At 38.1% G+C, this 144,179-nt stretch overlaps 1 protein-coding gene and 1 pseudogene across 4 annotated transcripts; one reads left to right on the top strand and one right to left on the bottom strand.

Annotated features, from left to right (window-relative positions):
• Positions 1 to 24,135: 24,135 nt before the first annotated feature.
• KITLG (KIT ligand) lies at positions 24,136 to 109,779 on the bottom strand. 4 transcript variants are annotated; one of them, XM_046646305.1, is made up of 10 exons: positions 109,584 to 109,774; positions 74,581 to 74,694; positions 63,581 to 63,643; positions 49,156 to 49,326; positions 46,554 to 46,713; positions 45,748 to 45,831; positions 37,110 to 37,219; positions 36,344 to 36,411; positions 35,206 to 35,282; positions 24,136 to 28,562 (listed from the first exon to the last, which is right to left on the bottom strand). In XM_046646305.1, exons 1-9 carry the CDS (start codon positions 109,596 to 109,598, stop codon positions 35,243 to 35,245), a joined length of 825 nt encoding a protein of 274 aa, XP_046502261.1. In that variant the 5' UTR covers positions 109,599 to 109,774; the 3' UTR covers positions 24,136 to 28,562; positions 35,206 to 35,242. The 4 variants fall into 4 exon arrangements, with proteins under 4 accessions (XP_046502261.1, XP_046502260.1, XP_046502263.1 ...); XM_046646304.1 differs by lacking the exon at positions 36,344 to 36,411 and having other exon boundaries at positions 109,584 to 109,777; XM_046646307.1 differs by lacking the exon at positions 45,748 to 45,831 and having other exon boundaries at positions 109,584 to 109,776.
• Positions 109,780 to 109,976: 197 nt separating this feature from the next.
• Positions 109,977 to 130,063, top strand: LOC124230567 (40S ribosomal protein SA-like; annotated as a pseudogene).
• The last annotated feature ends 14,116 nt before the right edge of the window (positions 130,064 to 144,179 follow it).

Below are 144,179 nucleotides of genomic sequence, written 5' to 3'. Positions count from 1 at the left end.
CTTCTTGTAGTTGCAATTAATTGTGTCGTGCCTTTAAGCACTGAATTTGTGGGATTTTGACCTTTAAATGTCTTAATCTGGGGCTGGCCCCGTGGCTGAGTGGTTAAGTTCGCGTATTCTACTTCAGCGGCCCAGGGTTTCACCGGTTTGGATCCTGGGCGCAGACCTAGCACCGCTCATCAGGCCATGCTGAGGTGGCGTCCCACATGCCACAACTAGAAGGACCCACAAGTGAAATATATACAGCTATGTACTGGGGGAGAAGAAGGAAAAATAAAATCTTTAAAAAAAAAAGTCTTAATCTAGCCGTCTAAAGATTTGGAGATTTTCAGAAGTCCTGCTTTACGATTACGATTACGTAAGTGTCTCTGTCTCTGTGGGTTGTTGCATCATTTAGGCGTGTATTCAGCTACAAGTAACATAAAGCAAAGCTAGAATGGCTAAAACCAACAGAGATTTTCATTTGTTTCAACAACAAGTGAAGAAGTAGGTAGCCCAAGGCTAGCGAGGCAGTTCACTGATGTCAGCAAGGACCATCCTGGGCGTGTTCGCTTCTGTTCTTTATTGTCTCATAGTCACAAGATGGTTACCGTATATTGAGGTTCTATATCTACTCTACAGTCAAGAAGAGAGGAGCACAAACAGATGAAGGAGCCACACCATCTGAGTCTGTCTTTTCCTCTTTTTAATCAAGGGAGTAAATTTTCCCAGAAACTTCTATCCACCAGACCTTCCTTACATCACCTCAGTCAGAACTGGGTTACATGATGCCACAGAGATAAATGACTGTGGGCTGAGGGAGGGGGGAAGAGGGATGGCATTACTGTAATTAATTCAGATCATTTATGATTCATCGTTCAGAACTGGGACAGGGATTAACTTTCCCAGTAGACAATCCTTGGCATGTTAGCTGAATATACCAGGGTTCTATTTGCAGGGAAGAAGAGGAGGGGCAATGTATGTGTGTAGGCCATGGATGGTTGCTGTCATAATTAGCCATGGCCCTTTGCCAATCTTCACAGATGAAATCTCACCCTTTAAAAATGTAGCGTATCAATATATCACAGGATCCTTCTGAAAAACTCAACCTGAGATACATTAGTAAAATATGGCTCTAATTTGTTTAACATTTAAGCAATTATGAGCTATACAGAGAATTTTTTTGTATAGTGTTAGCATATTTTGCAGATATGAATATAAAATAGGAGCACATAGAACCCTTTTCTGTCGAAGATGGGCTAAAAACTATTGAAATAACCCCAGATTGAGGTTAAAAACTCTCAATGCTGAAAAGAAGGAAAAGTCTAAGATGAAATACAATCTAAAGTCCTTAAGGGGTGGAGGAGGTCATATTTCCGTCATCCTGATCTGGGAAAGACCTAAAATAAGTAGAATACAAATCCAAAAACTATACATCAACATGACCTTATAGAGATCATCTAGTCTTGCTCCCTCTTTGCGGATATGAAAGGACTGAACCCCAGAGATAAAAGGTTAGATATGTTTCCAGAGGTTGCACAATTGTTAGGGGAGGTCTAGATCTCAGACTTCCTGACCTCAATCTAGTGTCCTTTTATCTGTATCCCTCTGAGCCTGAGGAGGTCCAACGATCTGGAAAAAGCAATGTGTAGTGAGTCATCTTGATTCCTGTTGTAAAGAGAAGAGAAAGGAAGCTAGAGAAATTCCCTGGAGAGTCTAACCTCCCAGCTAAGATGAGAGGACCAGAGCTGAAGGATTTAGATATCATGAACAGAGAGAGAAATAATATAACTATGAACATTTGGTTTTATGTAACCAGCAAGTTATTAAGCCTCTAAACTTGTTCTCTCTCTCTCAACATATATTTATTGAGCACCTCTTTTCTATCTGGCACAATGGGATATAAAGTGAAGTCCTACCTTCTGTACAGACTAGGTTTTAAAATCTGCTTCTAGATTGTACATATGATCACAAAGAGTCAAAATTACGGCTCACAGTCTACTACGAATCAACTATTTTTCCATAAGTCCAAGGCAGTTAGTTTTTCCTTCAAAGTTAGAATCAAGTTCTGATCTCTCACATCAGCACTAGATGAAAAGTTGGCTTTGGTTTATGGCGCATAAGTTTTGTCAAACGTCTGTCTTTACACACTCAAGTCACACTCATTGTTGTGAGACACTCACACGGTGGAACAGATAGAGATCAAGGCAGATTTTGAGAATTAAACAGCAATGTCCAATCTCCTATCTAAAATTCAATCTAAAGCCTGGCTCACACTGTGAAAATCTCTATTTTTCAGCCTTTTTTTCTTTTAAATTCTTTTGAATAGAACATATATAAGTTAAATGTGTATACACTCCACACTGCTAAATAGAAAGTAGTGTGTATATAACTATGCAAATATAGAATTACAACTCAGTAGCTTACAAGTTGCTAAAAATGAACATCAATTTAGATCTGGAGTGGGAAGGCATAATAAGCAATTTGCAAATGAAGGATTGCTTAGAAGTCTATGGTGAAAGATAATAATTTATTAGAAGAGAATTAACGAGGAGCATCTCTCCCCTGCCAAGTCTTTTATATATCTTCTTTTAAGCCTCATAAGAATCTCATGAGGTAACTTCATTACCCCCAGTTAACAAAAAAATGGAACCAATTCAAGAACTTCTCCAAGATCATACAGTTGGTAAGTGGTGGAGCCAAGATTTGAACTCAGTTTTGTATGACTCTGAAATCTATGTTCTTGAGATGACAGGATCCTATTCCCCAACAAGACAGCACAGCTTAAGATCCAATGCCTGACATTCCTGTCTTTATACAGCGGCATGAAAGAAGCCTCGTTCCTGGTCTTCAGCCAGGAGTAGCTCATTAAGGGCCTCCTGAGCAACTGGTATGTTTTAACTTGAGGACACTGAGCATATCTCCTTATTCTAGCATTCCTGTTACAATACTTAGCGACAAATTTGTAGCCCATCTCTAACAAGGTCAAGGATCTATTCTACACATTTTTTGTTCAAATCTCACTCTTGCCTTCATGTTAACTGTTCTTTCATTCTGTACCTTGTCTCATTTTCAAATGCAATTATTTTGTTAGTTTATTTTATTGCATTGTTATGAAGTTAATTGCTTTAAGTCCTGCCTATAACAACGCATGATATAAAGAACAAAATAAAAATCCAAATATATGGGGCCCACCTGGTGGCATAGCGGTTAAGTTCGCACTGCCCGCTTTGGTGGCCCGGGGTTCGTCAGTTCAGATCCCAGGCATGGATCTGTGCACCGCTTGTCAAACCATGCTGTGGCAGGTGTCTCACATATAAAATAGAGGAAGATGGGCACAGATGTTAGCTCAGGGCCAGTCTTCCTCCGCAAAAAGGAGGAAAAGTGGCAGATGTTAGCTCAAGGCCAATCTTCCTTCAGGAAAAAAAAAAAACACCCAAGTATAAGCTCATTCACAATCAGAGCACGACTTTAAGAATGAGGGATTAACTTTAAAATAATAAACTCATAAGCTATAGAAATGTTTGTAACATAATTATACTTACCATTTTCTTCATTCTTGTTAATGTTAACAAAGCATTTACCTGTTATGTGTAAGGAAGGGGTGAACTAAGAAGGAAGGGAAATTTCGTCTATTTATAGGAATGGATATCCTTCTTCTTTTTTGTTTTACAACCAGTTATATTTGTTGTATGTCAGGCATTATACTATGCCTGGGGGTAGAAAGATGAATAAGACATATTCTCTACCCGTAGTTATAGATAATTGCCATAAAGAGTGATTAGTGTTATAACAGACACTTGTAAAGACCTTCTGAGATTAATGCAGTAGAATGACTGAAAGCTTAGCCTTTAAAGTCAGACAGATTTAAGATAGTTCTTCACTATATTATTTTCCTAGGGCTCCTGTAACAAATTACCCCAAACTGGGTGACTTAAGACCCAGAAATTTATTCTCTCACAGTTCTGGAGGCCAGAAACCTGAAATCAAAGCATTAGCAGAGTTGGTGTCTTCTGGACATTCCGAGGGAGAATCTATTCCACTCCTCTCTCCTAGTTTCTTGTGGCTCTGGGAATCCTTGACGTTCCTTGACTTGTAGATGCACTCCAATCTCTGCTTCCATTGTCATATGGCTTTCTTCCCTATGTATGTCTGTGTCTTCACATGGCCTTCTTCTAAGGATCCCCCCTAAAATTACATCTGCAAAGACCCTATTTCCAAATAAGGTCATATTCTGAGGTTCTCAATGGACTTGAACTCTATGGAAACACTATTCAACTCAGTACATTCACTTACTAGTTATGTGAGTTTAAACAAGAACTTAACTTCTGTATTCCTCATCTGTGAAATGGAGATGATCTCCTAAATTGTTAGGATATTTAAATAAAACATGTATAATATATTTAGTATATTGCTTGGCACAAGATAATTGCTGAATAAATGCTAGCTACTAGTAATTTTGAGAACTATTGAGTTAGTTCTTCCTTTTAATGCTTTGTTAACTAGTATTTGAGAAGTGTACCAATTTAATTCTCCAAAGCCTCCAGCTGAATAGTTTAGATTACTCTGAAAACTTGGCTGTGGAAAATTGTTGTATGTTAGCAAGAACTCTCTGAGGAGTATTGGTGTGCCAAGTATTTCACAATCATAAGGATCAGAAATGTGAGAGTCACATATTGAAAATGTATGCATTTAGAAAGAGGTTACATAAGGTGATTTTTAGAAAGTGTATAACTATTTTCAACATCTCTAGTTTTAATTTACTTAAGCAATGACTCTTTTAGTCAATGTGATAAGGTTATACATGAGAGTCATTCTGATTTCCAAGACACAATTTCCTATTAAATCAAGAAAATTATTTCCTGAATACTTTAGTCTAATTTTTCGGTTGGTTTGTTTTTATTAGACCTTATTTTTTAGAGAATTTTTAGGTTCACAGCAATATTGAGAAGAAGATACAGAGATTTCCTATGTACTCCCTGTCTCCACACATGCCTTATTCCTCACAATCAACATCCTCCTCTGGAGTGGTACATTTGTTACAATTGATGAACCTACACATCATTATCATTGAAAGTCCATAATTTACATTAGGGTTCACTCTTGGTGTTGTGTATTCTATGGGTTTGGACAAATTTGCAATAACATGTATCTACCTTGACAATATCATACAGAGTATTTTTGCTGTCCTGAAAATACTCTATGCTCTGCCTGTTCATCCCTCCTCCTCCAACTCCTGGAAACCACTCATCTTTTCACTGTCTGCATGGTTTTGCCTTTTCCAGAATGTCATAGTAGTTAAAATCATACAATATGTAGCCATTTCAGATTGGCTTCTTTCATTTAGCAATATACATTTAAGTTTCCTCCATGTCTTTTCACGTCTTCATAGCTCATTTCTTATTAGGGCTGAATAATATTCCAGTGTTTGGATACAACACAGTGTATTTTTCCATTCACACTGAAGGACATCTTGGTTGCTTCCAAGATTTGGCAATTAGGAATAAGCTGCTATAAAAATCAGTGTGCAGGTTCTTTTGCAGACATAAGCTTTCAGCTCCTTTGGGTAGACACCAGGGAGAGTAATTGCTTGATTGTATGGTAAAATATGTTTTGTTTTGTAAGAAACTGCCAAACTGTCTTCCAAAGTGCTGTATTATTTTACATTCTCACCGGCAATGAATGAGACCCCTTGTTGTTCCACATCTTCACCAGCATTTAGTATTGTCAGTGTTCTGGATTTTGGCTATTCTAATAGGTGTGTAGTGATATCTCATTGTTGTTTTAATTTGCATTTCCTTGATGACATATGATTGGAACATCTTTTCATATGCTTATTTGCCATCTGTATATCTGTTTTGGTGAGGTATCTGTTCACATCTTGGGCCCATTTTTTAATCAAGTAGTTCATTTTCTTATTATTGAGTTTTAAGAGTTCTTTGCGTATCTTGGATAACATTCCTTCATCAGATGTGTCTTTTGCAAATATTTTCTCCCAGTCTATGGCTTGTTTTCTCATTCTCTTAACAATATCTATCCCAGTCCAGAAGTTTTTAATTTTAATCAAGTATAGCTTATCAATTATTTCTTTCATTGATTGAGCCTTTGATGTTGTATTTAAAAATTCATCACCATACCCATGACCATCCCGATTTTCTCTTATGTTATCTTCTGGGAGTTTTATAATTTTACGTTTTACACTTAGGTCTGTGATCCATTTTGAGTTAATCGCTGTGAAAGGTGTAAGATCTGTGTCTAGATTCATTTTTTTTGCATGTGGATATCCAGTTGTTCCAGCACCATTTATTGAAAAAACTATCTTTGATCCATTGTATTGACTTTGCTCCTTTGTCAAAGATCACTTGACTATATTTTATGTAGGTCTATTTATGGGCTGTCTATTCTGTTCCATTGATCTATTTGTCTATTCTTTCACCAATTATCACATTAGCTTTATCACTGTAGCTTTACAGCAAGTCTTGAAGTCGGATCGTGTCAGTCTTCCCACTTTGTTCTTCTCCTTCAATATTGAGTTGGCTATTCTGGGTCTTTTGCCTCTCCACATAAACTAAAGAATTAATTTGTTGATAGCTGCAAAATAATTTTCTGAGATTTTTCTTGGGATTGCATTGAATCTATAGATCACGCTGGGAAGAACTGATATTTTGACAATATTGAGTCTTCTCATCTATGAATGTGGAATATCTCTCCATTTGTTTAGTCCTTTTATTTCTTTCATCAGTTTGGTAGTTTTTCTCATATAGATCTTGTACATATGTAGTTAGATGTATACCTAAGCATTTAATTTTTATGTGTGCTACTGTAAATGTTATTGTATTTTTATTGTCAAATTCCACTTGTTCATTGCTGGTATATAGAAAAGTGATTGACTTTTGTGTAGGAATTAGAAGGTGGTCCCTTGGGAGGTAATTAGATCATGAAGGCAGAGCCCCCATGAATGAGGTTAATGCCCTCATAAGAGAGACTCCCACAGATCTCTCCTGCCCCTTTTGAGATTACAAGGAGAAGGCCATGTGCAAATCAGAAGGTAGTCCGCACCAGACACCAAATCTGCTGGTGCTTTGATCTTGGACTTCCCAGCCAAAAGAACTGTGAGAAATAAATTGCTGTTGTATATAAGCTACCTAGTGTCTGGTGTTTTGTTACAGCAGTCTACATGGACTAAGACGCTTGTATCCTATAACTTTTTTATAATTCCGTATTAGTCCAGGAGGTCAGTTTGCTTTTGGGAATTGATCTTATCTACCTAGGCTGATTAAGAAAAGAATAATAAATTAGAATTAATGTTTACTGAATGTCTACTATGTGCATGGTGTTGTTCTAGGCACTAGGGAGTGCATTAATAAAAACAGACACATTCTCTACCCTCATAGTGTTTACTTTCTAGTGGAGAAGATAAATGTACAAATAAACCTGTAAGGTCTGGTAGTGATAAGTGTCATGAGAAGAAAAAGCAGGGAAGGGATTAAATGAGGAGACAGATATGCTCCTTGACATAGGTTGACCAGACAAGGCTTTATGGGGAGAATGTGACATTTCAGGAGAGTCACAAATGAAGTGAGGGAGCTTGCCATCCACATATCTGGGAAAGAGCATTCCACCAGAAGGGAGGAGCAAGATCAAATAGCCTGAGAGGAGAATGTATTTGGAATGTTCTAGAAACAGCAAGAGGCTGGGACAGAGTATGCTAAGGTAGGGATGGAAGTGGGGTTAGATGGAATGGATTGGAGGAAATTACAGTGGAGATAGGGTCAGAGAAAAAGAATCTCGTAGTAGAAGTCATTGGAGGGTTGAAAGTAAGGGAGTGATTTTATATGCTTTACTTTTTAAATTTTCACTCAATACATAGTATCAATTGAATTTACATTATCAAGGAAAAAACTGTCATATAGTACACTGTTTATACTGTGATACAGATACTGCAATAAGAAATAAAATGACTGAAAATATGACCATAGGTTGAATGGGTCAGGTTAAAAAAATAAAAGAGTGAAGACAAAGTAAATTAGGAGACATTAAAAAATATATGAGGTTAATATAGAAGAGAAATAGAAATTGGAAACCGAAAGCTACTTATATCTGCTTTGTTAGGTTTTTGTTTTAAGCTACCATTTTATGAGTACTCACTATGCATGCACTCAATGACCTGCTCACATCCTGGACCTAACCAGGAAAGGATTATTGGTCTTATTTTATATACATACATTAATTTATGTAATGGAGGAATATTATTAGCTATTTCAAAGACAATGAAAGAGGCTCAGAGAGGTAAGGAACTTGATTGAGCTTACACAATTGTTAAGTGGCAGAGCAAACATTTTAATCAAGATTTGTCTGTTTCCAAAGTTCATGCTCTTTATTACCATGAATCCTCTTAAAAATTTACTTTTACAAAGCACCTTTCCTCCAAGAGGCATTTGAGTTATGCCCTCAAGATGCTGTTTATCCTTGTCCCAGGCATCACACCAAAGGCTCTTGTCCCCGTCAAATAGCTGCTATGCCCAGCACCTTTGCCGGACCTATCTATGAGGCTTTACCACCTTCCTTTATGGCCATCTCTCTGGCCAGGGAATTCAGTGTCCTCTCCACTGTCTCCTAAGCCTTTGGGGAAAACTTTTCATGATGAAACTAACCCTGCAGAAGAAACCTGTGTGTAAAGGAGACACGTTTCTCACACTGTTGATGTTGGTCTCATATGAAAATAGACATCATTTCATTTCAAGCACATTGACCCAAAGATCCAGTAAAAGAAAGGAAAGACAGAGTGAGAAGAGACACAGTTACTACAAAACTAGGATTCTTCTTAGTGCAATCCCTTTGTACAAGTTTATACTGTATCCAGTTTCCATCATTTCCCTTTTGGTTGTCATCTCCCACTCTGTCCCTTCATTGTTGATCTGTCAGAAACCTTTTTCATCAAGAATGTTAACACTTTTTTTTTTTACCCTGCCTTCTAATAATTTTTCAACAACCATGATTAATTTTTATATGTATGAACCATTTAATATTCTAGGTCTATTTCCTTGATCTATTTAACATTAATAACCACCTCCTCTAACCACTCACATGTCTATCTACACCTCTAATATCTTGAATCCTAAGATTTCTCTCTCTAAATGAATCCTCCACTTCTTCTCCTTCCTCAATTTTAATGTTTGCTTTTTGCTTTCATTGTTATCTTCTTATTCTTGCCTTACTTATTATGAGCTTCCAGTTTATTAGAGTCTAAGCTTCATTTTCTGCTTACCTGCTTTCTGCAGACCTACTTTCAACAAGCAGGTATACCCCTGTGCCTTGATGCTGGCATCCTCCAACTTCTTTGGATCACACCCTACCTCAGTCTGCTGCAACTTGCCCAGATTTCTGAATTTAGCACTAATTTTCACATTTATGGCATTATATTACTCTCTGGGCTTGCAGCTCAGCACTGCCTTTAGGATCATGACCTTATTTTTCCTCTTGGGTCATAGACTGGATTTTCCCTTGGTCTGCACTATAGGCATCTGGATAAATATTCTTCCTGAAATTGTTCAATCCTGAATCCTGTCTTTGCCATAGCCTTAATGATGAAGCTGTTACTGATTCCACCCACCCCCATACACATGATCTAGATAGCTTCCTACTCAGGCGGAATCCTAGGCTTCATCATGTCAAGTGTATACTCATCAAGCCACTTCATCTTCTTACTCTCTTGACTATTTAATGGAATGTATACTCCATTAATCCCTAAATCTGGATCACCCTACTGATTTGCATTCTTCAATTCCATTCCAGGATTTCTAAATACTACTAAAGAAAATTATGTAATTATGTTGGTCGGGATCCATTAAAATTTTACATTTTTCAGCCTCAATGAGATAAGCAATTCCTTTGTTCATTCTTAGTCAGTCCCTTACACATCCCTTTCAGTAACAGTTAAAAAAATAATGCAGACCCAAAAATAACCCTTTATGCTTCTTCTTAAGCCCCTGATTCACAAAAAATGATAACCTTGTTTTTATGTAACCCAGAATTTGTATATCTTACAAGAACATCCTAAATTTCACTATTTACTCTTTTTTAAACATATTATTCTTTCATCATCTTTCTCTCTTCTTTCTGTATCAGCTAAAATTCTTTAGTTAGGGTGACAAATAGACTCTCTCCCCCGAAAAAAGGAATTTATCAGAAAGATATTACGAGATCATAGTATCAAAAAGAAGCCTGGAAATACGGACTTGGAAATTTGCAGGAACCAAGGAAGCCCCAGAGGTAATTAAGAAGTTTCTTTGATGGCAAAAACAGCTTGGTGTTTCAGACCTGACCTCTAGGATGAATCCAGCTGTTTCTAGTCTCTTGTCACTGCTCCTGCTACTAGACTTTCAAGAAGAGAGCATCCAAATGACTTAGCTTCAGTTACATAAGTTGCTTCTTGACTAAGTGGAAGCAGGGCTTCCAATTACACATCCATCAGACAGTGATCAATGAAGAAGCAACACTTCCCCAAAAGGGAGTCAGGGTGCTTTGAAGAAGGGAAAATGAATGCTAAGCAATCAAAGCACAACGAAAATCCACTATACTTCTGACTCTGACAAAGAATTGGTTCTACTCTTTCCCAATTCTCCTACAGCGTTCTTAATTCAATACCTTGTAGAATTTCTTCATCACCTTCCTCTCCAATATGCTCCTTCTAATCCTGGATCCTCTTTTTTTCTGTTGAAAACCATTGTCTATTCCAGCCCTCCAAATTGTAGGCCTTAGAGTCATCTCTGTCTCTTTCCTCTCATTTATCAACCATCACCTAGTTAATTGATTTTAAAGTTTTATTGCTGTTATGTAAAAAATGTTTCTCCAATTAAGTTTCTTTCTCTTTGCCTCACGTTAAGCTGCCGTGGTCTCTATTACAATAACATATTAAATGACTTTTCTTCCTACAAATTTTTCCAATCTGGTTTTCGATATTGCTTCTAGAATTCTTTTTCTAGAGTAGTCAAAATATCAAAGAAATAAACAAAATATCAGAGAAAGACACTTTCTTGCTTTAAAAAACATCACTGGCTTTTTAGGAGCTTCCTGGTAAAGTCTAATCTTTTTGTCCAGTTATGCAGGGCCCTAACTCATCTGGCTCAGCTTACCCTTTCCAGAATCAGCTCCTTCAATTCTTCTTTAAGTATCCTTCTAAGAACACACAATGCCCATCCCAATATTTTATGTTTGTACCTACTATTTATTATGAATATTATGATGGTTTCTCCAACAGCCCTCTCACCCACTGGATAGTAATCATGGACTTGGCAATATGGCTGCACCCCCAGATTCAAAGATGGCCTTGATTAATTTAATCCAAAAATGGTAATCCACTCCCACTTACCATTGTGATTGATTCATATAAATCAGGCATAAACAAATTGGTCTATGGCATATCCATGGCCAAAGTGACTGACTTAAGAATAGGCTTGGGATTTGAGAAGAAAGATACCCACTCTTCTTAGAGCTTTCTCCTTTCCTCTGGTATTGTAATGTGAGGGTTTGACTCTTGGAACCATTACAGCTGCTTTTCTCTGATGAGGGAAGCCAGCCTGAAGATAAAACCACTCCTGAGGTGAGGTATCATAGAGAAAAAGAGCCAGGGCCACCAGAAGAAGCCAATCATGAGGCCTGCCTGACTTCAGGACCTCCGGTTACATGAGTCAACACATTTTGTCATTGACTCAACCGTTCTGAGTCAGGTTTTCTATTACTAGCTGCTCAAAGCATCCTGATACACTGTTCTCCATTATTAGGATACCTCTTCCCCTCAAATTTATAATTGAAAACGTCTGCTCTTCTTTCAGAGCCAAGCTAAATTGTCACAAACTCTATGAAGCCCATGAGCAACAATCATTTGGGCTTTTATTCTCCCATTGCGCTTTGCTCTTACTTCTAGTAGTCATTCATTCATTCAACGTATATACTTATTGAGCATTTTGTATGTACCAGGTTCTTTCATAGGCACTAGAAACACAGAAATAAGCGAGTGGACAAACGTCTCAGAGCTTATATTCTAGGGGGCAAGACAGAAACTAATGACCAACAAAATGGTAAAATGCAGGGGGATATAAAGTATTACGGAGTTAAATAAATCTTTGAAAAAGAGATAGCGAGTGCTCAGAGAGACTGCAATGTAAAATAGGGTGGTGAAGGAAAGTCTCACTAAAAAGGTAGAATTTGAGCAGAGATTTAAAAGAGGTAAGAAAGTATCTGCGGGGGAAAGTAAGGCAGGCGTGTATGTATCATGTTCAATGTCAGTGTGTCATTGAAGAGCAAGTACATCAGTGTGGTGGGACAGGAGTGAGAGAGTTAGGAGAGGGGGACAAATTAAAAACCTGGGCCAGATCATACAAGACCTTGTACGCCATTGGCTTAAATAGAGATTTTGGGCAAAGAAGTGATAGGATCCGACTTCTCTTTCAGGCTCATTCTGGTTGCTAGTTTGAGAATGGACTTTGGGGAACACTCATCACATTGTATAATTATTAGATTATTTATCTCTGGCACGTCTTCTCCCTTTGAGTGCAAAAGTCGCATCTTCTTGAACTTAATATGCTCATGACTTGCAAGTATTTGAGAGACTTACTGAGCAGTCACGTATTTGTTGAATTAGTTCCATTTCTTTCATCGAACATAAAAGAAATGTATGCATTTCTTTTGTATGCATGCATTTCAGATTGTAAATGCAATCTGAAAAAGATTACGTTGAGTTTAATTTCACAGCAGAGCAGCACTAAATGGATAAAGGCAGTAGAGTGTGGAAAGGGAAAAAGAAGAAAGTCAAGTAAACTTCCACATAGGTAAATAAATATAGAGTACAGTTTTAAAATAAAGAAGAGTTTGCCTCTAGATTTTTAAATGAATTAAGAGCTAAGGGAATGCAGAATTCTAACTTAATCAAGGGTATCAATTAAACATCTAAAATGACACCAAATACTATAGTGCTGTGTCTCCATTAAAATTAAAGTATTGCTGAAACCTTGGAAAATTAGTCATTTCCCAAATGACTGTGTCTAACAATAGCATGGACAAATCATCAGATAAGTATCTCATAGTTAAATAAATCTATCCCTGAATTTAGATCAAATTATATGTTTGAGGCATGTGTGTTACTTCCTAATACAAATTTGCAACTTCATTGAATTTTCAGACAATTCATAGGTTTCACTGAACTTATTCTTTTGCACCATCATTTGTCTGGTGTTTGAAAAGCTGTATTCACAAGTTCAGCTGGAAAATATTTATAAGCGCTATGGTGCCAGGCATTGGCAAATGTCCTCCCCGGACATGTGCTGAAGGGAACAAGCCACACAACTGCTTCCCTCCCACATAATCCCTCTGGCTCATTGAAATTGGATGACCTTCCTGGGAACTCTAATTTACTATGGCCTCTGTGGGTGCCAAAAGCCTAAGAAAGCTTGCTGGGTTGTTCTCATTGAAATACTGAGCTTGCTGGGTTCTCATTCAGGCGTCTTAAGACACACTTCCTTCTTGCTCAGTGAAACTGCTAATTGGCACAGGAAATATCCCAGCTTTGTCCATTTTCTATAGTAGTTGGAAATCCTTCTACCTGACTGTGCTGACGGAATTATATTTTCAATGGTGTGAAGGCCCCAGACATTTCAATGATAACTTTGGGAATAAAATAATATGCATAATGCATTTGGTGAGGCTCATGCCACAGAATAAGTGGTAACAAGCAAGACCCTCCAAAATTGGGGGCTAAAAAAATAAGTGCTTGGAATAGAGTTATTTAAATTTGATAAAAGGTGAAAATAGTGCCTTTTTGTTCCTATGCTTTTTACCTTAATTAGTCCATTTGCACTTTTATATGTTTAATCTTTTTGCCACTAGTTATAAATAAGAGGGACAGTTGTGGTCAGTTTCCAAGGAATACTTTTCCATCAACTCAAGAAATTATGTTACATTGCCAAGAGTGAAGAAAATTGTCCTTGTATTTGTCGTTGGCCAAGAGCCCATGTCTCCCATATGTATGAAGGAAAAAAAAACCACTCTAATTCGTATTTTTAGGTCTTGTCTGCTTCTAATGGAATTGTGTAGAGCCGCAGACAAAAAGAAGATATAATTCTCATGAGAACACTAGGGCTTGGTGTTGAAATTATTTAAACCTTTTTAAGCCAGTCTTAACATTTTGAATGTTTGTTTATGTCAAGTTGCCAAAAGCTACCATAAATTCTTTGCATATGTGCACGCATGTGTGTCTTCCTTGAATTCAAGTAGAGGCATAATTGTTTGGTTGAGTCGTTAGGGGATAAGGATGTTCTTTGTGATGTTTCGTGCTTTAGCTGTGATATTTCATATCAAATAAATTGATATGAGCAAAGTCCATTAAATCATTAAAAATAAGAGATTATTAATATTTTGCTTTGTGTCTCTAATTGCATATTGTGAGGTTTTTGAGTATTCACTGATAACAAGATAGCAATTCATGATGTCATTGTCCTTGTGTTTAAAAAGATCATGACAGGATGACTGAGCAGGATGATGGTTGTATCCAGAAAAACCCAGTCATCACTAGTCTTTACTGTACTTCATGTAAAGAAGTTTATTCATGCTGCCCTGTTTCCAGTGTTAGAAGTTATTTGATTCATTGAAATTCTATGTGCCCACAATATGTCCGGAACTGTGATAAATAGTTAAATGGATAAAAAGGAAGTCCCCTGGAGAACTTTTGTTTAGGTCCTCTTTGAATTGTGATTTCTAATTCTTGCCAAGTTGTTTTGTTGGAGTTAACTTTTAAAGGATAGTTTCAAAGGGTAATATTTTATGACCCCCCAAATTAAAGATCCATTAGTTTGTGAAACAAAACTAAAAACAATTTTCAAGATCACAGTAAGTCAAAGAGGTTGGTGCGTGAGAAGAAACAAAATGACGGATAAAACAGAATTGACAGTTCCAGAAATAGAGCCAAAATACACATGGGAATTTAGAGTGTACAAAGCTGGTATTTCAAAGCAGTGAGGATAGATCAATTATTTAATAGTCAGTGTTAAAACAGCCAGCTAGATCTTTAGATGAAGATCAAGCTGGATGTCTATCTTAGAGCCCTAATAATTCTTGGTAAAATAATGATTTAAAATAATAATAATAATAGGAACCCTAAAAAAATCAGAAAAAATTTTGAATTCTTTTTCTTCATTTAAGATTATGAAATGGGCAAAGTCTGTTTAAACATAAAACATTGCTTATAGGCTATAAAAGAAAAGGAAATGACAGATTTGACTACGTAAAAATTCAAAGTATCTATACAGCAAAGTATCATAAAATGTCAAAAGTACCATAAAATGTCAAAAGAAAAAAAACAAACTGGTAAAAAAAAAATTTGCTGAACATATAATAAGCAAGCAAAAGGATAATTTCCTAGACCTGCAAAAAGTATTCACCAACCACGTGCATTCTGTCATGGGGGTGATGGTGGAAAAGACAATAAATTATACACTTAGTAAATTATTATGTAATATGTTAGAGCCATGGTTCCCAAACTATGTTCCAAGGCATTCTGTGGTGCTACAACAAAATTATAGGTACTATGCAGATTATCTAAATTTTCAAGGGAAACACAGCGACCTTTATCAGACAATGTGCAAATAATCAGCTGAGGGGGCTCTAAATATCAACATGAGGTCATGCTAAATTTCTTTCAGTGACATCATATCTTTTCAAAGCTAGCTTTTCAGTGGTTGCTGTGACAACGAGCAAATACTGTACAAAAATCAACGCACATCAGGAAATGAGAGTAGTATTACCCATTATGATTCCAAGTTTTGACAAGCCACTCAAATACCAGGAGGCACACACATCCTATTAGTAAGTAATTATGATTAATTAAAAATGAAATATAAATATTATTTTCTTCCAACTTACGTGTGTTATTTTTTCAAATGGCTAAGTTGTTAGGATATAAATACTTATTAAGTTGTTTGGCCCTAACTAATAAATGGAATTATTAGATATTTCTTTTGGCCAGAGGTGTTGTGAAAAAGTTGAGAGGCTAAGGGCACCGTGTACTGATAAAGTTTGGGAACCTCTGTGTTAGAAGGTGATAAGTGCTATGAAAAAATAATATGTAATCTCAAAGTTAATGTCCAAAACTGAACTTTTGATCTTACTGCAAAAAACCAAAAAACACAAAACCCCTGCTCCACTTGAGCTTTTAAAAGTCTTTTGTTGCTATTATCCAAATGAAGTCTTGGAAATATTATATTTCTATTAATTGAAAAGTGTTCTATACTGGTATTGTTTGCTATAGTTAGGATAAATCTTACACAAATTATACTTGGGCTGTGACTGAAGTAACTCCCTCACTCTGGGAGCTACTTTTAAACAGTAAGTAGTCTTTAAGTTTACATTATTTTCTGAATGCTTTTAGAAGGAGAGTTATGCTCACACATTTTTAAATATTTTAAGTGACAAATATTTTACATTATATGACTATTTCAAGAACATGTTTAACTACATACGTGATTTCCTTTTGTCTGAGATTAAAATCCTAGAGAGTCTTTATGACCCAACATGAGTACCATACTTGAGTGAGTTCATCTCAGAATGAGAAGTAGAGTATTTCTAGACAAATAGGTACTAAAATCACTGTTTATATCTAGAAAAGAGCAATATACCTTGAAATGTACTGAAGTCAAAATATAATTTGTGTAAGATTTATCCTGTTTAACTATAGCAAACAATACCAGTATAGAACACTTTTCAATTAATAGAAGACTAAACCTAGAGTACAATTTTTAATGTTTCCAAGACTACACTCGGAGATCAAAGAGGAGATGGATTTAGGCTGGATAAATTAATTGGGTGTATTTGCCATATCTGTATTATTTTTAAAAAGTAGACTGAATGATATCACCAAGAAATGAACATATTCTAGCAGAAGAGGGCAAAGATTGAGTCATGGAGCACCCCAACATTGAGGAACAGGAAGAAGATGAGGAAGGAAGAGGATGAGAAGGAGCAACTAGTGAAGGAGACAAACAAGGCTGGAAAACGTGTACCAGGGAATGTAGCGCAAATGAGGAATCTGAAGCGACCACTGGAATTCATTACATAGAAATCTTGATAAGAGCAGTTTCTGTGGACGGATGGAGCGGAAATCTGACTGGGTTTAACAAAGACTGTGAAATGGAGAGAATTTCTGCTCAAGTAATCCCATAGGTAAACTGGATGAACCCTCCACATAAGGAAAACAAACTGGACAAAATGGTAAAAAACAAACAAACAAACAAAAAAAACCCAGAAAACAAAAAGACTCCAACTTTTTCAAGGTACTGGAGAACTAACAAAGAAAACCCAGAGAGAGAGGCAAAGCACTCAGGAATGCTTTTTTCTTAGGGATATCAAGTCATATGGGAACTGCCAGCTAAAGGATAGATAAGAAGCTGAGTAGAACTTCAAACAAACGTTCAGGTCTGTTTGGTAGGCAAACACGGGACTTGGGGCTTGCCAAGGAGTATAAGGCCTCATAAAGCAAAACAAAACAAATACCCAAGGATTGAGTTGGGCCCCTGAAGCTGTTAGAGTGAATAGGAATAGAAGGACCCTCCGAGGGACCCGATTTAGTTTCAAAAGATCTCAATTGCTGTTTTAGATTAAGGCGATCAATGGGAAGGTGGCCGATTTTCCCCTCAGAAGATATTAGGCCATATCTGAGATGTTTCTTATTGTTATACAGCAGGATGCTACCAGCATCTGGTGGGTGGAGACTAGGGACGCTGGTAAACATCCTAAAGTGCACAGGACAATTCCTGCAACAAAAAATTATTCAGTTAACAATGTCAATAGTGCTGGGGTCCAGAAACCCTGGATTAAGGTGATCTGGAATTGCTAGTGCCCCCAGTTGCCTTCGGAAACTAATAAAATATTAGGATAAAAATAACGCTACTCTGGGGCTCAAGTTATATCTACAATTGGTTCTATACAATGTCTGATGAGAGGTTAAAAATAATCAGGTACATGAGGTGAGACAATGAGATCGAAATGAAAAGAAACATATACACTGACACAAAGTGATTAAGAATTTTGTGTTTTTAACTTTTTAATTATGGAAAATAAACATACACAAAAATAGAAAACAGTAGGCATGATGGAAAGAAAAATGAACACCCATTTATCTATCACCTAGTAATAACAATAAACATTAACTCATAAACACTTTTTTCATCCATCCTGCTCCACTCCCACTGAATTATTCTAAGACACTTTCATAACATTTCACTTCTATGTCAGTATATATCTCTAAAAGACAAAGAATCTTTTTTTTTAAATACACTATGAACAGAATGCTTGCGTGTGCCCCTCCCCCCCAATTCATGTGTGGAAGCCCTAACGTCCAATGTGATGGAATTTGGAGATGGAACTTTGGGGGGTTTGTGGGGTTAAATGAGGTCAGGAGGGTGGGGCCTTTGTGATGGATTAGTGTCTTTATAAGAAGAGACATCAGAGAGCTTATTCTCTTTCTCTCTCCCCATACACACACAAAAAAGAGGTTATGTGAGCGTACAGCAAAATGGCAGCTGTCTGCAAGCCAAGAATAGAGCTTTCTCCAGAATCTGACCATGCTGGCACCCTGATCTCAGACTTCCGGCCTCCAGAAATGTATGTGGCAAAATAAATTTCTGTTGTTCAAGCCACCCAGTCTGTGATATTTTGTTATGGCAAGGCGAGCTGAAGAATCTGACACATAACAATAACGCTGTTAGCACTCCTTAAGAACAAAACCAGGACTTTTAATATAATCTATTATCCAGCCAGGGTTTTAATTTCTTGAATTACTTCATAAACTTTTTCTAGTTGGATTGTGAGACTCAGGACCCAAACATGTTCCTAAGACAGATCTACCAAGCACACATATTCACAGAAGTTTAGCTTCTTGCTTTTTCCTTCCATGGGAGGCAATTGTCTCCTTCCTCCATAGGTAGTTATTTAATTTCTTTTATGGTTTAGCATTCTGTATTTTAAATAAAAGCAAAGACAGTCATAATTATATTCATAATACTTTTCCATTTCTAAGAGAAGTAATAGCATATTTACATTTTCTTTTACTGCTTTTGGTATGATAACACTTTTTTTGTCACAGTTTGCTTCATTTTTGTGTGAGGAAAATTGGCTCTGAGCTGACATGTGTGCCAATCTTCCTTTATTTTATGTGGGGTGACACCACAGCATGGCCTGGTGAGCGGTGCTAGGTCTGCACCCAGGATCTGAACCTGTGCACCCGGGGCTGCCCAAGCAGAGCACAGACTTAATCAATATGCCACAGGGCCAGCCCCAGTTTGCTTCTTAACATCAGAGTAATTTAACTTTATTTCCTCGATCATCTTTATTAACTTTGTTTCATATCTAGTTTTACTTAAATGGTTTCTCAGTTCTTAAATAAATACAAACACGATAGAAAGCGATCCTTTATATCCATTTTATATGTTCTAATCAGGAGTTTGTAACTTCTCAATTGTTTTTTATGAACCATTCCAAGACATCCTTCCAACTGGAGTTAAATAATCTGTCTGAATTTTATCAACTTTTTTCTTCTCAGATGTTCTGACTTTTTGTTTTGAGTTTTTAAAAGCATATGTTAGAAGTCTTTAAAATGTCATTATGTCCCAACAGCCTTATACTGGGGAGACTATCTTGTTACACAAAAACTCTTCAGAAAGTCCAAGTTTGCATGTGTTTAAAATACTCTATCAACAAGAGGAAGCTGAAAAGAAAAAATATAACAGTTGTAAGCTACCAAAGTAATCAACAGTTTCAGGTACTGTGGAGATTACTTTTACTCTGATGAGATTAAGGGAATGAATTGAGCAAGATACATACTCTGTGTTCTTATGTATGTTTTTAAAAATTGCTTGCAGCTGCCTTTTGAAAGACTTTGCTAAGAGAATGAAAAGACAAGCCATAGGCTGGTAGAAAATATGTGTAAAACACAAATCTGTTGGAGGAATTGCATCTAAAATATACAAAGAACTCTTAAAATTCAGCAATTAGAAAAAAACCAATTTAAAAATGGACAAAAGATTTGAACAGACACCTCACCGAAGAAGACATACAGATGGCAAATAAGCATATGAAAAGATGTTCAACATCATTTGTCATTAGGAAACTGCAAATTAAAACAATAATAATATATTGTTATCCACCTATTAGAATGGCTAAAATCCAAAAAACTGACAATAACAATTGCTGGCAAGGATGTGGAACAGCGAGATCGCTCACTCATAGCTGCTGGGAATGCAAAATGGTACAGCCACTTCAGAAGACAGTTTTTCATTTTTTACACACCTAAACATAGTCTTACCATGCAGTCCAGCAATTGCAATCTTAGGTATTTACCCAAATAATCTGAAAACTTATGTCCACAAAAAAATGAATTTTTATAGCAGCTTTATTCACAATCACCAAAAACTGGAAACAACTAAGATGTCCTTAAAAGGTGAATGGATAAAGAAACTGTGATATAACCATTCAATGGACTATTACTCAGTGACAGAAAGAAATGAGCTATCAAGCCACGAAGGACATAGATAAATCTTAAAAGCATATTGCTAAGTGAAAGAGGTCAATCTGAAAAGACTGCTGCATCTTATAGGATTTCAATTATATGACATTCTGGAAAAAGTACAAACTATAAAGACAATAAAAATTCAGTGGTTTCCAGAGGTTCAGGAGGAGGGGAGGAACGTTGAATACACAAGGGATTTTTTAAGACAATGAAACAATTTTGTGTGATACTACAATGGTGGATATATGACGCTACATGTTAATGAAACTTTAGTCTTCTACTTACAATTTTCACACCAGGTGACTGTGATGATTGTGAGAATTTTCCACAAACTGGCATCGGACTCCATTCATTTTAAACCTTGTTTCTCCTCCATTAGTCACATACTTCTGGTGCCAGGTCCACAGGACACCTTCACATCAAGATACAGCCTCTGGCCGCACACTTTTGGGTCATGATGCCCTAGTGGATTGGCACAGTGGTCAGTAGGATTGTTGCTGGAAGCCATTCGCAGAATGACTGCTAACACTTTAAAGGTAAATGGAAGTAGCCACAAATTTAACAAGTACACGACCATGTGAACACATTGCTAGCCCTCTTCCTAGGACTTATAAAGAACCTCTATAAGTGAAGGGTCCAGAAGTTTGAGCTTCATTAGCCTCACAGAAAATCAGCCTCAGGTGCTAGGAGTCTTTAGCAGTTCTCTTTTATTTTTTCAGTTTTCAAGGTGAAATAGCAACCAAAATGATCAGCTAAGAGTGAGACTGGGGAATGAAGCGGGTGGTTTGAAAGAGAAAATAATGTATGAAATTGTCAGCCATGAAAATAGAAAAATGATTGGACTAGGGAAATTTGGTATAATTGCTGAGCAGTACTGAGGCCCACTTGCAGCTCACAGGAAGGAATTTATAGGGGACTGGTAGGCACGATGGTGTATTGTACTCCAGCTGTGTTTAGCCATACAAGTGTAGACAACGAGTAGGTGGAAAATTGGATTTGAGCAGGGGTGTCATTTATTGGGAAGTGAGAAGGATCAAGAGGGAAGGTGTATGTGAGAGAGTGATTTTAATGTTGTACCATGAATTTTACCTTGTGTAAGGAGAAAATAGAGGACATCAAAGGTTGTTAGTGGAAAATCATGGAGTCAATAGATTGACAGGTCCAGTGGGTCAAAGGATTGTTGGGATTGAAGTCCATGAGAGAGTAAACTGGAAAGATATAAAGTGGTAGTCAGAGATAGAGTGCATGGGATTGAGATATGGATGGGCTGCAGTTAATGGGAATGACAAAGGCTATGGGATGACCATCAGACGGATGACTAGGGTGGTGTTGACAACTGGTTCATTGGGAGAAAAGTTCAAGGACCTGAAAGGACAGGATGTTGAAAGGATAAGGTATGTGCATGTCAAAATGCCAAGAATTAAGACAGGAGTACAAACGAATTGAGTGACAGCAATGAGGAGGAGGAACCTAGGAGTTAGTACTTGAAAGCAACAATGAGTGGCAGTGGGTATGTAATCATCTGATAACATGAGATTCAAATCTGGGAGGGTTTAGGGAGGAGAGAAGAATGGCCCAGCCCCAGGGACAGCTGTGGAGGAAACACAGCCGCCCACTGAAAGGGCCCCAAGAGGCAGATACGTCCTCAGAAGAGAGCCTCATTTCAATTTTGAGTAAGATGATGAAAAGTTCTGAAAATACATCGGATTTTACTAAATATAGCCTGGAATTCCAAAGGGCGCACATTACATTACAACCTCAATGTCCATCTATAATTTCCTGGTTACTATGGTAGAGTAGATAAAAGTTTATCTGGGCTGATGCAAAGTGTTCCACATTCTTCTAACAAATGGAATAGGTAAGGTAAGAGCATAGTATTGCATATACATATGCATATATATAGTTTGCTCATGTCCCCCCAAAAATTCTAGAAGTTAATAAATAGTTAGCAGTGTTGACCTCTAGGGGAACTAACCTTTAATGTTGAAGGGAGATTTTCACCTTTGTTTTATACCCTGCTTTAGTGCAATATTGCAATGTACAATGATGTGAGACAATTAAAATGTGAATACTTACTGGCTCTTTGATATTAAGGAGTTGTTCATTTTTATTAGGTATGACAAGGGTATTATGGTTATGTTATAAAAAGTGATAATTTAGAAATACACATAAATATTTACAGATCAAATCTTTTTAGGCATTTGCCTAAAAATAATATGAAAGGGAGAGTGTTATAAACAGGGCGCTTAGAAAAAGTAAGGCCTTTCAGGAGTTGAGTAAGGTTAAAGCTGGGTGATGGTTCCATCGGGGTTCCTTCCACTCCCCTGTCTACTTTTGCATATATTTCAAATTGTCTATAATAAGTTTTAGAAAATAACTTTTAACTTATAGGACATTATAGTTGATTATAGCTATTCACATAACTTTTGTTTCAATTCCATAAATTATTATTTACATTGAATTTAAGGAAGGCAGTGGTATAAGTATTCATGTCCCAGTCCTCATGTTTTTATGGCTTAAAGGGGAAAACAATTAGCAATCCAAAAAACCCCGCAAAACTATGAGATAGATGGAGCAGGGCCTTGTAAGTCATGTTGAGGAGTTTGCGTTTTATCCTGAACATAATAAAAATGTTTTAACCAGAGGAAAATATCGTTTCTCCATATTATTCACTTTAACTTGATGAATTGATTAAAAAAGGGCCAAATAGTGGAGGAGTGTGATCAGTTATAGTTGTCTAGGCTTCTATTGGTAGAAGTCTGTAACACAAAGGGTGAGAAGAGAAGGGAGAATCAGCAAAAAAATTGAAAAGAAATGGTGGGTGAATAAGTGGTGGCATGAAGCTGGGAGATGGGGTCTCAAGAGTCAAACACCAACCAGGGGTTAAGTGGAATGATTATTTATTGCCTAAACCACATAAGCCATAATGGTATTTGATCTTGTCATTCCTCTTCTCAGAAACACACAATGGCCTTCCGTTACCCCTAAGAATAACGTCCACCCTCTTTGCTGTGGCATTCAGGGCTCTGGTCTCATCTCTCTGTATATCTTTTTACGCATTATATGCTCAGGACACACTGCTTTGATTTGATGGGGTAAGCTCAGAAATTTTATGACTTCTTCCTTTGGCAAACGCTGCTCAGACTGAGTATAATTCTCCTTCTCTATCAAAATTGGTCTCATCCTTCTAAGTCTTAGTCTAAACACCAACTTCACCATGATCCTCCCTAGTCTGTATCCATTTCTCCTCCCTACATGCCCTAAGAGCATTAACTGAACCTCAGTTTTGCACTTGTTACTTCCATGTGGCTTTATGCATATTACAGTCATTTTCATATCTTCTCCCCAACTAAGTTAGAAACCTCTTGAGACCAAACAATGTGTTAATTCAACTTTATCTTCCCTGATTACCTTACCTATTTTAGTGGCTAATAAATATTTATTGAATTAAAATGATTTCTTATCCCCTTGTGTACATATTACAACAAAATATAGATTAATGACAAAGTTTCCATAGAAAAATTTGATTTTAGCTTAATACGTGCTCAACCATGTTGTAAACGTGTGAAAACCTTAAGATATCAAATGACAGGGCAACTTTATGAGAGTGCATAAAATTCTTTATTTAGAACAATAAAGTATATGTATATATAATGTAATTTCAAATTCAAACCTGTATAAAAAAGGGTCAGGACATATACCTATTTTAAAAAGTACACATACAGTATATACACATAACACATCACATTTTACAACCTTTTTTATTTAATTAAACTTCAGTCATAATAAAACTATTTAGAATAGTGTTGACATACATTTACATTACAATACGCAAACTCCAATCTATGACTGACTAGCAATATACCTGTGCATCCATCTAAATATCTGAATACTTTTCAAGTCCATTGACTTAAAAAACGTGGCAAGTGGGACACTATAATCACACATTAATCCTTAGACTATAGAATAGGATATTTTGATTGGAAAATTTTATTTAGTGAGTCTTATAGCTCAGAAATCAAGTAACTGAAAATACTATGGTTTTTAGTTCAAACTATTATTATCTTAATTTTATTTTTAAAAACAACATCATAAGGATGTAGTTGGAGATGGCAGTTATAAATTTACAATGCTTAGCAAACATTTTAGGATCATAAATATTCATTTTAATATGGATTATTTCTAAGACAACACCTTTTTAGGAAATCAAAGTACCATTATTTTATCTTTTCAAACAAAGGCATTTCCAGACTTGTTAATGGAAAGCAGCAACACCATAAATTGTATGATCAAATACCAAAAATGAACTAGTCAGAATTTCCACCTGAATGTTTATCTTTTAATGCCATTTCAAAATAATATTGTTTCAAAGACAAGCTGGATAACTTTAAAATTCTTATCCCCCTTTTCAATTTTAAAATGTAATTTATGGATTACCCCTTTCCAAATGGATTCTAAATGATCTTTTGGCATTCAAAAATGTTATGAGCATCTTACATTTTCTGCTCTTAGCTTTTAATAAAATGAGAGCATTTAAATCCTTGATGTGGGGCATTTCCAAATGTTACACGCATCTTATATAGAATCTCTTCCTGACTAAAATCACGAAAATGTACTACTGGTTTTCACTCTTCAGAGGTGATCCAAAAACATTTATTTAAGCAAAGAAAAAAGCCATCTCTTGTATACATGGTTATCCAATTCACCCTACATGAGACTGAATTTCACTTTTACTAATGGACCCTATTTACATTACAAACAAGAACTAACGGTAATGACTTTTTATGTTCAAATTGCTTATTCACAGAGATCAGAGTTGGATATTTTATATGGAATAGTTTCAGCTCTGTTTTATCTTTTTTGTCTGTCATATATCAATAGGTTTCACACCTAAGATGTGACCTCCAAGTTCAGTATATAAATAAAAGAATTGAGATCCAAAGAGGAGAGGTGATTTACCAATATGAGTTAACGGCAGAATAGAGCCTCCTGACGATTTTTCCCAACATCTACCCCACTAAGCCAAACTGTCTTTTTAAAAAAATACATTTTTTAGTTAAAGAAGCATAGATATGGAATGGCTAAAAGCTCTATATTGGAATTACATGTTGAAACAAAACCTAGCTGCAGAAAAACATTAAGAAATACCCATGAATTCTGAATAGATGTTTTTGTTAATTTAACTTCAATTGAATTAGAGTACCAAAAAATGCCACAACGTTTCTCCAAAGTACTTTAATGCTCAATGAAATGTGTTTCTGATTAAAAGCAAACAACATTTCATTATGGACACATACTTTTTCATATGTTTTCATTTTTCACATACTTAACCCTTTTTTAAGAGGATAGGTTACTTATTCTATTACTGTATTAAAAAACAATCTGACTCATTAAAAAGTGGCACTGTGGTAAGCACATTAGATTGTAATACAGAATCCAGGAGCACTTCCATATCACTGAGCAGGCACCATTTATCACAGAGCCAGTTTCTTTATAGACTTGGGTTCTACCAAAGAGGTGCAAAACTTTCAGTATAATTTAGAATCTGCAGACTTCTGACATCATTTTAAAAGGCAATTTTGAAACATTACAAAAGAGAATGATCAGATACATGGCACCAATTTAAAAAGTGATTTCACGGTTTACAATGTCAGTTGTGAGTTTTCCATGATTTATGAAGACGGATATTCAGAATACATATCAGATAACATAAAGCCTAGATATAGATATATTTCTTTTTATCTCAAAGCAGATATGACACAGTTAATGCCCAAGCAGCTAGCATCCAAAATAATGTCCAGCATTTTTCTATTGTTCACGCATTTTATGGAACTTTAGTGTTTTAAAAATTGGTAATCCATGTAACTCTCAATGAACCAATGTTTAATTAGGCAGAAAACATCTCCCCTCACCTACTATGCCAAATTTCATAACTTGCTGAATATGTCTATTTAACTGTATTGATTAGGACCACGTCCTTGAGTGTTAAAACCCAGCTCCTAGCCTTGAGAACAAAAGTACATTTACTGTACTCTCAAGCTCATTAAATAGCATATTCACATGCCTAAGAAAATTGAAACTACTGGTAAAAGAAACCAAACTATTAGATTGAGAAGTACCAATCTTCTCATCTACACATGACCTACACACAAAACTCATATTAATCTATGTCTATTTTCCTCAAAACGTCAATATCACACACTGAGACAGGTCCTTTCAGCAATTAAACTGATTTCTGATTTTCAATTAATCAATTGTACCATGGGATATCTGAGGGCCTGAATAAGTTAATGCAGCTTCCCAAAGCAACTGGCTTGGATCTTAGTGAAATGACTAGTGTTTGAAGAACCACAGCACTTTAGAGAAGGAAGGAATCGTAGAAATCATCTGGGCTCTTTGGTACAAAAAAGAGCAAAGGCCACTTACTGAAATTATATCTGGATTAGCTCTGAACGTAAGCTAAAATCCAAAGATACTAGAAATTCTTGGACTCTTGAAATCAAAGGAAAGCTAGCAGTTAGTTTGTTATGTTCTTTCATATCACTACATTGAAAATGGTCACCTGATGATGGTAGAACATGGCAATAATGTTATTACAAGGACTAAGTTAGAATGGAAAGCTTTGGACTCCTTTATGTGTATGTTCGTGATATGCTAAAAGAACTTTCATCAGAATAAACCATAAGAAATCATTCTTTGACTTTAGTCAGATGTTCCTTTGACTGCAAAAAAAAATTGGCAAGGGGAATTCACATGATGTCTTATAAATTCTAGTTTAAAAGCGCAAGTCCATCTTGGAAATTCTTGCCAAATTCACTCTTAATATGACAAATGCCATCACAAATTTTAAATAGCAAACTGACATGCATAACTACATAAAGTTCTCATTTTTAATTCATAAACCTTAATGAATATAGAGCGCCTGATTTTAAATAAATGGATCCTTTAAACAGATAATAGTGATTATACTATAAATAACTAGTTTCCTGATTCTTTGCATTCTTGTAAAAGCCAAGTAACCTAGTTTTCAACACCCATATTAGCATGTGGGTGTGGTTTTCTACCTTTAGGTACTAAATATCATAATTTATTTTTACTCTCTCCCATGGCAGAAATTGAAAATGGGACCTTCATACATTCAGCAATTTCTCCTAAGTCCCTTTACATAACTCTGTAATAGCTTTAGAATATAAACATTTCGTAATATATTTTGCAAGCACAGTTTATACACTTTATTGTGGTCAAGGGAAAAGGTCATCCTCACCATGGGTGCCAGATGTCCTCCTCGGTGACTGTCCCACTGTTCAATGTTCATAGCTGCTTTGTGCGATGACTCTTTTGGAGTCTCTCCTCTGCAAAGGTGTCACTGTTCTAATTCAGTACTGGCTCCCCTGCATGGATAGATCCAGCCAACCATGCCCATTTGTCTAGTGGGATATAGGTGGGTGTGGCTTATGTCAGGAAGAGACCAAGATCAGACCCATATCATTAATCCGCGGCTACAAGGCTGACACGTTGCCTGCTCCAATCAGTTTGTTGACACTGTTTTCTACTGTACAGTGGCTGATGCTATAAGTTTTTGTTTTTAAAATTTTTTCCAGATCCCTTTGAGAAAAATTATTACCCCGACTATCCAGGCTGAAATCTACTTGCAGAGACCAAGGTAACTACGGTTGTAACTGAAAATAAAGCTATGTGGCTTTTCAGTAATTAGACATTTCTGGAGGCATGCAAGATGGTGCATGCAGTCTGGAACACATGCTTTCTTTTCCAACATCAGTTATAAGTTCTAAATGAGACCACAAGTCCCCCAGGTCTTAAAATAGAGTCCTGCTCCATGCAACTTCTTCTTTACAGATGATTAATTCAGTGCCAGTTTCACAGTAAAATACTTTGTTCCAATTTCTGAATCATCCATACAGAGTTGTGGGTAGTAAGAACAGATAAAGATGCAGTCTGTCACTCCAGACAGAATATGAATTTGTTTAAAGCTGCTTCATTTATGAAGCAAACATGAACTGTTACCCGCCTAGAAAAGAAAAAATAAAAAGAGATTATGGCGTATCTGCTTTCTGCCTTCTTCTCATTCTCAATGGCTGAATTCACACGACTACAGAATGAGTAATAGATTTACAAGGCATGCTTCACTTACACAGCCTACAAGAACTTGATAAATGTTTTCCTAGATACTCTGATCAGTCATTCTCTATGATCTCCCTAGTAGCAGTTAACATTATCCGAAGTGATCTTGCTCAGTTTATTGATTGTCTCCTCCCATTAGAATGTAAGTTCGGTGAGGACACAGAGCATTGTCTATCTTTTTTACTGCTCTACTCCAACCCCTAGAACACTGCCTGGTACAAAATCCGTACTCAATAAGTATTGCTTAAACAGAAGAATGGAGGAGTGAATGCTGTGGCTTTCATACCCCCAGGCATACCATAGATTATTGCCATTTGTGATAAGAGGGTTATCAATCTATATAGCCTTAGATTTCTCTAAGAAGGCTCTGAAAAGACAGTAGACAGGTGGTGAGGGGAGAAGGTGTGAAGGACAAGGGCAGTGTCTAGAGAGAGAAGATGTGGAGATAGATGGAGTCGCATGAAAGAGATATGGGGCAGGTGGAGAAGCTGGTCACAGGCCACCAACAAATAATAGCCTCCTGGACACTGAGCAGCGCCAGCATCTTGACCACCTACCCAGGTTCTAGCAACTACTTCTCTCAAATGAGGAAACAGCAGCAGCAAGATCTCATTCAATACTCTCAGCCAAAAAAAGACAGAAATCCTGGCACCACATCCTGACTAAGCCTCTGGGGAGGTTCATTTGGCCTCAGGACAGCTTTGGTGCTTGTTGAAGCATGAAAGCCAGACTTTGTTTTAGTTGTTCAGTGTGTGTTAAAGCACTGAGCTTTGGACTCAGCTTTCAGACTTCTTGACTTCCAAGTGAAGTATTTGTACTTCCTTGACTATTCTTTCTTATAGATAGTATCTTCATGCTATCTTCAATCACAACCCCTCAATGTGTATCTTGCATTTCTTTTCTTCCTGACTCACTATTCTTTCCCTATCTTTGTCTTTATTTATCAATCCCAGAATCACAGATCGATTGGTTTTAAAATAATTGGGATCATTATACAAAATAAGGACAGTATTTTTTCCAGTCTTTCTGTATGTAATCTATTAAAAAACTATATTACCTAATAATTTACCCAACAGAGAACTCTAGAAACTAGAGAACCTGTATTTGAGAAAGTAGAATTAAATCTTGAAGGAAAAATTAAGAAACATTAAGGGAAAACTTCAGAAATCCAAAATACATGACAGATATTTCAAAAATAAAGCTTGGTTATTAAAGCAAAAGAGAATCATGAAAAAGCAAAAGGATTTTTTTTAAAAGCTATGAATAATTTGAAATTCTAAACTTGATCAAATGCAGAGAAGAAAGATTGGAAATTTATTTCTGATTTTGTTGCTGGGTCATTTAGCAAAGAAAATAAACTTGAAAGCTCACAACTCTTTCCCCATAGAACAAAACTACAATTTTTGTAATGATACCTCGGATTCTTGCAACAACCCCAGGAAATAAGCAGAGTGAGTATTATTATCCCCTCCTTATAAATGAAAAAGCAAACATTGACTCATCCAGGAACCCAGAGCTGGTTAAGTTGCAGAGCCAAGGTTTGAATTCAAGTCTAATCTCTTCTAATTCTCTGCATTATAATGTGTCTACAGAAAGAGAGCTCAAAAACAAAACTTTCAAAGCTCCAGAAATTCTTAGAAAATGTCTGGTAAAGAGTCATAGATCTTGCCATTTGGTAACCAACCATTCCCAAGTTCTATGCACTGAACGACCAAACTTGACTTGAGCTCATCTGTATTCCAATTATAGAACTCTTTTCTTCTGTCTTAGTTGCGATCTATCAGAAACTTCCAGGTTGTGTTTCCTTTATGAATCTCTCCACCAGCCTAATTATACAGCCTAATTATAATTATTTTCTGCCCTTACCATGCTGGGGTAAGTCAATAAACACTGCTAACTGAGTGCCTACAAACTCCTGCTACTTACTGTCAACCAAACTGGGCCTTGTCTGTGACTAGGCAGTCCTTCTCCCAAGGTCTCAATTACAATTCTTTGTAGATGACTCCCAAATCCTAAACCTATTATTTCCAACCCTGACTGTTCTCTGAAGTTCCAGTCTTGGAAGACCGGCCACTGGTCAATATTTACTAACAGCTCCTTGTCCCATTTTCTTTTAATGGCATCGTCATCTAGTCAGTCCCATAGGCTCCGAATCATCCTTGAGTACTGCCTGTGATGTCAAGCCTCACAAACCATCAGTAACTGGGCTTTGTTGATTCTTTTACTGAAGTGTCTCCAAAATGGTCCATGCTTTCCTATTTCTATGGCCCTGACCCTAGTTCAGGTCATTCTCTCACATCTATTTGGAAGACTGGCCTCCTAAGTGGACTCCCTGATTCCAGTTCACTACTCCCATCCATCTGCCCACACCAACATCTGATTTCTTTCCTAAACCCTCCAAAAATTCCTTATATTACTCAGTAGAGTGTAAGCCCTGTACTTGGAAGTCAGACCCTTTTTCAAATTGATTCCCACTCTTTCTTCTCAGCATTTTAACCCTTTATGTTTGACTTCCACTGGAGTCCAGCTGTAGAAACTGACTCTTAAACACAGTCTGTACCGGGGCCTCCCTGACTTAGTTTACACCATTTATAGTATCTGGATTACTCCTTCTCTATTGCTAGTAAAATTTCACCAATCATCCAAGATCTAGCTCAGTACAAATGCCACCTCCATTATCTACACAATGAAGCCTTTCTCCTGTTGGTAGTGATTTCTTTCTCCCTTCAAATAACGCAATTGTATATGTGTGCATGCTACAATTCTAAGGGATGCCACCCATTCCAATGTCTAGAGCTATGTTGAGGACACATCCTGCACAACAACATGCAGTGGCCTTGCCTTTGGTCTCACTGCATTTTCTTGGTAAGTGCCTTTCATTGCTTTGTAAACCTTACAAACTTCCAGTTTCCTATATATAATAGGTTATCATGCTTATATCTTATTTCCTCTTGTAGGCTTTAAGCAATTTGAGGACACAACTAGGTTACTTTAAGCTCTGTATCCAACAATGCACCTACCAGACTTTGTTGGAGTCATATTTGTGGAAAGAATGAAGCATACAATTTTCCTATGATATACTCTTATTTTATTTCTTTTCTTAAACTCTGCTACACAAAAGCCAACAAATGAAAACTCCTTATGGAATGCCACATATGGATACTTGGCATCAGTTAGTTAACTAAGGGGATTTTTAACTTTTCTTCTATTTTCATGCTTGATGTCAAAGAATCACAGCCTTAGCATATTTTCTCTTAGAGGCAACATCTTTTGTTTCTAGTTCATTATCTATATTCCTTCCACATATTTAAAATATCAAACCCTCCTTTACTTCACTTTCCAATTACAGCTTGGAGAACTAACTATTCCATATGCTTCCTGGTCTAGTGTTCCAATATTTGTCCTGATTTAATTTGTTTTAGTTGGTGAAATTTCCATTTCAGGGAGAAATTCTTGCCATAAACCTGAGTCATTCCCTGCATTTTTCCCTCTCTTGTTAACCAAGGAAATGACTATAATCCAAATTACATCTAATTTTTTAAATATCTAGTTACAACTCCACATTTCTTTTCTATCTAGGTATTTTTCACTACTGCTATTCTTGTTTCTTGGCAGATTTCCCCTCCTACCAAATCATAGTCTGCTCTCCCAAATCTTTCCCTCCATCACATCCCTCTTCTCAAATTATACTCAAATTTCCTTGGCATGTTTTAAACCTCTGTTGGTACAGGGCCAAGTATAAGGCTTTACTCTATACAACGGGTACTCAGTAAATGACTAGAAATGATACATACACATTTTGACTCTGGGGTTTGAAGATTCATGATAATGAGCTGGTTCTTTTTTCTTCCCTTTTCCTATCTTTCTGTCAATGTTTGAATTCTTATTTACTTCTACCTACATAAGTCTATCTTTGTTTCCATAAATTTTATTCTCACATTATTGCATTTCTGAGATATTCATTCATCTCTCCATTCATTTATTCAACAGCTATTTCTTCATCACTTACATGTGCAAAGTATAAGCTCTATAGTTTGGTGGGATTCCAAAATGAAATTCAGAAACCAATTCTGCCCTCTAAGAGCTTATGGTTTAGAAGAAGACGCGAAATGTCTATCTAGCTAACGATGATGTCCTACTAATATATTAGTATTATGTGTCATATGAAATATAATTAGAGAGCCATAAAAAGAGATTACTTTCATTTGCAAAGCCAGTTTTTTTGGATGTGCTGGTACCCAAGCTGAACTGTTAGAGAGCTTTGAAGAGATGATGAGTAAGGTATTCTATGAAGGAGAATGCCACTTCTTCATTCATTCTGTCATCCATTTCACACCACCTACTCAATGATATCTGAGTTTATTTCTAAACAATTTGGGGTTTCTTTAGCCTGTCTAATTTCATTCATTTATACATGAGTAATATTTCATATTTTAAGAAAAATAAATGAAGTTAGTAATTTCCCATGACTGTATTCCCCCTTGCTGTCCTATTGACTAATATCATCAAAACACATTTGATCTTATCGCAGTAAGAATATTTAACACGAGATCTACCCTCAACACATTTTTAAGTATACAATACAGCATTGTTAACTATAGGGATAATGTTGTACAGAAGATCTCTAGAACATATTCATCTCGCAAAAAAACAACAAAGCCCTACTTCAGAAGAACTATCTTCCTTACCACTTGGTCAAACTTTCAATTGGGGTTTACTCATTCACTCAGTTACTCATTCAACAAACTTTGACTGAGAGCTTACAAAAGCACAGGCAACAGGTGAGGTGATACAGTAAGAACCAGACAGACTCAGTTTCTGTCTTTGAATGTTCCCTGACTCGTAGACGTATGTATAAGTTGCTTGACTATGGTAGCTTTAAAATGCCATCTTTTTTCTCCTAAACAAGTACCCTGGGTTTTCCCACCATAATCCATTCTCCAAATGTCACAATTAAAAACCACACGACTAAAGACTTATGTGCTGAAACAGGATCCTAGCAATGCAATCCAAAGCCAAACAACAGAGACATTACTTGAGCCTTTAAAACTCAACCATTTAACGTTGGTTTGTGGATGTCTGACTTAAAGGAATAGAAACGGCAGATGGGGAAGATACAGAGAGGCTTGTGTTGGGGTTGAAGGGCAAAGAAATAGGTTCTAGGAAAAACAGTGACTTCAGCTTGGAGAATATGGCTCCAGAAAAAAGTTGAGCAAACAATCTACTCACTTACATTATCTGACAGGAAACATGAGCCCAGAGAGAAGCTAGGATGGGGAGCAGAAAAGAAGGGAGGGTGCTATTCGTGTTTTGGATACGGGGATCAAGGACACAATGAAAGGCAAAACTGAAGAAGTCTGTGTCACAGCAGGGTTAACGTGTTAGAGAAAAATGTGACACAATTATTATTGTATCATGTTATTTTGGGTTGTTGAAAAATGATGTTCCATAACTATAAAAGTGAGCTCCCAGGGGAGGCAAGAGGCTCTCTATGACCCACTTTTCCTAGGGAAGTTTCAATCTAGAGATAAATCTCTGAATCTGGGACAGAAGTGAAAGCTGGAAGGACAGTGATCAGTAGGGAAAGGGCAAAGCTCACCACAGACCATCTTTGCAATAATCAAGGAGAGTAAATGATCCTCTGACAATGAGGAAGTATAGGGAATAACTGAGGATTTAGGAAGGTGAGAGAACACTCACACATCACTGTTATAAATGTGCTTGGGATTCCATGGGCATAACAAAATTAACAGCCAGGTAGCAGAAGTGAAGGTGAGAAGAGCATGAATTGATCTTGGATCAAGTTAGTTCCATTCAGGGTGATTCCCAAAAGTATCTGGAGCTGAGAGAGTCAACAAAGAGGAGCGAGGAATATCAGAGCCTTCTGGCCACGCTTTCTTACCCTCCTTTCTCCACAAGCCCTCCATGAATCCACATAATCACAATAGCTCTCTGTCAGCGGTTTATACACAGTGCATTCTGGGCTCTGGACTGTGATGAGGCACAATTATTACCAGTCACGTGGCAGGTGGCACTTTACCTGACAATTTCCCTTTCCTGACTATAAGATATTTTGACCTTTTCTCCTTTTTCTAAAAAAGCAGGGAAACATTTTTGGCTTTTCCTCATTTTAGCATCTAACAAATGAGATACTTTTTCTATTATGTTATAGTAGTCACACTTAATTGAAATTGGTTTTATTTACTCTTCCTCTAGCAATAATATTTTATTTTAGTCCTAATTTGCCCTATACCCCTTTTGTCTAATTTGTTCTCTGGCCTCAAAAATAATAAATACTCAACTGTTAATTTTTTGTATATCTTCCATACAAGATAAATCCATTAATCAGGACTAATACTGCCTACCTTTCAAAACTCGAGGACACACCATGAATTAGATATGTACAATTCAATTATGTAACAGCTTCACTGAATATACTGACATCAGCTTGAGAGAAGACAATACATTTTGACATCAAAGATGTTGTATAGTTCCTGTTAAATCTTTCAGCTTGAATTCTAAAAACTTACCAATGTATGAAAGTAACAGTGTTGACACAAGCCACAATTACACTTCTTGAAACTCTCTCTCTTTTTCTTGCAACATACTGAAAAACAACAAGAAAAATGCTTATTTGATTTTGGACAGAGATTCTGAAGTACACCATGATCTGGGCATTGTAAAAAGCAATTTTTTTTCTGTAAATATAGTAGCAAAAGGTTGCAAAATTGAAAAAAAGCTTACCTTCATAAGTATTACTTAATCAACATAGTCTCCCAAAGTAGTTTAAAAAATTCTCTATGCATATGCATATATACATACTAAAAAAGTTTATACGCACTTAATATGTAAATATGTATACACAGGCATGATATGAGAGAAAGCAACACGTCAAATGAAAATTACAGCTGAATGTAAAATCAAAGTATTGGTCCTGGGGCAATTTGGAGTTAGGTAAAAAGTGATCAGAGTCAGCTACAGTAAATGGAAAGTTATCTTAAAACAAATTTTGTATTTGGCTTTGGAGAAAATACTGAATAGGTTGAGAAAAGTTAAGGGTTCTGAAAGCCAGCATGAAGTCAAATATCTTAAGTATGCAAGAGCAAACCACTGAAAGTATCTTTACCAGGAAGTGTTATTACGATCCAGGATTTAAGGAAGAAGGAGACAAAGATGGAGTTTAGAAGAACCGAGGAAAAGATTCTGTGGCAGCAACTCAGCCAAGACATGACGAAGATATGGATGAAGATAATGACTATCGCCAAAGAAGGAGCTAAGCTTGGGAAGAGACTCAGGGAGAAGAATAAGTATGTCTTGTAACTGTGTGTAAAAGAAGGAGAAGCAGCAAACGCACCTCCAGAGCTCCGTGATCCAGGAATTTAAGCAAGATTCTGCTGCTCACAGAAATAAAGAAAGCAGAGATAACCAGTTATGATACCTTAAGAAGGGTTATGAAGACAGTTATGTGAAGGTATTCTACTGGTAAATGGAGATGGAGAACTGAAGAGAGAGGGAGAGATCAGATATGTAGATAAAGACTTGGAAGACACAGGGTGGGAGCTGCCATTCCGGAAGTGGATAACTTCTTAAAGACATTACGAGCATGTGCTGGTATGTGAAATGGCAACGTCAAGCTTACTTATGAACACATTTAGTGAAACAAAATACCTTATCTCATTATCCTCTTCGTTAATCTGTATATTTTCAACTGCCCTTGTAAGATTTGGTTGTTTCTTCTGGGAAAAGAATGACATTTTATGTAAGAATATCAATGAACAGTATAATAGTTAAGAGGTAAATGGTCTCCACTCTTATATCAATAACTCCAATAACAGTTTTCTTCAGCATGCAGCATGTAAAATATTTTGCAGTAAGAAATTATGAAAAATGTGCAGTATTATCAATCCAACATTTTTAGGATGTTGGAGGTAAAAGAGTAATAAACAAACTGAAAGATTTAAATAGTAATCAAATTGAGAAGACATTTCAGAAAGCTGAGTCACAATGAGTTAGCACATTTAAAAATTTAGACAGGCTTCAATAGGAAGAGAACAAAAGAGTAGATATTCAAAATAGCAGATAACACAAATGGCCTTTGTATTTGGTTTGAAGTACAGTGTAAGATTTTCAGCATATTTTCTTCCTTTTTACATTTAGTTTAGGCTATTAAAACCAGTTCCCGTCTCTTAAGTGTGCATTCTCAGCTAGAGGAGTTGTCTCCAAAGCATAATGAAGAATGGGGAAAAATCTTTCTAAGATATACATTCTATTGGAACTATAAGTTAAGGTAGGACTTAACCTATCTTATTTTCTTGTTAGGATCTGTTCTCGAAAAAAGGGCAGTTTGTTATCACGTATGTAAATATGGTATGAATAAGTAAATATATAAAGTTCAGAAAGTTTTTTATCAGGAAAAAAACCCAGTAACACTCACCTTCCAGTATAAGGCTCCAAAAGCAAACCCAATTACAAGAGAAAAGAATGCTGGCAATGCCATGGCTGCCCATTGTAGGTTGGAGTCTCCAGTGAAATTTGAGGCCTTCCCTGTAATTTAAAGAGGACAGTGGTGAACAAAGCACATCCATGCTAGAGGTTTTGCTCTTATGCTGTGGTTGTTCCCAACTGTTTCCATAACGTACTCTTGATCTATCTCTGTTTAAAATATCTGAAATGCAGATTTTTCTGCTGAGTACTGTTTTGGGACAGCAATACAAGTCCACGTAGTCTCCAAAAGATACACATCTTGAAGGAAGGAAATATCATGAAGAAGGAAAGAAAGCCCACAGACAGAAGATTTGACTTGCTTAATGTTGATACACATGGAACACAGACTTGACATATTCCTGGGGAGAAAATGATTTATACTATAAAGCAAATCAAGCAGTAGCCAAGTATTAGGAGTCATGCCCTGGAGGTGCAAGCCAGCCTTTTCTGATAACATCGTTTTTCTCTCCCTGCAAGAGTTATAAGATGGGATTTGGTATAATTGAAGTGGTACTATTATTACAATAATATAGCTGTTTTAAGGGTCATATAAGATTACATGTACTAGTCTTGGACTTAACTACTATTTATAAAAGTGTTTTCCTGAGAAAATAGGTTCAGAGTTATAGGCAATTCCTACCATTTTAGGAATTTTAATGTCACTATCTGGAAATAATTTGGCTGTTTGTTTGTATTCCTGTAACATGTTTGAATTCTCTTTGATGGCCAACCTGCTATAGTCCACACTGTCTCCTGGGAGTGTTGGTATATAATTTTGATAGATTTGACCAGGTAACCTCCCTGAGGGGCCCTAACCAATGTCTACAGAGAGAACAAAGGACGCTATTGGTATTTGGTCCCCAGACCCCAATGGAACACTAATGAGCTGGGATGCTGCTGTGGAGAACTGCATTACTACCTATGTTTGGGCAGCCAGATGCCCTGGAATCCAAGCAGCCAAACACCCTGTTCTTCCTGTTCTATCCCATTCAGACCAGAGGAAAGACCACGCCCACTAGCAAAGAGCAGAAGGAGCTTTCTAGAGAGTGAGGTATTCTGAGATTCTTCACTCAAAATCCTTCTCAGGTAGGAGGATGGTCCCTAAGGGAGGTGCTCCAAACAGCCCCGGTAAGGAAGGCTCACTCGCACTCCAGAGTACTGGGACTTTTTAACTACTTTGAAAGGTCCACCCTTAGGACTATGGCCCCAAACGAAGTCCTAGAGTCTGAATAGCCTCAGTAGCAGTTAGCTGCCTGTAGGAGATAGGGAGGGAGAGGCAAGGTAAAGACTGAGAGGAGGAAGGGGACCACAGGAAGTGAGCTTCACTTCCTAGAGAGATCAATGTTACCTCGCTTTTGTTGTTATTTCTCATTAATGCAAATGGCTTAATAGCCAGGCCTTTGGTTGTCTCTGGTAATACTGCCATCCCTCTTGCAGGGAGGGAAAAATGATGTTATCAGAAGAGGCTGTTATTTCTTGTCTTGTTAATTATAGCCATTCTGATGGGCATGAGGTGGTATCTCATTGTAGGAAACAACCTAAGTGCCCATCAAGGGACAAATGGATAAAGAAGATGTGGTATATATTACAATGGAATACTACTCAGCCATAAAAAAGATGAAATCTTGCCATTTGTGACAACATGGATGGATCTTGAGGGTATTCTTCTACTTGAAATAAGTCAGAGAGAGAAAGTCAAATACCATATGATCTCACTCATAAGTAGAAGATAAAAACAACAACAACAAACAAACATACAGATACAGAGATTAGATTGATGTTATCAGAGGGGCAAAGGGGAGGGAGGATGGTGAGAGAGGTGACTGGGCACATGTGTATGCTGATAGACAGTAATCAGTCTTTGGGTGGTGAACATGATGTAGTCTACACAGAAACTGAAATATAATGATGTACACCTGAAATTTATATAATGTTATAAACCAATGTTACCTCCAATAAAAAGAAAAGAAAAAAAAAAAGAAAAGAATCCAAAACCTAGAAATAGCCTTACACGTAAAGATGACTATTGCTGTATTATCTGTAATGGTGAAAAAAAATTAAAATAAGTTAAATGTTACACAATGAGAAAATTATAATTTAATTTGTAATAAAGCCACTTGAAGTCAAAAAAAAAAAAAGAAAAAGAAAAGGCTGGCTTGCATCTCCAGGGCATGACTTCTGATATTGGCTACTGCTGCTATCCACCAAGGATCAATGAGATTTGAATTGTATGCCTCTAGGCCCATATAAAGGGCATTTGGGACCAAAGCCCAAGCCAGTAACAAAGGTTTGCTTTTACGTAAAGATTGCCCAAGAAACCTTGTGCAGTGGGGAGCTCATCTGGACAGGATTTAAGTAATCTCCAATTCGTGTGTAGCTTTCCATATTAATTGTATCTCATTATTACAAAAACTGTCCACTGTCCAAAATTCGTGGGAACTGACTAGTTTGGTTTGACTTATAATACCCGACATCTGTACAAACATAGAAGACAAAAAACTGTGCTACAATTTTGCTGAACTCCTTTTGACAGTGAGTCTGCTTATTGGCACCATGCCTGTGAATGTGGATCTCTTGGTGCTTAGATAACATCTAATTCGGTACTCCTCCTTGATTCAGATTCAAAGCTCACAGTAGGCTTGCCCCAATTACTTCCGGACAGCCTTGGTGCATCTAAGTGTGCTAATAATTAATGGTGAACATATACTATGCATCAAACATGGCTCCAAGTACATGTGTACTAACTCATAGAAACCCTATGAAAGAGACATTATCATCCTGCATTTGAGTGGGGAGTCCAGAGATCCAGAGTCCAGCCCAAGGTCATGCAGCTAGCCAAGAGCTAGAGCTGGGATATAAGCCCAGGCAGTACGACTCAAACTATATTTCTTGAAGATGTGTAAGGTAATGTCAAAGTAAGGATTTCCTTCCATATCATTTAATACTGCAAGGATCTCAACCTTAAACATTTTTTAAATATCCTTTTAGCTTAGTATGAAGGATATTATTACGATTACTTTGAAAACACAACTCCCTTTGGATAACTTGTATGCTTTTATATTGCAGCATGATTTTCCCTTAAAAGCTACAGAGAGGACACTCACATTTCTGGACTACTCCTTAACATGCCCTGGTCCTCTGGCTAGTATGGCCACTTTTGGGGTATTATCCCTGAAAATAACATGCTTTCTTCAAATTTCCCAGATCCTACTCCCAAAAAAGTCTTACCTCTTTTATGCTACAATTAAAAAGATTTACATACTTCTATTATTATACACATTATAATATACATATGTTATAAAATACCATGAGTACTTTATGTCTGTTTCTCTTGTGAGAATGGAAGCTCCATAAGAGCTAGTCTTGTGCATGGGTATCTAGGCACCATATTCATGAGTGATATCATCTGAGAGCTGCTGATTACGCAAAGACCCACATATTTTACAGAAAGGAAGAAAAAAGAAAGCAAAACATAAAAGAAGGCTGCCCATTCATTTTGCAATTTAAAAAGTACCTTCAGACTCAGAGGCACAGGGCTGAATAGGAGTTTTACATTCAGTTTGTTTTTTAAAGTAAGTAGAAAAAACTTTTGCTTTCAACCATGATGGGAGATTAGCCTTCCCAACCTAAATTATTATTATACTAGACAAATTACATGAGGCAACTTTTTTCAGACATTAGCCAACAGCAGCACAAGAGCATAATCCCTGAGAGAGGTCCAAGATTGCCTGTTTTCTGGCTAAGAGGCAGCTTCAGACTGAGGTATGAAGACAGAACCCAAGTAGGGCTTAGTAGTTTCACTGAGAGAAGGAACCAGAGACTGAAGTTCAGGGTCATTGATGTGACTGAAGTTTGTGAGGCCAAGTTATTTGCAGGAAAGAAGTTACGCAGAGAAGATCACCAGAAATCTCCAGAGGAGTTTCCTTAAGTCATTGGTCGAATACTAAGCTGTACATGCACAGGAAGAGACTTCAGAAAACCTGGGAATAAACAATGCTCTGGAAGCTACGACTTTAACAGAGACAGTAGCAGTCATACAGAGACAAAGGCATTCTGACAAGCAAGACTGGAGAGATTTTCTTGGCACTCAAGAGATACCTCAGAAATTCCATGCTATAGAAATAAGGCTACTCTCCCTCCTCCCTCTAAGAAAGCTTAAAAACAAGCCTGGGAAAGAGGATAAAGCCGATCTGTCAGTAACTGAACTGCTAGCACAACAAAATTCAAGTCTCTAAAGGAATGCTACAAAATCCAGATACTCAACAATTCAGTATCCATAATATCCAGCATATGTTAAAAAATTACTAGCATCTAAACGGAAATGTGACTCATGATCAAGGAGAAAAAAGTCAGTTAACAGAAACCAACCCTGAGTGCCGGCCCCATAGCCGAGTGGTTAAGTTCACACACTCTGCTTCTGGGGCCCAGGGTTTCGCTGGTTTGGATCCTGGGTGCAGACATGGCACCGCTGGTCAAGTCATGCTGAGGCAGCATCCCACATGCCACAACTAGAAGGACCCACAACTAAAATATATAACTGTATACTGGGGGGATTTGGGGAGAAAAAGCAGAAGAAAAAAAAAGAAAGATTGGCAACAGCTGTTAGCTCAGGTGCCAATCTTTAAAAAAAAAATAAAGAGAGGGGCCGGCCTGGTGGCACAGCGGTTAAGTTCGCACATTCCGCTTCTCAGCGGCCTGGGGTTCACCAGTTCGAATCCCGGGTGCAGACATGGCACCGCTTGGCATGCCATGTTGTGGTAGTTGTCCCACATATAAAGTAGAGGAAGATGGGCACGGATGTGAGCTCAGGGCCAGGCTTCCTCAGCAAAAAAAAAGAGGAGGACTGGCAGTAGTTAGCTCAGGGCTAATCTTCATCAAAAAAAAAAAAAAAAAAAGCCAACCCTGAGATGAGCTACATGTTGAAATTAGGAGACAAGAACTTTAGAGCAGCTATTATGACTATATCCAAGGGCCACAAAAAAAAAATATTGTCATAATGAATACGCAGATGAAAAATCTCAGCAAAAAAATATAAAATATAAAAAGAATCAAACAAATTCTAGAACACAAAGTACAAACTTAGAAATGAAAAAATGTACTGGATCCAAACCCATAGAATATACCCCAGCAAGAGTGAATCCTATGTAAACTATGGACCTTGGGCAATTGCGATATGTCCATGAAGGTCCATCAATTTTAACAAAGGTAGCATTCTTGGTGGGGAATGTTGATAATGGGAGAGGCTATGCACATGTTGGGGCAGAGGATATGTGAGAAATCTCTGTGCCTTTCCTTCAATTTTTCTGTGAACCTTAAACAACTCTAAAAAAATAAAGTCTTAAAAAAATAAGCAAAAAAAATGTACTGGAAGAAAAATTCAGCAGATTAGAGAAGGCAGAAGAAAGAATCAGGGAACTTGAAACAGATAAGTAGAAACCATTCATTTTGAAGAAGAGAGAGAAGTTGGGGGAAAAAAACTGCACAAAACCTCCTTAATCTGTGAGACAATATCAAACTGCCTAATATATGTCTCATTGATATATTTGTGATTATATATAAAATATGTGTGATTCCTCTCAGAAGAGGACAGAGAATGAAGAAAAAAGTATTTAAAAGTGTTATGGAGAAATTTTCCTCAAATTTTGGGGAAAACAAACTTACATATCTAAGAAGCTTGACAAACAACAACAAAGATAAATGCAAAGAAAACCACTCCCAGATCATCTTAGTTAAACTGCTAAACAGAAGAAAATTTTAAAAGGCAGAAGGAAACATGACCCAGTACATACGAGGAAAAACATAATGTAAATGCCAGTTACCTTTTTGTCAGAAACAACAGAAGCAGGAAGAAAATGGAGTGGTATCTTTAAAGGACTAAAAGAAAAAAATTCTGTTAACCCAGAATTCCAGATCTAGTAAAAACTACCTCAATACTGAAGACAAAATAAAGACATATTTCAATTAAAAGAAAAAAATGTGTTGTCTGCGATCTGAACTGCAACAAATACTAAAGAACATTCTGCAGCCTAAAAGGAATTAACACCAGATGGAAACTTGGATTTACAAGGGGGAATTAAGAGTACAAGAAATAATAAATATGTGGATAAATATAAAAGACAATATTTTTTTCTTCTTACTTTAAAAGACATATGATAGTTTAAAATAATTTTGAGACTGTATTGTGGGGTTTATAACCTATATAGATATATATGTCCACGAAGCACAAAAAATGGTTGTGGGTAAGTGGATCTACCCTGTTTCAAGGTTCTTATACTTTTTTATGAAGTGCTACAGTATTAACCCTAAGTAAAATGTTACAAGTTAGGACATATATTGTAATTCCCAAAGCATTCATAAAATAATGCCAAGAGATGGTGTTGAAAAGCCAAGAGAATAATTAAAATAGAACACTTAAAAAAATTAATCAAAAACAGGGCTAGAAGAAAGGAAGAGAGGATCAATAAACAAATGGGGAAAATAAGAAACAAATAACAAAATGGTAGACCCACATTCAACCAAACCAATAATTGTATTAAATATAAATAGATAAGACACTCTAAGTAAAAGTTAAAAAAAGACTAGATATAATAGCAAGGCTCAATTATATCATGTCTGCCAGAGATGTACTTTAAAAATAAATAGGTTGAGAATAAAAGGAAGGAAAAAGATAAACCACGAAAACAGTACGTCTAAGAAAGACCGACTATACTAATGTCAGACAAAATATACTTCAAGACAAAGAGCATTACCAGAGGTAATGAGGGATATTTCAGTAAGATATAAAGGTCAATTAATCAGGGAAGATATAACAATAATAAATGGACAAGCACCTAATAATAGAGCTTCAAAATATATGAAGCAAAAAACTCAGAACCAAAAGGGGAAAGGGCCAAATCTACAATCAAAAGGAACAATTTTTAGTTGCCCCTCTCTAAGTAATTGATTAAAACATTAGACAAAAAATATAATAAGGATATAGAAGATCTGAACAGTACCAATCACTTTGATCAAATTTGAGAATACTACACCTGATATTTGAATAATACACATAAAATAAGTTTCTATAAATTTCAAAAGATTACAGAGAATGTTCTCTGATAATAATAGAATTAATTTAGAAACCAATAACAATAAGACATCTAGAAAAAACAAATGTTTTTAGACAAACAACCCACTTTCACATTACCTATGTATCAAGGAAGAAATCACAAGGAAAATTAAAAAATGCTTTTAAGGAAACGATAATGGAAACACAACATACCAAAATGTGTGGGATGCAGCTAAACCTGCTTATAAGGAAATTTATGCCTTTAAGTGCTTATATTAGCACTTAAAGAAGAATGGTTTGAAATCAATGACCTAATTTTTCCACCTTAAGAAGCTAGGACGTGTTGAGCAAATTAAATTCAAAGTAGAAGGAAGGAAATAATAAAGATAAGATTAGAAATCAATGAAATATAAACAGAGAATTGAAGAAGCCAAAAGTCGCTTCTTTGAAAAGATTAATAAAATCTGTAGTTAGTAGGAACGACCTTAATTGACTAACACGTATACAAAAACTTTTCAGATATGATGTGTCACTTAATTCAGAATTTTAGATTTTAGAAGGTCTATTTTGCAAATATTGTATATTCTATAGTATCCTCAGTGAGGTCTGGGTAGCACCCTGTAATCAAACACATTAATATTTCTGTAGTGAAACGTATCTATGTTCACTTTTAGAAGGATAAAGACTATAAATAGCCTCATCTCAGTTCAGGTCAGGTTTTGGTGGCACAAATTCCAAAACAAATTGGATTTTAGGGTTTTTTTTAAAAAAAAATGAATTATAGAATTGCATTTGTGGATCTGTACTAAATTGACTACTCCTTCTTACAGTTAGGTCTTCTACGTCCCTGAAAATATGACAGTGCTCCATCACTAAGTCTTAAGGGATGATTTTCTTAGCTAAGACGACAGGATCATTTTTTCCTCCTACAGCTTCCATGAGACTAGAGGGTCAGAATATTTAGTAATTCCAATGACCTATACCTAAATTCGAAAAGAGGACATTAGATTTCTAGGAAACTGGGTTCTTGGCCAAAGAGGACAGAAATTTCAGGGAAAGAAGCATATTCTCCTCCAACATATAATTTTATAGTCAAGTAATAAAATCATCAAATCTCCAAACATATAATAGTAACTACTGATAAATACAAAACTGAAAATATCCTTGGAATTCTATACAATCAGCATTTTTACTTTCCATTTTAAAATTCCATTTTTCTCAGGCAAATTCCACACAAAATATATTTTAAGTTAACAATAAAAAAAGCTTAAATCATATCTCTAAAAGTAAGTTCATGCCTTATTTAAAATAATTTTAGCAGACAATTTATTAGCCCAGTTCTCTAAATATTATCTCAAGCCGTAGGGAAACCCAGTTCTATGAGGCTGATATTTAATTCTCAGGAAGACCATAAGAGGAAGAACAGTAACAGAACAGTATTAATAGTAATAATTGTAGAAATTTCCTTTAAAGCCCATGCAATACTCCTACAGATGCTAAGTGGAGCCATGCATGCAGTAAATCAGATATGTGTACTTACTATTACTGCTACTGCTGTCATTCCTAAGGGAGCTGGCTGCAACAGGGGGTAACATAAATGGTTTTGTGACACTGACTCTGGAATCTAAATAGAAAGCAATAACGTGTCAGTGTTGCGTGGCGATTTACATAAATTACAGAGTCCCCAAAAGGCCAAGTGCAATACCAGAGTACTTTCCAGGTACGCTTCCCAAATCTAGATTATTCAGATCCTATTTATTTCATACTGGGTCCTGCTGTTGTATCGCTATTAAGAAATTCACCACAATCACCTTATAGAACCAAGATTCATTGCTTCCGTCTGCTAATAAAAGTAAATAATGCAAATTGTTGTTAACGGGCTGTCTTTTAAAAAAAGTAATGAAATTAAGATTTTGTATTATAGGGACCCAGTGGGGGAAAAAAGAGTCTCAATACAGAGTAACTGGTGAGGATCAGAATTCATGAGTCAAGAATTACACCCTTAGTGAAAAGATTTGAGAAGAGGATATTAAGAAGACTGGAGGTGAAGAATAATTGTATATTACTAGCAAATATCAGATAAAAAAATGAGTGGCTATCTTATTTATTGTTTACTCACACACAATTCTTTAATTTGAAAATGATGAATATTGTTTTGGCTTGAAAACCAACAAATCTACAACCATATATTTCTTTCACGCAATTGATATTTGCTTTTATTAGACATATACACATACATCTTTCTCTAGCTGTGCATATATTTGAGTCTGAGGCAGATTCTGATCTACACATGTAAGATTCAAGCTTGCCTGTTACATTTAAATTAGAAATGCTTATATGTCTTACCTTTTTCAGGACTTAATGTTGAAGACACCACACATTCACTAGTTTTAGATACCACCATCTCCAAGTCCTTGAAGGCATCGATGGATCTATTAAAAATTCTAAAGAATTCTTCAGGAGTAAATAGCCTGGATTCTTGGCTCTTATATGATTTTTTTACATTCTAGAAGAAGAAAAAACAGGATTATATTTTTCAAATAATCTACAGATTTAACTGATGCCAAGGTAATAGACTATAAATATGTCCTTGAAAGATTCAAGTAAAACTAACACTTTTAGACAACTCTTTTAAAACACATCATTCAAATTGGCACTGCAGGATAGTGATCCCATCCAGTTCAGTCTGGGCTCAACTTCAGAGAAAAGGATTGGGGTAGCGGTGGGGGTGAGTTAGGTGACTATAACACCAAAACAACAAATTAGAGACACTGTTCTTTAGAGGTGCTCATTAAAATCATTATTCCTCATTAAAAAACATACCCCTCCATAACACATGCTCCAAATAGCCAAAAATTAAGAAGTCTGATGATACTAAATATTGGCACAGATATGGAGCAAAGGGAACCCATACATTAGTGGAATCATGTAAACTGGCACATCTGATATAATCTAGTAAAGTTGGACATGTGCCCATCCTGTGACTCAGAAATTCCACTCCGAGGTAAAGACCCTAGTGAAGTTCTTGCACATATGACCAGGAGACATATAAGAACGTTCCTAGTAACAGTGTTTATAAACCCTCACATCAATCAATAAGAGAGTGGTTTAATACATAGTGGTATATTGAATCAATGGGAAACTCTATATGCGCTAAATTAATTACAGCTATATGCATCAAAGTGGGTAAATCTTACATACGTAATGCTGAGTGAAAGAAGCAAGTCACAAAAGATTAAAAAGAGTATGATTAATTTCTATGAAGTCCCAAAAAAAGCAAAGCAAAGCTATACTTTAGGAATTCATAAATGTATGATTCTCTGTAAAGAAAAGCAGGTAATAATAAAAGTTAACACGTATGTAGCACTTACTATGTATTCCTCTAAGTGCTTTATATATATTAACTCGATTTCCAAAACAATTGAGAAATACCACCTGGTATGAATCTCCTGGGTTCCAGCCAAAGTGCCAAGATCAGTAAATGCACATTCTTCAGCATTTGGAATATTCTTCCTGAGACCACCATTTACTGAACACCTAACTCATCTTTCAAGCAACAAAGTGTATATTTCCTTCATGACACCTTGTCTGACATACCCTACTTTTTGTGACCTTTTTGTCATTGTTATTATGTCAAATTGGCTCCAACTCCCGGTGACCCCATGAATGAGTCATGTCCATAATGTCCTGTCCTCAACAGCCCTACTCAACTTCCATAGATCCATGCCTATGGCTTCCTTTATGGACTCAATCCATCTCAGAGTTGGTCTTCCTCTTTTCCCGCTGCCTTCTACTTTTCCCAGCATTACTGTCTTTTCCAAAGAATCCTGCCTTCCCATGATGTGCCCACAGTAGGACCTCTACTTCTTATCAATGCTATTAGCACACTGTTTGAACTATATGATATAAAAGAGATGTCAACTGTAAGATGTCATTGATTGTAATATACTTTCTGATTCATAAATTAGAAAGTAAAACAATAGAAGTGATAAAATACACTGATTAGAGGTTATTATCATGATAAGAATTCTGAGATTGGAGAACACAAATGGGACTGATGTTGAGTCTTAAACGATAAGTGGAATTTGGATGGGGAGGGAATATTTGAGTATTACAGTACAGAATCATGTTTAAAACCTTGGGTTTAAACTTCTAGAAGGCCTCTAGGCTAAACCTCAGCTTGTGAACTCAGTGTCAAAGCAGGTCTCCTGAGACCTATTCTATTATGGACATGGTGTTATAAAAACAAAAATAAAAGTATTTATTAACATTTATTTTGCCAGACGTGGTGCTAAAGCACTCATCATGAATCATCTAATATCAACTCTATGAGATGGATCCTGTATTGTCCCTATTTTAGGCATAAAGACAGTGAGAACAGAGGGGTTAAGTTCACAAAGCTAAGTAGTGACAGAGTCAGGATTTGAACTCCAATACCACCTCCTAATCTCTAGGGGTGCACTGCTGGCTTCTTCAATATGCTTAGAACCCAAAGCACTGCCATGCCCATATTCTGAGGTTGGTGACAACTAATGACTTGGAGATGTTAAAATGCATTTCTTTGCTGTGACATGATTATCATGGATAGGAGCTCAAGTATAAGTGTTCATATGGACAATTTTCCATTTAAAGGTAACTAAACATTTGTAATCTAATAGAAAGGTTATGAGAACTTCATCCAGTTATAAAATAAAGTCAGGCCTGTTTTTATGTTGAAGTGTGAATACATTTTATTTGAATATTGACAACATATAAGTCAATGTACATTTCAACACTATGATATAACTAGAAACACCTATTTTCTGTAGCCATCTTAAAAAATTTTTTTAAATTAAAAGTTTATGAATTAAAAATCACACTAATGAAGACCCCTTCACCACCACCACTACTCAGCACAGGTTTTAGAGAAGAGTAATAAAAAGCCCAATCCCCATGAATGCAAGCTTACCTCAGATGAGTGTTCTTCCATGCACTCCACAAGATCATCCACTATTTTCACAAGTTTGTCTATGATAGAATAATTACTCAAGCCTTCAGAAATATTTGAAAACTTCTCCAAAAGTTCAGTCAAGCTGACTGACAAGTGTTGCACCATCTCGCTTATCCAACAATGACTAGGCTGCAAGAAATGAAAGAAAAGTAGATAAAGCATCTATTTTAAGTACAGTAAACTCAGAGCACCCTTCAAAGCCATCAATGTTTCAGTCATTGAGTGCTGGACAAAGGATTTTCTTATATCAGAATAGGTCAGTTCTTGTGTTTTGCTTAAGTCAGATTTACAAATGCATAAAGATCAGAGGAAAGTGTTGATGGTAAAGATTTTGCTTTTCCATGGAAGTAAATTAAGGCAAGACAGATCCAATTCTTAGCCTTGACAAGGTTCAGATGTTAATGGAATTTAATTCTATTGAAGAATATTTATTGTTTACTCTGTTCTTAAACGAGCTTTAGGCACGGAGGGAATTACAAAAAATATTATGGGAGAGAGTCCTAGCCCTCGAAGAACTTCCAGTCTTTTGGTGAACTGAAATATGAAACAATGAATTAATAGCTTATTTTTCTAAAATGCTTGATAGATTTCAAGGCTTCTTCAAAGATGAATTTAATGTGGGTGTTAAAAAAAAAAAAAACCTGGCAGGAATGTAGTCTGAGAGAGAAGCACTTTTGCCTTAGTGGCAGGACCACCTACATAATTTGTGGGGTCAAGGGCAAAATGAAAATGTAGTTATTGTTCAAAATACAATTGAGATGGTGACCACCATTTCAAGATGGTGACAGCAGAGTATTGAACCAAGCATGGGGCTCTGTCCAGGGAGCCAGTTCTGCCCACTGAGCTAGAAGCTCAAGCCTTGGAGTCCTTGGCATAACTGAGTTTAATTCAGCTGAGAGACTCCAGGCAAGCTACATAAATTCTCTGAACTTCACTTTGCCTGTCTACAGTTTGGGAATAATGGAACAAGATAGTTGTGAGGAGATAATATATATAATTTGAATGTAAGTTTCATGAGGGCAGAATCTTTATAAAATATTATTCCCTACAGTGACCCTAGTGCCTAGAACAGTGTCTGGCATATGGGAGTTGCTCAGAAACTATTTGCTGAACTAATGCATGAATAAATAAAAAGTGAATGAATGAGAAGTCTCTATCAGGGGATCTATACTTTCTGTAAAGGGTTAGATAGCAAATATTTTAGGCTTTGTATGCCAAAAGGCAAAAATCAAGGATATTATGTAGGTATGTTTATATAAGAGAAAATAAATTTCCATAAAATTTTATTATAGAATTAAAAATGTAATAATAATTGAATATATATTCTTTTGCATAATAATGAATTTAATTTCTTTTGCAACACAGGTCTATCAACAAGAAGAATGAAATTCTTTATTTTGGGCCAATTTCACTTAGCTGGGATTCAAAGTCAGCATTCTCTATCATCAAGCAGATTCAAATGGTCATTTGTAAACACCAATCTCAGCTAGCTGGCCACACAAAATCAGACAGTGGACTGGATCTAGCCTATGGAGTATAGTTTGCTGACCCCTGCTATAAATGGCTGTGGATCAATAAAGGTTTAGATTATTAGGAAAAACTTCTCGGCATATTAGAAAGGATTTTAATTTTTTGAAGAAGAAGATTAACCTTGAGATAATATCTGCCACCAATCCTCTTTTTGCTGAGGAAGATTGGCCCTGAGCTAACATCCATGGCCATCTTCCTCTACTTTATATGTGGGACACCTGCCACAGCATGCCTTAATAAGGGGAATGTAGGTCCACACCGAGGATCCGAACCAGCAGCTTGGGCTGCCGAAGCAAAGCACGTGATCTTAACCACTACCCCACTGGGCCAGCCCCAGGATTTTAATATTTTTAAAATAAATATGACATTACTCAAAATACAATAGTTGGTCATAAGTTCACATACTTCATATATTTTAACATTATCTTTTATAAAGATCTTTAAAGTAAAGGCTCTGATTTATTTTTTTAACTCTGCTGAAGTGTTACAGTGAGAAAAATAAGACAATTATTAAGGATAACTCAAATTGACTTGGCTTATTAAGATACTAAATAATTTAATATAACTCCTATTGTAATAAATATCTTGTAATCATAGAGAGTAGCAGATGCTATGTAAAACAAATCAAACCACTAAACTTTCTCTACTTACCAAGAGAATATCTCTGTGGGGGAAGGTCAAGCAATTTATTTATTCTCAATTATACAAGTAGGCCATTTTATATTCATTTAAGAGAACAGTCTTAATTAATATAATATAGCCAAAAAAAGAAACTGGTTTATCTACAAATAGGTAAGCCCTAATTCCTGGAAGCATTAAATGGCATTCTAAACTTTTAGCATTGTTGGCTCTGACTTCAGATAAGTAGAATAAACAAGTCTCCAAATGGGAATTAGTTCAAATAGGTCATTTCATTTAACTCATCAACCAAGTTCTCAAAGATGGTGTGTTTCCAAAGCATGTTCAGAATGCATTCTTTGCTATGTCAAATCAACGCTTATCTCAAGCACATGCAAGTTCATATTTGTATCATTAACAAGTCTGTTGTCAAGCTGTCAGTCTCTCCTTTGCGGCTGAAATGCTCTCCAAGTTTCACTCCATTTAGGGAGGGTCAATTCCCTTTAGATTCAGCCCTATCAGCAAGAGGCAGATTTCCTAGAATATGGGATACAGCACATACTGGAAATATAGTTTGAATGGTATTTATATGGAACAGCCTTCATCAATTAGTTCATTCTGTTGTAATTGAGCAAATTCTTCTCGTCACAATTAGCCGCATATTAATGTATACAAACTGTCCTTGCTCCACTTTGTGAATATGCTTGCCTATTCTCTCGGATCTTCAGACATGTAGGAACCAAAATCAAATGCCCTTGTTTTTTTTTAAAGATTTTATTTTTCCTTTTTCTCCCCAAAGCCCCCCGGTACATAGTTGTATATTCTTCGTTGTGGGTCCTAGTTGTGGCATGTGGGACGCTGCCTCAGCGTGGCTTGATGAGCAGCGCCATGTCCGCGCCCAGGATTCGAACCAACGAAACACTGGGCCACCTGCAGCGGAGCGCGCGAACCCAACCACTCAGCCACGGGGCCAGCCCCTCAAATGCCCTTGTTTTGAACTAAGGTACTCCTTTTGTTTCTGTAGTCTTTGACTTAAATGAACAGGTTCCTTTTTTTTTTTTTTTCTGTTTTGCTTTTTTATGGTTAAAGTAGAAAAGATGTGCTTATATGTTTCTTATTTTTAAACTGGGGAACTCTAGGGTGCTTAGTGCCACTTCTGTTTATCTCTCTCTTCAACTGAAGTCTATGTTTACATTCTTTAGTCAAGTTCTCATTTAGCCATAATTGTGCCCTCACCGCCACCCACCCTCTGTTTTCACATACCTCATCAACTGTCCAAGTAGTCAACTTTTTCTACAAAATTTTCAACGTAACCCTGTAATTTCTTACACAATCTAATTGTAGCCCAATAACTTCCCTTTTAAAGTTCTCAATTTGTTGATATGAACTTCTGGTCTACACTGCTGAAAAATATATTTCTAAAAGTCCTATAATTGTATTTCCTTCTTCACTTTTGCCATAATTTCTTTGGAAAAGACTGTATAATAAATTCAAAGTTCTATCTTTTCATTAATCTGTTTAAATAGTTATATTTTATGCTTTTATGTTTCTTGGATTTATTAAAGATAAAACTGAGGTAAACAAATAATATTAAATATAACCCAGTTTTGACTTGGCTGCCTGCACGAGAGGGAACCAGTTTTGACTAGAATATTAAACAGTTTTGCATTTTCTTTTTAATTAAATACAGTCAATGATTTGCAAAGAGAACAAAACACGTGAACTAAACATTTCATTTACGAGATGATAGGAGGTCGTTGTTTTTCAACTCTTCCAAGATTATGATTGGGAAATGGCTGATTAAGTGTTGCGACACTCAAAAATGTAATTTTTTCCTTTGCCTTAATAACAGGCTTTACTGTCACTATTCTTATCTTTCAGAGACCATTTTAAACTTAAATAGATCTATATAAATATTAATTCACAACATTCATTAGAAGAATATAAAATATATTAAATATTCTCTATTTCACTAGTAGAAGAATGTGAAGAACTAGGAAAGTTGACAAATTCACACAGGATATCAAGGAGGTGATGTAAAGAATAACTTTCACACTCCTGTAGTACATGTAATTCAATGTTTATTCACTACTATACATTCAAAAAGATATAAGTGGGCCTCCAGTATCTGTGAGTTCTGCAACCCTGGATTCAACTAACTACAGATTGAAAGGCCTATGATGGTTGCGTCTGTACTGAACATGCGCAGACTTTTTTTTCTTGTCATTCCCTAAACAATATAGTATAACAACTATTAACACAGTATTTACATTGCATTAGATAAGTAATCTAGACATGACAAAGTATATGAGAGGATGTGCACATACTACGCCATTTTACAGGAGGGACTTGAGCATCCATGGATCCTGCCTGGTACCCACAGGGCAGCTAGAAACAATTCCCCGTGGATAAGGAGGGATGACCGTATAGTTCTTGCTTTGAAAGGAAAAACTTGTCTGGATTTTCCTTAACTTCATACTCTCAATTTCTTTCTTTCTTTCCTGTTAGCTTCTTTCTTACATTCTCTGGGTTTATTACAGAAGTTTTAACTAAGACTACTGGAACAACATATGCTTTCTATTTCTATGTATTTATAACATGTATCATTCTAGAATGCTAACTGAATCAATGCTGCATCAATATCCTTGACCTACTAGCACGCCACTATCACTGAAGGTTTGGTTAAAAACTGTGAACTTCCTTAGAGATTTCAAAGTCCTATGAGCACCAAATTAGTGATTTAACTAAAGGACTAAATAAAAAATATAAAAACTAATATAATTAAAAGTATTCTAAACACAGCTAGAAACATGACTATTTCTGAAAACCAACAATGAAAATACCCATGCACATTCTAAGACTACTCATAAACTTAAAATAGATGATATGTGAATTTCACAAGATGTATGATATAATACTTCTGCAGTCTGAGAACTGGTAAATTTGAAACCCTGGCTGAAATAAATTGTCTGCTTTAAAAACATTCTGGGGACTTGCTAAGTCTGGCCTGCTTTCTCCTCTCCGCTCCCTGCTTCATTCAAGAAACTGTTCTGGTTTGTTAGCTGAAAGAATTTGACACATTATTCTGCATTTGTCTTAGATGCAGAGAGAATCTCTAAGAGCAGTCACCATAAGCTTTATGAATTTAGAAGGTAAAAGTGGACAAAATCAAACATTTCTTCACAGAGGCACTTGGCATTGCTCTCCATCTGGTAGCTATTCTCATAAAGACACCTGTGCGCTTCCTTAGGGCGCCTAAGGTAGGGATCTACCCTGTGAGGGAGTTGTCTACAAAGGAGCTCAGGTGAAACACCCATTGGAGATTCTGGGGGAGAGAAGCCCTGGCTCATAAACTCTGAGGCCTCTGAGGACTATTCACAAGGATTATTCACCCAGCCTTGTAATGCAACTAATCTAATTACTAGCATGACCGCCCAGTTTGATTATTTTTGTTTCGTTTTATTTAGCATGCGTCAATCCTCGGTCTTGCCTTGCCGAATGCCCAGGGCACAAGGCATTCCTTTCTTGTGCTTCCAGCATTTACCTCCTGGCTGAGCAATCAAAAGAATCTAGAGCCATGCCATTAGAATCACAATAGTTTAGATATGGAAAGAATATTGAAGACTGTCTGGTCCAGTCTCACGAATTTCATACATGGGAGAGAGCAGTGAAGTGGTTTGTCCAAGGTCACACAACAAATTTAAACCAGAAACACAAGAAACCAAGACTCCCCCACACTGACCTAGTTCTTCCACCAGTGAGTACAGTCAAAGCACATGCAGCTGAAGTATTTTTTCTGCCAGGTTCACCATGACTCTTGTGGTCTCACATCTGGCCCAGGCACACTGGTTCTCAGGCTCAATTAAGAGATTTCTTGGGAATGGAAATGACTCTTTCTGCCTCATTGCAATGAGTCCAGAGTTATAGTGATGAAAGCAAATTTCTCAGAGCAATCGTCACCACCAAAGAGCAAATGCCAATTGCCATTAGTGGACTCTCTTTACTTCCTTCTGGTTTTTACCATCAGGACTCGAATCAAACGCCCCTGCCACTCTCAAACATTCCACGGCAGGCAAATGTAAAACATTCCTATAAAAGTACTTTGCAAAATAGTGTGTGCTCACATTACTAGTATAGTCTCCAAATCTTAACTCCTTGTTGGATGAGCTGGGTTTTCTCATGATTTATTTTAGTCCTTTCCCTAAACAATTAATTTGGGTCTTTGGTGTCCACTTTAGGCATCTAACTTTGCATTTTCTTGTTTGTGTTAAAGTGATGTAGAAACCTCAATCTGATTAAGATGGTAATCAGCCCAAACACTGTAAATATGTGTTGTTTCCCAGGGCCTATAAATGGCCCCTGAGCCAGACACAAAATAGCAGAGTGATGGAGGAACAGTGTGGGGAGATGAGGGTAGCAAAGATGAACCAGAGGCTCAGTTTCCACTCCCAACTCTGTCAACATGCTTTGTGATTTTAGGCAAGTCACCTAATCTATTCAGAGTCTCAGTTTCTCTATCTTCAAAATAAAGCGGTCTGTCCAATCTGTGCTAGCCAACATGGGGGCCATTAGCCACCTGTGGCTACTTATCCTTCAAAAGGTGGCTAGTGTGACTGAGGCACTAAAATTTTAATTTTAATTAACTTTAACTTGGTTAAATTTAAAAATCAATACTTAACTTGGTGACTGGAAAACTTCTAAGTGTATTTGGAAAAGCTTAGGTATGAAAATCTGCATTTTCAATAGTCAATTTTATGAAAACCGAATATGGAGTAAATATTTCCAATGAAAATTTACCATCCAAACTGGAATGTGGTGTAGGTATGAAATACACTGTGGATTTTGATATGAAAAATAAGGTAAAATATTCCAATCATAACTTTATATTGATTATAAAGTGAAATGATATTTTGGATATATTGGACTAAATAAAATTAATTTAACTTAACCTGTTCCTTTTTACTTTTTTTTTGTGGCTACTGGACATTTTTTAAGATTACACATGTGGCTTCCATTATATTTCTATCAGACACTAATGGTCTAGACCTTCTGAACAGTGTCTTAATATATTCACTTAATTATTAAGATAGGCCCTGGAGTTTGAGTACACAAAAAAGCCATTTAATGATAGTATTTAAAGTTACATTTTAATCATTTAACATTTTATATTCACTCCTTTCAAATAAATACTTTCTTATTATATGGGAGGTAGAAATAAGATAAGCACAATGTCTATCTGGCTGACTTCTATTTCTATAGGAAGTACCCCAAATCATAGGGGTCAACCCTCAGGATCCATACTTACAACTGGTGAACTTGCCCTGTGGCCATAGCTGATTGGACAATGGTAGACCCCTGAGCCAGACAGGCCAATCAGAAAGTCCCTCCTCAAAATTGGTAGTGGTGATAGGAACGGATAATCAGTCTCTGAGGAGGGTCTAAACTATAATATGTAAATTTGGAAGCTCTGAGGCAGTTAACATTCCACCAGGTGACTGGAAAAGAGGAGAAAAATTCTGTGCAGATAGAACAGAATGAGGCAGAGATTCAGAGATGGGGAAAGGAGAACCCAGCATCTTCCCAGTCCTGGTTGGAGTCCCTTCATGAGGGCTGGCCGCATCCTTGCCCTTGACTGGAATGCTGTTCTTAGATATCCTTATAATAATGGGACTTTTATTTGTTTGTTTGTTAAGCTTGAGTTCATTACTGTTAGTGAGATGCAATGTCTTGTGGTTAAACAAACAAGATGGGCTCCTTCGAGGTTTGGAAATTAGACCTTTTTTGCCAATAGTTAAACGTTTACTGGTAAGTAGTTTTTAAGTAGCTACTACCTGCTCGAACGGTGAGGAAATACAAAAGAGTGAAAGATTTGATCCTTAATCTTTAGATAAATAAAATACAATACAGAGAGAAAACATAACAACAAAATAATGATGAACTCTGACAATTACTGAATGTATACTGTAACTTGGACTTTCCATATTTTAATTATTTCTCACAAAAATACTTTGAGACAAATACATAACACACACAATTTTAAACAGCTACGTAAGCAATATCAGGTACCCAAAACGAATACTTTCAGGATAAAGTCTATAGAAATTCAGAGATAATGATAAAGGTAAGGCCCACAGGACAGATACCATGTCAGTGTTGCTGACCACTGCGTCCCTAGCGCCAAACAAAAACACAGGGTAGGGGTGATGTCAATTTTTACTGGCCAAACGATACAGGGAAGAGAGAGCATGGTCTGAAACAGTAGAAAACGGCCTTGTGAGAAAGAGGGATCTTAGGCTGACCTTGGAGGAGACGATCACTAAGACGTTTTCAGTCGCAAGATATTTCATGATTCTGTGGGTAGAATTTGGATGAGTGGACAGGAGAGGAAAGAGCATGCCTGGCAAAGAGAAGTAGCACTAAGCAAAGGCTTGGAGTTGAGAATAAGCACGATGATGTGAGGAGGCAGAGATGCATTTGGCTGGGGTGGCGAGTTGTGTTGGGGAATAATGGGTATTAAGATGAGGTGGTTAGGGTGGGGCAAGATTCTTGAGAGTCATGAACATCAGATTCAGGAATTGGCTTGCAGCCTTCAGTCATCAGGAACAATGAGAAAGTTATGAGTATGGAAATGACTCAAAAGGAGTGTAACAGAAGGCTCAAGGAAACCATGATTCCTCGAAATTGCATAACACTCTTACACCTTTTCTCTCCCGTCCACTCATCCAAATTCTACCCACAGAATCCTGCAATATCTTGTGGCTAAAAGCATCTTAGTAGTCATCTCCTCCAGGGTCAGCTTAAGATCCCTCTTTCTCACAAGGCCATTTTCTGCTGTTCTATTTTTTATAAAATGCACTTGTATCTAAGAGAACATAAGAACGTAGAGGTGCAGATATTGTGTGAGGAGACCCAGGAATTCACCTCATCAGAATAATCTTGTGGATTCTCAGGGAAATTACAAGTGAAAAATATGTTGGAAAACTTTTCTCCTTCTCTGCTTTCACTCCTTTTCCTTCACTTTCTCTCAGCAGATAATTCCTTAAGTGCCTATCCTCCATTAGGCACTGAGGATATGACAGAGCAAAAATATACAATTCCTGTGCTCATGAAGTTTACAGATAAATGGGAGATTATTAAATAATCCCACAAATAGTGAAAAACTGCTACACTGAGGAGTGCTATGAAAAGAGTTTCTAATAGGAGAATTTGGCTTCACCAAGGAGGAGCGAGAAGGCTTCCTTAAAGAAATGAAATTGGAACTCAAAGAGTCAGGAGTTCCCTAAACAAAAGGACCCACCAGGACTTCAGGTAAGAGAAAGCCAGGTGCAGAGGAAGAGCGGCAACAGGAGGAGGGGCTGAAAAAGGATTTGGAAAGGTGCCAGGTCACAAGAGCCTTGGGGGGCCTTGTTTAAGGAGTGCCTGTTTCCTAAGATCAACAAGCAGCCATTCAAAGAATATGAAGGAGGGGTGAAAGAGCAGGTGTATTTAATTTTTTTTTAAAAATCACTCTGCCTACTCAAGAAGAATCAAAACCTCAAATGATAAATCCTGGGATGGCAAGGGAGATGGGAAAAGCCCAGAAGCAGCAGGGCCAGGCAAAAAAGAGGAGAATACCTGAGTAAAGAAATTGTACATACCCCAGGAAGGCAGCTACAGAGAGAAGACGGCTGGGGGGCTTATCGTTAGAGTGACATTACATATAGCCAAAACTTCCATGTTTGAACTTGCCCTTAAAAAACAACTGAATTAAAACTGACATGACAGTAAAGACTGGTTCAGGTAAGAATCATCAATATATGCTAAATCTATAGGAGAAAATTTGATGAGGAGCTAGATGTTTATATGGTCTTAAAGATTGCTTATTAATTGATTATTAGTTGCTAGTGAGTAAATACACAGAAATAGTGTAACTTCATAACTAGGTGATCAAAACAAATAGCACCATGAGGGGAAGATAGACTTTGTGTGTCTCTGGATGGGATAATGTGAGGACACATCATCACTTATGTAATACCTTGGCTTGGAATGCATAATCTGAACACAATTATTAAGAAATGTCAAAGGGAAACATTTTTATTCAAAAATTTCAACATCACAAAGACAAAAGAAGGCTGAGGAACTCTTCAAGTAGACTAAAGACACATGATGTATTAGTTTCCACGAACTTAGTGGCTTAAAACAGTACAAATTTATTATTTTATAGTTCTTGAGGTCAGAAGTCCAAAATAGGTCTTACTAGGCCCAAATCAAGGTGTTTTATGGGGCTGTTTCTTCTAGAGGTTCTGCAGGAGAATCCCTTTCCTTGGCCTTTTCCAGCTTTTAGAGGCTGCCTGCATTCCTTGGCTTGTGGCCCCTTCCTCCATCTCCAAAGCCAGCAGTGTAACATCTTCAAATCACTCACGCTGGCTCTGATACTCCTGGCCCCTCTCTTATAAGGATTCACATGATTAGATTGGACCCACCTAGATAATCCAGGATAATCTCCCCATTTAAAATTCTTAACTTAATTATATTTGCAAAAGCCCTTTTGCCATGTAAGGTAAGATATTCACAGCATGAGACATCTTTAGGGAGCCATTATTCTGCCTATCACACCTTACATCAAAATGCAAATCAAGATCCTAGATTGGATCTTGTGCTGGAGGAAAAGAAAGGCTAAAAAAAAAAAAAAAGATAAAATTGAAATACAGCCAATAGACTGAAGTATTTTAGTTACTACTAAATTTATTGAAGCTGACAACCATACTGTGGTTACATAAGAGAAAATCCTTTACTTAGGAAATACACACTGAAGTATTTAGGGGTAAACAGCCATTACGTATGTGACTTAACAGGTTTAGAAAAATAATAAAGCACATATGTGCACACAAAGTAAGCATTTAGTAAAGTAAATAAGGCAAAATGTTAAAAGTAGATGAATCTGGATTAAAGGGTATAGGGGTGTTCTTTGACTACTCTTACAACTTTTCTGTAAATGTGAAATTATTTCCAAATAAAAAGTTAAAAGAAAACTGATGAATAGATCATTTATTTTAATTAAAAATTGGTGAAGAATTTCTTACTCAAAACCATAAGCAATTCATAGTTTATATCATTTTGTAGACATGAGAATGACTTCAGATGTGTGGCACAAATTCAGCAACTCAATTTTTGTTCTCTCTACAATGCTAGTAAATGGAGAGGATCAGAAATGTTAAGGATTTTGAAGGTTAGGGACTTAAAGCAAATCCTAATGGTCTGGCAATATTATAGTTTTGAAGAGTTTAAAATAGAATTGGTTATTATCATTGGATTTAAATAGCAACTGTTTGATCACACCCTGCTATTTATTTGTGAGAGAGAATCTGCTAGGTAATTTTCTAAGGACCTTAGAAAAGCAGCCTCTCCTTTTCAGGAGTATTTAGCTGATTTTTAAAACAAAAGCAAAAAATAAAGTGCATTCTATTTTAGAGCTTTCTTCCACCTAGTGCCTCAGGCAGAATTTTATTGCTTTGGCCCCAGAGAATCTTTTTGGTGCCTGACTACCACTCCACCCTTTATTGTTTAAAGACAAAAGATAAGGCAGCTGGGACTCTGACCTCTAACAAATAATCAGGGGCCTCTCCACTGGGAAACTCCTCTCGTCTTGGCAGAAACTAACATTTTAAAATGAAGGTAAAACAAAGCAAAAGATCCCCGTTTCTGCCCAAAGCCCTGTGCACGGGTTGTTTTTCCTGCCAACTGTGGGAGCCAAGAACAGAGTTTCTCCTGTTGTGCCAGGATGGTGTGCCAAGATCAAATAATAGTGGACTTTTCTCAATTATAGAAACAAGAAAAAAATATGTGGCACTGAATCAGATTTATTTTTACAAGTTTGGCTCTTGCTATTACCAGCCCATACTGAAATCTATGATTTTGCACAATCTAAGATTACACCAGCACAAAATAATCTGTTTCATTATTTTCAGTTTAACACTTGTTGTTTTTCAAAGAGCTGCATGATTTCTTTGAGCAATCAGAGGCCTAAATGCTTCTACAGGGTGAGCAGGGTGTGTCTTTATTACTTACCTGCTTCACTTAGAATACTTTCCCTCGCTATTGTAATTATTTAGATGCTCACACTCTGTTAACTTGGGGTTAAGAGTCAGACGACCTGTGATTTCTCTTTAAGACCTTCACTTTCCAGTTGTATAACCTCAGGCAAAATACTTCTGGGCTGTAAACCTCAACGTATCATTTGTAAAATAGGAACCATAGAAGCTATCTTGCCTTCCTCACAGGGCTTTTCTAATCATCCAAGGAGATAAATATGTGAAATCATTTTGAATATAAAAAGGCCAGAAAATTTCCTCGTCAGTTATTATTAAAGGTTTTGAACATCAGTCTGATTGATGTGTATTTATTTCTTAAAGTGTCTGGTAAAGTGCTTTCTCCCTAGTTTTTCCTAAACAAGTACTTGCTGACTGAGTGATTGAATGACTAGATTAGTTCATTTTCAGGCTGCTGTAATTTTATATTCCTATTTCCAGAGAATTCCCCCTAACTCAGTAGGACAGACATTGACCTAGACTTGAAGATAATTGATTCAACATGAAGATACATGTTCTAAGAAGTTCTAAGGAACTTTAGATAGTTCATGGTGAAATGCTTACTCTACTAAATAAAAAGAAACATGCCTTTCACATTGTCTTGAAATAACAAACATGTAGTCTTTGAAAGACTTTTCAAGCACAAGCACTTAGTGATGTGCTTAACACACTTAAACTGGTAATAATTTGGATTGACTAATCCCCAGAAATTACTCAAAGCCTAAGACAACTTGCAAAGATGGATGTGTAACAAGCATTTGGTAAATTATGGAAAGATGTTGACTTGCGGAGCAGAGAGTAACCCAATTGGCTTAAATTAACTCAAGGAACACAATACAGTAGTTAAAATGGAGCAACATGGTACATGACACAGGCATGTTGCAAAATATAAGCTAGTTGCAAAGTGGTATGTGCAGTATAACAGCATTAACATAAACTATGAAAACATGCAACTATCTTACGTATAGATGCATAGTTCGCAGTAAAAGTATAAGAGCATGAAGGGCTACTATGCACTGTCAGGCTCAACACAACTCGGGGCGATGCTCTTCTCATGTCAAGCCCTGAAACCATGCATTGGAATTAAAATTTCCAGCTCAGAATACCTGTCCTTAAGAGACAAAGTATTGGGGGCCGGCCCTATGACCGAGTAGCTAAGATGGCGCGCTCCACTTCGCTGGCCTGGGGTTTTACCAGTTCGGGTCCGCTCATCAAACCATGCTGAGGCGTCACCCCACATAGCAGAACTAGAAGGATGTACAACTAGAATATACAACTATGTACTGGGCGGCTTTGGGGAGAATAAGAAAGAAAAAAAAGGATTGGCAACAGACGTTAGCTCAGGGCCAATCTTTAAGAAAAAAAATATACAAACAAAGAAGGAGGTGCCAATTAATCAGACTGAAAGTGCGTGTGAGGTGGTTGACTCACTATCTGCAGGCTCACGACATTAGAAAAAAAATAAAGAGACAAATTGTCCCTAACAGACAAAGTGAGGACTAATGGAGATAGGAAAGGGGCATACAGGGGACTTCAGTTATATTTTTAACGTTTCATTATTAAAAAATATATTTGAAGCAAATATTGCACAATGGTAAGGTTTGACAAGCTGTGTGGTAGGTACTCAAGCATTACATGTATGAATTCTGAAACTCTGTAATGAGAAAAATAATTAAAATTTCTTGGTTGCAGTAATAAGGAGTATTTATTTATTAAACATACCCACATATTTTTATTGTAAGGTTCTAGGAATCTATCACACTACTAATAAATTCTGAGATAAAATATTTTGTGTTCTCTAAATAAGAAAGAGACTTATAGAGGACCTTTTCAGGTATGAAAAGAATTTACATAATTTTCCACTCAAGCCTTTTTGGGGTAGGCTAAAGGAAACAGAAATTTGTGGCTTGCTCTAAGGAAGACAATCTTATTTACTTTGGGAGAATAGATCTAAGACACATGTATTGAAATATTCACCTGGAATCAAAGTTTAGCAGCTGCTTGAGGGAAAAAAAAACCATGCAAGTCAAATTCCAAAGATATCTTCTGCAAATCCTGACAATTAGCAAACTCCTAAACGGCAGATAATTTCCTGTCTCAATGCGAATGATCCCATCTCTTTTGTCGGCTCCTAAAATGAAACTCTTAGAAATGCACAGTTTACATACCAAAACGTCCATCCCGGGGACATATTTGAGGGTTATCTTATAGTCTTTTGGAAGATTTGCCACCTACAGAAACCAAAAAAAGAAAGAAAAAAAAATCGGTGAGAAAAATCCATACATATCAATTAATCATATTGTTTTTAGTGGTTTGGTGAAAAACACATACAAACCTGTTATGTTTTTAAGCTACCACTGCATTTCAATATTTACATATATAGTGACTTTTCATTCTTCATTTTCCTTTGTAATCAAAGGCACTCTCAAAAAATAAAGTAAGTGATAATACAAATCTTTTGGACTCCAAATTCAGTAATGGGTAGCTAAGTATAACCTACTGAGTTTTGGGAACATGATCTGAAATTCAATTTCCATCTGTGGTCTTGGAATTCCTTTCCAAGTAGTTTGTATTCCTTTCCAAAATAGTAGGACTATTTTCCTACTTGTTCCTTGATAGAATTAGTAATGCAAAATATTTTCTTATATATTGGTTCTCAAAATGATGTCAACATCACCAAGGAACCTGTTAGAAACACAAATTCTCAGGCCACACTAGAGCTACCGAGTCCTACATAACAAGTACTTTAGATGATTTCGATGCTTGCTTAAGTTCAAGAACTACTGTTCTTTGTTGCTCCTAGAAAAGTCAGTGAAACTTCAAAAGAACAACACTACTAATGAGATGCAAATGGTTTATAACAAATAATTTAGAAACATTCAGTTCTGTGATATAAGCTAATTTACTTACCCAGGACTGAACATTTGAGATGCCTCAAATGTTTACCTAGTTTCTTTTAAAGGCTTTAAAAAATATCTTAACACATTTCCATCAGTCATTGTGGCATACGTTGAACAAGCACCCAATTTGGAACCAGGGAATTTAGAAAGAATCTAAATTCTGTACTTTGCTTTCTCTCATCTGTAAAATGGAGATAAATGTACCAATGCCAAATAGTTTATGATTGAGATAAGTGAATATGCCAAACATTTCATAAACACTCAATCCATATTCTCTGTTGAGAGCTATGTTGGCAGCTGACTTCCAAGGCATATATCCTGGTAAGTTACAGAGTTCTAGGTTCTCTTATCTTCTTTCTTACATACCATACCAACTCTGTCATCTCACCCTTCTAGCACCGTTAAAATTTCCAGCTGAATAATACAGCCAAAAACTGATTTAGTCCATTGAGTCTCAAAACAATATACAACATAAAATGTCATTTTGCACTCCTACATCTTCAACAGACCTAGCTTGCTTTTGCAGACTTATTTTCCCCTTCATCTATCTCTAAAAACTTTACTGGTCCCCATAGTACGCCGAGATCTTGTGCCTATTTGCTGGACTAGGTCATCTCTGACAAGTCTCCTAAAAACAATCCATAGGTTTCTTCTTGGCCTTGCCAATAGCTTCTAGAATCTGAGAACAATTTGGTGAGAAAAGAATCCAGGCAAAGGCATAAGTAGGCGGAGAGGAGCCAACGTAGGAACTGATCCCATTATGCTCACTACCATTCAACCTCCTATGGTACCAGCTCACACTCTTCTCAGCCTTGAGCCTAACACTTACTGAATATTTACCATGTGTGGGCATGGTGCTCACTAAGGGCTTATGTCGCATGATCACATCCAATCCTCACATGCCTGTGACATATTATCTCTATTTAACAGACGAAAAACTTGAGGCTCAAAGAGGTCAAGTAACTTGACTAAGGTTACACAGCTACTATGCATTAAGTCTGGACTAGAACTCAGGTCTCTGACAGCAGAGCCCCCCTCGCCTCTTAGCTCCACTACATTTTCATCCACGCTCTGGACACTTGTCCTGGTATTTTCTATCCACAAGGCTCCCCATCATCCCTCCTCGTGCCACCCCCAATAAATTAGTAGAGTCCTTGCTGCTTCTTGAAAACACATCTGGGCTGCCACACAAGGTGGCATTTTTGTTTTTAATTTAGGGGGCACTTTCCTGCTCTTTACATTTAACTTTCTTCCTCTCGGTCAAACTTCCCACCATGCTTCCATAATTTCTTTTGTCTTCTGGATCTTCACCTTCATCTTTGAAAAGCAAAATGGACCTAGTCATTTTATGAAAACCTTGGTGGTAAAGACACAGCTGACATCTCTGCAGGTACAAAAGCTGGAATGAGCTAAATAGTAACATTCTATTTTGTTATGAACCAACCATGTAAACTAAAGCCATTCCAGATGGAGAAACATGGCCAGAAGCGGCAGGTGTTCTGGACACAAGCTGCTTGACAATCTAGCCCCTCCTTAAGCATAATTTACATAATAAAAAAGTAAAGATAGCATCAATCACATTAGTATTCAGAAAACTTAGGGCCCAAGTATATATCTAAAGAGCAGAGAAAATGTAAAGGATGTGCTGACCAATTCCATTGTATTAGTAATTTATATATAAAAGTTGGTTCAAAGACATCAAAGAAATCTTACAATAAGTTCTCTGACCAACACACTGAAATCTCCATACTTTACCCACTTGAGAGGTATATAATAATAAAGTAATTTCTGCATTAAATAGGTTTACTAATACTTAATTTTTGAGGGGACTAAAAAGTAGGACTATTTTTGAAAAATACTTTACAATTCATAATAAGTTTTGATATACAGTCTTTACTACAAGCCCATGAGATATATATTATTAAGCCTAATTACAGAAGAAAACATGGAGGTTCAGAGGTTAAGTGGCATCCCAATGCTAGAGGCATCAGGAGTTCTGGTGGGCAGGATGCAAATCCTGTCTCTGTGTGCTGTCTCAGCACAGTTATCCACAGAGCAGTCTCCCCTGTATTACTTTCTTGGCTTGCATTGGTTTCCTTCCAATTACATTTGGAAGAGAATTTAGGAAGTCTAGTTGTAGATTTTTATGGTTGCTTCATGAATTATTATATTACTTTTTAAGCATTTATACTATATTGAATAGCATTCCGAAAGCACAGATAACCTTGTGATAAATTTGGCTTCTCTGATGTATATTGATCATTGTGGAAACTTTGACAGAGTAGAGGGAGCCTTTGGCCTGGAACTTGGAAGATGTTCCTTCACGGCAACTAGTTTGCTGTAGAAGTCACAGTGCAGGTTCTGGGGACACACTGCCCAGCTTGGATTCAGGCCCTGCCATAGGCTAACAGAGATCTTGGGCAAGTTACTTAACCTATTTAACCTCAATTTCCACATGTGTGAAATGGGAATCATAACAGAATCCAGAGGATTTATAAAGACTACACAAGGATTAAATAACTTGTTTAAAATACTTTGTGCTTGAGCATAGTGTGTGAATGAGCATGAGTTTTTATTATTATTAAATGCAAGGGAGTGGGACATTCTGGATAGAGGAAGGGTCATATGCAAAGACAAAGACATGGGAAAGCACAAGGTGCATTTGGAGAGAGGGACAGATAATGCAGGCTCCAGCAGATAAGAGGTAAGAAATACACCAGGAAAGCCACATTCGAGAGGCACCTGAATGCTAGGCTAAGGAGGCCAAAAGGGAGGCAGTGAAGTCCAGTGGGACCAGTTCTACCACCAGAACCCTATGGCAAGTCACTTTTGCCTCAGTCACTCTGCTTCCTCTCTACAGAACTTCTACTCCTCGTCTGTAAAATGAAGAAGGTGAACTAGACAATTACTAAAAACTCAGTCTGCTTTAAGCAGCAGTACCACACTGTGTTTAAGCAGGGAGGGAACACAATGGTAAATTTAGGAAGATTTGTCTGGAAGATGAATTAGAGCAAGGAGAGAATAGAGACAGGGAGCAGTTTTAGAAGGAAAGTGCCGAACACGGGTTCAATATTTATACAGAGACTGGAAGCTGAAAGAAGGAGAAATGTGGTTTAGGTTCCAGGGAAGTATGCTATTGGTAGGGTTAAATGGATAAGTAAGCAAGGCTACAGATTTTTATCCCAGTAAAATAAGTTCAGGGCAAAAAAATAAAATAAATAGAACATAAATGATGGAAAATTTTACCAAAGGCCAAATTATTTCCATGAGCTTTGTAGTTTGGAGCATGAGGATGTCAACACTATGCCAAACAGTAAAACGTACAAACTGCAAAAACAAGACACTTGATGATGGGCTCACTTTATTAGGGGGACCCATTTGCTACCTTCTTTGAACGTCTTAAGGATTGACCATACTCAGTGACACTGGGAGGAAAACCCCACAAAAACGCATATGGGAACAGCATGCAGAAATGCTAGAAACTCAGCCAAGAAAAAGTCTCTGCAAGCCAAACAGGCACTGGCTGCATCCTACCCCCTGCAGGTATCTGGACTCAGGAGAAGAAGAACTCAAAGTCAGAACATTTAACTCCCTCTCTAGCCCACTGATCTAAAACCTTTGGATCTCATGATTCAAATGTCTTTGAGGTCTCTAAATCTCATGAAATCAGTGGCTGCTCAGACATATTTGGTGAGACACTTACTGGTCTGGCTGTCTCTCCCAAGTTCTAGGTAAGAATCAAAATGCAGTAGCAACTCATGATTCCCTTGACATTATACCTAAAATGTTGTGCATATATGAACCTTTTTGGGAGAAGGAATCCACAGTTTTCAGTCTCATCGGACCGAGAGAAGTTTAAGAATCAATGCTGTAGAGAAAAAAAATCTCCACTTGTACTTAAATATCACAGTTGACTCATGAACAGCGGCTTAGCATAATGTTGGTTGTTCAGCCTTCAGAAATAACACAGGAGAAAGCTTTTCGCTTTTTAAATTTCTTCTAATAAGTCATCTCCTGTTAATAGTGACTAAAAAGCTAACCAATTAGGTCAATTACCTTTAGTTTTCAAACGTATCTGGTTCATTTAAAAAAAAATAACTCAATTAGTGATTTTTTAAAAAGTTAAGATGACAACTTCGTAAAACTTTTCTATGTTAATTTTTCTCAGTGAAGAATACCTAAATAAAGAATACCTAAATAAAGATGATTCTTGTCTCCTTTCAAATAGAAGAGATTAAAACCTGTTTTGCCTATTTCACAGACACACCATATAATGATGATTCCAATTAAATAGCACTAATTGAACTTCTACAATCTGATCAATTCCTAATGATAAGATGACTACTACCTAAGAAACAAAATTCAAGAAGTTAGAGCGATAATTCCTAAATTGCAGTTGACATTCACATCTTAAATTAAGACATCATAAATTACAAACTGGGTTCTTGTGCTCCAGAGATAGGTAGTTATGTGTTCAAACTTCTGCTCCTCTTCCTATTTCCAGGTGAGGATGGTCAGGTTATTTACCATCACTAGGCCTCAGACTCCTAACCAATAAACTGGTGGTAAAAACAACTACCTCCTAGTGTTGTGAGGTTTAAGGGGAGAATCCCTACAAAGTGCTTTGCATGGTGCCTGAATACAACACACTCACCACTGCTTTAAAAAGTCAAGGAGCAGGAGACATGTTATCTAAGTGGTTTATCCTATGAAGGAAGAGCAAGTTTTCTTCATGATAAGATTGACGTGCTTGGTAATATAGCAAGCCATCTAATTGTCAGTTTTTACAAATATTATTTCTAATACACTTCTTTCCTTTCTTTGAATACTAAATTTGAGCCTGAAATTTAACCTTGAAATAGAGAAAGAAATACTGAGCACAGGAGCAGAAATTAAAATGCTAAGTATTGCAAACTAATAAAAACAAACTTTAAAAACATTCCAACTATAAAACCATTGTTTTTCAAGGGTCAAACAGAACTATATGAGACCTCAACTTTTAAAGAGAAGATATGCTTAGAAAAGTTTAGAATTCACCTAAAAATGGAAAGACTCAGAGACTCCAATCCTCCATTTTAATGCGGTGGATTCTATTTAAAGAACATCGTATTTTAAGAAGAATAAAAATCAGAATTATTGAAAACTATCCATTCAAAGTGTGAACATTTGTTATCTGAGGATATTTTTATAAGATCCCATTATGTTAACCTCCAAGAACCACACATTAATATAACATACTTAAAATTAGTGCCTATCACAAGATGAGAAAGACCATGAATTCTCAGGAGAGTTTTAATTCTATTCTGATTTGTAGACTGAATTTGAAAAGACAGTCATTTCACCTTTACAAGGTGAGCTGGGACAGCAACCTGCCTTAAGCATTTTGAGGAAGACAAATAATTATTCAATAGATATTTAAAGATAGAAAGGTTTTTAAAAAGCGACAAGGTCACATTAAATTGAATTCCTCCAAATGAAGGAAAAATATCACCAAAAATGACAGGAACAGTAGGAAGAACAAAAGTGGACACTAATTCAACCATTTCAATACGTGATTTCCTCCTTACATCAACACAGCCATTAAAAGCTGCAGTCTTTCCTCTAGATACAAGTTTTTAAAGTTGGATTCATCCTCTTCCCAGATACTTGACCCTTCCTTAAGGTAGGTCTGAGTTTGCCATTTAAAACAAGTCTTGCAACATTTTTTAGAAACAAAGCAACATGTTCTGTAAATAAATGAACTATTATGCTGAGTAAACATGTCAGAAGGATTTAAAATGAAAACCATAGGGACTGGAAGGGCAGTACAAAGTGTCCAAGAAGAAATTAAAAAAAAAAAAAAATGACAGTAAAGTCATAAATCATGTGCTTCTGTGACATGAGAATAACCCCGAGCAAACACACTTAAGGTTTGTGGGCACTGTGTGAGTTGCTACCTATTGCAAAGACGGAACTGGGAGAGACTGCAGAGGAAGGAGTTCAGTTGAAGAAATTATTGTGAGCACGAGGCACAAATGTACTGTCAACCCACTTTCCCTTAAATAAAACGTACCAACAACATTATGCCTGCAAAGCAAAGTTCTCCCATTCTACATAACCTCCTTTAGTCAAGGCATTACTGAATTATTCCAAAAGGTGCAATCTGAAGAAGTATCATTATGGAATAAAAGAACTTCAGAGCTAAAAAGGGGCCTTCAAAGTTATCTAATTTAGTAGTTCTCATCTTTTGGGGGGGGTGGTCACAGACTTCTCTGGGAAGCAAATGAAAGCTACACACCCTCTTCTCAGAAATGCACACATGACACACACAGGCACAATCTGGAGTTCCATTTGCAATAGTCTGAAGTTTATGAACCCTAGATTAAGAACTATTGATCATGTCTTTGTTCCTCATTTTAAAAACCAGAAATTGAATCCCAGAGAAGTTCAGGGATTTATTTGCCCAAGGCCACACAGCTAGGTAACAGCAGAACTGGTATTCAAGTAACCCAGTATGCCTGGTCGACTTCAAGATACTTTGCCCATTGTCCTTTAGAGAGAGGCTGTGATCATCTGTATCCATAAAACTCAAAAGTCATCATGATCCTGTTTGAATGCGTGAAATTAATGAGTTTAAGGCTAAGGATGGAAACTCAGCTTTTTTCAAACATGAAAAGAAAGCCCGACATTCTAAGTATTATGGCCTAAGCAGTTCCGGCACTTCTATGCAAATAACTATCACCTGGGACACTAATGGGACCTACTAAGTTCCAACACCCATCTCCACAAGCTGAGATTCCATATTTCTGCAGTATGGCCCTGACAGCTGTACTTTTAACAAGTACCCTAAGACACTGTGATTGGACTGGCGTCAAACGACATCCCACAAACTCTGGCTTAAAGCAGTGGCTTTCATACATTTTCTCATAAGCTCGATTCTTTTTTCAAACCAAGTCTTATTTGGAAACCCAGATACATAAACCAAAGCAGAGTGGCTGGGTGGGCTCTAGGAGCCAGTTTGAAAACCACTGTTCTAGAAGACACGTCACTGGTAATGGGACCAGGAGCTGGGCTTCACTGCTCTTGGATCTCACTTTCCTTATTTATAAAATAGTTTGTCTAGATTGTCTCTAAATTTCCCTCCAGCTCCAGTATCTAATATCCCACAAACACCACCACCACCACCACTCCTAATAGCCAATATTTTTTCAGGCACTTGCTGTGTTCCTAGAACTGTCCTATTAACTTATTTAACCCTCACAATCACTCTGTGAGGTTAAGTACTATTAACCTATTATACACTGATGAGGAAACTGAGGCACAAAGTGGTTACGTGACAATAATTGTGGTAAAAAATGTATATACACATTTTCTTATTTAATCTATACCACAAGATTGGGAGGTTAGAACTGAGATTTAGAAAGGTAGTTACTGACCCAAGGGCAAAGAGCTGGGATTTTAAACTCAGGTCGGCCAGATTCCCAAATCCATTCTCTTAACCAATATACTAGCACAGGTTGGGTCCTATGTTATACCATGAAATCTTATAAATGGCACCCATTTGTGTGTTGTTATTATGATGTTAGTGATATGCATTTACATATTCATAGAGATGGCTTAGCTCCCAAATGAGGTTATAAACACTGAGATCAGGGATTAGGGATTATTTTATAGTTTTCTATTTCTTACTCTATAAAATACAGGCTGTGTAGTATGTAGGTCTTTATTCAATTAGAAGTGATCTTCTGAGTCCTACTTTTTATTACCTTGATCTTTTCCAATAATTCAAAGTAAACACACTAATTTCACTAGATCAACTCTTGAAATTAAAAATTTTCCCCCTGAGTCAGTTGCTGGAATGGAGAAAAAACCCTTTTCTCAGTTTAATCATTTCACGTTTGCCCTTGGGATGAGAAATTATATTTTTGTTTCAATATTAATAAGTATCCCTTTTCTAGGAATTCTTTCTCATTAATGCTTCTTGCCATTTTTCCTTGTATTGACTGATACGTAAGACTGAAAATAAGCAGATGGTTAAACACAAGAATGGAAAATCTTGGCAGGTGCTTATAACACCTTCTTACACCACTTGAAAATATCAGTTTGACATTTCACTGGAAGTCATGCTCATTAAGTAGTATTCCTCAAACACTTAGCAAACAATAATATCTACAAGTAATTTTTCTTAAATATCATGTTAATCTTGGATATGCTCAGTCTGTGGTCAGATACACCATCATCTTCCAACTATGATTTATTGCCCACATACTTAAAATTGCTCCCTAGGATCAGAACGGGTCTCCCCTGCTCATTCTCACATCCATGGTGACACCATCAGCTACAGGAGAGCTGTTATTTCCCAGCTGTGACTTATTTTAAGCCGATTTTGGAGACATATTAATGTGACATCCATATAAATCTGTACAACATAGATAAAATTAGTCATAAAAAGAATGGAGATCAAATTTAGTTTCTAAACTTTGACAGAATAGATCATCCAGAACTGTAGTTCCTAAACCTCCTATCAGAAATGTCTTAAAAATATAGATGCCTGGAGCCCTTCCTCAGACCTCTGGAATCAGTGGGGTCCAGACACCTGTAATTTCAAGAAGCACCACAGGCGATCACAGTGCTCACCACAGTTGTGCACATGATTACTTCACTCATCAGACAAACATTTAATGAGTGTCTTCTATCAATACAAAATTCAGAATATAAACATATATTTTCTTTTCAGTACAGTTTTTTGCGTCACAAACCAACAAGCAACTTGAGGAAAAGGGCCATGATCTATGTTTTTTTTTTTAAAAAAAAACACTTCCTCCTCACCTCCATCCCTATACCCAATACCTAGCTGGGCATCTAGCAGGCAAATGTTCCATTGTCGTGGGCAACAGCCCGTCAAATAAAACACATTGACAAATCTTCAGATACTGCATCAAAGGATACTTTTAAACCTGGACCCTCCAGGTATCTTTCTAAGGAATCTGCATAAATTGTGTATGTGTGTGTGTTCCTAATTCTGCATTGAGGTTAAGCTAGCAAGATGCTGATCATAGCATTAAACTTATTTTGAAGTTTGGCTATGAACCCAAAATAAAACATATAAACCAGGAAATGTATATCGAGAGGAGGGAAAATAAATATCTCAGTAAACATACTTTTCTTTCTTTTCTATATATCACGACCCTCATTTCTTTCCTATTCTCACATCACCTCTGTTCTCTAGACAATATTCAAGTAACTGAGTGCCACTTGGCTATTTTGAACCAGGAACTCACAAAAAGGCTTCTCAAACTTTGTTCATCCTGAAATCATCCTCCGTAGCTCAAATGAGCATGTCCAATCTCCCCTAGATTGTGAGAGTTGGGAAGAGTGCAGTTCAGATGTCTTAGTATGCTTTCCCCCTCTGTGGGCTGCATCTTAAGAGAAGCATGGAATGAAGCTGGCAGTGACCAAGCAGCACCTGTGTCAAATGGCTTTTGTTGACTGAAGAGTTCCAATGTGACGAATGTGTGAGGTGAGTCTGGTCAACATTTGGGAAACAAACCACTCCTCCAACTACGTCCACTGAGAGAGCAAACAACAACGCACGTGTGACAGAGTCTTTATGCTGTTGGAAAGGAGAGAACGGCCAGCCATCACAGATCTGTGTCTTCTTTTTTTGGGAGGAATATTGGCCCTGAGCTAACATCTATTGTCAATTTTCCTCTTCTTGCTTGAGGAAGTTTGTCCCTGAGCTAACCTCTGTGCCAATCCTCCTCCATTTTGTATGTGGGGTGCCGCCATGGCATGGCTTGATGAGCAGTGTGTAGGTCCACACCCAGGATCCAAACCCAGGAACCCCAGGCCACCGAAGCGGAGCGCTCGAACTTAACCACTACACCACAGGGCCGGCCCCACAGATCCCCTTTTGTTAGGCTTGTTCAAGAAGAGTAGGAAGGCATGTGGAGGGAAAATAAGACACGCGGAGGAACCCACTAAAGAGATAATGGGGAAGAAGCAGGTGCTGGCACACGAGCACACAGAGAACTCTCCAGCGTCCTTCACTGCCTGTGAAAGAGATGAAAAGACCAGCGAAGACACAAAGCCACTGCAGTGGTGAGCAGTGGGTTAGTTCTACCAACAGGTTCTCCATGACGTTAAATATCTCCTGACCTGCTCTCTGTAAACCTTCTGGAATAACTCAATGATTTCTTTCCTTGTCTTAGAAAAATACTAATTTAGGGCAAGAAAAAATGAGCTCTTGTTCAAAACACAAGAAAGAGTCATGAAAAGCAAGGACTCACCAATTTTGTCACGTCTTTCACATCATCAGTCACACGGTTTTCACAGATTCCTTTGGTTTTGACGAGAGGATTAAATAGGAGCAGTTGAAGATAAATGCAAGTGATAATCCAAGTCTAAATAAAAACAGAAAAATTGCTGGTGTTAAAATCTGTAATCACTCAAATTATTAACAACTACATCTTAATGTGGAAACGGCAATCTATTATATTTTTTAAAAAATGTTACTGGCTTAAATACAATTAAATGGTGGGCATTCAAACCAGGCTAACCAAATTTTTAAAAATTCTCTTAAAATGTGGTTTGGATTTTTCAGTTCAATGACATTATTGTTAACTTTTGTCAAAAGCTTTCTACAGCCAATTTCCTAATGGCAATTAGGAAGGAACTTGTAGCAACATGGAAAGGATTTCTTACTGAAGATGTTTTCTAAAAACTAGGGAATGCATAAAATTCATACCTTAGGGCACCAAAAGAAACTTTCTCTACTTTTTTTTTTTTAAAAAGGTATGCTTTTTGGTGAGGAAGATTGGCCCTGAGCTAACATCTATTGCCCATCTTCTCTTTTTTTCCTCCCCAAAGCCCCAGTACATAGTTGTATATCCTAGTTGTAGGTCGTTCTAGTTCTTCTATGTGGGCTGCTGCCACAGCATGGCTTATGAGTGGTGTGTAGGATCTGCACCCAGGATCCGAACCAGCAAACCCTGGGCCGCCAAAGTAGAGTATGGTTAACCACTCAGCCATGGGGCTGGTGTCTCTCTTCTTTAAATGTAGACTGTTTGGCAGGTAGTAGCTTAACCCTGAACAGTGCTTTAATCCAATAGTCTACAATAGTATTACCAGTCAAAGTAAAGGGGAGAGAGGTATTTTTAGACCTAGGACAGAATGTAACCTAATTTGTGAGACATCAAAAGAAGCATTGTTTTGAACCACAGCTTTTTAGACATTTAATAAGGAAAAATATTTCCTTAGTCAATAGGAAGACAGTCTTGAGTCCTAGTATGAAGTAATCACACACACACACACATGCACTCATGCACACCTCTTTGAAGATAACACTTTCAACCATGTATTATAGTTACTTTTATGCTGACTTAGTTTTTCTTGTTAAACAATATTTTAGGTTTTTAAGAAATTGGGCACATGATTTTTTTATCAGTATCTTTACAACACATAACACAGCACCTTGCAAGTAAAAAGCGCTTAATATTTGCTGGATGAATCAGTGACCAGAGTAAAAACAGTCTACTGCCCTGAATTCAATACCTACTTATTGAGCACGTGTTATGAGACAGGGACTGTGCCCATCACTAGAGAAAAAATGGTAATGAAGATGCCCTTGAAACTCAGAGGCAGGTAAATAAATAATACCCGCACCTTGTGATAAACGCTTTGGGAGCACCAAGGAGGAAGCAATTAATCAATTAACCTTAAGGGGAAGGACTCGTGGCAGGAAGACAGTGCCAAGGAGAAAATGTGACTCTGGCTGGATTTTGGAGGACAAGGAGGAATTTGCAAGAGTTGACAAGAAAGGGATGAGCATTCCAGGAAAAATAAACAGCAGTAATAAAGGCATGGAGATGTGAAAATATTTCAAAATGTGAGAGTTCTACCCCCTCTTGAAATATATTTCTCTAAAACCCTCTTTCATGATAGGATTTGGGAATCCTCCCTAAGGATCTCTGTAAACGGACATCTCACTAATAACCATATTCGTACTCTAGGCTCTAAGAAATATAAAGGCAGAAATTCTGTTACTTCTGTTCATCATGCCTTATGCCTGGCATTGAAGAAACACTGAACAACATTTGTTCACTCACTCATTGAGCAAATACTTACTGAGCACCTAGTACATGCCAGGCATTGTTCTAGATACTTAAAAGCCAAAAATCCCTGCCTTCATGAGGCTTACCGTCTAGTGAGAGAAGGCAGACCACAACCAAAAAACATAATAAGTAACTGGATTATATAGTATGTCAAAGGTGTTAAGTGTCATGGAAAAAGAAGAGTTAGACCAAGGTAAAGGGGATTGGGATTCTAATGCCTACTCTGCTCTACTAGCAGTAGTGGTTTTAGGTTCAAGTTGACAACCACACTCATGAGGCACTGGAGGGCTCACCCAGCACCAAGTGTACTTCTGAGCTTTAAGAAAGGATATAGGACAGGCAACAAAAGAGCACACAGAGCCCCAGCAGAGCAGAGGTCTCCTGACTCCCAGGCAGTCTCTAATGGCCACTTACCACTGCACACTTGGGATGTGTGTGGCAATGACAGGTGATGTTGAGTGGACAGGACCACTTCTCATGCTTCTGCCTTACTGGTTGAGTAGCCCCATCAGGGGCATGTGATGAGCTTCCATTCATTCTCCATCACAGTCACCTCCCACTAGCACCAGCCTCAACAATAAAGTACATATGGGTGCTTGTTCTGCTACCTAATAACTTCAGCAGGATTCTCTTGGATGAAGTATAGGAATACTCCCATAAATTTCTTAAGTTCCTGTTGCAAGGAGGATTATAGAGAGGGTCAAACCCCCAGACACCCCTGAGTCTAGAGAAAAGGCCACGAACTAGCTATTACCCCTTCTTTTCCAGAGCCTGCTTGAAATTTTAAACAGTGTGATATTTGGTGGTGCCTCATTGAGATGGCACTATTTTATCAAAGATTGGATGGAGCTAAGGGAATGATCCACTCAGGGGTCTGTGGAAAGAGTATTGCAGACAGAGAGAAAAGCTGGTACAAAGGCCCTACGGTCTAAGGAATGGGCTTTATTGAAGGAACAGCAAGAGTAAACCATGGGGCAGTAGATGATGATGATATCAGAGAGAAAATGGAGAGGTCAGATCATGTAGGGTCTTGCACCCCATTCTCTGGACTTTTGACTTTTACTGTGAATGCAATGGGATTCATTGCAGGATTTTGAGGAGAGGAGAGATATGAACATATTTAAAAATTTTTTAAAAAGATTTTTTGGCAGTTTCTTACAAAATTGAACATACTTTTACTATATGATGCAGCAATGACACTCCTTAGTATCTAACCCCAAGGAGCTGAAAATTTAGGTTCACACAAAAATCTGCACACCGATTTTTAGGGCAGCTTATTTATAATTGCCAAAACTTGGAAGCATCTGGGATACTTTCAGTAGGTGATTGGATAAAAAAAACTGCGGTACATCCAGACAATGGAATATTATTCAGCACTAAAAGGAAATGAGCTATCAAGCTATGAAAAGACATAGAGAAACCTTAAGCGCATATTTACTAAGTGAAAGAAGCCAATCTGAAAAGGCTAAATACTGTGATTCCAACTACTATGACATTCTGTAAAAGGCAAAACTACAGAACAGTAAAAAGATCAGTGGTTGCCAGGGGTAAGAATGGGAGGGACGACTAGGCAGAGCATAGAGGATTTTTAGGGCAGTGAAAATACTCTGTATGATACTGTAATAGTAGACATATGTCATTACACATTTGTCCAATCTCAGAACGTACGATACTAAGAGTGAACACTAATGTAAACTATGGACTTGGGGTGATAATGATGTGTTGGTGTAGTTTGATCAATTGTAACAAATGTACCTCTCGGGGGGGGGGGGCGGATGTTGATAATGGGAGAGGTTGTGCATGTGTGAGAACAGGGGGCACATGGGAAATCACTGTACCTTCCTCTCAGTTTTGCTGTGAACGTACTACTGCTCTAAAAAAGTCAAGTCTGGTTTGTTTTCGTTTTTAAAGATCACTTTTATTACTGTGGTGAGAACAGACTTTAGGGTAACAATAGATAGAAAGAGAGAGACCAGTTAGGGGCTTTTGCTATAATCCAAGCAAGAAAGGGTTGTAGCAGTGCATTGACCAGCAGTGGTTAGATTCTGTATGTCTCCTGAAGGCTGAGCCAGTAGGATTTCCTGGCAGTTGGAGTGTGATTTGAGAGAAAGAGTCAAAGACGACTCTAAGGATTCTGGCCTGAGCAAGTGGAAGGATGGTGTTGCCATCAGCTGCTATGGGGAAGGCTGAGGGTAGAGAAGGTTTGGAGGGCAGATCAGAAGTTAGGTTTTGGGTATGCTAAGTTTGAAATGTCTCTGAGATATCCTGGTGATGACACTAGGTCAGGAGATTTGAATCTGGATTTAGGAGAGAAGCCTTTGATATATAAATAAAATTTTAAGTAAAAGAGTGGATGAGATCATCAAGGGAGTGACTACAAATAGAAAAAGGGGAACAAATGACTGAATCCTACGGTGCTCTAACCTTAAGAGCTTTTAAGAGCTCTGGCAAAAGACGTAGAACTCACAAAGGAGCCTGAGAAAGAAGCCAAAGGAGTAGGAGGAAGCCAAGTTGGGAAAAAAATAAAAAAGGTACCTTAAGGAGAAGGAAGTCAACCTATGTCAAAACTCGAAACAGGTCAGGTAAGATGACGACTGAGAACTGATCACGGGATTTAGCAGAATAGAGGTGAATGGTGACATTAATAAGAATACTTTTATTGAAGTAGTTATGGGGAAAAGCCAGCCTAGAGTAGATTCAAGAGAGCACGAGAGGAGAGTAATTAGAAACAGTGAATATAGCCAGTTGTTTGCTTGTTTGTTTTTATGAGGAAGATTGTCCCTGAGCTAACATCTGTGCCAATCTTCCTTTATTTTCTATGTGGGATGCCGTCACAGTGTGGCTTGATGAGTGGTGTGTAGGTCCACACCGAGGATCTCAACCTGAAAACCCCGGGCCGTGGAGGTAGAGCGTGTGAACTTAACCACTACGCCACTGGGCTGGCCCCCAGACAGCTCTTTTATTTTACTTTTATGCAGTGGGGGTGGGGAGGAACCTAGACAGCTCTTTTAAAGAGTTGGCCTTCAAAGGAGGGCAAATAAATAAACAAACAAATAAAAACAAAGTGAGGTGATCACTGGCAAGGAATTGAGCGGAGGGAGAGAGTTTTATTTGTAAGACAGTAGATATACTGGGATTTCCAAATGCCTACTGGGGATGATCCAGTAGAAGGGTACAATTGGTGATGTGGGTCAGAAGAGAGGGAACTGCTTGTGCAATGTTCTTGAGAAGGCAAGAAGGCGGGGATCTAGCTCTCAAGTGGAGGGCTGGCTTTAAATAAGAGCATGCAGAGTTCGTCAGTGCTATCAGGCAGGATGTCCCAATACATGAGCGGAGATGCTGGTGTTTTTTGAACGATACAGTGAATAACAGCTACCATTTACTGACCATTTACTATGTACCAAACATTGTGTACACCTTACCACAAACAAAATTTAAATTTCATATATTATAATGCTAAGGACAAAGAAATTGAGGTACAGAGAGATTTGGCGACTCTTAAGTGGTGAAATCAGGAGAAAAACCCAGATCTGTCCAATTCTAAATCCTATCCTTGTCACCACCCCCTACCATCACAGCACTACCAGAAAGCTGTTATATCATTGATGATGACTCCAGTAGCATATCTCTAAAACTTTAAGTAATAATTTTTCAAATATCAAGCATATGGAGACAAGTCTGTTCTGCATTCCATGCCACAGCTGAATATTCTACACTTTTCAGACTACCGTAATTTTTATTATATGTTCTTTGATAGTTCTTAAAAATATACTTATATAGACTTCTATAATAATTGCAAAATAAATTATCGATGATATTTTGCATCAGTTATATACAAACATCTGCAAAAATATGATTTTCCTCATTTTATAGGAAACTATTTGGTCAGGGCTAAAATTACATCTGTTAACTAAATACATTCAAATATACTCAAACCTGTATTTCTTGAAGCATTTATTTTAAAGCTATTAAACAAGTATTTAATAAATTCGTGATTTAATTTTGTATATACTTTGCTACTGGAAAAGAATATTCGTTTTTCGTAAAATTCAACAATTCTCTCTGGCATAACTAAACATTAGGATGGAGAAGGAGTCAAGGTCGAAATGTACTGAGAACTCCATACAGCAGCAGCAATCCCTCCTTCATCAGTATTCTCAGGGGACAGCTGAAATGCAGAGCTTACTTCTTTATATGGAAAAGCAATTTTTCAGTATTATCCTATACAGAAATCTTTCTAATATATAGTACACAAACTTCCTTGATTTCTTAAACAGTGGGCAGAAATATCAAACTTTGCTTTTCTTTGATGATTCAAGTTCATCAAATAAAGAGAAGACAAACTGAAATAAACCAGACACAGAAAGACAAATGTTGTATGATCTCACCTATATGTGGAATCTTAAAAAAAAAAAAAAAAAAAAAAAACTTGAACTCACAGTAAGAAAGGAGACTAGAACGGTGGTTACCAGAGGCTAGGGGTGGGAGAAAAAGGAAGATATTCATCCAAGGGTAGAAACTTTCAATTGTAAGACGACCAAGTTCTGGAGACCGAATGTCCAGCATGATGACTATAGTTACTAATACCGTATTGGATACTTGAAATTTGCTAAGAGACTAGATCTCAAGTGTTCTTACCACACACACAAAAGAGTAACTGTAGATGATAGTTTGATTGTGGTCATCATTCCACAATGTATACATATATCACAACATCACATTGCACACCTGAAATATAGACAATTTTTATCTGTCAGTCATACCTCCATAAAGCTGGGGCAAAAAAGCATTTCAGTTCCGTAGTTATGACTGCTCTCCTCCAAGTAGCTCCAAATTACTGTACTTGTTTGATTGCTTCTAAAATTTTATTTTAGTTTTTGTCACTTTGTTTCTCAGTTTACCTGTTGCTCTCAGAATGTCAGGTCATGACTTGCAACATATTTTTACTGCTATTTCTAGACTTCTCTAGTCTTAATGGCAAACACAACACACGGCCCATGGTAGGTACTTATGGCAGGCAGAGTAATGGCAAAAAGATAGTTACGTCCTAATTCTTGGAACTTGTGAATATATTGCCTTATATGGCAAATGGACTTTGCAGATGTGATTAAGCTAAACTCTCCTTAAGACGGAGGGATTATCCTGGATTCTCTGGGCCCAATCTAATCATACAGGTGCTTACAGGCTGGAAATCTTTTCTAGCTCTGGTCAGAGAGATGAAATGATGGAAGATGGGCCAAAAAGATGTGACATGACAAGGATTTGACTTTCCATTGCTGGCACTGAAGATGCAGGAAAGAGGCCAGGAGTCAAGGAACGCAAATGCCTTCCAGAAGCTGAAAAAGGGCAAGAAAACCGTCTCCCTTAGAACCTTCAAGCAAGAACACAATCCCACCAACACCTTGAGTTGAGCTCAGTAAGTCCCATTTTGGACTTCTGAATTTCCAAAACTGCAATATAATAAATTTGTATTGTTTTAAGTCACTAACTTTGTGGTAATTGGTTACAACAACAATAGAAAAATAAATCAGGGCTCAATAAACTTATTTTCTGAATGAATGAATGAATGAATGAATGAGTGGTGTAGTATTGTGATGTTCAAGCTGTTCCTGGTAAGGAAAATAAGCTGCCCCTGTCCGTATTCTGGGCCCCCAACCCCTGCCTGAAGTAAAGCAGCTCAGTCTTTTTTCTGTTTTATTTGTTCATGCTTCTGGGGAAGATTTTGTTTGAACAAAGGTTTCCAAGGACAAGAAAGAAAGAAAAAAACACGCTTTTGAAAACTGGTGGTGTGATGGCAGAGTACAGTACATGGATCCAGGAAACCTCTGAGCCCTTTACCGTGTGACCTCAAACAGGCCAGTTAATCCCTCTGAGTATCTGTTTATCTGTCTCTCAAATGAGAACAAGAATAATCTTTGCCTCACTCACCTCATGGAGTGCTTGTGAGGATCACATGAAAACTTTTCGAAATATAGGTTTGAACTACAGGCAATGATTCCTTGTGTGGTTGATGGGTTTGGGATCGCCTAGGAAACCAGAGAAACAAGTGCTTCGAAACCACTTGAATAAAACAGTCAGAGAAAGGACTTCACAGAGTCAATCTTCCATGAACAAAGGGTAAGACCTTTAGTGCATGGGTATTTTGACACTGATTTGGGGTTCAGATGCCTTTTCCAATTTATTTCTTAGTTCTCAACTGTGTTTAAAGTAACTTCACTTAATAGACAATTGACTTCCAATTAAGTGAGGTGTTCCAATATATCAACAAAATATTTATCTTGGTTTTCTCTCTCTCTTCCTCTCTAACTTCTAGAAACTGCAACAAGGGTATACGGGTGTCTAAATGTGTGGGCGTGTGTGCACACACACACCCTACTGGAGATAGAAAGCTGAAGCAAAATGTCCCTGCGTTTGTGACTTCTGCTCTAAAATGTATCTTTTCAGTTTGGGTAATCATCTCACTGCTTTTCTGTAACATTTTCTGCTTCTGCCTATGACATTTTTCTTTGGCTACTTTGTTTTAGTGTCCTACAACTTTTCGCTCTAGGTTACGCTCATTGTGTGATAACCTCTCATTTCATGATAACCTTTCACTGCACAGACACATTAAACTAATCTTGTCGTCGGCAGTTCTAGATTTTATTATTTAGAGGCATGCGTCAAAAGTGTCCCCCACATACTCCCCACAACACACAAAATTCCAATAACCCTTTCATTGCTAAAAGTTGCCTTCAATTATTTACGTGATGAAATAACTAACAGAAATCTGTATGTACTGTTAGAACTAAGCCATGCAATAGAAACAGTCCCGGTAGAGGGAAGTAATAGTGACGAAAATTCATACTCAGTTGTGAACGACAGATATAGCAGGTTTTAACAGTGGCAGATAGTACTGGGCAGGTACTTTAAAGAAGGCGGAAAAAGTGACCAAAAGATGAGAGTGGACACCCTGAAGGCAAAGGTCTTACCTCAATCTCATTTTTGTTGAGAACCAATCTCATCAGACCCCAGTGGAATATTCACCCAGTCACCAAATCTTCCTGAACCTAAGAGGCTTCCTTATAATAAAAAGCCACATGCCAGGAAAAGGAGCTGCAAAGTCCTCCTAAAGCAAACCATTTGCTTGATCCGAACATGTGTTGAAACAGAGAAGTCACTTTGCAGACTTCTTTCCTTTAGTAGAAATTAACATGTACGCAGCCCAAGAAACATCAGGGGAACATATGCTGTTCAAGAAACCAGAGGATTCCAATCTTCTAAACTTGAAAAGAACCCAAACTTTTCTATGAATGTGAGAAGTGATTTTAAAATATGCATTGTCAGGGTCCACATTACAGACTTCTCAAAGTCGAAAAGGTAGTGGGGTGTCCTGTGTAGCTCATTTCTTTATGCACAGACATACAGAGTGGTATTAGGACTGCCCTGAACAAAACAGCAGCTGCTGCCAAAAACAACATCCATCTTCTCTTTAATCTGGAATGCCAGCTAGCGAAGCAGGCAGCTCCCTTGTAGCCCAAATGTGCTTTGGAAGAGAGCCAACTCGCTCAGATACCCAGACCCAGGAAAGCAAGTTACCAAGATACAGGTACAGTAATTAGTCCGGAGTTCAGGTCTTCTGAGGTCATATGCACCATATCCTTCAAAATTAATCTTAAGTAAACCAATAAGAGATTCTTGGTCAGTGAATAACCGTTGAATTCTACATGACTTCTTCAGATTTCTTTATTTTTCAAAAATTTACCATTAAACATTATAGAGAAAATACCTAATCAACCTTACACAGACTCAAATTCTTCTCCAGTGATTCTCCAGTAATCTCAAAAGGGCAAAGGAAACACCTAGCAGGTTTGTTTTTCAAACTTCACTGCTATGAGGAAAGCAGATGTTAACAGGATAGCTAACTGAAACTTAAACCAGCTTCAAGTCCAAACGGGTGCACGGAAGTCGCGTAAACATACTCTCCCACCTCTCCCCATGTAGAGCCTTTTGTGAAGAAGTGAAACAGAAATATTTTAAAACATGGAGGCCAGCCTGGTGGCATAGTGGTTAAGTTTGCATGCTCCACTCTGTCGGCCCAGGGTTTGTGGGTTCAGATACTGGGCGTGGACCTACATACTGCTCATCAAGCCATGCTGTGGTGGCGTCCCACATACAAAATAGAGGGAAGATTGGCATAGATGCTAGCTCAGGGCCAATCTTCGCCAAAAAAATATGTATATACATATTTTTTTAAATATGGATGATCACTAAAATATGTGGCTAACGTGCCCTTATAATAAAAACTGAACATCCTAGAAAGGAATTGCTTAATATAAAAAGGCAGATAATGGCTTTAATATAAAAGGGGATTTTAAGGATTTCAACGTATTTAATCTACAGGAAAAAATTGGGAAAAATCACCCTGAGATAGTCAGTCTGTATTCTAAATGTAAATGTTATTTAAAGGCGAAGGGACTGACATAATATTGACTCCTACTAAGGGCCACACAGGGAACAGGCAGGTTGCAGATATTATTTCATATAACCTTCCTAACAACCAGGTAGATATTATTACCCCATTTTGCAGGTGAGTAAAACATGATTCAATGAGATTAAGTAACTTGCTTATGGCCATTCTGCTAGTAAATCTCTGGGCTGGATTTAAACCAAAACCTACACTTCACTGAAAAGAAAAATACTGGGCCAGTCAGATAATAAACTGATTTTACAGATATTTAAGGAACTAATCAATTTTATTTAAAATGCCTATGCTGTGCACAGCACAAAGTAATAACTGAATCAGTTTCTAATTGAAACCACAATGTCAAGTTATTCCTAGGCTGGGTAAACAAGAAGTATAGGTAAATCAAGTTATACTTCGTGTAGCTTGAAAAAATTACATAGCTAGAGGGAGGGGAGAAATCCAAAAAATAAAGTCATAAGTTGCTCCTTCTGATAAAAATAAAATTGCTCCTTCTGATAAAAATAAAATTGAGTGCTTTCAGACTTCTAAGAAGAGCTACTTATTCATTCAATGAACAGGTATGGAGTACCTGATAGGGACATAAGATAAAGACACAGAAGATATGGTCATTGGCCTTGGGAAGCACAAGCTACTGATGATCACAGTAGGGAGACAGACCATCTGAGAGCAGAAGGGCCCAGGAGGGACTGCTAAACCTGACTCTGAGGACAGAAGACGGGGCATGGAGGGATTAGAGATAGCTCCTGGGAGGAGATGACACCTTCTTCAGAGGTAAGTAGGTGGCAGCCAGATCAAAGGCAGCTGGGGTGAAGACTCCTGATGGAGGAAGGAACAGGTGCCCACAGAAGTGAGAGAACAAAGCATTTTCATAGAACTTCACGTTTATGATATGATTGGAAAATGAGTTTCAAGGAATAAGCAATAATAGATGATGCTAGAGAGATATACAGAGGCTCTCCCAATTTTGCTAATGGATTTGGATTTTATCTTCAAGGCACTAGGGAGTTCCTGAAGGACTTTAAAGCAGGGGAGGAGCAAGGTCTGATTTATTTTTGAAAGGTTTATCAGGCATCAGAACTGAAGGATAGCTTGGGGGAGGGTGGCAAGAGGCCTGGGGGCAGGAGGCTAGTTAGGAGTTCACTGAAGTCATCCAAAGTCAACAAGATTACAGCCTCAACTAGGGCAGCGGGAATGGAGAGAAACAGACAAGTCCAAGAGGAAATGGAAGTAGAATGGAACGGCTTGGGTGACTGACAGAAAATGAGTGGGAAAGGAGGAGGAGAAGCCACAAACAGCTTCCAGGTTCCAGTTTAGGTAACTGGGTAAAAGTGCTGCTATTCACTGAGCCAGGAGGTGTAGGAGATGTGGCAGCTGGAGATTGGAAGTTTATCACCAAGAACCCTGGAGAATACCACCATATAAGGAGGAGAAAGAACTATTTGCCTAGGACACAAGACAATGAGAAGCAAAATACATGAGAGGCAAGTCAACTGATTGTGGGATACTGTGGCCAGTGGAAAAAGAAAGTACAAAAGTGAGAATATGATCAATAAATAAGCAGTAAAAGATGTCAAGCTGATAGTTGCTGAAGAGTACTTAATGGACTTGACCTTGATGAGGACAGCGCCCATGGAGTGATAGAACTGGGAGTCAGATCATAGTGCATGGACCACAGCAGTAAATGAATGGGGGGAATTTCTAGGGTCTACTAGAAGAGGTTGTCTAGAAAAGGAAGAAGAGACGAGGTAACATCTGGAAGGGCTAGAAAGTTAACTTCAGTCCCGGTAGAAGGGAAGGCAGCTCTGAAAGAGTGGGGCTAAAATGAGAAAGTAAGCCTTCCTCTTTCTGAAATGGTCTGTGGATGGGGAACGACTCATCTGTGGTTACTGAGAGCTATGTAGGCTCAGAGACTTCGCCACTGTATGAAAAGCCCTGCAAAGGACTTCAACCTCAGCTAGAGTCTAGGGCAAAGGTGTTCAAGTTTTGCTGTTATTATTATTTTTTTGGTGAGGAAGATTGACCCTGAGCTAACATCTCTTGCCAATCTTTCTATGTTTGCTTGATGCATATTGTCGCTGAGCTAACATCTGGGCCAGTCTTCCTCTGTTTTGTACATGGGACCCTGCCACAGCATGGCTTGATGGGCAGTATGTAGGTCTGCACGCAGGATCTAAACCCATGAACCCCAGCCCACTGAAGCAGAGTGTGTGAACTTAACCACTACACCACTGGGCCAGCTCCTTGCTGTTATTATTTTTAACAGAGACATACATAATAGAATAAACATTTGTGCCAGCAGTATAGATTGGAAACAATGATAAAATATAGGTCATTAGATATTCAAAATAAAGCTCTTTAGCAGTCATACAAAAGCAGAAGGAAAGAACCCCCTAAACATTATAATCTACTGTGCTTGAGGGAGAAGCTAGATGATGACAGACTCTAACCAATTTTATGATGATATGTATTTTGCTACCAATTTTATTAAGATGATATGTAACAAACCAAACTAGTCTACAAAAATGGTGGGTGCTAGTTCAATGTTGAACCTAGATTTACCTGCCTATTGCCAATTCTTTTTGCTATAAGTATGTATTTTCAAAGAAATAAGAGAGACAGGCCCAAACATTGGCCAAGCTATAGAAACATAGCAAACAAATTCATGACAGTTCTGAAATCCACATACCCAAGTTCAGTGTTCCACAGGCACTGGTTCTTTTTGGATGGCATTGTTCACAATTATGTCAATTATTTGCTCTTAAAAATGAACCACCATACTATGCAATCTGAGGGTTATAGCTTTCCAAAAACAGCTATAAAAACCTAAACATGATTTATATTCTTCCAACTATGTGACTCACTTCTGAAAGAGTGATCTCATGTAAATCAAAAGCTTTGCAATCCTTCAAAACCTGTAAAATCTTTTGAGCACCAAACAACTGACAAATAAAAAATGAATGTAGGCTCCAGTAGCTATCTGACCCGATGTGCTGAATTTGGACTGAATGCCTGAACTTCCTAGAATTTCTTGGGGTTTTTTCCCCGATGGTTGCAATTAAATGTGCTCAGATGTCTGGTCAGATCAGCCACTTGGAGTCTGACAAGTTTGGTCTCACAAGCCCTTTTAATTTTTAAGAAAACTTAATCTGAGGAAGCAGCTCAGGAAATCTCCAGCAAAGTTTCTCTCCCACCTGGGTTTTTAACTACATTAAAATAAACTAAACCTTTATATTCTGCTTGAACTGCTTCCAAACAGGGTCAAATCCAGTGGAGTTAAAGGCATGAGCTGAAAGAACACTCACAATCTTGGTCATTTTCTCCATCACATCAGATGACAAGTCCTATTTGCAAAGGTCACAGCATGAGCTTTCCTGATTATGCAATGTGTGCTGGACACACCAACTGCCTTTGGTTGAGCTGAATGAACTGCTGAAATGTCCCCCTCACCCTTTCATGGAAGCTGTACCAACTGAAACAAGAGGAGTCGACTGTCTTACATTTAGATGAAAGTGTAATCATCTGGGGCTTTTACTAAGAAAGTAGATTCCTGGGCATCATGTGGAATCCAAATTTCTGAGGGAGCATCGCAGGAATCTGCACTTTTAACAAGCCCTTCATGCAATTCTTAGGTAGTCTCTGGAGGCTGAGACAGACTATTTTAGGTTGTGCTAGCCCATGAGTGCTATATCATTACGGAAAACAAACAAAAATGTCTAAAAAGGTATACAAGGTTGCATTTGGTTCAAGTGCTACACATTAGATGCTCCTGATCTACAGCAACTTGAAAAAAGAAAAGTTAAATGTAGTGAGTGTGGAGGATACTGCCAAGTGATTCTTTCAATTCCCCTTCCCATTCTGTCTCGGCATATTCTTCAGAACTGGAGTGGCTGGAAAACTAAAATCTCCATTTCTCGAACTCCTTGGCAGTTAGCTACAGTGGCAGATGTGACTGAGGTTCCACCAGTCAGGCACAACTCTGCAAGATTTGATATGGGAAGGAAATCCTTGAGAAGAGAAGCTGCATGCTGGGTAAGCATTTTGCTGGGTGGTAATGGGGGACAGTGAGACCCTCCAGTCAGCAGTGTGACTGCTTCCTGCACTGGCTGTAGCAGCTTTACAGACTGTTGCAAACTCAACTGGGTTCTGGGTGATGAGAGTGTTCTGGAAGCTCCGCCTACTCTTCTAGCCCTTCTAGTGATTTTAAATCCATCAAATATACTTCAACGTGTCTTTTTCTGTTTGAAATAGCTAGAGTGGACTATATTGTCTGCAACTAAACCCTAAGCAATACTAGAAGAAAAGAGTAACACAAGTTACTAAGCATTTATTTCTCATAAAGGTTCGTCTAAATGTTCCTTAAGAATTTTCCATTAGTATTTCAAAATTCAAATTTTAAAATAAGGACTATTTAAAAAAATTTTTAAAAGAGTAATTTTTGATTGGCAACCCACAAGAATGTTAATGTAATTCTACCCCTTGAAGCACAGCAAAGCATTCACCTTTGACATGCCCAGGACATGTTCCTCTCATAACAAGACACTTCAGATGCAAATTCATTGCTTATGAAAGAGATGGTGTTTAGAACAGAACATCATCAGCAAATTAGGACATGGATTCACATCCTGGTTCTGTCACTTACATGCTGTAACCTTGACCAAATTATGCAACCCCGGAGCCTCAGTTTTCTATTGGTGATAACATTTCTTTGGATTTTTGAAAAGATTGTATAAGACAATGTTACATAAAGCACCCACAAGAGGATTGGCACATCATAGATCATGACATGATTGTTAATGCCATAGTGATTAACTTATCATTATTACTAATCCTTTAGGTGTTGAATTCATAATTAAAAGGGTTATGAACAGTGAATGTTGCAATCCCCTTTATGTTCTGCCTCCTCCATAGATTAAAGATCAGCACAGGAAGGTGATAAAGAGGTTGTGAAACTGCCCCCTGGGCTTAGATTCGGATCAGCTCTCCCAAAGCAGGCAGGCTCATCTCTAGCTGGTGCAAAAGTGAGGCCGAATTGTTTAGGTAATAGGTGAATGTTAACCTAAAGAGCAGAGTTTCAAAAGTCAACTTTAGTTGCAGTAATAAATCCAAGAGAGCTCTAGAAAACAGAGTGTGTTTACTCATGCACAGAGAAGCAGTATAGAGCGGGGGCTGGGAGGCCTAGATTCTAGAACAGGGCTACCCAAGTTTTCATCTCTACTCTGCCATGCACTAACCTTGCAGCCTTTGGAAAATAATTCCATTTTTCTGTACTTTAGTTTCCCCCCTGTAACATGGGCATGATAATAGAACCTACTTCACAGGCTAGTTGAGGACTAAATGGAGTTATGTATGTAAGGCACCTAGAAAAGAACTCGACAAACAGCACACCCTCACAAATGTGCACTATGGTTATGATCATTGCTGATTAGCCCAGAACAAGCAGCCCCAGTAGGGTCATTTCCAAACTTGAAGGATGGTGGTTCAAACCAAAACTCTGGGCACCATCCTTGATTCTTCCCATTCCCCTATTTGCACATCTAGTCTGTCAAGTCCTGTCAGTTCTACCAGGAAACATTCACTTCTCCCCATCTCATCTTGTACCACTACGGCTTGTACCAAGCTCCATCACTCCTGCCTGGAAGACTGCAAGGACCCTCTAAATAACCTTCTTTGTTTTCATGCTTGCTACTCACAACAGTGTGGTCTTCCGAGAATATAAAACATCACTACCTACTTAAAACCTCGGAATGCTTTCCACTACATTTACAGTAAAATGCATACTCTTGACCAAGACCTACAGGGCCCCATTTAATGCAGACTTGCCCACCTCCATGCTCACATCTTACCACGCTCTCTTCTCCCCACATTCCAGCTACCCTGGCCTCATTTCCCTTCCTGCAACATCCAAAATGTACCTGAAGCCCTATGATCTTGCTGGGCTCTGCAAAAGGCAAGTCTTTCTCATTATTCAGGACGCAGTTCAAATACCACTTTCTCAGAGAAACCTTCCCAGGTAAGCTGTCTTAGCTCCAGGACCCTCACATCACAGTTTTATTTCCAGTGAAACACTTTTCATCAGAAATTATCTTGATAACCCAATTAGTTTACTCTTTTATCACGTGTCCTTTCTGACAGAAATGTAAATGGTGTAAGGTCAAAGATTATAGTATTCTTGATCATCATTCTGATCTCTAGTATCTTGAACTGCTCCTCACTCATAGTACATGCTCCTTCACATTGGTAGACCACATGCATTGCAAACTGCTACTGAAGTATCCACAAAAATGCTCCTACAATCAAATTTTCTTTTATATAGTACAGGCCATGGTGGTAGCAATATCTAAATCGTTTGAATAGAGAACAAACTCAGGTATATGAGACAGGCACAGATGAAGTCTGGAAAATGTATGGTTCAATCCTCAGCAGATGGTGTTCATATACACACAGTGGAATTGCAACATCACCCACTAGTTTTGCCTATTATTTTTCTCCTACACTTGAGTTGAGCACCATAAGGTAGGTACTTTCAGCCACTCACTGTTTTGTCCAAAGTGGGTAGAGCAGTGCCAAGCACAGAGAAGCCTCTCATCAACATTTTTTAAAAGAATGAATGAAGGATAAACAGAAGAGTTTTTCTCATCAATTAGGCATAAACCATTGCCATACTTCTCACTGCTGGGTCCAATAACTGTTAAGTCCTAAGGATGGCCAGTGTGAGAAATGTTGCAACATTCTCTTAATTATCCAAAATGCGACATTAGCTAACTGCTTCTCTGTTTGAACTTTTAACCATTTTCCTTGTACCTTTAAAGACTTCTCTAGCTCCAAGAAAATGGAAAATGAAGATATAAAACCTGGGATAGACTGTAAGCTCCAGAAAGAGTAGAACAAGGTAACTGTTTGGCTCACCATCATATCTCTAGCCTGTAACACAGTACCTTGCTTGTAGTAAATGCTAAATAAGCAATTTTTAATGGATAAAAAACCAGTGGAAAATTACTTTCCTAGCAGATGTGGCCAAGGATGATAATAAACTAAAGTGCCGACCTGCCTATAAAACCCCCAGAGCTCTCTTTTAAAGGAACTAGATAAGTATAATGTGGAGTTACTTTCCTTTATTGACCCAACGGGGCATATTGAAAACAAAAAAAAAAACAATTACAGACCTGGAATCTACCCTTTCCTACAGCAAGTTCAAAGGAAGTCTACAATTCTGTACTTTATTTAGAAGTCAGTATAATACGCAACTGTAAATTTCTCCCTGTCATCCCTGTCATCCCAGTGAACTGCAATCCATCAAAATTCCTAAAGCAGCCATTCACAAAAAAATTGTTCATAGTGACTCTGCACTGGAAACACACAGGGAACATGATTTCATTTGGGAGCAGACACTTTCAGAAGTGATGACATAGATTAAGTTTTTAAAAGCTAATCTTATCTCCTCCCAAAGCATTAGTTGACTCTTATCTGTCATCCCCGCTAAAGCAGGCAGACAAAAAGAAGGCTCATAGAAGTTTTTTGTGTCATCCAGACCCATTCCTAGTCTGACTAAAGAATAAAACCGGCTACCTTTTCTTCTGAGTCACACAGGCATAGTATTGCTGCTCCCCCTCACACGACTTATTTGCAAGAAACAGAAAGTTGCATGCTAGCCTACCCATGAGCTGACTCAAATGACACTCCCCCACTCCCCCCAAATAGGTTTTATTATTGTATTTTTATGCTAATGAGCATGATTAAGTGGCAAGGTCTTTTATTCTAGTTTTCATCATGATATCCATGGAGTTATGCTTAGCATTCTCCATAATACCACTATGTAGGAGGAGACTCCAAATTCAGTAGAGAAAGGAAGATGTACAACAGAAATAAAAAAGGAGAAGACTTTACAATGTATCAGGATGTGAGTACAGGCATCATACTTTTTATTATTATTATTATTTTTAACAAAAGGTTCTGAGTTAACAATCTTCAAAGTAAACGTTAATTATTTTGTGTTCTGAAATTGTTCCTCAAAGAAGAGTTGGGAGGATTATCAATTAAGCTTCCTAGTTTAAAAAACAAAAGAAGAATATGGAAAATGTACTTTAAACCCTCAGGTCCTTAGTCTAAATAATGCCAGGAAAAGAAGAGAGGAACTTTCTCTTCGGGTCAGGAAAGAGGGTGAGCGGGTAACCACTGCAAGACAATCTCTTGGGTTTCTTTTCAAAGCAGCTGCTTTGCTGAATCAAAGAGTGGAGGAAAAAATGTAAACAGAAAGACTGCTTGGATCACAAAGAGACTCTCTCGCCATATGGGAGAGAAGGAGGATCTTTTACTGAGGAAATGAAGAGATGACTGTGCGAGCAGTGTGTTCAGCTAAATGAAATTTAAAAGATATGCTTCAGCTGCTGTATGAGTCGAGTGTCAAATCAGGACAAATCATTTTGCACATCCACTTCAGTGTTGAAGTTTTGTATGTTATCTCATCTCATTTATGGTATTAGTAGGACCTTTTGTTTGCCAATTGAGACAGGAGGTAGACTTTGCTCGGTGATATAATAATTATCTAAAACTTGACAGTTTTATGGGTTCCAGAAACCTTAACCTTTCAGTTCTACACCCTAAATCAAGAAGCTTACCTGATTTTTAAAAAGTAAAATATACTCGTGCTATGTGGTTGGATAACTTTAAAAACTGTAGAACTTTGAAAACTTGGCATCAAAAGTTTTATGATTTTTTTTTTTTTGAGGAAGATTAGCCCTGAGCTAACATCTGCCACCAACCCTCCTCTTTTTGCTGAGGAAGACTGGCCCTGAGCTAACATCCGTGTCCATCTCCCTCTACTTTATATGTAGGATGCCTGCCACAGCATGGCTTGGCAAGTGATGCATAGGTCCACACCCAGGATCCGAACCAGTGAACCCCAGGCCGCCGAAGCGGAACGTGTGAACTTAACTGCTGTGCCACTGGGCTGGCCCCCAAGAGTTTTCTGAATTTCTTAAAGTACACAAGATCTACACATCGTTACTTTAGAGCACTGTGTTGTAAAGCAGTGGTATTATTGCCTTGGGTCACTAAAATGGTGGCTTCTAATCACAGATGAAATTTGAAAACATCACTTCTTGTTAACCCTTCTCCAACCTTCTTCCTCTACACTTAAATCTATCTTTGATCTTAAGTACTGAAACATCATTTTTGCTAAATTCCTTACCCACATTTGTCTTACATCCTTAAATATCATTCAAATTGAACCACCTAAAACTTCTCATATTGCCATGTTTCTGTCTTTCATCACTTTCCAGATAAAGATTATACACATCAGGATCCAAAACTACATAACACCTTGTCCTTGTCTACTGCACCGGGTAACTATTAACAGGCACAAATGGGGCAAAGAAAACATGAAAGGAAGCATCTTGAACATGGGTGAGCTGGGGAGGAAGAATCCATTTTCTCTATTTATAACAGTCTTTTCATTATTATATATCCAAAAAATCTTATCTGGGCAAAAAAATAAGATGACAGCAATACTAGTACCAAGCAAGGGATTAGGAGCAAAAAGACCAGGTTTGTAGACTGACTAGTTGTAAGATGCTGAGCAACTTGTTCAACCTCGCTATGCCTACATTCTCCTGCAAAATGGAATATTCACACGACCTCCCTCACAGATGGAGAGAATCAGGGGAGATAAAGTATGTCGCACACTTAGCTCAGGATATGGCACATCGAATGAGCATCAGAATCAGCATTTTCTTCATCATCATCAACAGAATTATATACTAAAATCTCTTCTGGCTCTTAAACCCTCTATACATCTTGAATCAGCAAGCACCAACTGGTGCTTGCCATTCAACCTACTGTGTTATTTCCTTAAAGATGGCCAGCAACTTACCCCACCTTCCGTTTTTTAATCCAGTCTCCACTCTCTTATACAGCCCCAAGTGGCTGATTTATCATTGCTGTCTCCGAACAGAATTATGTTTGAACAATGCATGTACATTTGTGCGGGTGGTGTTACACACACGGTTACATGTGTTTCCAATTGGCATCAATGCATAATAGTAATGTTCTCAAGTTCCTCTTACCTTCCCAATCACCCTCCCAAGTGCCAACCCACGTGTCAATGAAGGTCAGCAGGTATAAAATCGATAAATACCCAGATCCATGCTTAAAATGCTGATAAGCACTCAGAATGTTGATAGTCAAAGATTTAGTCAAGGGGCCAGCCCCGGTGGCCAAGTGGCTATTAAGTTCGTGTGCTCCATTTCAGCAGCCCAGGGTTTTCCCGGTTTGGATCCTGGGTGCGGACATGGCACCACTTATGAGGCCACGCTGAGGTAGCATCCCACACAGCACAACCAGAAGGGCCGACAACTAGAATATACAACTATGCACTGGGTGGCTTCGGGGAGAAAGAAAAGAAAAAAAAAAAAAAAGATTGGCAACAGATGTTAGCTCAGGCACCAATATTTAAAAGAAAAAAAAAAGATTCAGTAAAAGATATATCTGGCATGATTCAATAACTCATAGCTTGGTTCAGAAAAGCTTGACCAAGATTTTGGTGCTATGCCACTAGCTGGGGATACCAATGAGAGGCAATTCAGCCAGGTAGACAGGTAAGTAAAAAGACAATTTCAGTATATGATTTTTTTTTTAATGCTATAGAAGCACAGGGTAAAATCACTGAACACGGGGGAATGGGAGGCGGGGAAGAATGGGAAACAGACATCAGGGAGGGCTTCCAGGAGGAGGAACGATCTCAGCTAAACAAGTGGAGGATGAAGAGGGGCTGTTGGCCTTTGAGACCAAGTGCAGTGTGGTGGGTATGTCACTGTACCACTGCACTTCATTAGGTGACACTGGAATGAAATTTACCACTCAGAAAGCGGAGGAGATCAGCAACAGCCAAATGACAGAGAACCGTGTATAGTGTGCTGAGGGTTTGGACTTTAACCTGCAGGTAATGCAGAGTCAGTGGAGGATTTTAACCAGGGTAGTGGCACAGTCAGACTTCCATTAATAACTGGAGATTGTGTGCATTAGAGCAAATCTTTAAAATTACAGAATTCACCATTCATTTTGTTGGATAATGGAACGGACATCCTCAGAGGGACTAAACGACACACCAACACTACATAGTTGAATTGAGGACATGGATCACCTGTGTAGTCAGCAAGTTCTTGTTCTGATTTTCCCACATTACCCCTCAAATGACAGGACAGCAATTTTCAGGAAAAGATGCCAAACTAAGCCCCTTGGTAATCCAATTCTTCTACTGAACAATTTATAAAAATAACCCATGCCAATGATTCTGTCCCATTCTCCTCTGAGACTTCAAAGAATAGACTTACACTTTATTTTTCTTTTTCAACATTTAAAAGAGATTTCACTTCTTGGTTTCACAGTCTTGGTTCAAGTTTTTGTGTTACACCCTAGTCTGAACCGAACCCCAAATTACTTCACACATTTCTGGGTTGGTAACTGAATCACTGAGGGAGCAACAGTCAAAGATTCAGTCAAGAAACCGCCAGAAACAGCCTTACGACCATACAATGTTAGAAAGTAGGAGCTGTTTTTCGTCTTTCACAAGTGCTTTGAACAAGTCAGCACTCCATCAGAAGGAAATAACAGTTTAATATTCTGTCAAAGAATGGGATCTTTGTTTACCTGAAGAAACGGACAGATAAAAGGAACTTGCGTCTGTCTTGACTGGTACAAAACCTACCTGAAGATTAACCTGGATAATCAAGCCCTTACACTCTAATGACAACCACTCACAAGAAAATAAAACCTGAATTCATAAGGAAGACATCTCCAATCTGTTGATCCTACACACTTACTGAATTCAACACATGCCAAAAAAAAAAAAAAAAAGGCTTTGAATGCAAAAACCCATTCTGCTTGAAAGCAGCTAGCTAGCATTTACCTAGGTTTTCTGGGTATCTGGCACGGTACTAGCCCTTCTTGGGTACTGGCTCATTTAATCCTCACAACTACCTGGGGATTGGACACTATTATAAGCCTCATTTTACAAATGGGAAAATCAGAATGTTAGGAGAATCAAGTGACTCAAAGTCACCCAATTTGAAGAGATGACGCCAGATCTATGAGTCTCCAAAGCCATTAAAATATACTATACATAAAGTAGTTTGGGGCTCATTTTGGAAGATACTAATAAACACAAAGTTTCATGTATTTAGAAAGTTTGAGGTTTTTTGCTGTTGTTGAGGAAGATTGGCCTTGAGCTAACATCCATTGCCAATCCTCCTCTTTTTGCTTAAAGAAGATTGTTGCTGAGCTAACATCTGTGTCAATTGTCCTCTATTTTGTATGTGGAACACCATCACAGCACGGCTTGATGAGTTGTGTGCAGGTCTGCACTGGGATTTGAACAAGTGAACCCCGGGCCGCTGAAGTGGAGCAGCAAACTTAACCGCTAATGCCACTGGGCCAGCCCCAAAAGTTTGGGCTTTTCATCCCTAAGACTTAGAATGATAATACAACCCTAGGTCTGTGAATGGAACAGCACAGTCTACAGAGCACTACTCTATTAATTACCTCTCAACTCTCAAAACAACTTGTGTGTGTCAGCATCTTTCATTACAAAGGAGAATGCTAACCCCGATCCAGGCCATTTACTAATCTCAGTTCAGGGTTACACGATCCTATTCTCATAACCTCCCCTAATCTCGTTCTGCTTTTCAATGACTACAGGTTTTACATTATTATAGCCATCATCCAAATGGAGCAAACTGAGGCAGAGAGGACAGTCTGATGCATATTGATCTGTTTGCTGGCATAAGCCAGTCCCTAAAGATGAGATATACCACTTGAACATCAGTTCTGGGTCAGCCAATTTCCATATATTATCTGATTTAATCTTCCTATTCTTCCAGCCATGGACTATCACCCCATTATACATATGAGGACATCGAGGCCTAGAGAAAGAAAGTTGGAGCCTGCGCATGGTCTTGGTGTATATAACAGATCTAGGATGTAAGCCTCACTATGTCTAACTCCAAAGTCCACGCTCCTTCGAGTGTCTATGAGGCCAATGAGTCAAACACTTTGCACAAACATAATTTAGTGCTTAACAGCATAGCCGGAAAACATGTGTTAAGTCTCAAAAATATTTTCATAATAACCCAATTCTGTGAGTGACAATCACAAAGCAGGTATACAACATACTAGTTCCAGGTTTAAAAAGTAAGAAAGGGAGGGAGGAGGGAGGGAAATGGGAGGATGGAGGGAGAAAGAAAAGCTGCAAAGTGTTATTATTCTATGTTACAGAAGAGGAAGTTAAGGTTAAGAAAAGATTAAGCAAAGTTAAACAATTTGCCTAAGATTCCTTGGTAAGCTGGAGTCAAGAGCCAGAGGTAAAACCTAGATGCTTTTGACACAAAAGCCATGTGCTTTCCATTTTCCCTTGATGAGCGGCTCTATTTCTCTTGATGCTGAAAATGACTTCTCCCCCCAGAGAGGGAAAAGTAGGAAATCACTCACCAATTCATGGGAAGGACCCATGTTCTGTCCCCCCAGTTCGAGGTATAGCACAGAGTTTAAAAACGCAGGCTCTCGTTCCAGACCGCCTGGTTCACAAGCCAGCTCCACCACGTATTAGCTCTGTGACCTTGGGCACATGATAGAAAGAAGTAACTTTGCTCTAGGTAAACTATCTTGCGATTATAATTATACACATTTAGCTCTCTTTTAGTTTTTGTTGAAGTAGGGAAGGAAAACAATTAAGTTATCCAGGACTAAAGTGAATTTGAAGCCTGAGTTATTTGGATAAATGGCCTCAACTTTCCCTTTCATTCTGATGCGGAGACTTTGCAATTAAAGCCACTTTCTTTAAGAAAGGAGTCATCACTGTTGATAAGCTTACCATTTGTTCAATGCTAATGACAACAGCAAATATAGTAAATAATAAGTATAGTAATAGTGACTGGACTAAGGGCTTTTTGTGGATTATTTCATTTAATCTTCATAACTACTGTTAGAAATGTACTATTGCTCTCCCTATTTGGCAGATGGGGAAACTGAAGCTCGGAGGATTATGTGCTTTAGCCAACCAAAGCAGGACATCCAACTGCAGTCTGTTTGGTTCATCACACCTCTGCTCTGTTGTCTCCTTCACACTCATTCAGATGATGCCAGGACCTTCCAGGCAACGCCTTCATTTCCACCAAACTGCTGATGAGAAAGTTACATAGCAATGCTGCTGATAAGGGTGCTCCAACAGTCATTCATTTAAAAAATTGCAACATCAATACAGAAAATGCATTTTTACTATTCATGCAGTTGGACTGACAAGGAATTACAAAGCAAAGGTCAGAACTTAAATGGCTGGTGGTTCTAAAACCCAGACAGGAGCATAAAGACATTATTCTTAAATAGTTTTCTAATATGATCACAGTCACTTAAAACTGTCTTCAAAAATAGCCTGAAAACAGGGTCAGAGCAAATCGATTAAAGTAATTCCTGAAGCATCTTCTTTTCCAAGAAGTTATTATGAAATATAATTTTAAAGTATTTTAAAACCTGCCCTCTGCCGACAAAAGTACCATTTTGTATAACACACACCAAAGTTTGGACAGTAATTCTTAATTCCATAAAGTCAAATGGCAATTTACAGGTTATAAGGGTCCTCCCTCACAACAGTCAGATGAGGCAGGCATCTGACAGGTAGGGTGATGGAGGTGGCAGAGGCTGGGGACCAAGCCCAGGCTCCCTGGCTTTGGGAGTGATGTTGCTCTGCCACAACCATTTACTCTCCTGGGTGGTACTGACGAATTAAGTCAGAAGCAACCTGTCACTCACCCAGACACTCAGCTTTGTCTGCTCTCAGTCTTCTCCATATAAGATTAAAAGCCATCATCTGCACACACAATTAAAAAAAAGAGCTCAAGCCTTACAGATTGTAAGTAGACCTAAATACTGGAGCGTTCTATGAAGTGGTAAAGTGGAAAGTAGTCTTTACAATTAGACAGCCTCGGCTTCAAATCCAAGCTCTTCTACTTCTTTGCATTTCTTTTCTTTTAATCCTGGGCAAGTTTTCTTAATCTCTCTGAACTTTAGTTTCCTCATTTGTTAAAAAAGTGATATCAATAATAATACCTACTTCATAACATCTTTTTGTTAGAAGTCTGTGGCATGGTGCCTCATCCATGGTCAGTAATCAACAGATACCGACTAGTCTTATTACTTCCCTTTTCAATAAACTGCTTTTTCTCTTCGTAAGCAGCTTGCCTTTTGCCTATTTTGTATAACTGTTTCCTTTCACAGAAAGGGGAGAAAGGTAAAGAAGATAAAATTGAGGGAAAAACTTGTTTAATTTGCTAAGAGGGCTGATGAGGGTTCAAGAAAGTAGATAATGTATAAACAAGGCAGTTAAGGTCCTAATCTCTAAAGATTATTTTAATTCATTTATTCCTGTAAGCCCCACAGCCAAAACCAGGAATTGCTAACAATGAATTTATTTCTTATAGCATGTGGACATTTGCTGTAATGTTTTGTGATTTGCTATTCTAGCAGAGAAGGAAATATTTACTAAGTGCAAGCCACCGTGCTGTTAGACGGTCTCTCTCAATCATCACATCAATACTACTACTAAGTAGTTATTTCTGCACCCATTTTAAAGACTGGGAAAGTAAACACCTACTGAAGGTCACACAGTTAGTAAGTAGCAGAACCAACACCCCATTTGATCTATCACTCAATACAATGTTTTCTATTTTCTCACATGGCCTTCAGTTTCGCTAAATGATTTTGCATATCCACTGAAATCTATTGCTGTAAACGCTGAGCAAAGTAAACTTTCCAATCGTCACCCATCACATTTCTGTGTATAACAGATCCAATACAGTAGCTAAAATTTGCCTTCCGTTAAAAAAAGAAAACCTTCTAAAAAACAATGTATCAACACCTAACAACCTGAATCAGGCATTGATTCATTCCACAAAATTTAATATATATTTATTGAGCATCTAGTCTGAGCCACTTGAATCATGAAATTTTTCTTGTCCAAATTCTATTACTGGCAGCTGTTTTTAGTATCTGAGTTGCATTTATTTGTTTGTTTGTTTGAAGTGACATTAACCTTTTTTTTTTCTTCTAGGAAGATTGGCCCTGAGCTAACATCTGTTGCTGATCTTCCTCTTTTTCCTCTCCCCAAAGCCCCAGTGCTTAGTTGTATATCCTAGTTGTAGGGCCTTCTAGTTCTCCTATGTGGGATGCTGCCTCCGCACAGCTTGATGAGCAGTGTGTAGGTCCACGCCTGGGATCCGAACCCGCGAACCCTGGGCCACCAAAGTGGAGTGTGCGGACCCAACCACTATGCCGCCACCCTGCGGGTCCCTGAATTGCATGTGTTTTGATTCAATGTTCCTGTAAACAGAATGCATATCTTTGAGGTACTGAATAAGCCAGACAAATGCACTGTGGTTGTGCCAGCTACATCTCTTTGGATATTAATCTTGGTAATAAACACTTGGAGTTGGCAGAGGAAAGACCTTACCTTAGTTGCCTTATCTGTGAAATGGGATTAAAAAAATAGTACCAATCTCCCAGAAGAAAAGTCCTATGAACTAATCTTGGAAATGTTCTCTACTAAGTGCCATTTTGGCATGATCTTATTATCAGGGTGATTTGATTTTATAAAACAATGATGGAAGCTATTTAAAATGGCTACACATTTAAATGTCAAACACTGGACACATACAGTAGGCCCCCGTTATCTTTGGTTTTACTTTTTGCAGTTTCAGTTACCCACTGTCCATGAGATCCAAAAATATTAAATGGAAAATTCTAGAAATAAACAGTTCATAAGTTATTGCGTGCTGTTCTGCATAGTGTGATGAAATCTCGAGCCATCCCACTCCATCTCGCCCAGAATGAGAATCATCCCATTTCCAGCATTATCCACGCTGTACACAGTACCTGCCATTAGTCACTTAGTAGCCACCTCTGTTATCAGATCAACTGTCATAATATCGCAGTGCTTGTGATCAAGTCACCTTTATTTTACATAATAATGGTCCCAAAGCACAAAAGTAGTGATGCTGGCAATTTGGATATGCCAAAGAGACCCTGTAAAGTGCCTCCTCTAAGTGAAAAGATGAAAGTTCTCAACTCAAGGAAAGAAAAAGAATTGTATGCTGAGATTGCTAAATTCTATGCTAATTTTTATTACAGTATACTGTTATAACTGTTCTATTTTCTTAATAGATATTGTTGTTAATCTCTTACTGTGCCTAATTTATAGATTAGACTTTATCATAGGTATGTATGTATAGGGAAAAACATAGTATATCTAGGATTCAGTATTATCCTGGTTTCAGGTATCTACTGGGGTCTTGGAACATATCCCCTGCGGATAAGGGGGGATTGTTGTATTGTGATCATTTATCTTTCTAATGAGCAGTAGAATGACATGTGTTAGAGTCAGTCCTCCACCTGACAGAACACATCGGAGATCTCTGCATAGGGCCGACTGAATACAGCTTTCTAAAATCACCAGAGACCCAAACTGAAGCAATCACAGAAGTTTTAATTGGTCATCAAAATGGGAAATCCCTAATGCATTGACTATTTCAGAAGCATTAAATTGTAGGTTTACACAGAACCACAAACAATGATGGGTGACTGCTGATGTTTGTTTTGCAATCTTTAGGTTTTCTAGATCACATTAAAAACCATTTCATATGAAACATCTCTTTCCTTCTTCCCTCTGCCCATCTATAGCTCTGCAGTGAATACAAATTTTAGCAGCCATCCATATGGGCACATATCCCAGAAGGGGGGGGCAAGGCCTTTATAACACAACCCACTTTCTCTGCAACACTCTTCTTGGAAACCATAATCTGTGTTTTGGCAAGGCAGTTGTCTAGGAAGGCGTTGAGAAAGGGACTCCAAGGAAACAGTGGAAACTCAGCACAAGGGGCTCCCTCACAAGACAGCCACTATTAAATTGTAATTTTTAGAGGCAACCTGGTTTATTATCACTCAAACATTCATATTTAGATGAAACAAGCCAATTACGAGATGTGATTCAGTCCTGGGGTTTGGTAAAGGCAATTAAATGAAAAGGTTCTTGGCTTCCAAGCGATTTTACTTCGAGGCGTAAGAGAGGCAAAAGTTCTAAGCACCCACAGGGCTTTTGTTCAGAAGATGAACTTATGTTCCTGAAAGGGCAACAGAGAATGCGTATACAAAACAAACACAACAACCCCCTCCGGGCCATGCTCTTTCCTCCCAGGTCTGCAGCGGGGGCACATTATTCTGTGGGGTGCCATTTCTGGAAAGGTGAAGGAGGCTGAGACTTGCTTTCTCAAGTGAGCAATGACGATAGGTTTGCTCCCGCTGTCATCTTTTACATCCTTTTGCATGGTCACCCTAGAGAGCAAAGGCATTCTTTGCAAGGCAACTGCTGGATTTTTGAGCTGCCGTCTGTGCACCCAGAACACAGAAAAGGCACCTAACTGCCAGCATTAAGGCCACATTCTAATGAGCAGCACTGAAAACCCCAAGATGACAGCCACACCTGCAAAGTCAAGTGCCGAATTCTTGCACCCATATAACCAAAAGATGGCTGCAGCTGCTTACTTGACTGTCTGGATCATTGTCTCAGTTCTGAACTTTGTTTTAATGGGTGCTGACTAGACTTTGCCAGTGCTTAGAGGAGGGGAACATTATCATCATTGTCCAGGCTCTATTTTCTGAGGAATCCATGGTCTCTTGACTGGAGGAGGGGTCCAGCTAATCTTTGAATATTCTTACGTCAACAATGAGAAAAGGACTGTTGTGGCATCTGACTTCTAAAGAAAACCTGCTACTGGGCTTGCCCCAACTCTCAGCTGATGTCAGTCCAAGAAAGAAGTTAGGAAAGGAGGAAGGCGGAGGTGTTCCAGAAATGGTATTGAAGCTGCAAAAAGCCAGAGCAAGGAGAGGCTTGGCCAAGTGTCACCCACAGGAACTGTCTTTCTCTTAGGCAGAAAGACTGCTCCCTCCCAGTCCAGCCTCTGTCTCCAGCTGCAGACCCTCCTCTTTACTATCTTCCCAGGATTAACTCTAGGGCGAGATTCAGAGATCTGTGACTTGCCTAAGACTTGTCGCAGACCTCTGAGACTCAATGACTGGCAATGGAGCCAGAGCCAAGTGCAGGACCCATCCCTCTGCTCCTCCTCACTAACGCTCTTTCTACTACATGAGCAGACTCTCCATTTCTACTCCGTGCACACAGATAGTGGAGACTGCGGGGGCAGAAAAGAGAAGCAAATATAGGGAGGCATTCATTACCTTTTGTAAGCTTATCCCCTCTGTCTGACTTTGTCTTATGAATCTTCCTCACTTATAGAACTTAAAGATTAGAAGAAAGAAAAGATACTCTTCAACTGTGGATATTGCTAAAATAGGAAAGTGTTGATATCATTCTTGTTATAGAGAAATATCAAGCAGCAGGTGAAATGCTAAAAGTAGAACAGTCTAAATTTAAATCTCCTTCATTTCTCCGGATTGGCTGGTTCATAATTATAAAACAATGGTTATAATTTGTATTCACACAAAAGCAATGGCTACATAAATCTCAGAACCAAAGGAAGCTTAAATGCCACCTCGTTCAAACCTCTATTTCACTTGTATCTTAGAAATAGAGAATTTTAGACCTGGAAGGGACTTAGAAATCTCCTAGTCCTACTTTTTCATTTTACAGCTGAAGAAACTGAGGTTCAGAGAGATTCAAATACCTTCTCAAAGTCATACGACTTAGTATCCATGCTAATAAAAGAACTCCATCCCGTGATATCCAGGTCAATGTGGCAGCATAGAAAAATAGTAAGATGTAACAGAAAGACAAAGAGAGCTCCATAAAGAAAAGTCTTCCTTTAAATGATACACATTGTGATTTTAAAAGAAGAATCATGAGCCTAATTATAAGAAAATCACCTCCCAGTACCTCCTTTTTTCTGGACAGAAGGAAATAGGTAGAGATGGGATAATGACAATTCTCTCAAATTCCCAGCCCTTGTAACAGTTCGTAGCATGCTCATAATGAAGTGAAAAGGAAAAACACCTTGCTGCATCTCTAACTCAGTAAGGCTACAGTCAATGGTTTCTATGAGACAAAGTCTATACAAAATAACCCTGAAAACAGCACCTATTATAAAAGCATCCTGGCATTCTCTCAATTTGTTTCATAAATTGTTCTGACTACACAGGTGACTAACACCCAAAACAGAGTCTCCTGCAGCTGCTTGTGATTCATGTACTAGAAAACAAAGATAAAAAAGATCACACCTCAGAGATTTATATCCAAATGCCTTACCCTGATTTACAAAAGGGACCATTAAGGTAATCAAGAAAAGGACAAAAAAAAAAATCTCCCAAACTTGCATAATGAAAAAAAAAGTCACTGAATGTTGCCTGGTAAAGACAATAAAGACACCCTGTAGAAACGAATGCCTGGCTCAAGGGCAAGTACAAGAACACCAGGGGATAGGAAGCTGACCAAGTCTCTTTAGTCTAAAATAAAATCAAATAAACCCTCAGAAATGTACAAGGGGAACTTGGAAAGCATGAGTGTGGAAATATGGAAGTGAATCAGAGACTGATAATATTTCCACCTTTTTGATTTCTATTTTCACTTCTAATTCTCTCATTCATTTTCACTTTTAAAGAAAAACTGTAAAGAATTTAATATTTCTCATGCCACGTATAGCCTCTGTTTTCACACATTCCTGGTTTGATGTGTGTTAACTACAGTCCATAAACAGATACCAGCCTCCAACAGGAGGCAATCATACAGATCCAGATGTACAAAACCTTGGTCTCTGTGATTTGCTGGGAAAGCATCGTTTACCTGCAATTGCCAGTTTTTCTCTGGTTTGTAAGTTAGCCAGCAGGCAATTCTTTTCTAAGGGACAATAAATTCATACTGTAATTGTAGTAAGCCACTGTCCTGGGACAAAGACATACATAAAATCTCTTTAGTCTTTACCACCACCATGTGAAAAAAATCTTTATAACTATTTTATAATCATTGTACAGATTACAAAACGGAAATCCCAGTAAGTTTAACCATTTGCCCAAGGTCATCTGTCTCACCAGCGGTAGAACAGGAATTAGAATCTAAGTCTTCAAAAGCTAGAGCCTAGGATCTTTCCACTATTTCTTAGGTGCTCTTCAGTCACGGATGGGGAAGGACACGTGCAGTAGTGTGGGGTTCAACAGATCATGCAAGAAACCTCCAATACTCAGACCAGCTATTTGGGCAGGGATTTTTTTTTTCTATTATTTATGCGGATGGAAAGATTTCAATCGCCTATCATTAAAGAACAAATGTGACTCACAATTTGCTATCTTCAAAGCAGCAGTTACATAAATACAATTTAGCAATTTTAATTGGTTTGGCTCAGGCCTTCCGATTTCCATATGGTTATTTTCCTTGTTTTATGTTCAATGTAATCGACAGCACTTGAGTTTTAAAGTCTTGGCAGAATGTATCAATTAAAAGCTACATAAATTAGAATTAGTCAAAGCACACATGCCAAATTGAGTGATTTTAAGGACAAGATTAAAAAGTGCTCTTTTCATAAATGTTAATTTTTTTTCTATAAACACACATCATTATCCAGATGACAAACTTCATACAGACAAAAGAAGGATATTTTCGTTGGAATAACAAAAGCTAACAAGCATTCTATTGCTTCTTCTCTGAGCACTAATGTGTGCCTAAAATGGCCTTTTCTATACTGTCTGTGAGATGAATTTTTCCTGTTTTAGTATTTCTAAAACTGACAGCATTCATGAAACTCTCACAAATCATCTCAAAACTAAAAAATAAGTACAACATTGATAAAAATGGTGCCAGGCCCATTAAACTGATAGCATTTTGCCAATTGATCTTGTAAAATATGCTACCCAATTATTATTTAATATACCAGTATATCAGAGGATTATGTTGACTAAAATGATTAAACACTGAAATAGATGTTCTTTCTAAGCCAGAGCCACAATTCCCTTCAGAAACTGTAGAACCACACAATATGAATAAAACAATCAGAAATGTGAAAAATGCAAAACACCCACTTCTACAGACTTGTGATTAAATTTATTGTTACAATTGCTCCTCCTGTAGTTAAGACTACTACTGCCCATGTAATTATTTTCCAAATACTGAAGTCCACCACACGTGCTAAATAAATGAAAGAATCATTTATCAAACCCCAAGTGGTTATGGATGGAATTTCCAAACTTATTTAGCTTGACTGAAAGGCCAGAATGCCTGGTGTCCCTGTGACTCTTGGACACCTGCATAATTCAAGTTAAAGTTTATTATTATCACTATTATTAAATTTTCTTTTTATATCTTGGGTGATGGGAGAGTACAGAACCATTTGCCTTATAATAGAATATTGGTAGTGATGCCATCTTTATAAATGACTATTTAAACTACTGAATATTAATAGATACTCCTCCCTGGCAAGGATACCATTTGATTCAGTAGAACAAGTGATCTGACTTAGTGTCTGATTTTCTTATGCTACTCTCCATCTATACAGAGGTGCACAGTTCATTTCTTTGTAACTTTTGCATTAGGAAATTTAACAATATGAAGGAAGATCTAATCCCTCCCCCAATTCCACGGATTATTTTATTGATTCCGTGCCATTTCCAGTGTCCCCTTTTTCAGTGGCAAGAATGTGGAATTATTAGAAGTATCCTTAAAGGAAACCTTGAAGGTCACTGGATCCCAGGCAATGAATGCCTTCATTCAACAAGGACACTGCCCTCCTTTGCCTGCAAGCCCTTTAACATCAGCAAGTCCCCCCAAAGGGCTTGCACTTTAACTTGGTCCCAGCAGGTCACATTTCTAAAATACTTAGCCGTCTCAAATGTCCCTGGTCGGCAGCACTGAGTCACCAATGCCACAGTGTTTCAAGCTAGATCAACCTCTAGCTGTCAATGGAATTATTCCATGTAATCCGATTTACACAGCCATTTAATCAAAGTGAGAAAGGAGATTACAGAGCTCACATTTGTTTTGCAAAGCAAGGGTGCAAGGATCAGCCATCCTCCTGACTCTCACAGTGACTTGAGGGCACATCGCCCCCCTTTGGCCTGTTGGTCATTAACCTGATCTGTCTCCAGTGTTCTTGTTTAAATAGGAACGGTTAGGCTCTTTCCCTGAACTAGAAGGTAGCGGTTTCTCCATCCAGATCTCACCACTACCATTCACGTGGGAAGATGCTACTATTACAAGGATTTGGTTCCCCGCCCTCGCTTACCTTTCCACAAAGCAGAATGCTTGTACAAATCAAGGAATTACATTAAAACTTTCGTTTTGTTGCCAGAGTCCTTAACATTTGCATTTTAACAGCACACACTGCTGATTTCCAAGTGTGGCGTTCAGGGCTTTGCCAATAAACTAACCTGCCTGCAAGAGAGGAATCTGCGCTTGTCTCCTCTCCGTCTTAGGCTGACACTCTAGAGACGACACAAACCTCTTTTCTGCCAGGCCATGTCCCTTCCCCCTGCACACCGGTGCAACGGGCTCGATTCTTCCTACTTCCTTCTGAATGTGTACACTTCCCAGGCCTAGATATCTACTTAAAATACGATACGAAGCAGGTCATTTAGTAGAGCATTTTCAGCACATGGATGCCTTCACTCTAAACAGACGATTTGTACAAACCCCCAATTTCCCTTTTTCCCCACCACTTCCACCCCTTCGATACATTTCAGGAACTGCAATCTCCGACAGAACCTCTCGGGGGTGAAAGGGCAGCCTTACCCAACCCGCAGCAGATACACAGAGAAATTCCTAAGGGGAGAAGCGGGAAGAGGTAAGAACTGCAGCGGTGAAAGAACCACTGATGGAAGCACCGTGGCGGCCCTTCCTAAAGGACAAGCCAGATATCTGCTTCAAGGGAAAATAAAATCTAATTGTAACTCCGGGCGGTGCTTTACTCACAGTGTTTATGTAGAATGCACAATTTAGCAGCATTGGGAATTACCGCAATAACTATCATTAGAGGTGCCCATTGGAAAAGAAACAGAAAACTTTTTCTCTTCTATAAAGGAAGAAAGTGGGCGCAATGTGGAGGTATTACCCCGTCTGGAGCTCTCTGCGGAGCTCACCCAGAGCCGCGAACCTGCCAACCCCGACCGGAGCCAAGTTTCCCGGGCCGGCCGGGAAGGTTCTCCGCCCCGCGGAGCGCTGCCGCTGAGGAACTCCGGGTTGGCTTCGCTCCCGGGGCTACACCCGCGTCCCTACCAGCCCCGCGCCTGGCTGCGGGCTGCACAAAAACCTGGGTGCAAGAGAGCGAGTGTGGCGCGCGGGGAGCTGTTTTTTAATTTCCCGGAATCCACGGGAAAATGTCTCCCGTGCAAAGCCATGCCTTCCTGTGGTAACTTGAACGCCCCGGTCAAAGTGCAGATCCTTCCATCTTACGGGAACTGCGGTTCCCGACTGACAGCTCCAAACTTAACGGTGGCGCCTCCAAACTTGACGCCCGTTCCCTCGCATCACTCCCACTCCTCCTCCTCCTCCTCGCTCGGGCTCACCCTGGCCGGGCGGCTCCGGCTCGCACGCCACGCTCGCCTCCCCCGCACCCTCCTGGCTCGCCAGGCAGGTCCAGCCCGGCCCGGCCTGGCAGCCGGTGCCGGGACGCGCCGGCGTCTCCCGGGCCCCGGGCGCGATTTTCATGGAGAACCGGCGAGCTCCCGGGCGCGCCCTACTCACTTGTGTCTTCTTCATAAGGAAAGGCAGCGCTGTGATCCAGCCCAAGCAGCGGTGTGGCGACTGCGTTTAGCTGTTCTGGAGCTCCAGCATATTGCACGAGCAGCGGCTGCAGATAGTCCACGCATTGGGCAGCCCGAGCGCAGCGCCCTCTCTCCGGCCCGTGATGCCCGCGGCGCTCCCGGTCCCGGCGCGAGGCGGCGAGTGAAGCCCGGCCGGCCCGCCGCCAGCACTTTTATATAGCTCCCTCCCGCCTGCTCCGGACACGCCTCCTTCCCTTCCGGAGCCCCGGGGGAGCGAGACGGGGCAGGGGCGCGGGGGGAGACCAGGGAGGGCGGCCTGAGCACTGTGCACGCCCCAGAAGTTGCACAGATCTGGCCCAGCGCGTCCCCCCGCATGGGGGCCCCGGGCGCTCACCGGCGGGAGGCCACGAGGGCGAAGCCTAACAACCTGCAGCCGCTTCTGGCGCTGCGCTCCGGGCGCGGCGTGTCCCAGCTCGGCGACTCAGCTCCGCCGGGGCTCACCTGGCACCGCCAGGGGACGGACGAAATACCTCGCGCGCTGGCGAGGGTCTGGAGCTCCTGCTTTTACTAAGAGGCGGTGCGGGAAAGGAGTTCACCGTGTGCCTAGCAAAGAACTCACCCCGCCCCGCCTTAGGGAAATAAAAAAAGCTTAATTAGGATCTATAGTTAGGCCATCATCTTAAACCGCCCTCCCCATTTTTAAACAATTACTTTAGTGAATGAATATTTAATAAAAGAGTTGTTGACTCTCGGTTAAGTATTGCTAAGGGAGATGCTATTTTCGGAATGGTTTACTGCTCCTTCTTTAGACATTAAGATTGAAACAGAAGCGATAGATTACTACATGTGCAGGTCGCCAACACAGCAACGGTTTTGAAAGCTGTACTTTTTTGTTAGAAAAGTTTTTGAAATCGGAAAGATAACTCATCAACAATAATAATAGCTAACACTGTGATGCGCTTAATTATACACCAGGCTAGGACTTTACCTAGGTTGTCTTACTAAATCTTTCCACAAATCTATTGTATAGGTCCTATCATTTTTATTTCTATTTTATAAATGATGAAACAGAGGTTTATAAAGGTTAATTTTCTTAAACCACAGCTAGTAAATGGCAGAGATCAAGTTGAATCCAGAGCCCTGGCTATATAGCCTTTAAAAAATACTTAGAACAAATCTTTTATTGATTCTCCAAAGCCCTTCTATATTTGTTCTTATACCTGAAAACTATTAAAAAGCATTTTATTAATTTTTAAAAAGAAAATGTTAACTAGACATTAACGTCAGTAATCTTTGGGAACAAGAATAATGCATAAATTTAGGAATTATGTACTTTAATGAGCGTAGGATTCCAAATTTGCCCTAATTAGTTTGGCCAGTGTGCTTTTGTTACAAATGAATATGTCAAATCTATAACTGTGCAAGAGCAAGAAACTAGGTAAAATTTGAAGCTGTGTTAGTTTTCTATTTCTGCTGTAATAAATAACCGCAAACTTAGTGGCTTAAAACAACACGAAGTTATTATCTTACAGTTTGAGTATCAGAAGTCCAAGATGGAGCTCACTAGGCTAGTGTTGACAAGGCTGCGTTTCTTATAGAAGCTCTAGGGGAGAACGCCCCTCCTTGCCTTCTCCAGCTTCTAGAAGCTGTTCACATCCTTTGGCTCATAGCTGCCTTCATCTTCAAAGTCAGTAATGGTGACTTGAGTCCTTCTCACATCAAACCACCCTGACCCTAATTTCTGCCTTCCTCTTCTACTTCTAAGTGCCTTGTGATTACACTGGGCCCACCTGTTTAAGCCAAGATACTCTCTCAACTTTAAAGTCAGTTGATTAGCAATATTAATTCTATCTGTAATCTTAATTCCCCTTTGCGGTTTAACATAACATATTCACTGGTTTCAGGAGTTCAGGATTGTAAACTGTGTGAGAGAAACCTTGACTGGATTGGAGTCACTGAGGCCTGTAGGGGGAGCACTCACACCCTATCATACATGCTCAGTTACTCCAACCAGGAAGAGAGACAGGGCTTCCACCTCTGGCAGGAAGTACAAGAACTTTACTACTGAAGGAAGATTCTCTCCCCGCCTAGCAACAGCCCAGCCAATGAGAAGCCGTTGTGGCCCTGAACTGCTTTCCTCCAATGGACCTTGGGTTAGAACAGCCTCTCTCTACTCCCCCTTTTCTTCATGAAAGCACGCTCTCCTCCTTTATTCTGTGGGTTTACCTGTGGTTTGCCATAGCATGCACATCCTGAATTGCAATTTTTTTTGGCTATTCCCGAATAAACATGCTTTGAGGGTAAAATAACAGGTGCATTTGCTTTTTAAGTTGACATATGTGGTGTCAGGAAAGTGAAATTTGAGGGTGGCAACTCCCAGAATCCAGCGAGGTACAAGCGCTAAGCCCTGTGTGCTCGTCTCTTCTGTGAGTTGCTGCCTACTTTCAGTTGGGTGAGTCTTCGCTCGGATTCTAGGCTCTGGTTTCCTTGAGTTTTGAGTTCTCTGACTTTATTTGGGATTGGGAGAGGCTTTGTCCTTCCAGTTCAAGGCTCTGCACTTGGGTTCAAAGCATCATCCCTGGCGAATACTCAGTTCTTTTCCGAAGGTAGGACAGCTCCTTTGGGGGTCAGGCTTTCTGAGAATCCAGGAGTTTTTCTTTGGTTTTCAGATTCCTTTTGGAATCAGGGCTGAGAACCCAGCAACTTTCTTTTGTTTTTAGATTTCTTTGGGGATCAGGGCTAGGACTCTAGCAATTTTCTTGTGTTTTCAGAGGAAATTTCAGAAATGAGATGCTGGTTATCTAAATGTTCTGAGGGAAATCCTCCTTCAGTGACTCTGGCCAGGTTTATGTTTAAGAACTCTGGGCCCCCTACATGTGCATTTTTAACTAAGTGGGCCAAACTGACCAAAAGCAGTCTGAAATTGCAATGACCATTATGGGGAACTTTTGCTCTCCCCAAAATCACTTTTCTTGAAAGCAAACTCGAAGACCACAGCTCTAGAATTAAGCAAAACAAATGGTACGTGTATTTTCACTGGTATCTGGAGGCTTCTGGGTGCACACAAAGTTCTAAAGTCAGCTCACTACAAGATACCTTGTCTAAATTAGTCAAAACAACTAAAACACTGAGGGAGAACAAAATGGCTTCTGAAACCACATGTTCCCCTCCCCCTTCTTCTTTGTCTCAAGTGCCATCTTGTTTGTCTTCCTTGACTCCTTTGTCTCAGACCCCAACCCAGCAGCCATCTTGTGCCTAGGTGCCCCTCCAACACCGTCTTCCTCTCTTACCTTCTGCAAAAACCTGTCCCTTTAAAATCAGACTCTCTGAGAATTCAAATGCTAACCCCCTATTATTTCTAAGTTAACTGGAGCAAATAAACAACCAGAAGGAAATATATAAATAGCAGTTACCCTAGACTTTTGCTAATAGACAAAAACAGCTCTAAAAGAATCCTTACAGCATGCAAATAAAAATCTTTAGTAGAAGACTTTAGCCGTCTGAACAAGTAACCTTAACTTAGTCCAGTTAACTTCTGCCAGAAATACATTTTGGATCCAACTATTCTTTTGAGTTTTGTACCTGAGACATGGCTAAAAGTTTTCAAATGAAGACTATGAGGTCTCTGTGTGTGCCTGTCTCTACATATGTCTATGTACATATGTTATAGAGATGTGACATTTTTCTACCCTGGACGGTGTTGCCAAAACTAATTTGTAAAGAGCCCTATTTAATAGCCTCAAAATTAAACACCTAGAAATTAAGTATTCCTAAACTTCAGAAATATAATGGAAACTAACTCAAATGCTTTTCAAGTTTATATGATCTAGGATTAATCTTTAGTAAATAAAAGCTAGCTTACGGTAGTTGGTTTAATTGAAACAGATATAGTTTTAGAGTTATCAATGCTAAATATAAGGCAGACACACAGTTTCATTCTACCTGGGTTGTTAAACTCATGTTATCTCTGTTTCAGAATTTGTCAGAAGAAAGTAACTTAAGATGATGGTTGGCTGTTTAATGTCTAATCTAAGCATGGCTGTTGAAACCAAATAATTTAAATAAATGTAAATAAGATCAAAGTTTTTACTAAGTTAAACTAAATAATGGATAGTCATTGAATACCTAAATCATTTCCAAATAAGATAAACATTAATTACTAAACATGGGTTCATCTACTTTTGGCTCTCTATTGTAGAGAGGCTAATCTGGAAATTTATAAAAGGTATTTATAAGTTGGCCAAGCCAAAGAATGCTAATATAATTCACGATTGCTTACTTCTTAGTTTTCACCAGGAATTAACGATTCTAAGTGTAAAGATTTCTAATATATGTAACTAAAGCTACTATGAACAAAAACAGAAACAGCTCTGTACACAAGGAAAGTAGGATGTGCGTTTCGGTAAAAGAAGGTATGAGGAATGGAAATGTATTTTGCTGAGGAAAAGGAAAATACTTTTGTCCTAAAGAGAGGCTGGTTATTTTAGAATGGGAGAGAGAAAAACATAGGGCAAAATCTGAATGTAAAAAGAGAGTTGTAGAAGGTTTATGGAAAGGAATCTTAAAAGGAATTTTACGTGTGATCAGGACCGGCAAAGATTAAAATTAATGAGTATTAATATCAAAATAAGTTGATGCAAACTTAAAATTTGGCTTTGTTTTCTGTTAAAAGGACAGACTATTGGACTATTGGTCTGCTGGTGAAACAGATTGTGAAAGCTTCTTTACTTTTAAGTACTATGCCTAGAAAACAGAGATTTTATGTTTTATTAAAATAATTTTCTGGTTTTTTTTTAAATCGCGTCTTTACTTAGGGAAACAGTCTCCTTAATATTAAAAGAGTTAAGTTTTACTTACAACTATGTGGCCTTTTGTATTTGCCTTTGAAACCTGTTATTGTTACTTTGGTCAAATAGATCCTTAAGTATTATTTCATGATGATGTGTGATCCTATTTGGTCAAATGTCCAAACCTTCTGATATTATTAACAAGCTTCTCAAAGTATTCAAACTCTAAATGACATCTTTTTGACCTGGATGTAACTTTGGGAGTTTCCAGAGGACACCAGGGACATCTCAAAAGATTTATCTCTCTCTTTACAAAAAGAGAGAGATTATGCTAATTAGGCATATTTGGTATGTCAAGTTACATGAGAAGCATGTTTGAATAAGCGATAATAAACCTTTTTAGAATGTTACTAAAATGTGTTCTAGAAATTGTATAAAATTCCCCCAAATCCGATGTCTTAATATAATGTTATTACCTGTAATTCTAGTTACTATCTAAAATATATGTCACAGAAATACCTAAATTTCCTTGTCAATTGCTTTTACTCATTGACTTTTCAAAAAGTCTTTTGTCAGTTACAGTTATTGTCTTACTCTGATGCTTTTACAAATATGTTTCATTTTTATAGAGATTCATGGAAAAGACTTTGACAGGTATTCTGTAATACAGGCTCTGCTAACTTTAAGATCATAACACTGAACTGGGTGAGAGTTTCAGGAACTTGAGTGAAAAACTGATTGCTTTGATGTTTTGTCTTTCAGATGTAAAGACCCCTTTTTCTCCTCTTCTTTAAGCTATCTATAAATTACAGCAATTTGGTAAAGTATATCTTTGCAACAAGGGTTAAAACATTTATCTTTTTCTCTCTACTTGATCCCTCTAAAATTCGGAAACTCTTAAGTATTCTTTTCATGACAATATAAGTATTTGCAAAGGTTCAGTGAAGTCCTCTTCTCCTTGTAACAGGACACAATTGGAAATATTGGCTGCATTACCAAGGCTTTGACTATAACATCATATTCAAGAAAGACGTAATTTTAATTTAACCCCTTGGGAAGGGAAAACAAGATCTTTTGAATATTTGTATGAAAAGTTTTGTAGGACCATCTATGTAAGTTGAATTGGTTGTATCTTTCTTAACATGTCCACGTATTTAGGCAACCTCTTGGCATGTAACAACAGTATCTGAGCCACAGTTATGTAATACTAATGACTCTATGTCAATGAACAAGTCTATAAATGATATCACTTATGTGGGAGCCTTATGTACGCCCTCAGGTTACATCTACATCTATGGAGGTTTCAGTAATGGCCTTTATGCTTAGGCAACTCATTGCCTTAACAGCTGGAGAATAAAGATGATGTGCCTTTGCTGTATTCACTGTCCTATTCTCTCTACATAATGAGAGGCCTCTCACTGGTTGCTTCTATTATACTTCTATAACTACTTTAAATGAGAAATTCCAGGAGGCGTGCATGATTCTTGGTTTGTCTTTGCAGGGAGAGTTTTCTTCCCGTGGATCAGAGTGACTGCCAATGAACAAATGACCAGGAATCTCTCTCTGACACTAGAGGAATTGACCGACTCCACAACGAAGACAGTTTCAGCTCAGCAACAGTTGCTTAACTCATTGGTCAAGGTAGCTTTGGATAATCATATAGCCCTTGATTATATAACCCTGATCAAGGAGGTGTCTGTGCAGTGGCAAACACCTACTGTTGCACACAGATACATGCCTCTGGTGAAGTAAAAACCCAGTTGCCTAAGATTAGAGAGCAAGTGCATTGACTACAACAAATTTCACTTAACAATCTATTGTCTTTTGTTTTGTTGGACTGGATACCTTCAGGTCTGGGCTCCTTGTTTAGAATCATCCTACAAATTGGGCTTATAGTATTGCTTTTAATCCTACTCTGTATACTTATTGTAAAGTTCTATACCTATTGACTGTTGACCCTCTGTAAAAATAACCCGCTCTATAAGGTGATGCTGGCTCAACACTTCAAGATAATCTCCAACACTTATGACTTTAGTGAAATATAGACTTTAGATAAGAAATGCCTGAGAGTTCTCCCTCCTAACCTTCCTTGTTACTCAAATTTGATCCAAATGATTTCCAACTACTATGCACCTTCCCTCCAATGCAGGACACAACAAACAGGAAAAATTCTTCCTGGCACTGAGGGACAAGGCCACTATGTGCAGAGAACCTGATTGTTGATCAGCGATGCTTTTGGAGAAAAAAAATCTTGATCAAAAGGGGAAATGTGAAGTGAATAAGAGAAACCTCAACTAAACTGGAGTTGGGAAGGCCTGAGGGGGAGCTCTCAAGCCCTATCACACATCGTCAGTTATTCCAAACACAGAGAGCTAGGCTTGCATCCCTGACAGGAAGTATGACTACTTTACTACTGAAGGAAGATTTCTCTCGCCACCTGGCAACAGCCCAGCCGATGAGAAGCTGTTGCCGCTCTGAACTGTTACTCTCCCCCAAAGGACTTTTGTTTAGAACAACCCCACCATACTCCCCCTTTTTTCTCTACAAAAGCAAGCTCCGCTCCTTTATTCTCTGGATTTGCCTATAGTTTACCATAGCATGCACATACTGAATTGTGATTCTTTTGGCTGTCCCTGAATAAATTTGTTTTGAGGGTTAAATAACAGGCAAATTTGCTTTTTAACTTGACAAGATAGTGACATTTTTGGGGGGCCATTATTCTGTCTATCACACTCACTGAGTACCAAACAGGTTTGGGGAGAACATGGAGTGATATGGACTTGGTATGTCACTGTGCATCCTTCATCAAGTGCTTCACTCAACGTGGCTCTGGAGCTCCCAGCTAGAAGGCTGCCTCCCCCTCCATAGTTACAAAAATAAATATTTACACAAAGGACACTGGTTGCATATTGGTTAAGTTTATATGCTCTGCTTTGGTGGCCTGGGGTTTGCCGGTTTGGATCTCGGGCACAAACCTACACACCACTCATCAAGCCACGCTGTAGCGGTGTCCCACATACAAAACAGAGGAATATTGGCACAGACGTTAGCTCAGCAACAATCTTCCTCAAGGAAGAAGAGGAAGATTGGCAACAGATGTTAGTTCAGAGCCAATCTTCCTCACTAAAAAAAAAAAATCACACCAGACGTTCAGAGTATTAAATAATTGCTTTCACTTTCAATCAAAATGGTGCTGTAAATCATTTTAAGCAGAAGTGGAAAGAAGTCTGAAAACAGAAACAATTATGACAGTATTGGAAAATTGTTTAACTAGTGACTCTTGCCTGGTAATCTCAATCTTAACACAACCGGCTCTTAAGAGTAATTTTGCTCTGCCAGAGTCTCAAACAGTTGCATATATATTGTGCACAAAGGAGCTACATGCCTGAAATGTATCATTGTGGTCTAATGGAAAGTAAAATGAGTTGGAGGAAAGTTCATTCTATTTCAGATTCTGCTGCAGGCTCTATGACCTTACCTCAAATCAGAGGTTTAGCAGTGTGGCATGCATAATTGTAAAGGTGCCCAAAGTTACTTTAGGTGGTACAGAGATGAACATTTTTGTTTATTTTATCAAATGAATATAAATGTATATTTTAAAAATGTATACTATATACATACATTTATAATGCATATATATCATATCAAATATATATATCAAAAAATATATATATGTTACATATATATGATATATATATAGTGCACGTCAAGCAGATGATTCCAAGTTGATTGTTTCTTAGAAAAATATTGTGAAGGGTCAATTTAAAGTCAGTTTAATGTGTAACATTAAATAACAATAAATGTAACATAATATAACATAACAATAAATAAATAATAATTAGTACTAAAGGAAGGCGTATGTGATAAAAATCATGAAGTTGGTAGAATTACTGAGGCGTGGAAAAATTTAATCTAACCATACTAATTTTATGAAACCAATAGGAAGGAATGGCTTAATAAATTAGACCAGGTTATAAGAAAGCGGGGAGTGGACCTATCAGAAATTCAATTCAATTTTTTTTCATTCAACTCAATAATTCATCTCAATACTCCATATATTCATCTCCTACAGTGTACTGTCACTCTTCAGCATCCAGTCCCTCAGCAAAAGAAAACCAAGAGCTACTTAAAAGTGAACAAGAGGCAGGGATATGTCCTAAGTGGATAGGAGGCAGGAGGAATTTTTCCATTATAGGGTACAGAAAGTACAACATTTGGTACATTGGGAAGAAAGTCTCTCCATAATTATCTGGTCTTTACTTGTATACTTTCAACTCATAATATTTTTTATTAATCTAATTGCTGGAAAGCATTTTTTTTTTAGCTTTAGCATTTGTTGTTCTTAAGAGACAGGTTTAATTTAGTAAATCAACTTGTACGTTTTGTCTTGTGCACGTGAAACACCTCATTCATTTACCACTTTGTGGCTGCCCTCTGTTAGACACGTATGTTGTTTTCAGCCCTGTTTTTTTAAAAAAATGACATCCCCAACTGAAATCCATATTGTCTGACCCCAGGCCAGACCAGAGGGATGCCGTCCATTCTCATCCTCGGGGGAGGCCGCAAAGGAGAAGGATAAGAATCACTCTTTGATCGTGTAACTTCCTCTGCTGAAAACTCTCTGGAGACTTGCCATTGCTCTTAGGATAAAGAAGCAGATACCTTAGCAAAGGCTTCAGGGCTTCCAGGGTGTGGGCCCTTGTTGGCTGTCCAAGGTCAGCTTATACTCCCCTGTTCCAGAAGCAAGGACTTTCTTTCTGTTCCTCAGAATTCTCTCCCATTTCACAGCCTTTGCACATACCCTTTCTTCTGCCTCTGCTTGGCCCACTTTGCTCAACCCTCTCCTCTTTGCCAAGTAAATATCTTCTCATTATTTAGATCTCAACTCAATATTCCCTATATTCTGTTCCTCAGGCAAACTTTCCCTAACATCTGCTTTGGTTAACTCCTCTCGTATTATAAACTCAAGTATGAATTCCCTTTCTGTTGTTGTACATGCAAAACAGCAGCAGTTTAACATTTGTTTGTGTGATTATTTGATTAAAGTCGCTGACTATGACTGTCCTCACTCATTATTTTATCTTCAGTGTCTAGTACAGTGAGCAGAACACAGTGCCTCTCTTAAATGCTGTTCTAATTAGGTTACTGATGCCAGACGTGAGGCAGGAATTGGGCCAGGCCCTTAGCTATCCTATTTCACTTACTTCTCACAACAGTCACCTAAGGGAGATAATTTTTCTATTTGATAAATAAGGAAACTGAGGACCAACAAGGTAAAGTAACTTATTCAAGATCTCTCAATCGGTATGTAGAAAAATAATGATCTAATCCAGACATATGGACTATGGTTAGGATTTTTATCTGCCCATCACACTTTCCTATTCCTCTTCCTCTATTACCAGCACCCCACTTTCTTTTGTAGAATTCACACTCAATTCCATGTCTTTCGGGAGGGGTTGTCTTTCTAAAGGCTCTGTTTTCCCTCCTCTCCCCACCTCCACTATAGGGGTGGATTTAGCATCCAGGTCTGTCTAATCCCCTGATTGGCGAGGGATGGGTTGAGGTGGGCCACTCAGAATCCACGTGGGGCTTACCTGTTAAAGTTAATTGGAAAGATGATCTCTTTTCTATGGAGTAGCCAAGCTACAAAATTGGAAGCTTCCTTTATCCTCCAGCTGTGTGGTTTTACCAGCCTTAAAAATGATGGAAGACATCAGTTCAGGGAGTACTCTTTGAATAACCCAAATACTTGAGTATTCAGGGAATACCATCAAACCCATTTGATTAGTTCTTTCTTGATTATGGAATAAAGATTAACAAAGATTGCCAAGAATAGTAAATACCTAAATTATTGGTAGTCGGCCTTCTTTTCCCTTTATACTGTGCCTGAAAATTAATCACAGCTCCAGTTTACAAATAAGAGTAAATAATTACATTCCTAAAAAAGTTGAGCCTATATAATAGCAAATCAGAGATTTTTTATTTTTTTTAACATTTTTTGTGGAATTCTAGAAATGCTCATAATATTAATTCAGAATGTCCTAGTGTTATCAATAAATATTGATCACATATCAAATGGAATTTGATTGACAAAAAAAAAGAATGAGTGTTCCATGGAGATAATTATAATACAGATAGATCGTTATACTCTATGTCTATCGAATAATCAAGAAAGTATTAGCCATCATGGTCCAATGAAAAAGTGAGATTATCAAGACATTCTCAAGGAATAAACTTATTAAAACATTCTCGTAGGAACTTGAACAAAAAGAAATCCAATAGATCTTAGAGAGGGAATTTCCTGGTATATTTAAAACCATTAATTCAACTTTTCAGAAATAACTCATATTATTTATTTATTGATCAATTCATTTGACAAGTATTTTTTAATACTCCAGATGACATTAATAGTTTCCTCTAAAACATGTTCATTTCTATAATCACTGCTCTACTTCAGTCTCTGAATCTCACCTAAACTATTTCAGCAGATTCACCAATGGTCTCCCTGTCTCTGGTCTTCTCTTACTCCAGTCCATTTCAACGTCACTGCCAACAGTACAGTGGAATCTATAAAAATCTAGTCACACCATCTCACTGTCTACAAAAGGATTTTGATCCTTGGCATCTAGAGAATAAAGTCCAAAGCTCCTTGCAATTTGGCCACAATATTTATAGTTTCCTAGACTCATCTATTGTACTAGCCACTTTCTTCCAACTAGCCATATTGGACTTCTCAACATCTTCTGTTTGACACTTTGTTCCTGTGTTCGCATTGTTCCTTAATGTGGAGTAACTTTTCCTCTATTTTCTGCCTTAAATCTCCTTTTCATCATTCAATTCCTGGTTCAAATAACACTTCTTTTTTTAAAGCAGAGTGTTTGCTCATTGCCTACAACTTTAATTAGGTTTACAGTTAATGGGAAAATTCGTTTCTAATACATGAGCCTTCACTCAGTGAAGGAGAGAAGGATGTTGCTCAAAATGTGCTGAGTGAAAGGAAAAAGTGAGCTGTGGGAATTTGATGGGAACATTCTAGAGAAAGAATATGCATATAGGGCTTAGTAAAAGTTAACTATGTTTTCATGTTATTTTTTTACTACTAAAAGTTTAACGAGTATTTTTTGACTGAAAATTTATTTTTTAATAAAAGAAATATAATTATTTCATTTAACTTTTGTAAACATTTTGTGTGTGTTTTTTTAATCCTTAGAGATTTCAGAAACTGAGTTGTTTCACAAATACATAGGTTTTAAAACTAGAAGACAATTTTGATAAAATGTAGTTTACACAATTAATCTACAGATAGAGAAACTGAGATCATAGGGCGGCTAATTGGAATGAGGGATAAACTCACGTCTCTGGAACTGACTTATGAAACACTTTCTGGCTAGTCCGGAAGCAGTACTTCCAGGCAACCAAGATCAAAGAGTAAATGTTTCACCTTTGTTTATAGTAAAGAGTGATTTATTGTTAGCAAGACAATGACTTTTAGATATTCACAGGAGAATTTCTAGAGAAGAAGAAAAGGTAGAATTGATTTTCTAAATGATATATATATTTCTGGATATATATTTTCTATATTTCCAGAAGATAGGAGACTGTTGAATATACATATATATTTTAGATGCTCAAGTATCATGAAATGTTACAACTTTTATATTTACCGTGGGTCCCTCTTCTCCATAATATTTAAGAAATATGTCATCTAATTTTACATTTTTGCATAATTTTCCTGGTTATGACTTTCATATATGTCTCATAACTTTAATGTGTACTGGATAAATTAATTTAGGTTGCTGTTTTTGGCAGGGATGTTATTCTCTTCAGTTAGGTGATTTTAAGAGATTTGTGGGCACTGGCCCCGTGGTGTAGTGGTTAAGTTCGCACACTCTGCTTCGGCAGCCTGGAGTTTGCAGGTTCGGATCCTGGGTGCGCACCCATACACCACTCATTAAGCCATGCTGTAGGAGCGTCCCACATATAAAATAAAGACTGGCACTGATGTTAGCTCAGTGACAAACTTCCTCCAGCAAAAAGAGGAAGATTTGCAACAGATGTTAGCTCGGGGCCAATCTTCCTCACCAAAAAAAAAAGAGAGAGATTTGCAGCTCCAACTGTGGTAATGTTCTTTCTCATGTTCTACTTTTGAAATGCGTGTTCTCTAATGAATCATAAATGAGAAGTTTCTAGAGCATGGCTTATTTCCTAATAGACAAGTTTGTTCTGTACAACTCTTGAATGGCACAGTTAATAAAGAGACACAGACAACTATACTACTTTGTAAAGCTCTATCACAAGATGTAATGCGACTGCCTGGTTATCTCTTCCTATAAAAATTATTAACAGGGAATGGCAGAGAAGCTGCCTCATATTTGGGATTTTCTTTCTTTTTTGGTGGTTGGTGGGTGATAAAGAATGGACTTGACCTTAAGACAGCTAGGGAACAGATAACTTTACTTTTTGGGTTCCACAGTCTGAAATAAGCATTGTAGATACTTTATTTTTTTTTTTAGTGGATGTACAACTTGCTTAGACAAGTAGCAGATTTTTCACGTCTTCTTCAGCGTCATCAGACCACTTATCAAGTTTGGATAAAAAACATTTGTTAACAATGTACCTCATTGTCTGTGTTTTCCCTCAGCTAGAAACTGACTGTCTGCAATGACCCTATCTTTAGAGGTTATGGGGATCTTGACCAGTTTTAAACCTATTCTCCAGAGGCTGTGAGGAAAGAGATGGCTTTCAGAATTCAGAGATCCAAACTTAGAATGGCTAGTAAGCCCCGGACATTGTCATCATCAGCCATGTACACCAGCTACCTTCCCCCATCTTCCTTTATTCTATTTCTATTCAAAGCTGTCATTCCAGCTCTGGAGGCCCCTAAGGCAAATCCCAGATACCAGCCTTCCTTTTCTGAAGACTACACCCAAGGTAAGACAGTAGATAAAAATAAATTGATCACTGGGCCTGGCCCAGTGGTGTAGTGTTTAGGTTCCCATGCTTGGTTTCTACGGCCCAGGGTTCGCAGCTTCAGATCCCAGGCACGGACCTAGCACCGCTCATCAGGCCACGATGTGGAGGCATCTCACATAAAATAGAGGAAGATTGGCACAGATGTTAGCTCAGGGCCAATCTTCCTCACAAAAAATAAATAAATAAAAATAAAGTGATCATTGTCATAACCATTGATTTTTAAATGTATATTTTCTTTTTTCATTTATAAAGGATGCATGCTTCAATTAAATTGACTATTGCTATGATATCTTCCATTTACCTTAAGATATGCAGTGTGGTGTTGTGTGTGCGTTATTTGATCAAGAGTACATCTCAGGTGCTGTAAGCATTCTATTCAACAATTTCAGTCCAGGGCTGGCCAGCTAAGCTTTCTAACTAGAAGTTCCATGCTCTAGAGGCTACTGATGCATGCACTTCCATTATCCATGTTTATACTATACAAATCTAACTTATTCATAGATGTTAGAAATATGTTAGAAATAAGAATATTAGATATTATTTATAAATAGCCCCCTATATGGCAAAATAATTTTTTAGAGGTAAAAATGGTGGTTTATTGACAAATATCACTAATGTAAGACGAGAGCTCTCATTGGTAAAATTAAGGCTCTTCAGGATATGTAGACTGGCTAAAATCATTTTAGAGGCATAGACATGAACAGGGTATAAGAATTCATGGAGGCCTGAAGCCTTTAGCCATAGAAATGATGCTTGAGACTTGAGACCTAAGCAGACTGGTTCCAGCCATTGGTGTAGGAGGATTTCTAATGATGTCTTTATCTTGAGTAAATATTTCATGCAAGATGTTAATGGGAGCACTTAACTGTACCAAGAGCTGGGAATTTATCAAGCTTTAAAGAATATTTTCTATGACCTAAGTTAGGGGTCTATTTGTCAGTTTATTGCTCTATATGCGTTGCAGAATTTGGTCTGTGATTTGCTTTTACTGTAATCTAGGGGCCACATAATCTACCATAAAGAACCTAAGAGTTGTGCATGTTAAATTGGTTTGAGGTCAGTTCATAATTGTTTCTGGAACACTGACCTAGTGCTAAGTACTTTGCTTGTATTTTTTAATCTTTACGGTAATCTATACAATAATCCTCACAATACTCCTCATACAACTGTTATTGTTCATTTTTGTTTTTGGTAAACCATCTATGCATAAGGTGGTGCTAATCATTGTCATTATTTAGAGAAAGAGAAGCAACATGATCAAATTCACCTCTGAGGTGAGTACAATAACCCTGTTTTACAGATGAGGAAACTAAGGCACAGCATAGTTAACTGACTCCTCATTATCACAGAGCTAGAATGTGGCCAATCTTGGATTTAACCCGTACCTGAGTGACTTTAAAAGCCCATCCTTATAACCATGATGTTTTACTGCTTCCCTTAATGATTCTTTCTTGTGAAATAGAAGAATTTATGTGCTAAGATGTGAGTTAAATATTTCTGATAATACAGTATTTACATTGCAGAGTTTTCTTACGTGATTGAAAGGTAGAAAATAACTTGTCAAGTCCCAGGGCATGCTGGGTAGCTATCAGGACTATAGGATAATTAGACACCTTTCAAGCAGTCCTCTCAGTGTGGAAAATGTCCTCAAGGACTTTGATTCAAATGACTGATTTCATGACAATGAAGGGCTCCAAAGGTGGAACAAGTTTCTTTTATGGAGAGCAAAGGAAATAGTTAGGCCAGCACTGAGTCTTTTCAGGGTAAACATTGGAAGCTGAAGATTATCTGTGCTGATTTTTCCCCTAATCCCTGTTATTGGGTTTCTGCTTACCCAACCTTAGTATAGCTGGTATAATATCATCTCAGTAACCTTTGTGTTTGCCGGTTTATCTTGATCAACTATCAGTGTAAGGTGAGAAGCTGCCTTTCATCTGGTTTCCAATGGTGCTAACTAGAAAAAAAGAAACTAAAAAGTTTGCATTGAGCAGAAATAGAGTAGTCAAGGTATTAAACCACCCACAGTGAACCTAAAGAAGGTGTTTGAAGAAGGAAGGTGTCCTAGGGAGAAAGTTCGCTAAAGAATATTGACACCATGGGACACTGTGAACAAAGAGTGTTGGCTAAAATCTTGATTATTCGCAGTGATACCAAGTTTTCTTATTTGAACTTTGATAACGAGTTTTTGTCAATTAATCCTTATGCTGAAGCTATTCTCCTAAATCTGATACAGCAAATATTTGGCATTGTTAAGGAAGATAATCCTTGAACTCTTAGCATTACAAGCAGAGCTAGCAAAAAAGTAGAAAGTAGAATGCTACATAAACCTTCCTCTGTAGAAAGAAAATAGAACAAGTGTGATTTTTGGAGACGAGCTAAATCAGACAGAAGAGCAGAGAGAGTCTTCAGGGCCAAGGAGGGAGGAGAAAGTGAACAAGGAAGTTGTAAAGCACAAAATGATTTATTTTATACCTGCTTATTAAATGAAAAGAGAAGGTGCTTCACTTATCTAACGTGCTTCCTTTTACAATGTGTTGTAGTGGGAAGAACATTCCCTTTGTAGTCAGCAGACCTACGTTTAAATCCTGGCTGCGCCACTTTCTGCCTGGGAAATTTAGGGCAGTTTCTTTAGCCTCTCTGAGCCTCAGTTTCTCGATAAGTTAAATGGAGCTCTCAGTACCTGTCTCTTATCAGTGTTGGAGCCTGTATCTGTCACTTACCTTCTGTCTAACATTGGGCAACTCAACCTGAGCGTCAGAAGCTTCATCTGTAAAAAGGGAATAATAATGCTTCCTGGCTCCAATCTAGAACTTTCTCCTGTACATGTGGACAAAACATACAGGACTATACACTTGATGGTTTTTGTTTTGTCAAATCAGAAAAATAGTGACTACCTAGTAGTGGCATTCTAAGAATTAGGCAGTAATGTATTTCAAGTTTCTAGTCCCTAGTAGCCAGGCAATAAATGGTACACAATAGGCATATTAGAAATACATTATTAAATTCACACAAGATCTTTTAGTGACATTGGCTTATTTAATTCTTGCTTTCATGGGGGAAAATATATGCCAAAGCAGACAACATAAGAGACTAAAGTTTCTCACATTTAAATTATGTTCTCCATTTTTCAAAACATAATCATCTCTTCATGGAGAAGGATACACATACATCATACTCCCTGTTTTCCAGAAAACAAGGCTGAGATCCAGAGAAATTTAAGTGATATTTACCAGAGATGATGTGAATTTAAGTAGAGGAGTCAGAGCTGGAGTCTGGATTCCTGAGTTCTGTCCTAGTGATCTCCCCATTTTACCACATTCTCATTGTCCTGTGGGTCTGGCATACCTTTCTAGAAATACTCTTTTAGGGTAAACTGTAAGAGCAAGAAGTAAGCAATCAAAGTAGGCTTTCCTCTTAGGAGTTCATGATGTGTTGACATCCTTGGCTTATTGTTTCAGTTTTTTTTTTTTTAAAGATTTTATTTTTTCCCTTTTTCTCCCCAAAGCCCCAGGTACATAGTTGTATATTCTTTGTTGTGGGTCCTTCTAGTTGTGGCATGTGGGACGCTGCCTCAGCGTGGTCTGATGAGCGGTGCCATGTCCGCGCCCAGGATTCGAACCAAGGAAACACTGGGCCGCCTGCAGCAGAGCACGCGAACTTAACCACCTGGCCACGGGGCCAGCCCCTGTTTCAGTTTTTTAAATGTAAAAAAAAGATGAATTCTCTGTAACATTTAGATACGAACAGAGAAAATATGCATTTTGCTAAATTGAGTGGACTCATGCCACTATCAGTGTTGAGCCTTGAACTTATTTCAGACCCTTGAAAGGTGAAAATTAACAAAATATTTTGCCTTTTTTCAAAAAGGTTGAAGCTTTTAAGATCACAAATCAAATTCATCAACACTAAACACCTAAGGAAAATGATCAACAAAGAAAATTGAAATACTAACAAAATTATTAAATTTTCTTTGAAACGTATCTACTTACAGTACATGGTTACCGACTACACAATGTTTAAAAGCACTGGGCTTGTAAGAATCAAGCCCAAACTGATTTAGATTCCATAATATAGTTTATTTTACCCAGCTAAATATTTTAATTTGGGTACAAATTTTTTCTTTGCAGTATTAATATGCTTTTAGAAAGTACCAGAAATAAAAAGCATTGTGTAGATGTAATTTACTATTTATTTTAGTTCAGCTCAACCTACATTAATTTAACGCAACCTACAATACTCATGGAGAGCCTACTCTCTAGGGCATGAAGCTGGCCCTGAGATAACTAAGGACTTTGTTTTCAAAGAACTCAGTGTCTGAGCTTTATGGTAATAAAAGCGTACAGTTGCTAATGTTTATTGATCTCTTGCTATGTGTCAGCCACTCTGCCAAGACTTTTGCCTATGTTTTCTTATTTAACACCCCCACTTAAGTCCTTTGGAGATAACATTTTATTAGCCCCATTTTGAGAATGAAAGAACAGTGGCTTAGATTAAGGAATTTATCCAGGGACACACACAGAGCTCATAAATGGTTTAATCCATTCACTTAATAGATATACTCACACAAATACACAGACACAAACCAACATACACAAAAGTAAACCCAAATACTTGCAACTTTTATTTTTTAAAAAACTGCATATTATTTTTCCTTCTTTAATTGAAACAAAGGTATTTGCTGTTATTATTGTTTCTTCTGCCAGCTTATGCTTAGATAATGATTGTGCAATAGGAACATTGTTGTTGTGCAGAAAGGGCAATGCATTGACAATCAGAGAGGGGTGCAAAAGTCTTTAGTGGCTGTTAACTCAAGTCTCAAATGCTTTGACCCTAATACTGTATTTTGTTCATTTTTCAAAAGATAAATTAAGGGCTGGCTGTGTAGCATAGTGGTTAAGTTTGGGCACTCTGCTTTGGTAACCTGGGGTTCGCGGTTTCAGATCCTGGGTGTGGACCTACATACCATTCCTCAAGCCATGCTGTGGCAGTGTCCCATATACAAAATAGAGGAAGATTGGCACAGATGTTAGCTCAGCAACAATCTTTCTCAAGCCAAAAAAAAAACAAAAAAAGATAAATTATAACCAAAATGATATTTAAACTTTAGGTTGACTTTATAGTAAAGCTTCTAATCTTAAACCATATTTGTATTTTTCCTAGGAAATTGTGGTAATAACATGCTTTGAATATACCCAGAACTGTCTTTTATAAAAGGATCCCAAACATGCAAGGCCAGAGAACCTTAGAAATGAGTGCATGGGGGACACATGTATAGGAGGGAAATTCAGGGAAGCATGAGGTTTTAAAAAGAGTAGTATTGCCCCCGTTTTATTTAAAGTTTGTAAATAGAAAACTCTCCATAGAATATTAAGAAAAATATTAGAAATATCTAATTTCATTCATGCATTGAAATAGTAGATTGAGTAACTATATTAGCTTAGTAGGTTGCCATAACAAACTATCACTGACTGGATGGTTTATACAACAGAATTTATTTTCTCACAGTTCTGGAGGTTGGGAGTCCATAAAGTGCCAGCAGGGTTGGTTTCTTCTCGTTGGGCTCTCTCCTTGGCTTGCAGATGGCTACCCTCTTGCTGTGTCCTCATTTGGTTGTCCCTCTGTGCGTACATGCCCTGGTATCTCTTTGTGTGTCCAAATTTGTTCTTCTTATGATGACAGCAGCCAGATAGGATTAGGGCCCATACTGTTGGCCTCATTTTAACGTAATTACCTCTTTAAAGGCCCTCTCTCCAAATACAGTCATATTCTAGGTACTGGGTGTTAGGGCTTCAACATATGAACTTTGAGGGGACACAATTAAGCCCACATAAGTGACCTCTAGCTGCAAAGAGCTGAGAGTTCTTCCAGATCTGGACTTTCATGCATCTTATTCAAAATTCTCACTGTATATAAATTGACCACAATGTGACTTGCTAATATAGTGTTTTTCTTTATGTATTAAAAATGACATTCCTTCTTTTCCATGCTACCCAGAGAGGGGTCCATACTGTGGTGTTTTGGTTTATTGATGTAACTTAAAGGGAAATTTTCACAAGGTCCAGAGTCCTTGATGTCCTGCAAATGAAGGAGGAGGATGGCCTCAAATTTCTTGCAGCTGGAACCCATTTAGGTGGCACAAACCTTGACTTCCAAACAAAACAGTATGCCTATAAAAGGCAAAGTGATTGTATTACCTCATAAATCTGAAGAGAACCTGGGAGAAGCTTCTGTTGGCAGCTGGTGCCATTGTTGCCACTGAAATCCCAGCTGATATCAGTATCATTTTCTCCAGGAATACTGGCCAGTGAGCTGCGCTGACGTTTGCTGCTGCCACTGGAGCCCTGCCTATTGCTGGCTGCTTCACTCCTGGAATCTTCCCTATCCAGATCCAGGCAGCCTTCCAGGAGCCACCACTTCCGGTGGTTCCTGATCCCAAGGCTGACTACCAGCCTCTCAGAGGCGTCTTCTGTTAACCTGTCTGCCATCACTCTGTGTAACACACTCTCTTCTGAGGTATGTGGATATTGTCACATTACCATCCCATCCATCAACAAAGGAGCTCACTCAGTGGGTCTGACATGGTGGATGAGGGGCTGGGAACTTCTGTGCATGCGTTGCACCATCTCTGGTGGTCATGCCTAATGTCTACTTCCACAGAGCTCCTGAAGGGATTGAAAAGGACGATCAAACCGCTGCTTAAAAAACTGTGGCCCTTGGGGCTGGCCCCGTGGCCGAGTGGTTAAGTTCGCGCGCTCCGCTGCAGGCGGCCCAGTGTTTCGTTAGTTCGAATCCTGGGCGCGGACATGGCACTGCTCATCAGACCACGCTGAGGCAGCGTCCCACATGCCACAACTAGAAGAACCCACAACGAAGAATATACAACTATGTACCGGGGGGGCTTTGGGGAGAAAAAGGAAAAAATAAAATCTTTAAAAAAAAAAAAAAAAACTGTGGCCCAGGAGGTTAATGGACTGCTCCACCTCTGGAATTTACTGCTATTCAACCTGAGGTCACAGATTGGTCTGCACGTGCCCTCTGTGCCTATTCAGCAGTTCTCTACTGAAGGCAGGAGTGCTCAGCCTGCCACTGAGGACTGGACTGAAGCTCCCACTGCTGGGGCCACTGAATGGGTAGGAACAACCACTGAGTGGTCTTAAGCTGTTCTTCCACAGCCTCTTAAACAGCAAATAGAAATAAGCTTGATGGAAAATAAACAGTTCCTAAAAAAACAAAAAGACGTTCCTGAATTAGTTTTAGTAGGACGTTATGTATATATCTGTGTGTATACACACACATATACATATGTGTGTTTGGACCTATATATCCATATATATATCACTGTATATATATGTGTGGATATACATATCCACACATATATATGTATGTGTTGGGTAATAGGGAGATAGAGAGACAGTTGCGGTTGTATCTCCTTTTTATTCACTCACACATTTACAACCAAAAGTATACATCCACTTATTAACCAATTAGATGTGACCAAATGAATAACGAAAGTCACACATTTTCACCATGCTAAAAGCATTCTTTGTAAAAATGCATTTGAATAAGTTTCTCTTTTAGATTAACCTATGATTTCATGCTACGTTCAGCCTGGTTTTGGCTATGTGTGTATAGAATAAAATAAACTATCTGCAGTTGTACTGCAAGTTAAAAGTCATCGCAAGTACGTTCGATAAGAGCCCCACTGTTGTGGATCATATTTTCCAAAAATGGCTGCAACAACATTTCCAATCCCACAGACCTTTGTACCTTCCAGTCAAGAGGTGGAGAAATGCCTCTCTCCCCTCCCCCTCCCCTCTTTAAGACTTGGTGGGCCTTTCCAACTGCCTTTTAAATAGAATGCAGCAGAAGGGATACCATGGGACTTTTGAGAACAGGTCATAAAAGGCAACATGGCAGTTATTTATATTTGCTTAGTTGACTATTTTTAGGCATGTTCTTAAACTACATGTTTGATTTTATTTTGCTGCATATAGTTCAAAATTTTACTTAATTTCTTGAAAATGATTCATATAATAAATATCAATATTTTCATGTAATACGTTCGTTTGCCATTCCGTAAAGAATAGCCATCTGTTTTTATTGTGGAGATAATATCTTATAAATCTTGAATTATTCTATTTTCTTAAACTATGATATAAACCAACATAACATGCTGAAAAATTCATTAGTAGTCTCAGGTTGGCTGTTATTAGCTATCAACATTTTACTTCTCTAGACCAGTTCCCTCATTTATTAAAAAATGGGAGGTTATACCAAATCAGTATTTTCCACACCATATGACCACAAAATTACCTAATATATTTGTTATAATGTTCTAGGTCCCTCCTTGTGAAGATTCAGTGAGGCCTGGAGAAGTAATCCAGACCTTTATTTTTTAACAAGACCCAGATGTGACTCTTACGGTTAAGCAAGTTTTGGAGTAATTTCTAGTTGTGCAAGTCTTTAACATATGAAGATTTCAAACTAAATAGAATTACATTTAATTCTTAATCATCGTCAATAATGGGAGCAGGATGTTAATAATTCAAAAGAGTGAATAATCCCCAGATTTTGTACTTTTGGATTCCAAATGAATTTTGCATTATTTTGTCTATTGTTGCATAATCATAATTATTCTTTTTCCTTTAGATATAAAACTTAGTATTAATTGTAAGATCTTTATCAACCATATATAGTTCCATCAAAAAATTTTAAACAGATACACTTTTCATATGATTCAATTATTCCACTCCTTAGAAAAATGAAGGTATATGTCCATACAAAGATTTGTACATAAATGTTTACAGCTCCTCTATTTGTAGTAGTCAGATAGTGAAAACAACCTAAATTTCCAGCAGGTAAATGGGTAAACAAACCATTATATATCCATATAATGGAACATTGATCAACAATCAATAGAAACCAATTAATGCTACACATAAAATCATGGATGAATCTCAGAATAATTATATGGAGTGAAAGAAGTCAAACAAAAAAGAGTACACACTGTGCGAATCCATTTATTCAAAATTTTAGCAAATGCAAGGCAATCTATAGTGACAAAATCCAGATCAGTTTCAGCCTGGGGACATAGACGGGAGTGGGTGAGAGGGATACAAAGTACATGGGAAAGTTATCGTGTGGTGAATATGTTCATTGCTATGATTAGTTTGATGGATTCATGAGTGTATACTTACGTTAGTACCTATCAAATTGTATATGTTAAATATGTGCCCTTTTTATGCTAAGTATGCCTCAAATAGCTTTAAGAATAATTTTAAAACCTTTAACAAATCAACAAAAAGTGTGCAAGAAAATTTTAAGACCAAAAAAATGTATAGCATGTGTGGGACATTTTACTAGATTCTTTGCAGAATTTTTATGCCTTTACTGGATGGCATGAGGAATATTTGTTTCAAATTTTTATAATTATGCATTGTTTATTTTTTTGCAATGACTTTATGTTAATTCAGGAATAAATATTTGAAGAATAATATAAATCTATGCTCATAATGAATAATAATAGATTAATAATAATATATAATTAAAAAATCCAAGTATAACCAATGTTAGTTTATTGCCACAGAAATATTCATTTTGCTGTCTTGCTAAAAATTGTTTTCTAACTTGATTTAATGCCAGTTACTTACTCAGCATGAATGTTTGAATAACGTTATGATATGGCTTGTGGGTGGTGAGATAATGTGTAAGAATTAGAGAAAGTTTGAAATCAGGTAAAGTAGTGAAGACTCTTACAACTATAACAGAAAGTGCTAAATGCCTTAAAAGAATTACAGAAATTGAATTACAAAAAGAATTATTAAAAAAAAAAGAATTACCATGAAAACCCAAATGGATTGCCTGGGGCAACTCATCCTTTTCAATGTATGTGTATTGCATTCCTATAGATCACTCATATCTGAGAAGATCAGGGATGGTTAATGGTGAAAAGGCTACTTGAGATGGCACCTAAAGGCGGAATAGAATTTGAACATTAGGGTGTGGTTTGGAGGAAGAACATTCCAGATAAAGGGAACTAAATGTGCAAAAACAGAGATGGCCAAAAATGCCAGAAACCTGTAGCAAATTTTGACTAGTTCAGGTTGGCTTGAATATCACCGTGTGAGGGCCAGTACTTAGAGTATAGTTGGAAAGGTAAATTGGGATCAGATCAGGTCTCAAAAACTGATGTGGTTAGACTTGAGTTGGTAAGCTATAGGGAACCGTCAACTGTGCTGAGCATATTCATGTTATGATAAGGTCTGTATCTTAGGAAAATGACTACGGCAGCAGAGTGTAGGAGAAATTGAAAGAAAAAGAAAAAATATATATTTTCTGCTCCAAATAGTTTTTCCTCCTTGAAATGGTTACCTATGTTGCCAAAAGATGCTTTCTTAAGCAGATAGCATATTGTCTTTGCTCAGGATGGGTAGAAAGAGCAGTTAGTTATTAGAAATGGGATGGGGCAGTTAAAGAGCCAGTGACTGTCTGATCCACCTATAGACTCAGGCTTACTCGTACTCTGAAACCAGATCATACCATCTATGAGAGGGATATTTATCTGCCCTGTTGAGGCGGCTTTTTCCAGAGACATGGACAGCAGCAGGAAAGGCTAAGTTAAAAGGCGCAAGACTAACAACCTGGCAGACGGAAAGGGTCAGGTGGGTATGAAGGTACACCTGTGGAAATTCGATAAAGCAGGGATCAGCATCCAAGTTCTCCAAGTTAAACCAGGCAGTGGGTTAGAAGCAGTGATGGGGGCAGAGGGGTTGGGAGAGGAGAGGAAAAGGCCCTAATTTGTAGCATGTGCCAATTACCCTGGTGTAAATACTCCTACCATGACCAGATTCGAGTTACCAAAATTAGCTCACTGGGCTCACAAAATTTTTGAAATTTTCACAATCCATTCTTGTGAACCAATATGGGCCAGTTCAGCACACTACCAGTATTGCCACAGAGATTTATAACTCAAGTAGGGATAATGGACCAGGGATCAGGGACTGACGCCAAGACACTGGGTGAGAAGTTGTCTGCGTCCAGGCAAAGCATCAGGATGGTATGTATTGCTATCATCAGCAAGAAAAAGCTAGCTGTCATTGAAAATCATCTGAGCCATGGCCTCTCTCTGTTCTCTTCTTTGATCTCTGTGGGGACAGGTCAGAGGCAGGTAGAGGAAAGTTGGAGTATCTGCCAGACAGGGAGCAAGAGGCCTCAGAAGCATCATATGGCAGTCCCTGTCTTCTTTCTTCTGGGTAGGTATTCTGGGTTTCTAGGTCCTTAGTGGGGCCTTGGCTCCTTCTTTTGATTAGATGCTTCATTTCTAAGCCCATAGCTCGACAGGTGTGGAAAAGGTAAAGGTTGTTGCTGAAGGAGAGCATTTCTCTGACTGTTAGCGAGTCACCTGCTTCTGACCACCTTCAGGAATGAGATAAATGAGAAGATTTGTACAAAAATCCTCCAGCCTCTCTCTCTCTTCTTTATAAATGTTCTGCTTTGCTTGAAGCAATCTATCATTTCAAGTGATGCCATTCACAAATATTAGGTATTACAAGAATATTCTTTATCTCACAATCTAGGATGGGAGTTTTCAGTGTCTAGATTTGTGAATTTATATCATTTTATTTCCCGAGGAAATTTTTTTTATTTCCAGAAGAAATTTACAACCTAAATAAGAGTAAAAAGAATTCCAAATTGACATGATGACTGTAATTTTAATCACTTACTAGATCCTTTAAAAATAGCTATCTTTAACATGCCAATGCCTGTGAGCCCGGCCTTTGGGTACAGTTTTAGTAACGGTACTCCTGTTGATAATTTCTGCCAGTTAGTTATAAGGCAAGAGAAGCCCAGAGAAGCCTTCCAGAACGTCAAGAAAGTAATTAAATATGGTATTTAAAAGATCCAAATTTTGCTAGAGAACAAAACTAAAAATTTCTTTATTAGAATATTCTCTTTCCTTTCAAATGATTTTTGTTAGTTTTAACTAAATATCATTATGCATTCAATTCTGGGAAATAGTGGTTTCTCAAGATACACATCAGCCTTATGCCTTTGTAATTTTTGACACAATTAATGTTTCAAAAATTTTGACACAATTTAAAAAATGGAATATATAAAATTAATTTTGTAAAATCACCAAAAGTCATAGAGTTGGAAATAGTTTGTCGTTGGGTTCTGTGTCTCCTGTGGAGGGGAAAACGAGATAAATAAACAAAAATTTAAAATATTAGTTTAAAAGGCTCCCTGCCCAAGCCTACTGTCTGTTTCATTTCTCATTCCACAACTCTTAACTCTGGGCTACCACTGCTTTTTCATGCTGCCAAGTATGCCTCCACCTGACTGGAGAGTTCAGGTCCAAGCCCATCTCTCATAAGATACCCGAGCCTCTTCTCCAAAGTGCCCGCCAAGGCCTTAGGGCTTCAAGACTTCTGTTTCTTATAAAGTCCAGAGGCTCTCCCAAGAGAAGGATGAACTCACAACTGTATGCCCAGGTTGACAACATTTCTCCTCATGAATCCACAGCACATGGTAGAATGTAGGCCTCTTTGTAAGTTGTAGGCTTCTTTGTTTACCACACCATTATAGGCTGTTTATTCCCCACTCCCCCCTGTTTTTCTCTGAGAAGGGACTGGGGAGGTAGCTTTGGTGCCCCATTTCCCCTGGATTCTGTAAGAAGCTGCGTAAGAAGCTGGAGTACAAACTAGAGTTACACCCCCCTAAGCCATTTCTTGACCTCTCTATTTAAAATTTCCTTCTCTCAGACCTTTAAGCATGCTCCTGGCACTCTCTATCCTCTTTTCTGCTTCATTTTCCTGCCTAATATTCATCACTGACTGGAATGCCATATATTCTGCTGATATATTTGACTATAGTTTCTTTTTTCTACTAGAATGTAAACTGTAGGAGATCAGAGTTTTTGTCTCTCTTGTTCACGGCTGTATCCCTGGCACCTGGAGCAATGCCTGGTACACAATAGGTGCTAAATAGTTGTTGAATACATGAATAAATAAAAGAATGAATGAATAAATTCTGGAGGATAGGGTTCAGAGCTGGCAATAGGGTTAGAGTATGGCTTTCTACTGGCAAACTTAACAAGAAATAAGATGGAGATAGTTTTCATTCAGGGCTATTATATATTGAAAATATATATTTCGTTCATTCATCCACTCATTTAATAACAAAGATTTGTTAAGAACTGTTGTATACAAGGCACTGTTCTATATTGTGGAAGTTGTGCAGAGTTCCAGGATAGCAGGCTTATAAGGTTTTAGAAATGGTGGGTTTTATGATGATATGCTGTTTTAGATGCTTGCTTACATACTTACTGAAGGAATATGTCAATAAATGTGAGAATAAGTGTCCTGATAGAGGTAGATGCAAAGTGAGAGCACACAGAAAGATGTGAGTGCCTTTAAGGAGGTTGTAGAGAGGTGTTGCTGGGCATGGATCAATGGAGAGAAAACATTATTCTATATACTGAAGGAGTTGTTGGCAGAGTTTCCTCTGGGTTGAGGGAACTGAATGGTCAAAAACATAGATGAAGAAGTTTATGGCTTTTGGAGGGAATTGCTGAGTTATTTGTGACCAGAGATAAGGGTGGAAATGTGGGTTAGGGCAGAATTAGAAAGCATCTTAAGGATTATAATTTTATATCCTGTAGGTTATGGGGGACCACTTAAGGTTATTAAATGGGGAGTGACATATATGTTATATGTCTCAGAAACATGAATATTTTTGGTACAAAATGTTTGGGATTGGAGGAGGAAAGATATTTCGTATAGGCATGCCTGCTAGGGAGCCATGACTCTGGTCCAAGTGGAGATGATGAGGACCAGGGTAATAGCCATGGGAGCAGAGAGGAGGTAATAGAGCAAATAAATATTTTGGAGGTGGAATCCATAAGATTGGATGACAAGAATAAGGTAAAGGAAAAATGAGGAATGGCGATGAAGTTGCTAATTCAGGGAACTGACGGATTGTTTTATCTTTAACTGAAATGAGTAATACATGGGGTAGAGGGAACAGCCTTGGTGGAAAGATGGGGAGGGAGACACTAGTTTGCTGTTAGACATGTCATGTTTGAGTTGCCAGACAGTATTAAGAAGGTGAGCTCTGAGCTCACTGTAAAGTGGGGCTGTAGATGAAGATTTGGGTGTCATTGCTGAAGCTATGGCATTTTAAGATCTCCATCAGATAGAGGATACAGAGCAAGAATAAAAGTACTCCTAGGTTGGAATCCTGAGGTATATGAATGTTTAAGAGAAACTGATAAAGTTGGAGAATGAATATTCAGTTTCACCAGAACCAGAGGAGAGAGAAGGGAGGGGAAATCTTTGCAGAAGGAAGAAATGGTCAACCAACAAATGCTGCAGAGATCAAGAAAGTGAGGTTCAGCAATTAGGAGTCTTGGGTGACCTTAAGAAGAGCAATCTCAGTTGGGTGCTAAAAGTAACAGCAGGATTGCTGGTTTTGGCAGGTGAGAAAGCAGAATGGATGCTGTACATTTTATATGAATGCATAGCAGCATCCCCTATTGCACCCTTTGCCCCACCCCATGCAACCCTTCTCACAGTAACAGAGTCTCAGTTATGCAGGGCTTACAATGAGCTGAATTAATTTGGCAACTTGTGTTCACATAACTCTATAATAGTATTCACACGCTTACACGATGTGACTGCCAGCCCTTTCCTCTTCCTTTAGCATCCTCACAGATATTTATTTACATGACTGAAGAACACCACTTACTGACCAAAATGTATTTGAGGAGATAAGTGAGGTCTAGGAAGTCTTCACTTATAAAAAAATCAAGGGCGGATGCTGCAATTTCCAGTAGCAGTCATGCATCCTGAGGTGTCCTTGATTTAAGTTTGATTGCTTCTGTGATGGTGACAACATCCTTTCTCACCTATGTGATGAAAAATAATTGCCAAGATCATTCTATAAGCAGAACTTTCCCAAAGTAAAAAGGCAAAGAGTACATATATGCTTATGAATCTATGTTTGTAACGTATAGAAAAACCCGAAGGTTACGCACGTAACAGTTAGTCGTGAGTAACTTTGGGGAGAGGAGTGAGATTTGGGGAGGGATAAAGGCAGAGCTTCACTTTTTAATTTATACTTTTCTGCACTGTTTACATTTTTCAATGAGCATATATACATGCATTGCTTGTGCAATTCTTTAAAAGAGGTACTATCTCCTTATGTGTCAGACGGTCCTTCCTACACCTACCTGAACACAAAATACTACATAGAGTTTATAATGCATCATGAGTTTAAACATGACTTATACTTGTTGATGTTAGTCTTCATCATGAGCCCATTGGCAAAGGGAGAAATGTGAGAGAGAGGCTAACAGATGATAGAATAAAAATGTGTATAAATATCATGAGCAAAATTTGGTGTTCTTTTTGGCAGCCAGATTGTGTAGAACACTTTCCCAGATTATGGTCCACTTGCACTGGCATCACAAGGGGCGGGGGGCGGTGTCAGTAGAAATTCAGATTCCCAGGTCCCACTCTTGATCTACCAAACAGGATGCTCTGAAGATGAGACCCAGGAGCTGGCATTTCTAAAGAGCACTGTTGGTGATTCTTGGGTGTACCAACATTTGAGGTTCACTGGTACATATAAAAAAGTGCTAGAGGCTGGCCAGGTGGCGCAGCAGTTAGATTTGCACGCTTCACTTCAGCGGGCCAGGGTTTGCTGCTTTGGATCCCACATCGCTGTCAAGCCATGCTGTGGCAGGCATCCCACATATAAAGTAGAGGAAGATGGGCACAGACGTTAGCTCAGGGCCAATCTTCCTCAGCAAAAAAAGAGAAGGATTGAAAGTGGATGTTAGCTCAGGGCTAATCTTCCTCAAAAAAAAAAAAAAGAGTGCTAACTTGGGAATCTGATGGCCTGAGGTTTAGTCCTAACACTTTCCATTTGTGTGTCCTTGTACAAATGGCTTGTCTTCTCTGTTCTTCACTTTCTCATCTGAGGATTGAGCATTCCCTTCCAGTTCTAGGATTCTATAATTTGTGTGATTGAAAGCGTGACTTTGCACTGTGAAGAAGAAATATTCCTCCAAATAAATCTCATTGTCATGTTTAGATTTGTGCTTGGTCCTGCCAAGTCAGAAGAAGCCTTTAATGATATAGTGTTTATTGTTTGAAACTTTTAAAATCTGCGCTTTTCAAACCCTCCAGTGCTCACCTCTGACAGGAATTCCTGCTGCTAATGGTCATGGGTGTCAGTCATAGGGGGAATCCTTGGCAGTATGGTAATACAGCAGTCACTAAAATTTCTCCTATTCCTTCCTAATTTGTAAATATTTGGATGCGAAGTGTCTGTAAAATGGCTGGGGCAGGAGATGGGGTTGGTTGAGGAGGCATGGGGGTTAGAGGGAGTGTTGTGAACATAAAGAAATTGAATTTCTTGACATGGAGGTCATTGAAATACTAAGTTGTCTTTAGTGTAGATGTAGGACTTGAGTCTCACTTCCTTTCCATGTTTAGTAACTGGATAGTTAGGTCTCCTGCAAGCTTACTTTGCTCCTGTTCTGACAATTTGGACCAGATGCCCTGTCTGCTGGCAACTCAGTGATGAAGGGTTAACCTGGTGAAATGGCCTGGGGTTACACCCTAACGTGAGAAAACTGGAGCAGCCAGTTGTTGAATATCAGGATAGAGATTCTCTTCTGCTGAACTTTGCTCTACTTCTAACCTAAAAGAGAAAAAAGGAAGAAGGAGATTGGTGTACTTTTGGTATTTCACTGTACAGAAATTTGTGAGAATTTCTTACATTTGTTTAAAATTACAATTGTTAAAGACATAAAAATGTGGTTTCACTGTTGTGTAACTACTCTACTAAATTCTGTATAGCCTGGTATAGCATAACCACATACACACACAAATAAATAATACCCTAAAATTTCCTAATGGTATGTAGGGTATCAAAGTCCCAGCTGTATTTTGCAAGACCTTGTGTCCTTTCTTTGCTATTTCTCTTTCTTTTCCAGCCCTGGAACTATTGCCTTCCTTTCTCTCTCTCTGTTTCTCTCTTCCTTCCTTCCCCCTTTGAAAATTGACATATCTAATACATTTGAGCCCCAATAGCACTTTTTCATAGATTGGAATGACATAATACATGCATTAGAACAACGTTTTAAAAAGTGCAATTGGGCCTGGCCCCTTGGCTGAGTGGTTAAGTTCGCTACGAGCTCTGCTCTGGCTGCCCGGGGTTTCGCTGGTTTGGATCCTGGGCACAGACATGGCACTACTCATCAGGGCACATTGAAGCAGCATCCCACATGCCACAACTATAAGCACTCACAACTAAAATATATAACTATATACTGGGAGGATTTGGGGAGAAAAAGCAGGAAAAAAAAGAAGATTGGCAACAGTTGTTAGCTCAGGTGCCAATCTTTAGAATAAAAAAAGCACAACTATTTATGAATTCTATGGTGAGGGGAGGTTGGGGGGAAGCAAGATTTAGTTTTGAGTGGAGACTCAACTTTTCTTTGGAAAAATCACCCTAAGAGGACTATCGTTTATGAAAAGCAAAGTCCAGGGTATGTGTGATGGGAGAGGTCTGCAAAAAGAAGAAAAAATTGCTATTTGATGAACAATGAAAAAGACAGTGTTTATTGAGTAAGCAGGCAATTCTGAGAGATTGTTAGGCTGACTCTTTGCTTCCTCTGGGTGGTGGATGGTAAGAACAGGAGACAAGGATCATTGGGGGATGATAAGAGACAGAATAAAAGATCTTGATTTGCAGAGGTCTAAGACTCAGTCCTTGGGACCAGGGGAAAGGAGGGAGATTACAAATAGGGAACACCTCATGGAAGGGCATCACCCATGAACTTTAGGAGCACTAATAATATCTGAGCCTAATTTGTTTCATTGTTCTCCTCCCTTTACTTATACTTACATTTTCAACTAAGCTTTATAAATCATTGAAGCCTGGATTAAACTTTGCTGAGGGACATTACGAGATGGTTCATTGTCCACACTTGTGTTGAGTTCATGATGGGAATGTCACTGTTTCTTCTTCTGAGGCTAATTTGCAGGTGACAGCATCCTACCAACAGGTGTCATCACTCCTTGAATTCTCTGAGTTGGCCAGTAACAAAGAAAGTGAAGTATGAAAGAGGAAGAAATGAGTAGTGACATCCAAGATTGGCCAATAGAATGTTCAAGTATTCTCCAAGATTCTCTGTAAAATTAAGAAAGGGGAATGTGAAAGAGACACAGATATCTGCAATCATGCAAGATAGAGAGTTGAATGATTTTTATTTGGATATTAAAGGAGATCTCCAAAGTCTTGCAAATTGGGGACTCTCAGGTTAGTCATAGTATATTGCATTTTTGAAATGCCTCACATTTAAGACTATCCATTTTGTAAATGTGACTATTATACTTGCACATTCTATAAGTTAGAATTTAAACATTTCCTTAAGTTTAGGGATATCCTGTTAAAAGTGATTTCATATAATACTATACCCTATGTGATGGTGTAGGGGTTAAATTTTATCCAGATATACAAGACCACCATTTGATTGCACTGAAAAAGATGGGTAATGTTGGCGAGACTGAACTCTTAGAGGTCGTCTAACTTTTATAAGATGAATGGAGTTTACTTGATTGACAGAGCTCATAAAAGAGAATTTTGACGGAAAAACAATCTAACTTTGTAATCAGTCACAGTGTTGTTTTCACTATCACCCTAGAATTCTGCCATTGATGCAATGCCTGCTTTGCAATCCATTGTTTCTTAGTCACTGCTTTATTCTTCAAAATTCTCTTCAGATTAAGAAATACAAAGCCACACTCAGTAACAGTGATTCATGAATAAAAAATTTACAATCCATAACTTCTTCTAAAACTCTGAATTTTTTTCTCTTCCTTGAGCTTTTTTTTGAGTTTAAAAATTAAATAGAGGCAATTCTGGGAAGATTAAATTAATTTGTCTCAAATTGTTGTCATCAAGTTAAAAATTATTCAATTCATATTGGCCTTATTCTATCCCAAACAGTGAGGGTTTTATAGGTAATATTCCTTAAGGATAGTTAGTTTTAATCTTTTAGGAAAAAGAATCTCCATTACTAGCCAATAGTCCAGTTCCTGGGAGTAGAAGGACGTGCGTATTAATTATGGCTGACACTGAGCACCCTACATCAGTGATTATATCAGGAGTCAGGGGCCTTAAAGGGAGATATAAATTGGTGCCACAGACTTGGCGCCAGGCACAGACAGGGCCTGGCTCTCAGTCATGACCAATGTTGAGCTGTCAAAGTGATTTCTGGATGTTGTGACCTATTACCAGCTCCCCTGCCCTGAGATGCACAGCCAATATTGAATAAACTTGCTGTTAATTTGTTTTTTTTTGCTTTTGTGTTCCGTTACTTTTGTGGCGTCTCATCTTCATTTTACCTCATCAGTAGCTAACAGACTATCATCTGGCAAGTGACTCTTGAGAAGTTGGACTGTGGGGCCACGATTGTGATAGAATTAAAGAACAAGCTCCCAGCGGCAGGAAACTTGAAGGAGCACAACATTAGAGAATGTGGTCATTAGAAAGAGCATCTTAGGAGGAAGAAGGTATTGAGAAAGAAAATCTGTTGAGATGAAGAATTTTCTCACAGGATGTCGTGACAAAAAGGGACAGTATGGGTGTTACCTGGGAAAGAAAACATCATAGCTGAAAAATCAAAAGGAAGTCAGGCTGAGAAGGAAGAAAAGGGGGAAAAACTGGTTAGGAAGCAGCAACAGAGAAATTAAGAGGTTGGGAAAGAAAGCAGAAAGAGGATGCTTAAGAATGACACATGTGCTAGAGACCATTTCAGAATCTCCCCTATCCAGTGGTATACACTCATGCTTTCCCCACACTGAGCTTTTCTGCTGTTTAACAACCTTCATAGCAGAGATGCTCCCAACGCATAATTATCTATAAATATATACATTAGGAAAGGTCATCAAAATAAATTTGATTATTAGATATGAAAATCCAATTTCCTTTTTTTTCCTTATCCAGTCTTTAGAACCTAATGGAGATTGCCTCAGGGGATTTTTCTTAAATCATTATTTTAAGAAAATCCTATCCTCTTCTATTCTGCTATGAAAGCTTTTCATGGCAGTGGACCAAAGTATGTTAGAGTTATACTGGGGAGGTGCTAGTGAGGAAACTTAAAGCAAATGGGATGAGAATATTTCTGTTCCCCTCTGTTCCCATGGGCCTCAATTTACTAAAGTCACCGTCAGCATTTTTCTTCAGCTGGATTTCTGTGTATATTCAATTTTAATTTAACCACACTAGATTTATTTACTTCCTGGATTATCTAAGATTCTTTTTAAATTTAATATCCAAATATTAAGTATGGTTTTAGAGTCTGAATTTGCTCCCATTGTGCAGTTGATGTGTAATCATGAAGAAGGCTGAGGTGTGTGTCAGCAAAGCATAGGAAAGCTTGATGTGAAAAACCAAACTGAAACATAGAGAACACCTAAAAATCAAATATAGTATGCGTTAGATTGTCCCTTGTTCGAGATTATTTCTGTCGTTAAAATTATTCCTCTTCATTAGCATGGACGACTGCCAGCTGACCAAATTCTTGTGCCTGGAACTCATAGATAAACAGGAAGACTATCAAATACTATGAAATCATTGATAGGTGCATTCTTAAGTGACCAAGCATTCGATACTTTTCTAGAATCACCCTTGATCTCATTTTAAAATCCAAGCAATAATTTAAAAACAATTATTCTTTCCAAAGCTCCCAGTTTTCTGTACTTATGATATAGTGGGTTAGAGTATTACATACACATTTTTGG

The sequence above is a fragment of the Equus quagga genome, chromosome 19, assembly GCF_021613505.1.
Source record: "Equus quagga isolate Etosha38 chromosome 19, UCLA_HA_Equagga_1.0, whole genome shotgun sequence".
Taxonomy (NCBI): Eukaryota; Metazoa; Chordata; class Mammalia; order Perissodactyla; family Equidae; genus Equus; species Equus quagga.
The sequence above is the reverse complement of the archived record's forward strand: the minus strand, read 5'-3'. Positions and strand labels throughout refer to the sequence as shown.

What these genes read in the sequence shown, in the direction of transcription:
- KITLG (XM_046646304.1), bottom strand. An exon ending in TCCCCGGGATGGACGTTTTG is followed by an intron (nt 49,327 to 63,580) that starts GTATGTAAACTG and finishes CATTTCTTGCAG; the next exon opens with CCTAGTCATTGTTGGATAAG. An exon ending in TGGAAGAACACTCATCTGAG is followed by an intron (nt 46,714 to 49,155) that starts GTAAGCTTGCAT and finishes TTCTTCTTCTAG; the next exon opens with AATGTAAAAAAATCATATAA.